At 38.6% G+C, this 144,179-nt stretch overlaps 3 protein-coding genes across 6 annotated transcripts in view; 1 reads left to right on the forward strand and 2 right to left on the reverse strand.

Moving 5' to 3' along the window:
• Positions 1–17,458: 17,458 nt before the first annotated feature.
• atp11a (ATPase phospholipid transporting 11A) lies at positions 17,459–59,239 on the reverse strand. Of its 3 annotated transcripts, none has more exons than XM_041979098.1 (31): positions 58,839–59,239; positions 39,746–39,868; positions 39,346–39,435; positions 38,614–38,694; positions 35,564–35,671; positions 34,721–34,849; positions 34,405–34,508; positions 34,260–34,307; positions 34,067–34,131; positions 33,849–33,930; positions 32,794–32,944; positions 32,510–32,707; positions 32,173–32,286; positions 31,015–31,074; positions 30,769–30,935; positions 30,603–30,674; positions 30,393–30,466; positions 30,203–30,306; positions 29,386–29,567; positions 28,612–28,863; positions 28,264–28,441; positions 28,022–28,124; positions 27,120–27,265; positions 26,939–26,998; positions 26,732–26,859; positions 25,594–25,729; positions 23,861–23,884; positions 22,115–22,180; positions 21,885–21,988; positions 21,633–21,798; positions 17,459–19,545 (listed from the first exon to the last, which is right to left on the reverse strand). In XM_041979098.1, the coding sequence occupies exons 1-31, from the start codon at positions 58,881–58,883 to the stop codon at positions 19,273–19,275; spliced, it is 3,633 nt and encodes a 1,210-aa protein (XP_041835032.1). In that variant the 5' UTR covers positions 58,884–59,239; the 3' UTR covers positions 17,459–19,272. The 3 variants fall into 3 exon arrangements, with proteins under 3 accessions (XP_041835032.1, XP_041835033.1, XP_041835034.1); XM_041979100.1 differs by lacking the exon at positions 23,861–23,884 and adding an exon at positions 20,646–20,739 and having other exon boundaries at positions 19,468–19,545; XM_041979099.1 differs by lacking the exon at positions 23,861–23,884.
• A 1,084-nt stretch (positions 59,240–60,323) lies between these two features.
• On the forward strand, positions 60,324–76,114 carry tubgcp3 (tubulin, gamma complex associated protein 3). The gene is made up of 23 exons (XM_041979102.1): positions 60,324–60,499; positions 61,569–61,676; positions 62,224–62,291; positions 62,455–62,532; positions 62,638–62,846; positions 65,897–66,066; positions 66,432–66,544; positions 67,249–67,374; positions 67,479–67,547; positions 67,773–67,905; positions 68,004–68,170; positions 70,047–70,157; positions 70,246–70,354; positions 70,934–71,123; positions 71,234–71,369; positions 71,489–71,557; positions 71,652–71,787; positions 71,875–71,963; positions 72,292–72,423; positions 72,512–72,652; positions 72,737–72,853; positions 72,971–73,065; positions 73,985–76,114. The coding sequence occupies exons 1-23, from the start codon at positions 60,424–60,426 to the stop codon at positions 74,049–74,051; spliced, it is 2,709 nt and encodes a 902-aa protein (XP_041835036.1). The 5' UTR covers positions 60,324–60,423; the 3' UTR covers positions 74,052–76,114.
• Positions 76,115–98,170: 22,056 nt separating this feature from the next.
• LOC121635855 (fibroblast growth factor 14-like) overlaps positions 98,171–144,179 on the reverse strand; it is a 61,416-nt gene continuing 15,407 nt past the window's right edge. Inside the window, exons 1-5 of one of the 2 annotated variants that reach the window (XM_041979216.1) lie at positions 134,055–134,743; positions 124,418–124,528; positions 116,220–116,323; positions 102,400–102,598; positions 98,171–102,300 (exon numbers count right to left, since the gene is read on the reverse strand). In XM_041979216.1, the coding sequence (XP_041835150.1) occupies positions 102,152–102,300; positions 102,400–102,598; positions 116,220–116,323; positions 124,418–124,528; positions 134,055–134,247 (756 nt within the window). In that variant the 5' untranslated portion in view covers positions 134,248–134,743 and the 3' untranslated portion in view covers positions 98,171–102,151. Of the gene's footprint in view, positions 102,301–102,399; positions 102,599–116,219; positions 116,324–124,417; positions 124,529–134,054; positions 134,744–144,179 lie in introns of those variants that run through there. The other variant, XM_041979215.1, reaches the window with a different exon arrangement.

Below are 144,179 nucleotides of genomic sequence, written 5' to 3' on the forward strand. Positions count from 1 at the left end.
GTTCCAATTATAAGTCCTGCCTGCATTGAAAGCATATTCAGCTCCATAATCCTTGAAAAGTCTTTGAAGGTTAGAAAACTTCATCAAGCACCACAGCTTCCCAGACATGTCTTCCTGTCAACAGCTCCACCTTGAGAATAACTGCTCTCAGAAGCATCCAAGGTTGGAGCAAGAAAAACAGGAGGCAAACAGTGAGAAAAAGAGAGATGAGTAGGAAAGACCCAAATGAATGCGAACAAAACTGAATACGGTTATCCAAGGCTGCTCAGATTGGATCAATTCAGTGGTGACTGAGGACTGTGAAGAGCTGTAAACATGTTGGATGATGTGTGTGTGTGTTGATGGGGTTTGCTGTATGTATGAATGTAGGAGTTTGAATTGAGTAAGTGAGGTCTTTTGTCCTCAAATGAATCCAGTTAAATGAAAGGGCAAGAAAAAATATGAATCTCAGTTCAAACCAGTTTATTACATACAAGGTTAGGTTCTGTAAGAATGAAATATTAGCACAGACAGCCAGACTGATAGACTTCCAAACAATGATATCAAGATTCTCTACTTTCAGTGATCTTGCTCCTTCATATCTTCATCTGTTCTACCGATAGAAATATGTATATTATTAATTTTTTTTGGACCACTAAGAATAAAAGATGTAAGGATTTTTCAATACATTTCAATGGTATTCATCCTCCCTTTCTAAGCCCATTGAATGATTACCTGAAATTTAATTGATCAAATAATCCTTGTCATTATGTCTCCAAACCTGAGCTTTTAGCCCTTGACCCTTAATTTTTCTTACTGAAAACATAATTCTAAAGCCAAATAAAGGCAGTTACACAAAAACCTAATAAAAAAATGTTTCTAACTTCTTTAATACTCTGAACAACAAAAAAGCTAAATATCTAAAAATGTCATAGGTTTGAATTCGGCCTAAAATTAGTAGGAATGTCCAACCTTGACACTGAGCTTTGAAGTATAATAAAACACATAAATGCAACTTGCAGCTTCGCAACCGCAGTGGCTGAAAGTGCAGGAACATAAAGAACGAACTAAACTTAGCACAAATAGTGAAGAATTGTGTGTTTGGTGGATTATTTCTTTAATGTAACAATACTGCTTGGCAATAAATCTTATAATGTTGGAAAGATTATTTCTAGCTTAAATGGTGGCGCATCTGTAAGACAAACGCATTTGTGGGATGAGAAGCAGAGTATGTGGACTGTCCCCATGAAAATCTTACCAAATCCTCTCTACCAATGACAGTTTATGCTAATGACTCTTGTTTAGTCTTGTTCATTAGTGTGGATGATGGATGTCTGAAAAAAGGAAAGAAAAAAAAAACCTCAACATATTGGCAATTTATCTATTTAAAAAACAGAAGCTTCGGTAGCAGGTAAACAAAAAAAACATTTCTGTGAAATAATTCTCACATGTAGATAAATATCAGTACATATTTTGTGTATGTACAAAGAACTTCATAAAGCCATTTTTAATTCAGACAGAGGACCTTTTGAATGTACTTGAAATTGCAGTTTCACTTTCTTCTCTGTGGTTGACCAGGCCTAATTATCCGTGTAATGGTATAACCCTGAGGGGAAAGGGGATCTGCCTCAGACCCCAGCCCCCCTCTCCTACCCCCCCAAACCCATAATTCTCCTTATATTCCCACAGCAGACCAGAATGCCTCCTGCTGAAAGAAGCAATGACAGGCAATAAAATGCAACCACTGGTTAGACTCAACTAACTTTAATCAAAGCATGGCAATAACCAAGCCATGAGAACAAAGTATAGAAACTATTCAAATTGCTTTAAATGTAGAAAACAAAATGATAAAATTGCATAGGGGAAAAAATCCTGATATATTTAAAAACTAGTGCTGGGTTTACTAACACTACATAAGGGGTCTCCAACCTGCGACTCTGGACCTTCCACAATGCCTCTAAACAGGTAGCTAAAATATATATTTTTTTATCTATTTTTCTTGTCATTAGGTTGGAAACCAGGGACTTTTTTTTTTCTTTTACATCATTTTCCACAAATATCTACATCCCTTAGAAAAAGGTCTTTTTATCCTCTTTTTATAAAGGTTTTATGATTTTCTTTATTTGAAAACCTAAAAATGGAAATAAAAATGTGGTTCTTCAAAAATAAAAATCCTATGGTGTCTCTTTATTAAAAAATATATCTTAAGTTGCCTTTTTGAAAAGTCTCGTAACATTTGCAACTCTAAAGGAGTTTTATTTAGCTGGCTGAGGGAAAAATGGCTCTTTGGATTGGAAAGGCTGCAGACCCCTGCACTAAACACATAAACAGGTTTAGCAGCAGTTTTCTCTTTAAACAGAAACGGTTCAAATATTTCTTCATATATATTTATAAAATCAAATATTTATGAGAGAGAAGGATGAAATGTTCCGGATTTACTAACTAAAAGGTAAAAAGTCAGCAGGATGAATTTAAAGCTGTGAAGCTGTTTCCTTCTAAACACAGAAGGAACAATATGTGATGAATATCAGCATCAGGTGAACAGACAGAAAGCAGGATGAGAATCTCACAGCTTCTAGATGGTGAGGAGAGAGAAATATTCACAATATGCACAATAACTTCCATCCATGCACCTTCAGTGCTTCATTATCCAGGTTTCTGACCTATAAATTCTCTAACCTTTCATTCCTAGCTTGACTGTTTAGCTTCACCTCTGCACCTGCACCCTCCGCTACCGGGAGTTAAGGGGTTAACATCTCGTTTCCGGGTGTAACGTCAGGTCTGTAGATGTAAACGTGTGGTATCCACAGAAAGTGCAGAATCTAAGCTACCAGCTCAGCAAAACCATTTCTATCACCAACAAACACAGTTAAGACACCAAACAATTGGAAGACCAGGTACACAAAGTCCAAAAAGACTATTTTGGAGCCCATCAGTGGAACTGCTTGCACAAAATGTCAGAGTAGGCCTCAGCAAAGATAATGTTTACATATTGTACTGTGATCTGATCGAGCTTTGGAGCTACAGCTGCACCATTACAAAGTGATGTTCATTTTTATCCTAAAAGTGTTTGTTTTGGGGCTTTTTTTTTAGGCAAGCCTGAAACTTTGTTTCATTGGTGCTATGTGCCATTTTCATCTATTCTTCAACAGTAGCACACATATACTGATAATTATACTGTACATCTTAACAATTCTCACAAGTTACCTTTACTATGAGTCCAAAAGTATTCAGAGACCTTCTAGTTGCAGAGATATACTCATTTCATTATAGGTATGCAATTTTCAACCAGATCTGCAGACATACATCCAAAGTTTACTTTGGAGGAGGAGGAGGAGGGGGTCTAAATTATCTCTTTTTCTATGAGTTTTATGGGGAAAAAAACTTTTGTTTGACCTTTTTGTGTAGTATTTCGTAAAATTAATGGATTGGACACTGAATATCTGTAACATGTGGGTAGATAATGGCTGGGTAGATTACAGCAACTCAGGATACAAGCCCCACAGAAGGTAAATGGTAAATAGACTGTACTTACATAGCCAATTTTTAGTCTTGCCAAAGTGGTTTCACACAACAAGCCACATTCACCGACAGACCTCTTAGTTTTTTTTTTTATGTACAGTACATCATGCTATTTTACCTATCACACACATTTACACACTAAAGAACACATTGGAGGCAATTGTGGGGAAGGGGCAGGGGGGGTCAGTATCTTTCCCAAGGATGTTTGGACAGATGATGCATCTTCCTTCTGAGCTACAGCCCCGTGGTGATGACTGTAAGCGCACAGAGTCAGGAGGAAGCTGTCTGAACAAAAGTAGGAGATTTACAAGCAGGCCGGGCAAACAACTTAATCTAAAGGCAAAAACTAAAATATTTCTTCATCACCATCTTTTTATCACTGGATAATCATTTACACTTGCTTAAGCTGAAATGTGAGCAGAGGTAGAACCCACAGACTTAGTACAGATTGCTTTCTAACTGACAACAACAAATGAATAACCTAAACTCATCACTGCTAGATCATATTACGACATTTGTTTGGGGTATAACTGATTCCAACTGGTTTTTTCTTCCATAATAAGTCAAGTCAGCCCAAGATCGATATTTTCCTCTACAGACTGCCCCATTTTTACAGATGCACTAATAGAGATACCAGTAGAAAGTATCAGTTGATATTATACGCATGTACTCGTACTCGGTATTCATGAAAGTGTTCAGTTACAGAACCCGATGCCAATGTGAAAAACCAGGGCTGTCAAATGTGTTATTGCAAAGAGAGTTAATGCAACGAGATGAATCTGTGAAATTAACACATTCTTTTTTTAATCGCATTAATTGCTAACATAATGCTACAGTTACATATGAGAACAACATGTTTATTGCTGTGAAGTTGGTCTTTTTAACATGGGAGTCTATGGGGATTTGCTCTATTTTGGAGCCAGTCACTAGTGGATGAGGGGTAAACTGCAATTTTTTGCGCTTCCGCATAGGCTTCACATTTTACCGCCAGAGGTTGCACTTGGGCAGGATAAAAAGAATGCAATTCAGTTTCCATGGTATCAGATGTTATCTAGACAGAAATACTCACCAATTCCCTCACTTTTGGCTGGATCAGCGAGTATTTCCGATGCCAATATCAGTATAGGCCCAACTCTAGAAAAACATGACACACTGCAGTGAGTGATGGAAGTGTTGGTTGTTAAGTGATTTGAGGGAAAGTTAATCATCTTTTTCAAAATAAAAAACGTGCACTTCTTATGTAAATATCCAGCTAGAATAATAAGCTACTGATAAGAGGGACAGGAAAAAACAAAAAACAAAAACCCCAAAATCTAATTCTCACATCAGAGAACTTTTCATTCCACCTATAACTGTAAAACTAAACAATCTCATGTGGACTCATGGTAAAGTTCAAAACTGAATTTCACCGCTCATCATGTGTATGGACAGCCAACATTTACTGATAATGACTGCTCTGCTCGATAAGGAGAGACATAAAAATCGATCAACACAAAAAGTCTGGGGAGGAAGGTTCAGAGCAGAAAAACTGAATGGGAGAAAAATAAATGAGAACATGGGAAGCTGATAGGAGCAGGTATGTCGAGAGAAGTACAGAATGAAAAAAGGAGAGAAATAACGGACGGTTTTGAAACGAGTGGTTAAGCTACGAGTAGAAAAAGAAACCTGATGAGTTTGTGGCAGAAAAACAGCATAAATTTTAGCTTCTTGCCTGAGGCACTTGGACTCCAGTCAGCATAGAAGAGGGGGATGCACACTAATCAGATTAGTTTGTTTCTGCACTTGTATGTGGAGACAGTCAGTGGTGTCCCATATTTAGCCTCCGCCAATGTGAAACAGGGTTTCACCTCACTCAGGCCCATTCAAAGTGCTGGGGGCTGGATCAGGGCTGATGCATACAGTTCTCTTGAGTTACCCTTATCAATATATACAGAGATTAAATCTCTATGTATTGGTATACTCTGTATAGGCTAATGCTAATGTTGCCATGATCCACGGAGGGTGTCACAAACAGACGACAAAAAAATAAAATAGATGTTTTATTTATTTTAAACCAGTGCTATTACTACTAACATTTGGAAATTGTATCCAAGACCAGAGCACCTAGACTTAATTGGTTACACAAAGAATAAGCCAGGAGGAGCAGATACAGACTGAGTCCAGTAAAATCACTCCTGGATCAGTGTGCAGTCGTGCCATCTTCAAAAAGACCTATCACAGACTTACTGATCCACCATAGCAAAAAGAGCAGAATACTTCTGTCCGTTGGAGAAGGAAATCCTTCTATCTATAAGGGTATGAAAAAATTAAGGACCAAATTTAAAAGAAGGGAAACACCCGTATGTTTATAAAACAAAGAGAGAACGTCTGAATGTGTTAGTAACACACAAATACACACTCACTACTCCGCTGAAACCATCACAATTATAATCCAAATAATTAACATTTCCAAAAATGTAGGTGTCCTCTGAATATGAATCTTTTTAAATTGCCGGTGAAACTGATGCAGATGTGAGTGAAATTATGTAAAAGCATGTGTCTGGCTATTAAAGTACTATCTGATGTCTTTATCTCCTTCTCTAGTCACAGAAGACACTTTAAAACAAGAGAATTTTTATAGGATTGCAGATAAAAAAAAAAATGACTAATTACATGACAAGTGTTAACGGTCATAGCAGGAGATTCTTTGCTTTATGTTACACTGGTGCAATCTCACTGGTGCACTGGACTACTGCCACATCAAAATAAAACCTCCCTCAGGTGCCCAAGATGGGGGTGTTAATAGGAAATCCTCCCACATCATTAATGTTCGGATGAACATGACTTTTTAACATTATCCATTAACTAACACTGTACATTGCTTGTGATGTACATTGATTTATTTAACAGTTTACATCTTATAATTTCAGATGATCTATAAAGAGGACTGACTAATCAGTAATCACCTGTAATAAGAACACTTTGGATCATGTATACATCAATATAAAGGGTGCATACAGGGCTGCACCCTGCCCCTACTTTGGACTTTCGGACCACATCCCTTTGTTTCTGTACCTGGCGTACAGTCAAAGACTCAAACAATCAAATCCTGTCACCAAACACGTTAAGCTCTGGACACCTGAGACTGAGGGCACATGGCAAGACTGTTTTGCTTCTACACACTGGGAGGTTTTGAAAGCTGCAGCCACTCTGAAGGACTCTTCTGTCAGTGTACAGGATTATGCTGACTATGTGACTGGGTACATCAGCACTTGTGTGAACATCGTGCCCACCATACAAGCCAGGAAGTTCCCCAACCAGAAGCCCTGTATAAACAGCCAGGTACATCATATGCTGCATGCTCACTCCACTGCTTTTATATCTGGCAATGAGACTGAGTACAAAGCTGCGAAGTACGGACTGAGGAGGCTGAGGAAGTTCAGCATGTCACCAAAGATCCTCAGAAACTTCTACAGCTGTGTCGAGAAGTCCATCCTGACCAGCTGCATCACCGTGTGGTACGGCAGCTCTACTGTCACCGGCTGCAAACGCCTGCAGAGAGCGGTGAAGACTGCATCCAAGATCACCAGGACTCCGCTGCCCTCTCTGCAGAGCATCTACCAGCAGAGTCCATCATCAAACACCCCAGCACCCCCAACATGGACTGTTCACTCTCCTCCCCTCAGGCAGGAGATACAGGAGTCTGAAATGCAGGACAACCAGACTCAGAAACTCTTTCCCTCGGCCATCAGACTCCTTAACAGCTGATAGAAGTTTTAACAACAACAACAGCAGCCTGCACACACCGACTTATTCATATTGTCAACACCACAGAAACTGTCATTTTGTTTACTGTTTTATGTGTCTATTATTCAATAATCAATATAGATATTACCATCTGCCTCATGACAGTTTTTGCCCAGTTAATCACTCATTCTTGAATGTGGCACAACAATTTATCTAGCACACGGCACATTTATGTACATCGATTACTTAAGAGTTTTTATCTTATCTAGTTTGTTTAAAGTTTTTTATTTTATAGTCTTTTTATGGCATTCAGTATGGATGGCAAAGTAAGAGTTTAATTGTTCAGGGAAACTTGTGTCCTTAATGTGTAAATGACAATAAATGCTTTGAATCTTGAATGTTGTGGCAAAGTGGCCTGGCTCAGTCCATGGCTCTCATGTCTTTCGGACCTCTGAAGTTCATTAGCAACTATCACAAGGTGAGCCACACAACCTCCATTAATAATCCCTTTTAAAATCATGTCTGTTTCAAGAATGTAACTACTTATGAGGTTGTGATGATGACATTTTGTATGAACTCACTGGTGTATTGCTGGTGGACAGAGGGTATGCCTGCCAGCCTTTTCTCCTGACGCCATTTGCCGACCATGAGAAAGCACAACAGGCATATAATAACACCCATGTCAGGACAAGGTTAAGAACAGAAGTTATGTTTGGCCTCCTGAAAGCACACTGTCAATGTCTTCATCACTGAAGATAACATGGTTAAGATGGCGGTGCGTATGGCTGCAGGGAATACAAGTGGCCGAAATGAGTTTTCTCCGCAGGGTGGCCGGGCTCTCCCTTAGAGATAGGGTGAGAAATTCGGTGATCCGGGAGGGGCTCAGAGTAGAGCCGCTGCTCCTCCACATCGAGAGGAGCCAGATGAGGTGGCTTAGGGCACCTGGTCAGGATGCCTCCTGCCTCCTCTCGGCTGGCCTGGGAACGCTTCAGGATCCCTCCGGATGAGCTGGGGAATGTGGCCGGGGAGAGGGAAGTCTGAGTTTCCCTGCTTAGGCAGCTACCCCCGCGACTCTACTCCGGATAAAAGAGAGAGAGAGAGAGAGAGAGAGAGAGAGAGAGAGAGAAAGAGAGAGATGGATGGACGGATGGATGTCTTACTTGACCAGGTAATGGTCAAGTAATGGTAATGGTCAATGGTGGGTAACGAAAAGAGACCAGAGTGTGTTGTATGTCTCACAATATTACTATCTGACAGTACAAAGCCAAACAAGTTACAACCCTACTTGGAGACTTCTCATCCTGAAAACGAAGAAAAACCTGTTAATAACTTTAGAAACAAACTACTGAACTGTCATATGAGTTGTTTTACTAAAGCAGCATTTGTCTCATCAAAAGCTCAACTCACCTAAAGTAGTTTGCAGAGTTGCAGGACATCAAATCCACCCTCCCCCTGCCACTACCTGTTCCAGTGTGCATACAGGACCAACTGGTCCACTGAAGATGCCATCTCAGCTGCTCTCCACCCAGCCCTCACCCATCTGGACTCCAAAGACTCATGTGCAATTGCCATTTCTGGATTTCAGTTCAGCATTTAACACAACCATCCCCTGGCAGCTGATACACAAGATGGATCAACTGGGATTTAACACCTCGATCTGCAACTGGATTCTGGACTTCTTATCAAAAAGGCCACAAAATATCTGGGCTGGAGGCAAGACATTGAGGACCATCACACTGAGCACAGAAGCCCCACAGCAGTGTGTGCTCAGCTGTCTGCTCTTCACCCTGCTGAGTCACGACTGCGTGCCAAGCTACAACACCAACCACATTATTAAGTTTGCGGATGACACAATTTTGTTAGGCCTCCTCACCAACAACAACGACGCCAACTACAGGAACGAGGTGAGCCAGCTGGTGCTGTGGTGCAATGACGATAACCTCTTCCTCAATGTGGGAAAGACCAAAAAAATTGTCATTGACCTAAGGAGAAGGCCCTTACTGCATTCTCCACTGTCCATTAATGCCCAGTGATGCCTCTACTTTCTCCGCAATTAAAAAAAGCACAAGTTACCCTTCCAATCATGCTCTCCTTCTACCGGTGCACCACTGAGAGCATCATCACTGGCTGGAACATGGTGTGGTATGGAAGCTGCATCCCCTCCTTCAAAAAGACCCTGCAACGCATAGTGAAGGCAGCCACCAAGGTCACTGGTGTCTCTCTACCCCCCATCTCATACATTTTCCATACCTTCCTCACCCGCAAAGCCATTAGGATTGTTGGGGATCCCTCACCCTCCCACTTCAGCCTCCTGCCCTCAGGAAAAAGGTCAGTCCCGACTCCCGCAGCATCTGGTCTGGACCTGCTCCACAAGACTATCAAACAGCTTTATCCACCAGGCTGTCAGGATGCTGAACTCTATTCACTACCTTCCCCATCTGCCCCCTCCCTCTGGACTGTAAACATTATACTTCCCAACACTTAACTGTCTTCCACTGCCACTATATTTTATTTATTTTTAATGTAATTTTTATTGCCTTACTTAATTTGGCGTTTAAATTATTTTGGTGAGAGAGAACAGCATCTCAATTCCTCTGTATGTTTTGACATATGGTAAATTGACAATAAAAGTTTTTGAATCTCATATAAGAGTCAGCCCAGGCAGGACATGGGACATGGCCTGTGTTGTCCTCCACAATGTGGCCTGCCTGAGGAAGGAGTGCCACCAAAAATGGACTGGGGCAATGCTGCCATCTGCCTGGATGAGGACAGTGGTCTTAAATTATTTTAGTTAATATGCATGCTTTCAATTTAAGTTAAAAATTACCTGGAGTGGCAGAAGAATTAGTGTAATGGTTAATTTAATTGCCACTATTATGTGTGTGCTGTATACTGTGTGTATACAGGCCTGCAGGGAGGCTACTGCATCTATTTATTTGTCTGTTCATTTATTGTGTGGATCTGTCCTGCATTTATTTCACCGTGCAGACATGAGGGGTGTATTATATACACACCTTTGAGAATGTCTGTTCTTCTGTTCTATGATATGCCTGGATGCCATGCTTTCTATTTTGCAGAGCACTGTGTGACTTTAGTTTTGAATGGAGCTCATGGTCACTGTCATAACACATTTTCCATTATCCATTATCCTGCTGATGACCAACATATACCGGCTTAATCTTTCTTCTGTGAAACCCTTCTGTGATTTAAGAATATCGATAAGCTTCTGCATATAAGCATAACTCCTATCAAATTAGCTAGTAAAACCTGTCCTCTCAAAAAACACTTAAGCAAATAAAAATATTAAAAAATAAAATCTGATTTATTAGGGACTTAGTGGCCCAGTTGCTAAATCCGTACTTAATCTATTTATAAAGCAATATTTGTTATTTTGAATAAAAAGAAAAATATGAATAAGACAACATGGACAAAACTGCTAATTTAACCACTTAGGTGCTAAAATGTTAATAACAAATTGATAAAGCAAAGTTTTTAATGCCATTAATAGCGTTTAAATACAAAGCTTGCTCTACAGTCTTACATTTAAACGCAGGATAAAATAGCAAGTTTGGGTAATTGTTGCTCAGGGCGCCATAAAAACCTTCAAACCACAACAGCAGACGCCTATCACATGTGTCCATGGCGGGATATTTAAGCTTTATAACACAAACTACCTGCCAAGAGACAAGGACAAACATAGAGAGAGATAAAAAAATAATAATAATCGGATTATTGTACTTACAGTCGATGTCCACTGTCATGAAGATCTTGAACTTTGTTCTCTAAAGTCGTCTTCTTTCTTGCTTACTTAATACTTTTAAAAAACTATCGGTGTTTTTACTTAAAATATGCTGAAAACTTTTATTTAGAGATAATTTTATTGTCTGCAGTCAGCGTGGACGCCCTTCAATATGATTTTCAAACACATCTTCGCTGAGTCTTGTACATGTCCGTCTCTAAATGTTTGAGCTTTTAATCAACTTTCACCTGGCGTCTGTTTTTTATGGCTGCAGTACACAATTTGACCACCGTCGTAAGATAACACTAAGTAGCCGTTACAACACAGAGGGGCGCTGTTTCGCTCATTTCAAATCAATGTAATGATACACGAACAGATGAATAGACAAACAAATAAATGTGGAAGACTTTGCTTGAAAAAAAATATTTCAAAATAAATATTACCAACTGATAACTTAAATTTTGTCTCAAGGAAAAAAATTACAACAAAATACATTAACAACTCACATCAGCACATTGACATTGAGAAGTAAATTTTACAACATATCAGAGCCAAAATCAGACTTATAAATGTTTTATTGTCATTGCATAAAGGAAGTACAATGAGATTTGCTGTGTACACATAAAATATGTAAGAAATGTTAACACACATACATACCCTCTATGGATCAATGAATACTTCAGCATATGCAATGTTTATTTGCCTTGTTGACCACTTCACTCAACACACTTCTCAGTCTCTACAGTCTTATGGGCATTTTTTTTTTTGTTGCTTACAAGCTACAGAGTGCTTTATATTTATTTTTTTGTAACAAATTCTTGTTCTCTTAAAAACATTTGTGGCTCAGAGACTGAGAATTTAGCAGTGACCTAGAGAGAAAAATTGTTGTGCATAAACTATTGTTCATGCTTGCTGAACAAGATCCCTGCAGCCCCCTCAGCCATCTGCTAACTACAAGTCTTTGAGGCTTTGATTGTACTATATTGTATTTGATTGTATTATGTGTCAGGACATAGATGAGAGTGACAAAGACATGACGAGACAAGAGAACAGATGGAGTAAAGTTTCTGCACAATTTCCTTCATTTAGACATGATGCCAAGGCTGAAGGTGATTGAAAATGTGTAGGAAGAAGAGAAGGAGTTAATCACAGCGCCATAATGTCAAACAAAATAAAATATGGCTAAAATGTTAAAACCTTCCTTGTTTGGGAAATGTGTGCATCCATCCTGAAAACATTCCCCTTTAAGGGCCAACGAGAAAGCTATCTGTATGGACAAAGGAGTATGCTAGAAAAACAATGTGTAGCCTACTGACTCCTAAACAATCAGTAGCAAATAACCGCAATTTCACAGCTAATTCGTAGATTTCACGTGTGGACGCCTCCATCACCTCCCTCCATTTAATACTGTGAATAGAGGCATGCGCTGCCATTACAACCAGAAGACCAAACTGTGTGTGGAGGTCTCAGGGTACAATGATTTTAGCCTAGTCTGGATTTTAGATTTGCTAGCCACAGACAAGTGCAGGAATACACACACACTTGTCAAAATGATTACAGTCAAAGCTTATTGTTAATTAGCGATCAAATAAAACATTTTCAGCCTGTTGGAGGAGGAAAGCATTTGGTCATGCTGATGCTAGTTACTGTAATGGGGTTGCCTGAGCACAGCACAAAGACTTTAAGTTAGTTGGTGTTAATGCCTGTATAATGGTTGTCTTCACTGCAGATGGTCAGAAACTCAACATGGTGCAAAAAGTTGCTAAGCTGACTATCAGTGTGCTATCATTGTCAGTTAAGTCAAGCTATGGCTAAAGCTCAACTAGGCCATTTCATTGGACTACGTTCCTCATCCCAGTATAGAAGAACTAAGTATGTAATTAGCAATATGCCAACTATACAGCTGATTTACAGTTTAGCTACATGAGTCAGTACATTTCCTCTTTTTATTTAAGATAGGGTTAGGCATCTGTTATTTACAAGTCAAAGGCCGGATCTGTTTAGCATTCGCAAAACACCTCCACTAGTTTAGGTGTGATCAAGCATTTTCCTGCAGGAGTAATTTGACTCATAACTGCATTTTAATCTGACTTTAGTGGGCCGTTGTTCCTTGTCCCCTGCTCCATGGCCACTGGGGCTCTGGCTGAGGGCCTCCCTCTGCTGTCTCCTAAGTGGGTGCCTTGTCATTCATGTGGTTGGCTGCCTGGTTCTGTGCTCTGAGTGACTGCTGGTTGCCCGAGTATTGAGGCTCGCTTTCTTCGACTTCTGATTCTATGAGGGGGCACAGCTGCATTCACACGATTACATTTGTTAATAAACACAACTCATTTCCTATATTTTGCTGATTCATTCACTCAAAGCTCTAAGATAGTAACATACTGGGGCCTTTAGGAGGGGAGAGTTTTAGGGAATTGGCTAAATTTTTTACACACAGTAACAACTGTCTATTTTACTTTTATGGGAAAAGGGGATGCACTGCAAGGTCTGTACCTCTGAAGATTTGTAAAACATCTCTTTTTTGCTTCATTCTTACAATGGCTAAATGTAAAAAGAATCATTTTATGGAAAGTTTATGCTGGTTCCCAGTGTCTCCACTGCTTGCATGACATATAACTTGCTAATCAACAAAGACCTGCTGCAGTATTACTTCTGGAAAAATAGCCGTTTCCACATAGTCACATGCTTTCTGCCGATTTAAGTAAGCCACCTGCTTCAACTTTCAGCAAGATGGCAAATGATCATGCTCCTTAAAATAAGACGCTGTTTCTTAGACCCTTATGTAGTCCATGATCCATGAAAAAAAGGGGGCATTTTACCTATGCAAAATAGAGGGTAGGGCAGGGCCAAGGGGAAGAAGGATTACTGACTACTGAAACAGTCACCTGTTGCTGCAGAGTAGCTACAGAGATAAGCGTGGCTCTTCATGTGAAAAATAAGAAACAATTCTTTGACTTTAATTGAGTTTAATCCAGATGTATTTGCCGGTCTTGTTGCCGTTTATGTGAACCTGCTAAAAGTACTTAGTATTTTAATACTCTGGGGGGGTGGAGGGTAAATTCATCATTAGCACACACTAATGTGCTTCAAGCAATTCAACCCCAAGCAGTCAAAGATAAAAAAGAGGTGATGAAGAGGTTGGAAAGGACTTGGTTACACTTTAAATTACACCACCCACATTTCTATATTTTTTAGAATTTGTACTAAGCGATGCACCATAAAAATGAATAGCAAGGAAGACGCACAACATATTTGGAAATCTGAGTTTTGGGATGTTAGAGTTGATGAAACAGGCGGTAAATGACAAGCTGTTCTGCTCTCATTTAGAAAATGAGTGAATGCATCAATGCGTTAGAACTTGTGGAAAAACATTAATGAATGCCAAGAGTAGGGAAGGTATAGAAAACAAAATGAAAAAGCACTACCATGTTTTACTATTTACTTTTCTTCCGTTTATTTATCTCCCTCTTCCCCAGATTTCACCTCCGACAGCCTTGCCCTAGATATTTCTCCATCCTTGTCAGACACACTCTCGGGTCTCATCTGCTGCCAGATGTGGAGGAGAGGACGTGGAGATCAGCGCAGATGAGAAGTGAAAAGGATGACGGGAAACCAATCTATCCAAAACCTTCATCTTAATCTTTTTTGACGTCAGATGGTGCAGACAGTAGCCCTGAAGCAACTAACATTTGGTTAAATTTCTTTTAACCATTTCTTCCAGCACAGCCTGTTATTTATTTTGCATATTTATGCACAGGTTGGACAGACACACAAGCTCTGCACCTTTTTGTGAGCATTGCAATGTAAAACTCTTCAGGTGTGCTCAACTCATAGTTTTAAAAGCTTCAAGAATGTCTAAAACAGGGGTGTCCAAGTCCAGTCCTCGAGATCTACTATCCTGGAACTTCTAGATGCAACCCTTCCCCAATAAACCTGAATCAAATGGCTCAATTCCCTCATCCGCATGTCATTCAGCCCCGCAGACGCCTGCAAACATGCCATTCATTTGATTCAGGTGTATTGGGGAGAGGTTGCATCTACAAGTTGCAGGATAGTAGACCTTGAGAACTGGACTTGGGCCCCCCTGGTCTAAAACATATAAAATACTTTACCGCACCCTTGTGGTTGTTGCAGGCAGCACAACCCCAAACAAAATAAAACATTACACTTCATTCACATTTCAACTTCTGGCCTTTATTTCAAGCAAATGTACAATTGTTTGCTGTTGATAGCTAAAGAAAAATTGGCAAAAATCCACAAGTAAATTTTGATACGACTCTGTTAAAAACTGTATACAAAAACACCCCAAAACTGTACATTAATTAACATAACTATATATATTGTTCATAGATATATATGCGATGTATCTGTATGTACAGTGATTTATAGATGCAGATTTATGGTTATGAGAAATGTAGTTTACTATACAATAATATATTGTAAAAGAGAAACAATAACATTCTGTTTGAAGGCTGTCAGTTTTACAAGTCTTGAAGGATCTGGACAGACAGGACAAGAGAGACCGTTACAGTAAGACCTTTTAAATCCATCGTTAATGGCTTCGAAAGTTTCTACAGCAAAGTGTTGCTCTTCACATAAGACCATTCAGTGCAGATGTGTATCAGCTGATAACACAGGGATCTCTTTTTGCTGTTTTTTTTAAAGCTATGCACACATACATAAATACAGATGTGTCCAGTGTTTTGTTTTGTTTGTCACGACCCAGTTTGGTTTACTGAAATACTCTTCTAGATAAATAAGACACACATTAAATAATGTCTCCAAAAGGTTGTTAAAAAAGTGTAACAGTCTCTAACATATGTGCAAAGAGCACTACAGTACCTGTCAATATTTCTTTATTCTTTCATTTTGAGAGGACTTTGAAAGTTTTTTTTCACGTTTTTAATTCCTGACCTGAACACGTGAAATAGGATTATTTCTACCATAGAGGATATGTAATATAAACTTATGAGTAAAAAAATTTATGTTTGGTTGATAATTACTCTGCTTGAATATTACCAGAAGTTGCTGTATTATACATTGTTGGAAAGTCTTATTAGATGAGGCTCCAGAACATGATAGATGACATTTTTATGTAGCACAGTGCTTCAAGGCTGCGGTTGTTGCAGTCATTCAACAGATGAGGCAATATTCAAACAGTCGGATGATATTCACGGCTTCTCTGAGCAACACAGGAAAACTGTCAGAGCTTCCATATACTGGCTTATTAAAAATGTCAGGTCTATGATCCAACTCTGACATAAAAGCTTCCCTGCTGTAGATTCTCAGTCTGGTATTTCTACAACATTACCCTCTTTGTGGCTGTTGTGTTTGAGGATTTTATAGTCAACTGTTTTGATTTGACAGTCGACATTTAAATTCTCAAAGCCCAATTTGAATTCAGACATGAAATTTAAAAACAGTTAAAAGTTTTTCTACATTTTCTCCCGGTAGATATTTTATTTGTCCAAGTTCTTTTTGATTTGCAGTGCTCAAGGCAACAATATAGTTATTTCCAAGGGTCAATCTGTAACACATGGACTTCATTGCAGAAAACAGAACTAAAGGAGCTCATTCGCTTTTACTGTTCATTTCAAATAAATGTTAACACCATAATTGTAAGTTTGGGATGGTAAGAAAATCCCAGTTTGTAACAGTGATCGACTATTAACTGAAAACAGTAAAAAACATCTCAGAGACAGATGCCCTCATGGACATACGGGTATATAAAACACTTGCAATTAAAACAAGAATAATAAAAAAATTTAACATACCTCATTGAATGTTTTGGTGCAAGTGGTAATTTGTTTACTGATTGTGCAGTTCTGTTTGTTCAGACAGTATAACCTGCACAAAAAAGTGGATTTTACATTCACCTTTTTTACTAATATATCCATTCTCTCCATTCTCACTCCTTAGCTGTGCATCCGGACATCCATCTCCATAGAGTTTCTGTACCATCTAAGTGCCCACTAGCAGTAGTAAATTCATCATAAAGCAAGCCTCAGTACGAACATGTATACATTTCACAAACTAACACAAGGCACCTAATGTAAAACAGCTAAAAGTATCTCTACCGTAGCAGCAACAAGGCTTTGGTTCATTTAAGTGCTATTCAAACATTTCTGTTCTCACAATGGATAGAGATGGATTCATGGAGGGATGGCAGAGAAGATGCAGGAGGGGGTGATGGTGGTGATGATGAGACAGGCCGAGGTGACGGTAGCAGAGGGAGGAAACCTTCCACGCCACTTCAGCAGAGGGAGAATGGGAGAAAGAGAGAGAGAGAGCTAGGAAGAGAGAGAGAGAGGACAAGTGTTGAAAAAGTAAAGGGTGAAAATTCAGACTGCACCGTGAAGGTCTCCCTGTCAGCGTATAAACACATGTAACATCAACACAAGGCTTTTAAAAGCACATGCAAAAAGAATACATATATATATATATATATATATATATATATATATATATATATATATATATATATATACACACACATACACAGACAGAACACCAGTTTTTTGCCATTTTTTTAATTAAACAGATCAATTATAATTCTTTTTTTTTAACTAATAAAGTCAAATTTTTAAATTTGGTTTACTTACATCCCTTAATAGCTGTAGGACTAGCACAGATGGAGCTAGTCAGGTGTCTGTTAATAATTTGGTTTCATATAAAGCAGGTATGACATTTTAGACCTCATGATTGTTAGCAGAAGTGAATAAAACACTAATACATAAATAAACAAACTGCACGTTTGAATCCTTATAAATATGCTTGTTTTAGGCAGATTATTTTGATAAAAATGATGGTTGTGAAGATGATTATGGGGAGTGGTGGCCTAGTGGTTACAGAGGTGGGCTTGGGTCAAGTCCCCAGGCTGGCAAGATATACTGACAAAGATTTCATTTTCATCTCATATTTAAGATGATTTTTGGATAGTTAAATTATAGATGTTTTTTTCTTTTTGTTAATAACAGAATAAAACAAAACCCTAGTCTTATAGGGTTATTTTTTTGGAAAGTGACAGATCAACGCTTGTCCTTGTTATGTAATCAATCAGTAAGATAATCTCAGAACGCTTTCTTAAATTAAGGCATTACGCAGTCTGGGGCACTTAGAAAAGCTGAGATCTCAAAAAGCACTGAGATCAGATGTTCATTTTAAGGTGCTTTGATAAAAAGGAACACAATCAGGCTTCTTATTTTGTCCAACTTAAAGGCGTTCAATACATTCTGTATTCAGTCTGTTGACTGTTTTCTTCCTACAAGCCCCATATTGATTAAGTTAACTCAGAGTATGCCTCTGGTGTTGTCTAGGAGGTTACGTTGTCTTTTTCTTTGGTGAATATTTCAGTGTATAACAATGTGGTTTTCATAAGGCCACATGAAGAGAATAGGAACATTCCTATTAAGAACAATTACTAAACAATGATACGTATAAACTGGAAGTTAAAGAAGATATAACACAAACACTAATGTGACCCTCTAGTTTTCAAACACATCTATCCCACCAAACACTCTACTCTACCTAAAGGTGCTAGGAAAGCTTTAAAGTGTTGGAATAGAGCTCAAATGGGTCTTTTTTCTCTTTTAGTACATTATAAACAGTAACTGTCAAACAGGAAAAAGGACCAGCTGGCTTTTCCAACACTCAGGCTTTCCTCCTGTACTACAAGCATCCTTACAATGCTGTAGGATCTGAGCGCAGAGTCCTACGGAGTGTTTCTGGATAAAATGTTTGCACACAGGCAACACCAGTTAGTCCTATAAAGAAGCAGGTCAGACAGAGAGAAGAGACAGAGAGATGGAAGGAGTTAAAGACAAGAAAATGTTTTGGGCAGAGAGACTGAGAACAGTCATCACCATCATCATCATCATCTCCACAATTCCAGTCTAAACACATCATGATCATTACCATAAACATAAAAAATAATAACTGAAGTACACTTTAGCTGCCACTGAAGGCAGAAAAATGTAAAGGACTAGTGCACATATTGTATTGTGAAATCACAGTTTGTTGTGACATCAACACACTGAGCCCTTTTCAAGCTGTGGTGGCGACTGAGGCTTTCTGGCTGGATTCCTTTGCAGATCTATCCCATAGTGCTTTGTGCCACACTTCACTGGCAAGTTAGGAACACTGTAGTCACCCAGCATGAATTACCGCCTCCAGCAATGGAAAGCACCCAGTAACATCTGGGTAAGTTTACTTGCACCCAATATACCTGAATCCTTTTGTTCAGTTCAGCTCCACGTGGATGTTTGATTTCATATCAGATTATGAGTACACAAAAACCAAAATGTAACTAGTTAAACTGAGGTCTCAGGCCCAGCCCCGCCGTTAGCATTCGAGTGGCGGGAGCCATCTGCAAATCTGAAGAGGGGAGTGAAAGTGCAGTAGTCTGGTGCTCTTTGCCATCGCGTCAACATGACTTTCTTGTTATAGGTTTCAGACCTTCGAGGGTTCTGGGCGTTTCTTTGGTTTTCAGAGCCTCGCCTGTGGGTGCCGGACCTGGGTGGGGCGTGGAGAGACGCCAAAGGGGTAAACTCCGAAAGTTGGCCCTTGTAGAGCTTATCAGCATTCTGTGTAAGTGTAAAGAAGGAGGGGAAAAAACAGGGAGAAAAGAGAATAGAAAGTAAAAATATAAGGAAACACGAGAGTGATGCGAACGGCTCTCAGGGAGCAGATGAAGGTGACACTGTTGTCCCAGCTGGCCAGAGTTAAAAATGTCGAAGGGTAATCCTTATGATAAAGCATGCAGTGATATTTTAAACTCTTTCCAACAGTACTAGAAGTCTGTGTTCTTCACATAACCCAGATCTCACCCACATTTAAAGGAAGATGAAATTTGACCCTACCCTGGGGCTTAATGGGATAAAAAAAAAAAAAGCCACGTATCATGAATTTGAAATTAAGTCCACATTAAAATATAATTTTATCTTTGTAACTGGCCAACTGCGATGATACAGCCTCATCCTCACAGTTCACAAAGCAACTCAGACATGTTAAATATGCAAAACAGAGGTAAAAATATCCATAACACCCAACATTTTTTCAACAGAAATAAACCATGCATATGTAAACATGAACATGCACGAACACCCGACCCCTCTCGTGATGGCTTCTGTTTCTGCCGCCACTAGATGGCAGCAAATCTCCATGTCAGCATCACCAGCCAGATAGCAGGTATCATACAGGTAACACCTCACAGTCCATCCGTTAGTTAAAAATCCCAAACTCAAATCCATGAAACTGTACACCCTGGTTAGGTTAATCCATCATCACACACAGAAGCAAGGTGTGTGCGTTACCGTGCTGAAGCCTTTTAGGCTTCTGTGACAGCTACTCCATCTAGTAAGGAGTCAGAATTCTGGGAAGCCAGGGCCCTCTCAAACCTTTTCATATTCCTCACATGCTGTGGACACACACGCAAACACACATATACCTTTGGAGAGAAGCAGACTTGGCAAAAAGACCATCCTTTATGTTAAAAGACCTTGTTTTTTTTTTTAAAAAAAAAACATGAAGACCACAATTTCATGAAATGAACACATACTGATGTACAGGCATGCACTCACCCAAGGAAATAACCTCATGCAAATCAACATAAAAGGACAAGAGAGGAAAATACAGGGGAAGAGGGATTCTATATAACAAGACAGTAGGAAAGGCAGAGGGTCACCTCCAGAGGGGGCTGGTTAGAAACTGATTCTGCTGGAGGTCTGAGACAGCATAAATATGGTGGAAGGCTCGGATGCAAGGCACCGACGCTTATTCTGCCACAGAGGAGAACCAGAGGTGGGAGGAATGGCATAGAGGAGGAGGAAGAGGAACAAAGAGGCCAGAGGGTAAACAAGGAGAGGAAAGAGTTAAAGTTCTGAAATTCAGTCTGATTTTTCAAAACACAACATGAGAGTAAAAGCATGAAGTTATGAAGCTTTTCAACAGATACTACAATTTACAAGGAGTCTCCAACTGGTTGTGTCAAATGATCAGAAATAGCTCCACAGCTTTCAGGAGTTTGGTTATTAGCTCAAAAAACCACAGTAATTAGAAGGTAAAAAGAAGCAGCTAAAAAATGGAGTGAGATATTTTTAAAGAAGACATTTAAACTTCATTTAAACAAAAAAAAAATCATAATAAATTGGAAACATTCATGTTTTACACAATATTTTGGAAATTTTAATGCATGTTTAACCACTGTAACCTTATAATGAGCGCTTCTAGCAGAACAGCCCTCAAATTATGCATCAGTGACATGATTCTTATTTTTCATTTATAAAATATTTGGAGTCTTAATAAGAGAGAAATGAAGGACCACTGCACACAGGTGGAGAGGCTTACTGACTTACATCCAACAAAGCAGGGACGTAGCCAAAGCCAGCGTACATCTGCTGGACCGCAGCCATCAGTAAGACATGTCATCACAGTTAACGGTACATATATTGTGCAAACATCAGTAGATTGGAGGGAAATCACTTAAAAACAGGGAGGCTTTAGCACTTCTATAAAGATTTTTGTTTCTTTTTGCATATCTAAAACACAACGAGTAGTTTTGAAAGTGGGAGTTTACAAGATCTAAACACTCACCTCCTTAGAAAAATAACACCTTTTCTGTTACACAGATAATTATAACATCACCATGCATTTCTACTTGTGATGTACCCACCTGTATCCGTTCAGTAGTGGTAGGCCACAGTGCTCTCCAGATCACCTTCTTCACCACATCTGGTAGCAAACTGGCTGTTATTAGAAGGATAATACTGAGCCAGGCTGGACCGCTAGACAGCATCTGCATGAACACATAGTACATCCTCTGGTAGTTGAGGAAAGGCCTAAAGAAGAGGACAGAACATTAACAATTAATCTAGTGTTTGATGGAAATAAAATAATATTTCTGAGATATTTCTTTAAATCATACCAGATAATTCCACCCCACAGCAAAGAGAACAACACAAAGAACACCAGAGAGCCCCAGATGACAAAATGATTGATCCACGTCCAGTAATGAGTATCTAGAACCAACTAGAAGGCAAACACAAGACCAGTAAAATGTTTAATTGCATTGGCGACTTTAATGAAACTTGAAACTTAAACCAGTGGCATCTGTACAGGCTGCATGTGTGTGTCAGTATCAAAGTGTGAGGTTACCTTGAATGTAACGGTGAAGACTAGAACGGTGAAGACGAGAGTCCCAAATGTCCAGTTTCCAAACATCTGTAGAGAACAAGTGCAGATAGCTGCTGTTTATTAATCATAATTATGCACTTTGAATTAAACTTCACTCTGAATGACTCACAGAGGGTCAAATCTGCAAGTATTCATTAGCTGAAAAGATCTGAACGTATTCCAAAGTAAACTTCAGTAAATGTTTAAATACTTCTAGTATACCTGCATGACTAGAACTGAAAAGCTGTTAAGAGAAACTTAAGTGCTCATTTTCAATGAGGAATCAATCAATCCAACAGATGGCAGGGTACTCAGCAGATTTTCACATGACTGATGGAGGCAAGTGGGATGAGTCTAACTAAATACTTTAAGTAATACCTTTACTGTTCTTCTTCAAAGGAAACATTATTAAACAAACATTTGATGATTAAAAAATGTTAAAGGATCAAAATGAAAGCAGAGCAACATACTACAGGTTGTATGGAGAAGTTTTCCTTTTCTTTACAGCACAAAACAGGACAAATGATGGTGATATTACCATATTGTAACTTTAACACTAAAAGCATCCTGTTAAAATCAAACAAGCTCAATTTAAAAAACTAAGGAGGAATTCTGCTCTTTGTCACTGCAGGCGTCTCAGACAGTGACATAACAGAGACTTTGAAAATATCTTTAACGTACTTATAAAGACCCTGACTAATAATATTTGTAGGTGTGATTGGATTAATATCTGCACTGGCTATATGGATGTAACCCAGAATGCAATGAGCATACAGAGTTAACAGCAAGCTCTCTAGTTAAATGTCCGTCTGATGTGCTTATGAACACAAAATTTAGCAGGAGAGGATAATTAATCAGAACTCTACAAGTCTTATTAGCAAGAAAAAAGCTACCTAGAAAAGCTAATATGGTATCAAAGAAATGACACGCATTTAATGGTTATTGCTGTAACATTAACCATAATGTAAAACATCCAATGATTGCAATATTTTTTAACTTCAAACTAAATAAAACATGACAATTATGATTATAAAAATAAGCATGCAAACAAACTACTAAGCCCATAAAATCCTCCAAAATATTTTAAGTCAACTATTTTACCTTAATAGAGTTTAGAGTTTTTAAATTTAAAACTGCTTTTTGGGGTTAATGTTACATCTACTTTTCTTTGCAATAGAAAATCTTACCATGAAACCAAATTCGAATGTTTGCATTGTGTCAAAAGCATCAGCTTTCCCTTTAACTTCAAAGTTAAATCTATTTACTGCTAACTTTCTCGCATCCACCTTATTTGTTTTACAAATAATCCTATAAGAAGGCAGAATGTTCCAGGGAGTAACCACAAATCTGACAGTGATACTCGCATCTACAACAAAAAACATCTAGGAGAATTAGATTTGAAAGATGGATAAATATCTCAAATATCATGTAATGGAGGAGCATAAAGGTTTTTCTTTTGGGTGCTCATTCATTCCCTGCTTTTGCATGGGCTCACACTGGAAACTGCCACAGACATACAAGGTCACTAACAGCTGGACACATGAGCATGGACACAAGGAGAGGCAGGTCACTACACAAAAGCCTATGGTTGATGTGTCTACAAGCATAAAAGGCTGGACAATGAGATGAATGTGAAGGACTAAATCAGTCTGTGCGATGGTGACAAAACAAGAAACTGGAGAGTGAAACTGGGGAGAAATGACAGGAGAGAGACAGGGACAGGCTTACCATCTGTGTGTTGGTTGTCATTAGCTGGGAGGAGGAAAGAGAAGCAAAAAGAAAAAGCAACACAAAGGTAAGAGGATAGGAAGAAAAAGAGAATATGGCAAGAAGAAAATCATAAAATAAACCATTCTGGTGGCTGAACAGAAAAATAAAATGAAAAAAATTAAGAGACGAAGCAACTCAAAACAGCATCGTGTGGAAAAAAAATAAACAAACCAGTAGAAAACACAGAGGAAGATGGTGTAAAACCTGCCATGCTGCTGAGCATCAAAAGTGAATGGAATCAGATAATTAGTTTTTATAAGAATATGTTTGATTCATTGACTTTAGTTCGTCTTTTTTCAGGTGTTAATGCTTTATTTTAGACCAGGATCTGTCCTTTGACTGACATATAAAACAAGTTTCTTTTTCCACCTTCTTTAACAGGGACATCCTGTCTCAGAGTGATGCAGAAAAAAACTGGTCTATGCATTTGTTAAGATTGGACTACTAAAATTCCTTACTATTGCGCCTCCAGCTGATCCAAAAATACTGCTTTGAGGGTTCTGATGAGAATTAGCAGAAGAGATCATACTTCTCCTATTTTAGCTTCTCCTCGTTGGGTTCATGTTAAATTCCTGGTGGAATTTAAAATTCTTCTTCTCACTTATAAAGCCCTCCATGACCAAGCTTTAGTTCACTCTTAGACTACAGGTTCACCTGTGGTTCCCTGAGTTTATAAAAGTAGGATGGAAGGTAGAACCTTCGGCTATTGGGCCGCTCTGTAAGGAACCAGCTCTCAGTTTGGGTTCAGGAAGCAGACACCCTCTCTAGCTTTAAGATACAGCTTCAAACACCCCTTTTTGATAAAGTGTAGTTAGTCCTTTCTTGGGTGACCCTTCCATCCCTTTATTTATGCAGCTAAAGGCTTAGACTGGTGGACGCCTCATGAGACACTGAGCACTTCTTCACCCTGTTTTCCTCTATTTATGATATATACATATACTCAATATGACTACTATTGTCATTCACTTGTGTCAACAACTAGTATCCCTGGCTGATCCCCAGCCAGTTGAGGCAGAAAAAGCTCCCTTTCCTGTGCAAAGGGAGTTCTTTTCTTTCCACAGTTGTCCAACATCCTGAGCATGCTCATTTATAATTTTGTGAAAACAAGAAAACAACTGGACTAAGCATAAAATGGATTTGTTTTAACGGAAATATAATTAAACTAGAGTGGACTGTGTCCGTTAAAGTGCCTTGAGAATTTGTTGTCAATTGGTGCTATACAAAAAGAGGACTGAACTGAACTGAAATACAGCAAACTTTTAACTTATGTGACAACTTGGAAAACTATCTGCACCCCACAGCTCAGGCGTAATCATGACACCTACCACCTTCCTGCCTCAGCTACATTACATAAGGTGCTACAGTATGTGATCTTGTTACACAGTAGAACCCATTAGCCTGAATTGATCTGTTTATAAACAGGGAAAAAAGTGATTATATTTAGTTTAACTCTCAAAGCAACAAGTGGTATTAAAAAGATAAGGCCTAAATTGAGACTTAACACATAAAAACATCCCCAATAGGCTGAAAAACACAGATGAAAAGCAGCAAATTATGAATGGTATTTGCAGAAGAAAGATACATCCTACAGTTAAATGTGTTACTTGGAAATATGTACCCTAGAGAAAATTGTTTTCAAAGACATGTCCCTGAATGAGTTGACACAGTCATCACAGATAGAATACTGTTACCTGTCCATTGCTGGTGAAGGTAGTGTTGTCAAACAGGAAGTAAGCACCGAAGAACATCACAATAGCATCATACACACCCAGGACGGTCCAATATATGAAGATGGGCCATCGCAGCAAAGAGTTTTTGGCAATGTCTCTACAGATGAACACAAGGTTAAAGTCATGAGCGGATCATCAAAGATCAATATCATGGTCCATTCGCTACCTTTGAAAGGCTGATTAGCCAGAAATTAATGTGAAAAAATACTATGATTTGATTGAACATGGCAGTAATTTATATACTGTCTTACTGTAGCTGAATTAACAAAAGCATTTTCGTTGGTCATACTTTGACAAATGAAGAAACATCTAAACAGACGAAAAGCCAAATTAGGGTCTTTTGAGGCCTGAGTTTGGGTATGCTTCTGCTTTTACTGATAACAAGTTGACTGGAGACTAAAACAAAGTCTGAAAGGTTTAGAACAAAAACATTGATAAATATGCAGTTTTACTTAGGGATGGACCGATATGAAAATTTTGGCCAATACCGATATCCGATATTAATATTGCTGTTATGGCCGATAACCGATATTTACCGATGTCGATATGTATATTTTGTTTCAAAAAGGTTTAAGATTATCAAATTCGGTACAAAGTAAAAATTAAGCAAACATTAGGGGCGTTAGCTTCCCGCCATTGTTTGTGAGCTTCTGGATGGTGTTATTCACATGACATATCAAATTTGACACACTTACACAAACAGCAATCAGTCAAAAATAAATATCGGTTGTTAATATCGGCCCAGGTTTGCTCATCAGACGGATACCGATATTAATGCCGATATAGCGTGCATCCTTAGTTCTGCTTGTAAACCTTAATTACACACTTTGCATGCTAGAAAAGGTCTTTAAAAGAACTCAGCTGCAGTGCAGTCTGCTTAGCTATGAAACACATGGTTCATTATTAGCTGCAGTGGACTGAATCACTGAAACATTCAGAGAATTTGTCTTAATCCAAATTTGTGTCATGGGACTGTTTCCACAGCAAAGTCCAGAGGAATATTAGGGAGTTAATCTAGTTGAGAGGCAGCAATGCCCTTCACAGTCTTATCTCTGCTGACTGAGTTTTTATCCAACCAAAACTTCATACAAACACTAACTTATAGAGAGAGGGGTCCTTTTTCAGGATGTCCATATTAATGTGCTGCTCCATGAGACTGTAGAGTAGGATCGGCAGCGAGGTGAAGCTGATGTTGTAGAGGGTCAAATAGGCAGTGTCGTAGAGTGGCTGTGGTTTAGGATAGAGAGTGATGTTAGTCTTTTCATTTAGTTTGTGTTTTTAATGACTGCTAACCAACTTTGTTTACCTGTTGCGAGAAGCCACAGAAAAACTGGTAGAGAAACTGAGGGAAGATGAAACAGACATTCTGGAAAGAGAAAGAGGAAAACACGAGGGGAAGTTTGGTGAGATTAAATGGTCTGATAAAACACAAAACAGTTTCCTCCTGGATAAAATTCACTGACAACAAAGAGTGCAGGCTGATTTACCTTATAGAAGAAGTATTGCACAAGCTCAGAAATCCGTATGTAGTAATAGTGTCCATGAACAAGCAGCATCTTCTTTAGGTGTTTGAACTTTGGGACAGCATAGTCACTGTTTCTCACAGCTTGACGACCCTCCTTACCCATAATACCTGAAGTCAATGAATACATTTAAAAGAGAAGACATTAGACTGAGGCTTTTTAGCTTCTCTGTGGAGATTTCTGTTTGCCAAGGAGCAGAATAAAAGTGAAATTATCTTATTTTTTGGGCTTATGTGCAACAATCCTTTTTTTCCACAATCTTTTAAACAAGAAAAAACAATATCATTGGCATTTATCTTTAAAGAACTATCAATTATATTACAGCTATCACTCCAAAAGCCCTTAAATACTGATAACAACAGAACATAGAAATCTCATGGACACTGAGGGAACATATAGGTTTGGTTTACGTCACCATGTGGGATTAGTTTGGCTCTTCTGAATCTTAGTGTGACATTTTTGCTCTCAGCTGTAGTGATTTTTTAAACTAAATTTAAGTTTGTACTGCATCTTAAGACAGTGGTGAATGCTTTATTCATTAAACAATGAAAGCTTCTTGTGAAAAGATTGATTCACACATGTATGTTCAAAACTCACAGAGCACAATACTTGCAAGTTGAATTTAGAATGAATTTCCTTCATCACTGGAATAGTCCACCTCATTTTCTATAAAGGATTAAGAATTCAAGGTCTGTAATACAGCGGGAATTTTGACTACTGCAGGAATTACAGTTGCTAGGCTACTTGGAGGTTCATTTTGGGCATCATGTAACCTGTGGGCTGCCATATGAAGAGGCCAGATGTACAATATTGGCTTGGAATCTGATCTGTTAGTGCTACATGAGCCACACTGCCAAAATACTAACCAATGCCAACATGGGCCTCTAAGATCATGCTAACATCATTAGCACCATCTCCAATAGCCAGCGTGATTGGGTGTTCTTTGGAGGCCTTGATCATCTTGACAATCTGAAAATATAAAAGAACATCTAAATAATTAATACATTTTGTCATTGAAACCATGAACGCTTGCTTCAGTCATCCTGACTGACATTTGACATCAGAAAATGCTGCTTTATAGGTCACACTGCAGCAGCAGTTTTTATACCTGTGCTTTCTGAAGTGGCGCCATACGACAGCAGAGCACTGCACTGCAGTTGCGACAGATTTCCAGGAAGATCTCTTTGTAATTCCCTGAGTTTGAGTCCTCCTGGCCAGGCCTCATCACAGCAGAAAGGGTGGCTCCATCAATTATCAGGCCATAGTCAGTACAGTCACTGGATAAACTGAACAAACACAAAATCAGATCAGTCAATGCAGCCATAATATTGACACTTGTTTTAATTGCTGTAAAATTGAGTTATTTTAAGCTATTTTATGATTTTCTTTTGGTAAAAACTCTTTATTTTACACTGTATTGAGGTTTCCCCACAGCACACTAATCAGAAACACATACCTAGAGAAGGTGTCGCGGGTCATGGCTCCGTAGTGCCTGAGGACTGTCCTGCTCAGGTCAAACAGGACGTCGTGAAGGCTCTGCTCCTCCGTGCGCTTGGTGGTCAGCTCCAGGATTTGGGTGTTGCGGCGAAACAGCTTGCTGGCGTAGCAGGTTGCAGCCGCCGTCTCCATCTTATCTCCAGTCAGCACCCACACTTTCATGCCAGCTTTGTGGAGGGACTCAATGGTGTCCGCTGCTTTGTCCTGCAGCCTATTGTGGAGGGAGAACACAGACAAAGAGAGGAGGGAGATGTCTTAATAAGGACCAATAAATCAAGTTGATTGTTCTTAATCATCTTCTTTTATTCAGTAGTTTTTGAAACATGTATAGTTAGTTATCTATCCAATCCTTGGTTCACTTTCTCTTTGTGCAGAATAAGTTAACTTGAATGCCCACTGGGTTTACATTTCCTTTAAAGCACTATAATTGCCTTTGGTGCCATGTGTACAATTGAAGGTTGGCCTGCTCCTTGCCTTAAAACTGGAGCAGTACGTTTCTTGGATCTAACACATGCAGATTTACTGTTCAGGGTTGTTTGGGGTGCACAGATGTCAAAATGTATATACAAACAATCTGGAAAGCATTTAAATAGGACATTGTTCGTAACAACAAGGCTGATGAAATGCTTACACTCCCAGTATGGAATGTAAGATGTGGCTAACAGCGAAACAGCTGCACTGCTAAATGTTTTTACATAAAAATACCACAAGTTCTTTAAAAGAAAACATCCACCTGTCCTCCACAGCAGTGGCTCCCAACAGTATGAGGTCTGTCTCAATGAGGTCGTAAGCCTCAGCCAGCCGTTTGTCTCTGTCCTGTAGAGCCAACTTGGCCCCACTCAGCAGATGGCAAACCTGCTGGTACTGCTCGGAGCTCAGAGGCCGATAAGCCACACAAAGTGTCCTTAGACCCTCCTAGAAGACAACAGGTATTCACACAAAGCAAAGAAGAATTTATGGCGATATAATCTGAAAAATTTTCATTGTTTTCACAAGATTATTACTGAGCAAGATCAAGAAGATATTTGTGAGTCTGGGCTCAGAGTGTGAATCTGCAGCGTGGGAGCACCACGCTGAATTTTTCCATTTCCACCTAAAGCTACAGCTTTTCTGTGGCTGCAACCACAGCAAATGAGGTCTCACTGACCTGGTTTTCTCTGCAAGTTCATTTGCCTTTATCTAGTTCAGTATGTTAAACATTTAGCTCTGCACTTTTGTTTTGCAGCCACCAGCTTTATTAAGAGCTACTTCAGCTGTAGCTGATCATATGTTTCCTACAACAATTCTTTCTAATCAAATGTGAGTTGAAGAAATTAGGTGTTTTTTTTTCTTTCACATATGTCAATTAAAACCTCAATGGACCAAATTTTGCTCAGCTGCTTGAACAGAAATGGGTAATGCTCCACTTCCTATAGTAACCATGGAAACTATGGTCAAGTTCTGTAACTGTGGAAACCACTGATATCATAAAAATCTTTGAAACTCAAGAAAAAAGGCTTTCTGCTATCTTCTGGGTCTATAAGCAGGACTGTATGTGTGTGTGTTCTCACCACTGCGTTGTGCTCCACCCGAGCTTTGACCTGCTCCACCTTGCCTGAGATAACTCTGGGGAAGATGGAGGAGTCGGCGCCTTTACAGAACAGATACACCTCGCCTGCAAACACATAGATGGAAAAAAAAGTGTTTAAATGACAAAATGCATACAAATTTGAAGTAAATTCAAAGTTTTGTGTGTGTTACCAGAGCTGGCCCTGACAATGACGCTCATCCTCCGTCTGACTGAGTCAAAAGTCAAAACTTCTAGAAGCTCGAATCTGAACAAAAAAAAAAAGAAAAACAGTACAAAACTTAGACTATCATGTAGTTGCCTTTTAGGTAAAATTAGAATCAAAAGATATTTTTCTTGAGGCTTAAAGAGATTAATAACATTGTTTTAAGTGTCACACTCACTTCTCTACCTCATCCTCCCTATTTAAGATTTCCATCTGACCATCCTTGTGTCTTAGGTAGGTGAAACCAAGCCTGCAGAACAGAGCAAAGTACCATCATCCAGAATAGAGTAAACTATACAGTCTGAATTCCTGTGCAAGTGTGTGTGAGTGTGTGTGTGCTCCACCTCTTCATCCCCTCCACCAGTGCCACCTCATCTGGAGATGAGGAGATGTAGAAGGAGGTGGACTTGCCCTGGTGGATGCCGTGCTTGATCCCATCTACTGTCTCCTCCTCTTTCACCTGCACTGTGTGGCACAGACACAGTGCACGGAAAAACAGTTCCTCGTGCACCTGTGACGAGTTACGAACACTGTTACACTCACATGCGCATCAGTGCACATGCACAAACCATCAGAGGGGCTAAGCTCACCCTGGCGTCAGGCCCCGGTGATGTATCGATCATGTCCATGCCGGCCGCACCAGGCATTACCTACAACAACATAAGTCAGTTAAATGCCAATCTTGTGTTCATCTGGAAACAAAAAGCTTTAATGGGTAGATCTTATTATCCTCTTTCATAGGGGAGACTGGGGTAATTTTAACACTTTGTTCCTCTTTGAGTTATTGGAAAAAGATTGGGAACTACTGTTGGTAACACTGCAAATGTTCAGTAAGCCCTCGCTCTACCTGTGGAAACGGGGCAGGACCGCTTTACCACATCTAAATATTAAATGGTTCACACATCTAGCACCTTTTAACCTTGTCTAGGTTCTACAAAGCACTTCTAAATGTCTTACTCATTTACACATTCAAACAGACAATCACTTCTTATTATGCATATACATTATATACAGCAAATGTAGCACTTTTTCTTCTACATCCACACACCTATGAGCATATCAAGGGCAGTGACTCGGCCATAGACACTGAAACGTGGATGCAGGAGAATACAGAAGATGATCTCTCTACCTGCTGACCAGTTTACAGCACTTTCTACAAAAACTGATTTTAATGTACTTTTTGGAGAATTACTTCCTAATTATGTCAGACTTCCTGTTCCTGTTTCTATTCCCTTCATGTTCTTTGACAACTATCAGTGCAATCAATAGCTGAGGATTTTTTTATGTGACTTTGACAAGTGTGATCATATTTCGATTTTTTTAGTGCATCCATTTAATATTCTCTCCTGTAGGCACAACACATTAAACAAAAAAAGAGGTTGAGATGATGCCTTCTTTATTAATGCAGTTATTTATTAGCAAAAATAAATATATTTCATGTTTGGTGAAGGGCAGTATGACTTTCAGGCACAAGAATTTGATTTCTTCACATGAATCCAAGTAGCACTGATACTGCACGTCTTTATCTGACAGTTTACACAACTCTGTGGTTATAGCAACTTTCAGTCCCTTTTGAAAAGTGTAAAAAACATTAAATTGAGTCACACCAAAAAGCAAAAACGTATGTTTTTCTAGAACAAATACATTGAACCACCAGGTGAAAGAAACATCACAACCTGTCTTCTGTTTCTCAGTCATTTAAATATTTATTATATCAATAGTAAGTATTAAATCCACCAGGATGTTACCTGTCCATTACAGATGACGTGAGGAACGTACACATGCCCATCCACACAGCACTCTATGAACTCCATATTGTTTTCTGTCAAAGTCCCAGTCTTGTCTGTAAATACATATTCCACCTGAAAAAAGAGCATTTATGAGTATCGGCATTTAATGTGTAATATTCAGCTCTTTTAATTTAATTCTTTTCAAATGATCCATTAAATAAATTAAACTCTTTTTCTGCAATTCTTTCATTATTTTGTTCTTTAAGTCACTTTATAAATTTTTGTCTTTTTATTAAAAACTAAATCTCTTTTTTGTACAATAAAATGAATATTTATGCATCCAACAGTCTGCTACCTGTCCCAGTTCTTCATTGAGGTCTGATGTGTTGACCACAGCTCTCTCCCCCAGCTCCTCATCAAACATCTCATCATCCCACATGATAAAGTAAGAACCTAGAAACTTCTGCATCTCCACGGTGACGTACATGGAGACAGGGATGATATAGTTGAAAAGAACCATGAAGGCCAAGAAGTCTGTGAAGGCCCTTATCAGCTGAGGGGAAGGACAAAGAGAAGTAAGAGAAAGTAGAGAAAAGGATGGAGACATGTGTATTTCAGAAAAGTAATCAGATTACTCACAACGTGTCTCTGCCTCTCGACCTCCGTTCTCTCGTTGTACCAGGGCTCGTCTCTGTTGGGATCGGCCTGCCACACATATTTTAGCGCCGTGTTGATGATAGCTTTGCTGATGAGGATGCACAAGTAAACCACCAGGTAGGCATTCATAGACCTGCAGAGGGAGAAAACAATTACCTGCTTACAGATTTATTTGCAAATATTAAATAAATATCCTGTTTTAAACAACGTAAACAAACGTTTACTTTGAGAAGAACTGAAAAAGTTGTAAAATAAGCAGGAGATATTGTACAATATTCAGGAAATGACAGTATATCCTGTAACCTAAGAAAATGCAGGCTTTAGATGCGGTTGGATGATTGTAATGCATATATCAGCCATCGGGTTGTATCTAGACACTCTGTTCTAGTAAATACATATAATCTCTCGAGTGCAAGAAAAAACCTGCTATTAATACTTTTCTACATGATCTGGATCAGACAAACAAAAACAAAATTAAAAGCGGCGCAAATAAGAAACCAAACCATCTTTCAAAGCCACCTCTTGTTTACATTCTTAATAAAATACTTCTGATACACAGAAGCAAGAAAAAAGGGTAAAAAACAGCATCTTGGAAAATATTACACTTACTTTTGAATATACTTGAATAATACAGAACTTTGGGAAAAGACTTTCATTCTGAGCAAAGACAATTTTGGTAAAAGAAATGCAAACGTCAACGAGGTAATCCTGCACACACAGTAACCAAGTGCAAATCTAATCCACCTACAGTCAGTTATTTCTACAAGCCATCTGGATACAAGACTGTAAACGCCAGATGGAAGGGAAATTGATTCAGTCAATGCAACGAGCCACAGAGACGCAGACTCCCAGTCAGAGAATAAATGAAGATATGTGAAGTGAACAGATGGATGGAAGAAGGGTAAAAAAAATGTTTTAGCCAGTGTAAGATAAAGAGCTCTGCCAAAGTCTGAAATCTGCATGAGGACGTCAGTCAGTGCCAACAGGTTCTGTTCCAGAGAGGGTTAATGTACTTAAAATGAAAACAGAGCGCTTACTTTTCCACTGCAGATCGTTTCTGGGACTTGGATTGGTAGTTGAGAGCCATCTTGGTTTCCATGCCAGTGTAGATGGCGACAGCTAAACGTAGTTAAGAGAGCTGACTTATTAAAAATGCATACAGACGATATATTTTTGATAATACAGCTCAACACACTGCTTATAAACAGATTAAAGCCAACTTGTAGTTGGTTTCACATCTTTTTGTGTGTATTACCATAGATGTATTCAGTGTTCTTGAGTGTGGCTCCTCGGAGCAGCAGGTTCTCTGATCCCAATGGTCTACAAAAGTATAACGGTTCATTCAGACTGTGCCATTATTTCTATCAATAATCAATCAGTAATCAGTGATCTCAGGGCTGTTTCTCGGGTCAAAACAGACTTATTATCATCCTAGGCATTCAAGTTACCTTGCTACAGGCTCATTGTCCATGTAGATGTTGATTCGACCCACGAATCTGTACAGTTCGATGAGGAGCGAAAAAAAAGGAGTAAAGACATATTTTCACCATTTCATCAAGAAAGCTTTATTCAAGTCTGCATTTTTGTACTGACTTGTAAAGGTCCGGCTGTGGTTGTTCACATTCAATTGTAGCATGGATGGAATCAACCTCCTTCTCTGTGTTGTATGCTTTAGTGTCCTGAACTGCATAGTATGTCTAGGTTGGAAAGAGAATAGAAAAGCAGAAAAAGGATATTTGATATTTAATGAGAAGGAGGAACTCTAGGTAACAACTATGACTTCAAAATAGATGGAAGGAAGTAGGATTGCAAAAAAAATAAATCAATAAATCGCTTTATAGCTGATACATTCTGTATATACATAAAAGTAGATAAACTGGATAAAATGAACTAATTTAACCTAACACACCTTGTGGCTGCTCTCTCCATCCAAGCTGGCTGTGGTAACGTAGCACGTCCCATCATCTCGAGACGATGAAAGAAGGACGAGATCACAAGGAAACGTTTCGTCTTCTTTCACATAGACCACATCCCCTACCTGACACAGAGTTAAGTAGCAGCAATTATCTTCATTAATATTTGATTACATCTCATTTTAGGTCAATTCAGGAAGCAATTGTAAATTCATAGCTATTACTGACCACTAATACAGTTTATTTAAACTTGTTTCTGAACCCTACTTGCTCTGGCTAGAGTTCCCAAAACGAACTCTGAAAAGTAAAATGTCTTACATGCTATGTCTGCCCTGCATAGCTTAAAAACAAACATAGTCTGAGGCATACTATCTTTGATAGATAGCAGGGGCAGCTGTCACATTACTGCTAATGGACTTACCCAGTATTGCTAATGCATTTTACCTAACAAGCTAACCTTCAGCTTTACCACCTGCAGACATTTCCAAGTTCAGCCAAAAGCTGCAAACATTAAATCTCTCACAGAGAGCTAACGGATCTTCACTATCTGTTGGTCGGACTAGGTGTTTCTTTCTCATTTTCTTACATAACATGCATTACCATCATAGTTTTTAAAAGCTAAATTGCTTTTAAATGTGGGCAAACACACACACACAGACACAGACACACACATGCACAAAAGCACACAACATAAAGAGCTTAGCAGAAAATCCCTCGGCACGAGCCAATTAAACAAATGCACGGGTGCTCTGTTCATGTTACATGGGTGGGAGTGATTTACTCACACATATACACAAAGGTAAACACATATTCACACTCACACACACACACATGCATACCCTGAGTTTGCGGCTCTGCTTGCGGACCACTTTCCCTTGCTGCACCACCTGGACAGGACACTGGTTGACAGCATTGTCTGCTTTGTGTCTCAACCAGTCCTCATAACCCTGAGAGAGAAACACAAAGAGCAGGTGATAGTGTTTTTTGAGTGGGTGTGTGTGCGTATGAGTGTTGTTGGTAGTGCAGCATGTAGCATAACTGTCCATTAATAAAAAAATCATCCAGAAAACATATCAGATGTTGAAACTGAGACATTTTAACATTAAATGGAAAATATTAGTTCATTTTGAAATTCTTCTTTAAAGAAACAGAATCTTTTTTATAGCCAAACACGGAAAGTCTGGTAAGAAAATGTATTAACTCAAGGGTTAATAAGGAACTGATTAAAAAGAAAAAAAAAAAACACACAAAGTTGCCATCATAGCTGTGGATTGTTCTTTTTATTCATCTGTAAACATATAGTATATAACTAATTCTGAAAAAGTTGGAATAAAAATGCAATGATTTGTAAATCTCATAAATCCACAATTTATTCCCAAATAGAACATAAACATATCAGATATTGAAACTGACACATTTTACCATTTCATATAAAATATTGGTTAATTTTGATTTTTTTTTTTCTGCTATGCTTTAAAAAAAAAAAAAAAAAAAAAAAGAAGGAACAGAGAAAACAAAAGGCAGGGAAAGAAAAGTTTGGCACAAATAAACAGCTGGAGGCGCATTTGACAAATAATTAGATCAAGAGGAACATCAATCTGTAACATTTTCAATCTAAAATTTGTGAAACAATTTCAGAAAAATGTTCCTCTGTGTAAAATTGTGAAGACTGAAGACCCCACCATCTGTAGTGTATAATATAAAAAGCTTCAGAGAATCTGAAGAAATCTCTGTGTGCATGTGATGGCCTGTTCCTCTGGCAGCAATGCATTAAAACAGGCATGAGGAACACTGGATATCACTGCATGGGCTCAGGAAAACTTCCAGAAATAACTGGCTGTGAACACAGTTTGCCCTGAAATCCACAAATGCAGGTTAAAGATCTATAATGCAAAGAACAAGCCATATGTGAACACAATCAATGCTGCCATTTTCACTAGACTAAAGGTAATTTAAAATGTTCTGAGAGGAAAACTGATATATGATCACATGGTTCAAAATCTGAAATTCTTTTTGGAAACCATGAATGCCATGTCCTGCAGAGTAGAGAAGAGTGGGACCATCCAGCATTTTCTCAGTTTAAAAGTCTGCATCTCTGATGGTATGGGGGTTGCATTACTGGCTATGGCGTGAACAGCTTCCAAATTTGTGAAGGTTCCATCAATGCTAAAAGGTACAGGGAGGTTGTAGAGCAACATCTGCCTCCATCTAGATGGCATCTCTTTCAGAGAAGGCCTTGCAGATTTCACCAAGATGCTAAACCTCATACGGTATCCATCACAACATGAATGGAGAAGAGTCCAGGGGCCTCGTTTATAAAGCTGGCATAAGTACAAAAACTGGCACACGCCAATTTTAGTCAACTTTTAGGATTCATAAAAAAAAATAAAACTGGAAAGAGAATGTCTCTTTCTCTAAACCTGCCGTATGCACAAAATCTAGAGAAATGGGAAACTGCAACACCAACGGCACAGAATAAAATCAAGGAAATGATGTGAAATGTGAGACAAGTGTACAAAATCAAATATGGCCTTTCTCCAATCAGGATTTACAAGGGAATCGGAGATGTATGTTATTAATAAGGACCACAACTGCTAAAATATGTTCTGTTATAATATGTTATAAAATACATTCATGCTAAATAATAAGGCGGGCAGTATGGTCCCAAAATGTGCCAGACAAATTAAGTTCTAAATTAATAATTACAATTAAAATGACGTGGTCGCTGTGCAAAAATCCTCACGAGTTAGGCTACAATCAGGGTATTTCCCTCATCTGTAGTTATTCAAGAAATTGACTGACGGTTGGGTATAAAAAAATCACCCCAATGCGTAAAGACATATAACAGCTTATCTGGCACTGCTGGACAATATGGCACGAGACTCCGGAGTGAGTGGATTTTCAACCAGCAAGACTTATTGCATGGCTCATGAACCGGTTCCGACTGCTGTGTGTTGTGCTTTTAGAGCTCAGTGATGCTTTGGGCCCAGCATTAGAGATGCGCCAGGAGGAACCACGGCGTGCCACTTCCTCTGCAAGCGCTGACAACACTGGGTTTGCTGGCAACCAGCACCTTCTAGAAAAAAACAGCTGACAGGTCGGGGATATCACAGCCAACCTTCAGCCGTATTATGTCAGACGTGTTAGACGCCGTCATTGGTTTGTCACAATGCTACACTGGGGGAGAACAGGCAAGCAAAACAATGCAATTTGCAGCCATGTCCATTTCCCTAATTAGTGCTACTGACTGCACTAAAGTTGCAATAAGAGCACCTACTGCCACGCCTCTGCCTTTCTGACATCGGTAATGTCTCAGTCTCACATTCCGAAAAAATCCGCTTCTTCCCTCTTTCCCCCTCCCGAGCCATCATGGAAATGATATTGATGAATAGGCGTTCACTTGACCTTTTATAGCCACCATATAGGCGTGGCACTCCCTCACGTGTGCCAACTTTAGAGTTGATTCTGATTTATAAACAGAAACAGGTGTGGGACGTGCATGGAAGTTTTTGTGCGCCGCATGTCCTTTTTTCCTTATGTATGTCACCTGTAGTCATCAAGTAGTTTTAGAAATGAGGCCGCTGGTGCTGAACTGACCTCAGCAGAAAACTTTTTGAGCATCGTGAAACAAAAAAATCTGGAAACAAAGACCTAGGATGGTAAACGTCACTATATTCCCTTTTTTTTAGATATATTGCTGCCATCAAATTCAAAATTAGCTAATATTTTTTATGAATGATAAAATGTTTTAACATCTGATATGTTGTTTATGTTCCCTTGGAAATAAAACATAGCTTCATGAGATTTGATAATCATTGCATTCTGTTAGTATTTACTTTTTACACAGCCTCCCATTTTGGGAGGACTTGAGGTTGTATTTAAGTTTCACCTGTTTAATGGCCGTTACAGTGATGACAAAAAAGAGTGGCAGCCCACTGGTGATTGGACTCGTGGGAGTGTCGATGATCAACTGTAAATGACGTGGACAGATTTATGAGAGAAAAACATTTCAAAATGACAGACAGCTGTAAAAAGCCTCTAAGTCATATCTGACCTTTATAGGCCTACAGGAAGGTATTAAATCCACATAAACCTAATGGAACTTTCCTCCTCCTACGCTCACAGACAGGTAACATTTCTTTTGACTGCTTTTAATGAAATGTCAATACTGCATTTAACTACAGCAAGATTGTAATAAACAGCAAGATTAAGTGAAGTAAGTATATGTTACAATTTAAAATGTTATTTACTTGTGTTGTTTTTTTAAAGTCTTGATGCATTAACATAACACAAGAGGTATTAATATGACATCATATTGAAATAGTATGTTTATGTTTATGTTTATTGAGATCCCCATTAGCGTCAGCTGCATGCTGCATCAGCTATTCTTCCTGGTGTGTGTCCTGGTCTAGGACAAAATCCCCTTTGCATGGTCACTACAATTAACCAAAGATACTGTTGCATCTGCTAATCATTATATTGAAGCTCTTTATATGTATGAACAGGCACAATTAACAGTATCATTCTTCTTAAAGTCTGTATTTTAAAAAAAATATGGCTATTCTCACAAATATACAGTTGTGCTTTACAGGATCTGGCCAACAGTGTCAAAATCATTTACCTGAACCAGAAATATGATGAGAAAGTAGAAGTTGGCAACTCTTCTGAACTGCTCAAACATATTCTTGGGTATGAAGTTCCAAAATGTGTACTAGAAACATGGAAAAGGAAAATTATGTATTTGTTATTAAAAAAAACCCAACATAGCAAAATATTCTTAAAAAGCCCCATTTACTGAGCAGCCTTTTTAATATAGCGTTCTAAGAATTAGCCACCCACTGTGCAAGTACATGAGCCTGAATAGTGACAAAGTGTTCTTTCTTTTGTGTCCTCTTCTACTATGACCTGCTTTGCTTAACCTAAATAAATTGCACAAAAATATTTTTAACAGGAATGACTAAAATATCTTTTAACCTATAAAGAAGTGAGCTTTGCATAGATGCATAATTTTTTGCACTGACCTTGGAGGAGACTATTCTGTTGTCAGGAAATCTTTGTTGTATAAAGGCCTCTGTTCCTGGAGGAGGCTCCTTTTGTCCAATGTAAACTGTCCGGCTGTCGACCCAGTTCTCCTCACCGACACACTGCAAGGGGGGAAAAAAAAATCAAGAATCAAAAACAGCAACACAAAACAAATTAGAACACGTAGAGGTATACATGTTTGTATCTGCATTGTGATGTCAGTTTTGTTTATCTTGTTGAAGTCATTTACACACTCCTGTAATAAATGTACGATGGTCAGCGACTCACAGAAATAGATTACTTTACAAAGGGTTACTATGAATGAATTCTCAATGAATGAAAGCTGTTGTTGCCATGGATACAAGGATCTGCATGTGACTCAGACAGGAATGCAGAATACACACATACACAAACACACAGAATAGATGCCTTAATCCTGATATTTTCACTTAATTAGAAGAAATTCCCAAAATCTTTGTTTCATTTTCCGTAGGTACGTGAACGTCCCCCTTCAACAACCAACACATTTAGTACCAAATATTGTAAGTGGCATACAGTACTCGTAGACATACAGGCTGACACTGCTTCCTGCAAACATTTGATTAGTCCACTGCAACTCTAACAGCTCAGATTTAAAAGCTAAAGATTTATTTGAACAACGCAAGAATACTTAATCTGATATCTTAATCTTCTCCACAGTAGATTTAATGCTCAGTCACTATCATGTGACTTAACAAGTAGCTAAGGTCATAATACTAAACTTAAATCGCAACCTTTTTACTGATTTTCTACTCCAATTCAGGCTTGACATTTTTTTTTTTTTTTATTAAACTAAGACATAAATTGTGGAGAATACTGTATAAAATATCTAAAACTCCAAATAAACATATAAAGTATGTCTGACACATGGATGGCCTTAAGTATTTCAGGCAGGACTGGACCTGCTTGGTAATTAACACACTTTATGATCAGCTGGATTTCCTGAACACACACTCATGCTCATTTTTCAGGTTGTTTAGCTTGGTTTAAATTTGAGGTACTTGTATTTTAACCGTCATTTAAAGAAAGAGTGCTTTACAAGCGTCCCAATAATCCAATAAGCAAACCTCACCTCTTGTGGTCCACAAGCATTTTGTTGTTTCATGAGGTGGTGTGATGGCAGTAGGGGAGCAGGTGTTTTTTTTTTGTGATTCCCCAGCATGAAAGCATATTTAGCATGTTTATCTAATACAGAGGAAACAGAACTAAACACCATGACATGAGCGTCTATGTATATCCATCTATGCTTCACTTCTCCATTTAATGTTAGTTCTGTGGTTTTCCAAATTTAATGTGAAGCTTAAACTGTGGATAAGAACCCTGTGAATGTGTCTACAGAGCATTAATTTCATGGCAGACAGGAGCCATCTTTAAGCACCAGCTCTTATAGACCTGTATTAACCAGACAAAGGTAATCCCCTCTTCCCACTTCACTCTTCTTGTTTCTGTCTTCTTCTTTCAGCCATTAAACATTCTGTCTTTGGGTCAACTACCAGCTGCAGCCATCAACAAATAAACATAATGACTTATTCAACTCTTCACTAAAAAGTCTGTCCACCAACACAATCAGACAGGCTATCAAAAGTAATCTGAGATCAGATGATGAGATCAAAAGGCTGCAAGGCCCAGTTTACTTTCTCACTCACCATCTCTTCGCTCTGTAAGCTGTTAACTTCCTGCAGTAAAATTACCTTGTTTGTATCGGAAGGCTATTTATATCAGGTGACCTTCAATTATGTTGGACAGAGGAATGGAATGATGTAAATGGAGAGGAAAGGATGCATGAGTAAATATTGATGTCTTCTAGACATATATTGCACAATATATGTCATCTAGTACCCGTCCTGTCTTCAGCACTCTCATTCTGAGAGCCATTAATGATGCTGATTCATGATTGATGCTGCAAGATGAGCAGCTGCCATTCAAAATTATTACAATCACTTCTGGTCTTTTGCTTCCTATAAACAACCTATCTATTTAAGAGTTGACAGATAGTGAGAGAGGCAGATAAGATATTAAAACCAACATTGCATCCATCATAATGGACCACCATCTGATTTACAGTGAAGGAGATAAAAGCCAGACAGCATGCCAACTCTGTCGCCCCACAGTGTTGCTGCTCCTCCTCTTCTCTCCCACCTGCTTACTCCGTCTGCTTCACCTAACACGTCTCTGACACATTTCCTGTTAGCGGTCCGCATATGGAAGACAGCCATACACAACAGCAGCTGGTCCACTATTATTAATATTTAAAATTTAATTATTTGATAAAACTATTTGAGTCCGAGTATCACACATTTGAAGAAGAATCTGACCTCTGTTGCATGTAGTAAAACACATGCAAGGTAAGTGAGTAATTCACCTTGTGGATAATTGATAAGTTGGCTTCCTTTATTTACAGTGGCAGAGCATTTATTGGGATGATTATCAATACTGTTTCCCATCCTGACTGATTTAGGTACTCTTCACACTGCTGGGCTAACTTTCATGAGTCAGTGTTGATCAGAGTTTAAACAGATGGCACAAAAGAATTTACGGGCCTCCCTTCTCGCCGCCTGCTTTCCCTGTAACGCAGCTTTATTAGTTTTCTCACCTCTTCTCTCTCCATCTCTCACCACAACCTGGATGGCCTCTAAGCCAACAATCTTCTTTCTTTTTCCCATCGATTATATTTAGCTTTTATCCGGATTTTGAGCTTTCTACACGAAAGCCTGTCTGCATCTAATCAAATAAAACAGCATCTTTACTAAATAAATAAATTAAAACCGACTGGATGCGCTCCGGCCTTAAGCCTCTGGATGTAACAGGAGACTCTGGGCTATTCTGGACCCATGATAACAACTTTTAGCTGCGTTTCACGTTTCAGGACGTGGCAGGTTTCAGGAGCATATTTATAGTTGGAAGGGAAACATTTGTGGTCAGGAGAGAAGGATGGAGAGAGCACCAAGGCTTTGTTTCTGTCTGCCTCACTCAGCATCCACATCCACTTTCCTTGCAGCTACGTTAGAAGGAAGCAAAGGCAACCCCTTCAGGGATCACACACACAGATGAATGCATTTCTGCAACATCAATCATGTATGTGAGCAGGCATACATGAACAGTGGCAAACAATGCTCCTTCTGTAGTCACTGTTCCATGGAATATATTTAGACAAGCATCTCTTGTACTGTTCTTATCAGTTCTCTGAGTGTGGATTTATGCCTTTACTCCATCAAAAGAAAAGTAAACCTAACCAAATTAATGCTAATCTGTATTAAGCATATTTAATGTCTTTAAAGTTTCAATGTACAAAACATTTAAAAGGTGTTAAAGCATCAAATGCTGTCTTTAGATTGCCAATACTCATTAAGTAAGAGCTGTTAAAAGCTGCAAATGTTGAAAGAAAAAGCAAAAAGAAGCAAAATGAAGACAACAGTGTGACATCATCCAATGTAGAGCATCACTACATCTTCAAACATCTTCACTCAAATCTAATTTCAATGTGTGAAAAAGCTAGCTCTTTAAATATCACACATGCTGTTCCCTTCGGACTTGAAATCAACAAGGGAGCCAGAAAGCTGAAGCCCCGCTGTAATCAGAACACACAGTAAACAGGAAGTGCTGGACCCACCCACTCACAGAGCATGCACATTTCCTGAAACAAGCACTCCATCTGCCCCCAGTCCCTCCATCTGAACCACAGGAAAAACAAATTCAGGTAGAAGGAAAAAAAACTAATTATTTCTGCTGCACAGTGATGGAAATGTGTGTAAGTGAAGCAAAAAAAAAAAAAAAAAAAAACAGCTTACGTTAACCATTAAAAAAATGTTTAATTTAAATCATGGAAGCAGAGAAAACCTTAAAAATGTCCTGAAAATTATGCATTTTGATTACAGCGGCCATATGTCTATGTTGGTGCTCTGTAAGGCTGATATCACCACACCAGTCATAACTTAGACATGACCTCCAGACTGAGATGACCAAGGAACATACAAACATCACAGAGAATATGAAAAGGGGAAAAATGTAGCTGCATTCCAACATAATTACTCACAGTATGACCGGACAAGATGTAAATTAACATCTCTCAAAGCAACAAGTCTGATTTGGTTTTACAACCAATATGCTAGAAAATAAGGACTTATACTTCTAAATTGGTAGAATTATATAAATAGGCACAGACGGCCAAAATGAAGCACACTAAAATTAGTATTTGACCTCTTATTGCTCTTCTTTCTTTTCAGAACTTGGTAAAACAATCTTCTACTGTAGTATTTCAACAAAGGAGTGTGAGAAGACATATGCAGCTCACCAAGAACTATTTACTTAATGTCTTCATTCAAAGACCAGAAGCAGGTGGGTAAAAGTCCAAAGCAAAGACTGGAGGCAGAGCTGAATGAAAACTGAACTGAAGAAATAATGTAGCAGAAAAGCTGATGCATGCTGAGGTCTTCTTTACAAGTAATAGTTGTGATGGAACAAGAAATGAACAGACTGATCTGAGCTCTGTCAGTAGTTATGAGGGTGTTATAGAAGTCTATTGTTGTAAAAAAGGGAGAAGCTTTCGATTTACTGCTACATCTTCATTCTAACCCTCGGTTATGGCTTTGGTTGCGACTACAAGAATGGTGTCAAGGATACAAGCCGATAAATTGAGTGAGATGCTCCTGCGTCCGGGGAATGCTCAGAAAAAAGCCGCTGCTCCTCTGCAGCAAAAGCTTTGATTAGGATGCCTCCTGGTTGCATCCAATTAAAAAGAGTTTCCGAGTAAGTCCAACTGGAATCAGAGCAGAGGCAGAACATACTGGGAGGATCATATATCTCTTCCAGTCTGGGAGTGTTTCAGGAACCCCTAGTAGGATGTAGCAAGGCTAACTTGGGGAGGGATGTGTAAGTTTCCCTACTGGACCTTTTATTTAGATGAGGATCTCTCTCTGTATACAGAGTCTGACCCAATCAAAATGAACTACATTATTCTGACTCAGTTGTTTTTAAAAGCTCCATTTAAGCTGGTCAAACCAAAACCAGCACCTTTTGGATGAAGATTTAACTCCTGTAGGAGCAACCTGCCGTACAAGCATCAAACCTGAAAACAACTGGAGGGTTAGCGCTGTCAGATGCCCGTCCAGTAAAGATAACATTTGTAGGATACAGTGAGCAGAAGACAAAAATCACATAAAAGCAAATGAGCAGCTGCCTTAAAAGATGTGTTGTTTCCATTGATGACCAAAGTATTTTATCTCCACCTCAACAGGCAGCGAAAATTAATCTTAACAAAAGCTACAAACAACCTGTTGGATGTGATTTGTGACAAACACACACAAGTACAATGCTCACACCAAACAACTGTTTGCCATCTCTCTGCTGCCACTATGCTACAGAGATAAGAGTAAACACACTTGCTTCTCTAAATCAGCAGGCCATAGGGTTTGTGTTAGAGCAGGATAAGACATGATTTATTTACTAAGTCACCCCGTATTTCTTGTTTCTTTTTTCTTTTAAATACATGTACAAGTTCAAATTATAACTGAACAGGTGTAGTCATGTGTTTTATATCCACATGGAAACCTTGTGTTGTACGTCAGCTGCTGCTTCTGGGAGGAAATTAAAATGGTTAACCGTTAAATGCGTTTCCATGCTGCAGAAATATACAAAAAACAAATTATACAACACACTAAAGAACACAACACACTGAAACTAACCTGTTTGGTATTTATTCTTAACTTTATTCCACATGTGTAAGTGGTATTCAGACAAACGTGATGTCTGTGTGTAGCACCATGGGTGTGTGTTTGTGTTACCTGAGTTACAGATTAGAGACCAGCTGTGCGTCCCATCTGTCTCATTCAGCTTCACCCAGTCCAGACCAAATAAGATAATGACAAATCCTCATCATTCTCCTAAACACCACCCCTCAACCTTCTAACAAACAGTGTGTTCTAACAGAGGAACACAGCAGAGTGTCCAGGGGAAGCTAAGGAATAAGCAGATGTTTAAAAAGCTGGCCGGCTCTGATGGAGACTGAGTTTTGCAGTTGAAATCTTCATGACTAGTTTAGGTGGCTTCTTAAATATTTAGACAGCAATTCATCCAATTCATTTCAATGACCACTAGCCAAATTATTCTTTGAAACCACTGAGATGCTAAGAGTTAGTTTTTTAAACTAGAAATCTATCACTTAAGCCTCCTAAACGGATTCAACCTGACTGATCATCTCTGTCACTTCATGACAATTCCCACTTTGCAAGAACCTGAGCAGTGGTTAAGTTTCCAGTCTGGTTTTATTTACATAACTAATTTTCAGACATTACAATAAATTCTTCATAGAAGTGTTGCCTCTGGTTTGGTTTAATGTCCCTATAACTTACTACAATGGAGGAGATGACCTTGATGTGTGGTGCAACTTGAAAGTGATGCTCCCCTATTACAGGTAAAAAGCAAAAGGTTGTGGGATGTATGCATTAAAAATCCACTTAAAACCATGACATTCTGGCCACATTAAAAAGAAAAAGTGTATAACCTTCATAAAAAAGGGGAGATAGATTAAGAAAAAGTCTAATTGGTAAAACCAAATCAGTCTATAAGCTGTGTATGCGTCTCGGCCTATGGGGGATTTAGTGATCTGACTGCTCTAGACCTCAGTGCTTTGTGCTCCATACACACAAGCAGCCACACACAAACACACTCCTGCCCTGATCACATGAGAACTGCTGGTATTAATCAGTCAGTGGACTTTACGATTCAGCATTTGCAGTGCTTGTGCATACTTTTGTGTTTGTGTGTGCATGAGAGAGAGAAATGCCAAGCAGTTTCATCATAACTCAGCACCTGCATGCTCTTCTAAGCCTGTATCTGGATAACACTTCTTTTTATTGTAAGAAACGCTGCTATCTTATAAAAACATAACTATTTTCCCAGTTAATACTGCTACTATGCTTTTGTAGTCATGCATCATGCACTTGATTTAGGCATAAACAATACTGATTTTCCTAAAGCCAAATCAAAGTTTTCCATTTCCTGCAAGTTATTATCTTAATGAACCATAAAACAAAGTTAATTTCATTGTATGATTTCTTGGCATACTCAAATCCTGGAGTCAAATATATTAAATATAAATAAAATTTTAACTTTTTGTTATGAATCAAATCATACAAAGAAAAAAAAAGGATAATAAATACAAGTAGTAAAACATTATCACAAGTTCAAAGTTTAGATAATAAGCAAAAAGTGAAAAGAAGGGAATATCTGAAGGTAAACAGAAGGACAGAAAACTCTCTGGAGATCATCCATCACTAGATGAAATAAGCTGAAATAGACATTGCTGCTTCCATTACCTATGTGGGTCAGCAGATTACTCCCCAGCTGTGTGTATATGTGACAACATGTGCAGCTAAGACCAAGTGTGCTGTGTAACTTGTTTTTTGGAAGGATTTACATAAATAAAATAAGTCATTATCACTATGTATAGTTATGTAACAGTATAACACTGCAGTCTGTTATCTTTGTCATTTGTTGGCACAATGAAAGTCATCTCAGAGACAATGAATGTGTAAATTGTATCATATCAGTGTTACAGTTTACTTATCTTGCTGCAGAAATGTCCCCATTCATTTATAAACTATTGAGGGACAGAGAATGAGAAAATAAACTGCTTCTGTTAACTAAACAGGGAAACTTTTTTACACTGATCTTCCCGCCCTAGATTTTACCTTTTAAAGACCTGAAATTACACATTTGTAATGTTTTTCCCTGGATATAACAGTTGGGAAATCTTTGTGGCAGTGTTATGTGAACTGTGGCTCTGCTTTAAGTGTTTATTAAACTCTCAACACACTATTACACTCAATACAGAAGAGAGAGATGAGGCAGGAGGCAGAAAGGAAATATAAAAAGCACTGTGCTTCATTTCAGAGCTGGACAGAAGACCATTGTTGTGGATTTCCTGTGCACAAGCAGTCTTTCTTTGGATGTGGCAGGAATAAACTTACTGTTCAGACTAGCTTCATTGTGTTTGGATTGTGTGTGTGAGAAGGAAATGGAAAGGAGTGCCGCTGATGGCCACATGACCCTGCCTAATGCCTCAATCAGGTCACATGAAGTTGAATGTTGGAAGTGTTTCTTAAGAAAAAAAAGAAATTCATGAGGATTTCAGGGCTGTGGCAGCTTTGATCACGTGACATCACATCAGCAGTCTGTTATATGGTTGAGGAGGGCTGCCTTTTAAAATAGGACGTTTTTACATTAACCTACTTTACTCAGGGAGAGTAACAACGCGAATCGTTAACGCCCATGCTCTCTGCCTGTCACTGACACACAGTCAACATACTGTCTTTAGGTGGACACACAATAACAAGAGGAAATGTCCAGCAGAAATACACAGAAACTTGGAAAATCCAATCAAAAAGAATAAAGACTTTACTGTAGTTAAAGTAGAACAGTTGTTGAACAGCACTTGTGGTATTGTGTATATTAATCTTGGAGATTAGGATCTCTTCTAGTATCTCTTCTAGTAAAATATATTTCAGCTTCTCATTGTCTCCATTTTCCTTTACCTCCCTCACATGAACTTGAGATTACTACAGCAGTGTCGGAAATTATCAAGATATGTGTACCTGTGTCATATTTTCACCTGGAACCCGGTAGAACATTGAAATGGTTATCTCCTTCTAAAAGAGAACCACATTACTTTTAGAGAAAACCTGAGGATAGCAGCCTGGTTCATCTAGGAATTAGTAATGTCTGAAGAGGATCTGTAATAAAAGTAGAAGCTAAAGAAGTTAACCTAAGGAGTTTTATAGATGTTTTGATAGAGGTGTTACACAGGTAAATATCTCCAACACCTCTTCTAATTTTTCAGTCATGAGAATTTAGGGATGGCCCCTAAATTCACCTTAAAAACACCACGAGGATCCAGAAAAGTGAATCCGCAAAAAAAGTATGTCATAGGAAACGTGAATATTTAATTATAATACTTCTTTCATCTTCATGGAAACTACCAGGACATCCTTCGTGACTAATTTCAAACAAGACAGTGTCATGGGGGAACACATAAGCAGATTTATTTTTAAAGAATAAAACATTTGACCTCAAAAGAGCAAAAGTAAAAGGTATAATTTGGGACTGTGACTTTTTTTTTTTTTTTTTTTGCGCTTCTCTTTGGCTGTTAGATCCCTGAGTATCTGTCACAGTGATGAGACAGATGTCTTTGTGAAGCTTTAAAGTGGACAGTGCTCATGTTTTTGTTACATGTCCATACAGCTCCTTTGGTTTTGAATTGTGTTTGGTTTGGATGTAAACGGTAGTCTTTTTGCAGAGTTTCTCCTTGTCATTTTGGTATGATGCATGTAAGAACTGGTGATTCCTAGCTAATCTGTACTGCATGCATCACAGATGACGATGCTTACTGAAAAAGATTCAGAGCTTCTTTATAAAAAAGCAGAACTATCAGAAGGAGCCCTATCAATGTTGTACAGCAGCCATCAGACCTTTAAGGTAGAGTGTCCAGACGGAAACCATGCCTCATTGAAAGACATGCCAATAACTTTAGATTATGAAAGCCAAAAAAGACATCTGATCTGATGATGAAAATTGTAACTGTTGATCAGAAGAAATCAAACAAGAACTCAAGTATTGCTGCTAATAACGATGGCAGCATCATTGTGTGTGGATGGTTTTCTGTGATTGTAACTACACGACCAGTCAGGACGAAGGGGAAGATGGATCCAGAGAAAAGCTGTGACTGGAAATCTTTTTCCAGAGGCCTCAGGGTCTCAAGCAAAAGAAGGTTAGCATATTTTAACAAGACTATGATCAGAAGCACAGGAAAATCAGGAAATTTGTAAGAATCTTAGAGTGACTGATAGAGTTAGGACCTGATTCTAGTGTAGCATTCCTGGAGAGATCTACCAATACTTGTAGACAGATTCACACCACTGAGCTTCAACATTTCCAGAAATGTAAAGTCAAGGTAGGTCTAATATTCTACTTGAATTTGGTCTTTGTCCTCACACAGCCTCCTCAATGTAAACCAAAAGTTGTTGCCTCCATCTGTGTGTGAAGCAATGCCAAATGAAGAAAGCAAAACCCCAAAAGGGGAACTAATAGCACAGAAAACATTAAGTCAGAGAAATGTTTTGGGAGTTGTCAGCTTACCCGAATCAGCCTCCTCATTTTTACTGGGCCTTAGCAACGCATTCAATCTCTGTCAAACAAAAGCCGTAGCCATGTTGCAGTCTGAGTCATGCGATGAGGAGCTGGTCTTTAATGAGGCCTTGCTCTGCCTGATTACTCATCATCTCTGCCCGACCTTGTAATATATCTATGCATTTCCTGTCTGCTTACCAGTTGAACCATCTTCTAAGTGGTCCAGCCTCCTGGTTGGTGTCACTGGTCCAGGCTTAAGGGACCTTGATGCGATCACATGATGATCAACTGATTAAGAACTGGAGTCAAATGTTAGTTTATAATTTTTCCTGTCTCTAATAAATCTTTGTTTTCATCCAGCCTCCAGTGAGTAACAACTTTTAGTGTTACTCATTACTGTTAATCTATTTTAAAACATGAGGAAACAATGATGAAGATGCTAAGCTGATGTCACTCTTAGAATTCCAGTTCTTCAACAATTAGCAACTTTTGCCTTTTTATTTTTCTAATTTCAAGACCTGCCTTGTTGAGAACTTAACCTGGTAAAAATGAAGTTGCAATGCAATTCACAGCAAGTGCAAACAGAAACAGAATAAGTTCTTGCTGCACTGCACACAATAAAAAATAAACAGTAACTGATTGAGTAACTTACACTGCTGCTCATAAAACAAATACAGAGGAACACCAGAGGAGACATGACTCATTTTTTCTGTAATCTAAATACATCATCTGACGTCAAACTAATCCCCAAAGTTCTCATTAAATGTTTTGCTCATCTGAATCTTCTGGTTTTCTATTGAATTATGTTTATTTTCTGCTTTCTCCAGTTTCTGGCTCATTTCCCTTCACGGCTCTCTGTCCTGTCCTATCCTGTCCTCGGTGTTACATCGTCACACGTCCCCATGAATCCTACTGCCCTTCTTTGTCTTTAGGAAAACTAATACGCACACACCCAGGAAGAGACCAATGATATGGTCACTTTGCACTTTATTATCTCCTTGACAACCGTAAGATTAGTAAGCTATCTGTGTCTTCTCTCTCTTCTAGTAATAACATTCTTTCTTCAATCATCTTTTTATGGTGTTTTATGGTGTTTCATAAGCAAATGTGAGTGTTACATTTTTGTGGGGAAGTCAAAAACTACAGGATGAAGGAAAAAAGGGGAACGGAAAAGGGACCATGTGGCCCTCATGAGACTGGTCACCTGACCGAGGGTGAGCTCCAGTGTGCACTTCACAAGAACTACATAAAATTTCAGTTCATATAGACTGCAGCTGAGCTAGTTTGTGTTTATTGTTGATGCACAAAATGGACTAGTTCACATTCATTTATCACTTTTTTTATTTTTAAAGATCACCTATGAATTCTAATAATATATTACATAACGCTTATTGGGTGCGATAAAGAACTGGGACATGAGCCCCATGGCTATCCAAGCAGATGAATCCACATTTCTGATTTCATCCATTTTAATCATGGTATCCTTTTTGTTTTAATAGTTTATATTCTACTTTATGTGCTCATTTTAGCACAATCTCAGAGACAAACAGTTCAGTCTTATGATTAGTGTCAGTGTAACTTGAAAACATCCAGGAACAACATGTCATGTGAAGATAAACTAATGTTGTGAGATGCTCATTTGTGGCAGTGCATGACATGAGTGATGAACAGGTTCCAATCAAAAGTCAACAAACATTGCTAGTGTTTTTCTTTGGCTCTCTTTTGTGCAAAGTCTTATATCAAGTCCTTGAGAGTGACCTGGCTGGACTCAGTCTTACGACTCCTTTATAGTTCTTACCTAATCTGCATTAGGAATTATGTTGTGTGGTTCTAAAAGTCTATAACTTATCATGCAGCTGGATTAGTTTCAGCATTACACAGCATTAATGCCTGTGATTTGGACAGAAGTTCTGTGGCTTAGAGCAGAGCACTCAGCCAGCTTGCAGCACAAGTTAACCCGGCACCTTCAACATTCACAAGAACGGTGCTGCAAGAAAGAGGCATGCTCACTGTCAGGTACAAGCAGCATTGTTAGGTTCAAATTCCTGGAAAATATTGTTGCCGCTCAAGATTGAGTCCCTTTAAAATGATTTCATGCACAACACTAGCAAGAACCACGGATGACAACAGGTTCCTAAAAGTTACAAGCTCTCTCTCTCTCTCTCTCTCTCTCTCTGAAAGTCAAACATAGAAGTGATTTCATGCATAGTCTAAACCTAAAGCAATATGAGGAGACTCCACACATTTCCTTTATCTATTTTAATTTTTTTGTGACTGAAGCATTGTGATTCACACAGCACAAAAACCAGGCCAAAACAATCCTCCACAAAACAAGAAAAACCACTCACAACACAGAAAGTGGTATACCGGTAAATGCACTTTGCCCCTGGTGTTGGCAGAACATCATGCTGCTCAGATGCTCAAAAACCTGGAAGAGGTCCAACTCACTAAGTAGTGCATCTGAAGCACCCCCGATGTACCCTCAGCTACTTTTAAAAATCGGATGTGTAAGTGTAATTACCGTATGCGAATCTCTTTTTCAGACTGTTTAAAACTTTATAGGAAATAACAACAAAAAATTAGCTTCCTTAAACATACGTCAAATGATTAAAGACCAATATTTACTCTACTGTTATCACTCCAACTACCATTTAAAAGTGAGATCAGTTCAAAAATAAGGAAAATATTTAAGATTTAAAGGGGAAAAAGGTGTGAAAACAGCATTTCATTCCTGTTTGTATCTCACTTTGCTTTTTAAATCAAGCATGCAATATAAAAAGCACCATCAGGTTGCAAATTTAGTCCTGAGCTCTTTGTGGCAATCACACTCAAATATTAATGTGGTGATTATTTATTCATGTTAAAATACTACATGTGCCACCCCTAAACGATTTAGTTTGGTGTTTGGGTTCACTCTGAGTAATGCTACATTCAGAGAAATATATTTATGTGACCCTGGTTCCATGACTAATGATGTATTTTCTCCCAGTCTGAGAGCAGTCCTGTGCTACATCAGTTCATGGCACTTTTAACCATACCACTTCCAGCACAACTGCTGCTTAATAATGTGGAACTTTGGCACTTATAATACATATTTTCAATATCACATATACATCACATTCTGCAGGACTACAACTTGTTGATCCCTGAGCCACACATGATTAAATAGAATCGATATCTGGTCAATGTTTGCACACATCTCTACAGCCCTGTTTAGGGTCTTGCTGCAGGGATGTGTTAGCGCAATATTATGTCACTTGGTGCTGCTGCTGTCTGGCAGACTGACAGCCGACAATAGGGGCGGTGAGAGAGAATCACAATCATCTACTTCATGATGGATGCCAAAGTGTATTGATAATGTAACGGAATAATCTGCCTTGTAGGGAATCCACTTCAGTACAAGTTAATACAGTATAATCATATAGCAAGTACTCCACTGCTTCGAATTATCCACACTTCCAGGCAAACAATAATGCTGGCTGGCATTTTGTCAGCAACAAATGTACCTTGAGGAGCAGGCAATTTTACATTTTAACTTTCTCTGCAGGGCAAATTGCTGAGGAAAAAAAAAACTCAGATGCCAGAATTACTCTCACACAGCAAAGATGATGCAAACAATATCAATTTTATACTGAAACAAATTGTCACATTTACATTTTCATATTGTGTGTTCTCATTTTACAGAATACTGAAATGACTGTTTTTCTGCAGGTTTATTGTGCATGCTTGTGTCAGGTCAGACTGACCACTCTCTTCCAGACCTCGGATATGGGAAAGTTAAGACTAGGTTTCGTAGACACACACCTGCTAGATAGCAATAGTTGTTTAGGATTCCAGCCTGCTTTGGTGAGAACTGGAATGAGAGTGGCACCATTTAGTCTCCTTTCTCTGACTTTTATCGGTTTTAAGGCTGACCTTCAGCTGGGGACCAGCTGAATGAAACTGTTTTTCTCTGATAAATAGGGCAGAGTCTCTCCTGACTTCACGCAAGTAATTCTGTATTCAATAATTCTCCTGTAATAAACTTTATATACTTTTACTCATTCCAGACTCTTGGTAATTCTTCTACAACAACCCTAAGCAAAGACATGGGGAAAAGGAGCAGCTAAAGGGAAGTTGTTGGGGCTGTAATGTCGACAGTGCACCATCAGCATTTGGAAAGAGGGGTGTTATCATTCTCTCATACAGGGAGAACATTAAAGTATACCTGCCCCCATCAGCACTTTTACAGGCAATAAGGAGCTATGCTATTATGATGACCCAAGTTCAAAAACATCTTTCTCCATCTCTGTATTGGTCTCTCTCTTTCTCTCTGAATAGAGCCCTCTATGCACCATTAACCCAGAGCTATCCATCATCTGTCTTCTTGTTCAGTGGGTTGTAACACACTCTTAATGTTAGAGAGATGATCCTGAAGCAAGATTTTAATGGAGCTCACGCTCTTTTGTTCAGGTACTGTTTGGGTGTTTTGATGAAGAGCCAAACTGTTTAACAGCTGCAGCTGGCAGAATAAAATTGAAACTGTGTTTGGCTTTGCCACTTTACTGCAACTGGTGAGAATTGGTAACAAGTGGTATTAAAGTACTTTTTAAGCAGACACAAGGCAAAATAATTGAGAATTACTGTCTTACATAAGAAAAGAAGAAGAGAAATGCAGTGTTGTTGAGCGAGTGACCCTCAAGACAGCTCCATTACTGGTCTGGATTCAGTTTTGGCTCTAGGTATTCTTTCTTTTTTATATAAAAAAAATATAAAAATATATAGATGATTAGTTTTATCTGCAAACCTCTTAATTTTAAAAAATGGAATTCAGGTACATTTATGAGATCAACACTATCACATATGTTATCTGTTTATTTATTTTTCTCCTCACAGTCAAGTTTTTCTTCCCAATTAATGCAGGTGACAAACAGCAACCAGACAATTGGTGAAACAATCCTGAGACCACATGGCTTAGTGAGAGTCTGTAAATCCTTTGGGTAAACCGGCTAACCCTGTTGCACTTCGTGGATTGTGGACAGAATGGATGAGCAGGTGTTTAATGATTAGCATGAGGAAACCTGCTGATGCTGCCATCCATGGACATACCTTAAGAGCCCCTGTAGCTTAAAAAAATACTTCTTGTACCATAATTCTCTATAGAATTTGAGTGATCTTGCTAACTAATAAACAAGATTACATGGTTTTCTTCATTAAAAGAGAATACGAGCACATGTAAAGTAAATGCCTATGCCTTCTATCTTGTTTCTATTTAAATGGGGACCCTCAGGAACCCCCTGAAACATCCCTGGGTGTCCCTGCACCCCACAGTGAGTAGTTCTGCTATAGATGACTTCATAACAAGTTACACAAACATCAGCCTGCATTGTGCGCCAGACTGCTTATGAATTATTGACAACGAGACAGAGCCAAGGAGTTCATGTGATCCGCTACTCTCTGCATTACCTGGCTACTACTGTGTTCCACCGTCCAGCTTGCTAACATTTAGTCGCAACCAACTGTTTTAACCCTGCAAAATAACCACCATCTACTTAAAATATCTATTCATGCCTCGAATGCACGCATCATTAAACATGTTTCATGTGCAGCCTGTTAAGTGAATGTAAGCATAGGAACTAATTACAAAACTAACCAGGCAGAATATAAGCAGTAGATTTAAATGCATTGCTGTAAACTGGATTAAGTGGATCAAAGTATAGTGAACACCAGTAACCCTTAATCCACTCCATGATGGCAGGAAGTCAGAGAGAGAGGAAAGGAGAGGCATTTCCTGCCCAGGAACACTGCAGAGAAATCCTGCTTGGCTGCTTTGATTCACCTTGAAACACAGACATGATATCTTGTGTTTGTTTTGTGCTGTTTCATTCTGTGCTTTTTATGTCCTGTTAAGACAAAATATGATTTAATATAACTAATTTCATCCAAAACTGATGAAAATAAATAAGAAAGGACACGATGAGCCATGACCGTGCGTTCAACTCCACTGATATAACAGCCTCAGTTACCTGAGCAAAAATGAGCAAAAGTAACCACAAAAGGTCACTTTTTTTTCTGCATTACAGATCTGTTTCTGTGAAAAATAAATATAACAAGCACTGAAAAGAACAAAAGTATTTCAACATCTCATCTTGAAAGTATTTCGACAATGCTCAAAGATGGAATTTCTTTCACTGTACAGGTTGCAAGTAGCAAACAGACGTTAAGGGATTACTTACATACTTCATTTAACATGAGGAAAAAATGACTGGTTAGAAGTCTACCGTGGCCCAGAAGTGTCACGGTATTACAAAAGCCACAAAAATTCCACAAGTGTCGACGAAGATTGTCACATTGCCTTTTAATTATCTTTCATGTTTGTGCATGCATGCATTTATGTTGTTAGCTCTGCATCTGTATGAATAATAAAGCAAAGGTCCAAAGTTTTATTTGTTAGATTTTGTTAAAGCACATCTGAACAACCACGAGGAAACCTTCGAACTATTCATTATATGGTACAAAATTAGATACACTGTCTACTGCTAATGCAATAAAAGATGAGTTTTTACACAGACTTTAATGTCAGAGTTTAGTAATATAGGCAATGATTAACTAGGGTTAGACATGCTATTAAAAACATCCATTCATGGTACTTTGAAGGTTTTCCCAGGCTCTATTGTTCTAAGAAAAGAACAAAAGAGGGTTGGTGATCCAGCTGAAGGACTACAGTACACAAGTTCAGAGCTCTTCATGTCACTGTGAATACATTTTGTTCTCATTCACCCTAAACTCGAGAGATAGCCAGTAAAGATTACCCTGCATGTTACACTTTTAAAGTGAGTTATAGACTTACATAACATCCACTGCCTTTTACCTAATGTGAGATGGCAGCAGCTGAGGAGACCAGCTTCCAAGACTGCACAATCCAACCTGCACAATAGTACTACAGCAAACCGGAGGGTTCAACGTAGCACCAGTTAAATTTTAATCATATATTTTAATCATTTCTGCCAATTAAAAAAAAAATAGTTGGAAAAAAGCTGGCAAAGCAGGTTTTTTTCCAACATAGGCCATATCTCTACACATATATTGTGCTTTTTATGGACAGATCCATATGTATTTTCATTTTTCCATCCCAAAAAGATTCCTTAACAAGTTATATGTTTTGATTATTTGAGTGCTTTGATGTTGAAAAGTTCTAGCATGTGTTTTCAGACTCTGCCTTCATCATTTCAGTCTTTTGTTTAGCTATTATGAAATCACAGGATTATTATTATTATTCCATAAAATCTGCAGCAGTTTGCCCATTTGTCTGTTCATAAGAAATTTCAACATGCCAACAACACATAAGCTTGAAGTGACATACGCTTCTAGATTAAAACTTTAATAAACATGCGCTACTTGAATGTAAAGCTATATTACAAGAAAAATAAGCACTTTTTTCTTGAATTGTCTCCATGTTTTTTCTTGTAATGTAATTATAGAAATTATAAATACTACTTTTATGTGGGAAAAAAAATAAAAGATTAAAAAAAATAATATTTCCATGCCTGGAATCAGTCTTGTCTAATGATGGGCATAGTGCTCAGTAGGACTTCTCACCGCTTATCTTCGAAATCCTGATTACATAAGCACTTTTTACACCACAGCAAATGGACCATGCTATGGCTTTTAAGTAAAGCCTGATTCTTACATTTTTTTAATGCGGTTAGAGTGAGACCTCTCCATCTTATCACCAGCATCTAATATTGACTGATATTTCATAAAAGCCCAGTATTGACTAAAGGATAAACGTTTGTAACTTTAATCTTAAGTGTTCAGCAGTCTGGATTTTTTTTTTTTTTTTTTGCATCAGCAATGCATTTCATGTAAACCTAACCCATCTGTGCAGACCAGCTACAGCAGCAGATCCTTTCAGTCAGAGACTTGTCTTCACATTGTTCTTCCTGTAAGGGTCCAATTCACCTTCCACATAGGAGAGATCTCAATCAGCCATTTGCAACAGTTGGGAGACTGTCTAAGCCTCAGTTGAGCGTGGAGCTGGGAGTATAAACTGGTTCTCGTGAGAGCGGGGATTGTTGTGTCTGGATTATTGTCAAACACATTACTGTGGAGCCTAATGCAACCCTCATCCATACAGGCCGGCTGCTCAACTGCTGCCCATTGATTTGACTAGCAGGAAGAAAACAACTGGATTACATAATTCATGTGACTGCTCCATTTACAGTCTTGTTCAGCTGGGAAAATGAGGATAATAAATGACAGTGAAGTGCCAGTGATAATTGTGTTAGTGTGCAGCTCTTGCATGTTCTGTCATGAGCAGATATGCAGCACTGCACCCTGAGCTAGTGAGGTGACTCCACCTTTTGTTTATTTAAGTACCAACTGGCTTTTTTTTAGATGATAAATACTGGCAAAAAAACAAATAAATAAGTGGCCATTTTTATTTGTCGAAACTCAAAATCAGTGTTTAATTAAATCAAATTAAATCTAGTATATAACTTATTATAACTTTATCTTATTATATCAAAGTCATTGCAAAACGCAAAAGCTTTATTAAAAGACTTGAAAATATATTAAATGTAGTGCGGGTTCTTTGACTTTAGTTTTATTACTGAGGGAAAGGTTCAGTGTTTGAGAGGTATTGTGTGGGAAAAATTTACCCGTTTTACACAAACTGTAACTTGCTCCTTTAAAAGAAAAAAATAAAACATTAAAAACACTATTTTTTTTTCGCCAGAAAGCATTTTTCTCACACTCTCTTGTGAGTAAAACTTAATCCGGGTGAGTAGCTGCTTTGACGGAATTTGAAACCAGTATTGGTAAAAGTTCACACGGTTTCAGGTTTTTCTTTCGCTCGGGATATGTAAAGGGTTTGGGTGTGGAGAGAACAGACGGGCAGAAAAAAGCAAAAGTTGGAAACACATGGGGAATAAACGCGCTGTGAAAACTTACGTATCGGCTGATGAGGGTCCGAAGAGTACTGAATTCCATCCCCATCCTGTTCCCCTTCCTTCTCCCGACTCTTCTTCTTGTTTCTCGGTCGTTCTTTAAAAGCTTACTCTGCTGTAGTCGCTAGCTTCCTTTTTATTTCTTTTCCTTTGTCCATGACTTGTCTATCTTCTCTTCTTCCTGAACTAGAACGGGCTTGCTCCGACAAAACTGCCCCCGAGACTGTAGACCTGTTCTCACCTACAGAGACCTTAACAAGATTTACTAGTTAACAAGGGGAGTGTCTGCGCGCGGCTTTTACTGCAGTTTTAACACACTTTATACAGGCATGCAGGCACACTTCATACTTGTGAACGGCACTTCGTCGTTCCTCTGTCCCTGTACTAATAATCTTCTTGTCTCTCTCCGCGGCCAAAGGAGATTTTCTTTCAAGTACGTCACGAGGAGCCAGGTGGTGGCTCTGGTTGGATGGGAGCGCATGCGCGCTCTAGTGTTTTTGGAGTGTAATTGATTGGTTGTTTCAGTTAATTATAGGCTATCGATTTTTTTTTTTTTTTTTTTTTTTTTTTGCTTGGGGCGGGACATACGCCAAGTACAAACTTAATATCAAGTTCAGTAAACCTATTCAAATTCCGATTGGAAGCGATTATAGGAGCAAGCTACATGTTTTATTTGATTTGGAGCCTAGAGCAAAGTTGTCAGGGTCACTCGGACACCCTAATGGTGCTGTCCACACATCGAGTGCTGAAGTCCTATTTAAAAAAAAAGCAATGCAAAACTCGAAGTACCCACATATGCACGTTTTCATTTTGATTTAGTTCATTTTGGATACATCTTGTTGGAAACACAACTTAGGCAAAATTTTATCTCATTTTACAAAAAGTAAAAAATTTAAAATGGCAAAAATCCAATGCCTAGTGTGTTTGGTGTATTATCGTGGTTTAAAGTTATATATATATATTAGGTAAATTATCATCAGTTCGTTTGTGAATTTAAATTGATTAGTCTTTGGTGAAGTCGGAAGCAAACTACCCGTGCTTTGTTTCAGGAGGGAAATATTTTTATTCCAGTGTCCATTCTGTGTTTCCTGGAGACGCTTTTCGGCGGGTTCGGTTGAATCATCATCGTAAAGTTTTCTTTAATAATAGCAACAGTTTCCTGTTTGTGCATTTAAAAATAAAAACAACCTTCGCAAACAAACATGGAGGTTTTAAACAGGTAGTTGTGCAGTTTCTTGACCTCTTGTAAAAAAAAAAATCTGGCTAGAACTGCATTTTTTTTTTTTCAATAATAAGTCGATTAAAAAAAAGCTTGAATTATTTATATAACATTTCTTTAACCAAAGCAGCAATTACCACAATAAATGTATAAAACATACAATTTCTTCTGTTATATTTGAGCTTGAGACATTCAATGCTGTTATTGTGAAAGAAACTAGGCGCCAATCGTCGTCAGATTCTTCCTGCTTGGTGCTAGCTTGACCTAATTTATCAAAATGGCGTTGCTCATCGCGGGAGGCTTCAGTTAGTTCATATTCTTCAGTGAACTAATTTATTGGGCGACACGCGATACAGAATCCACGGACAGCATGGCGAGTCTAGATCAGAAATCACCTAATGTCCTTCTGCAGAGCCTGTGCTGCAGAATTACCGGAAAAAGCGAAGGTATATCAGTAAATGCTAGCTTGTTCAGTACAGGTGCAATACTTAAGTATTCCGGAAATTCCTAAACTGACACAATTAAAAAAATCTGACTATGTTTATTTCTGTTCGCCTTGCTCTTTATACATTCTTTATAGATATTATATTTATATGATCGGAATCGGTGACGATGCCTGGCAAATTCGGCGTATATATTTCACATTACACACTCCTAAAATGAATAATTTTAATAGCTACATCAAATGTGTTCTTCGACGAAATGTTTTAGAAAACGGTTGAAGCGTTACAGCAGTACCTCTCACTTAGCCTTTGGGATATATGCCGAATTGCAGATTAGTGTACTGTTTATCCCTCACTAGCTTTGCGAGAAAATAAACTAATGCTGATATATCCGGAGAGCTAATTAAGTATAAAGATTCACTGGTTTAGACATCACTAGCTTCGTTGGAGAAGCGGCACGTAGCGGGGCTCTGTCAGCGTAGCTATCAGCAAGTTGGCTCATCTTCATTCTGCACATCCCACTATTGAGATGTCGATGTAATTGACCATTTTGTTACGGTTTTATAAAGTGGTTAGTTGATTTCTATAGCTGTGTGTACATGCTAGTCTCTTAGCTCTCACGCGGCTCTAATACATAATAATAGTGTTTGCACGTCTGCTGGATCCGCCTGTTTTGCTAGCTGCAGGCCCCTACTTAAGACAGGGAGGTTATCCTGAATGATAAAGGCGGTGAAAAATCGATGTGATTTTTCCTCAATCAGGCTTTATAATGTGATTGCATCTTAACACATCAGTAGTATAGCTATACTCGCAGAAACACCAGTTGTAATTTAACTATAGTAAATGTTCCATCATTGCTTGTATAGTCATTTTAAAAGCAAGGCTGAATTCAATACATACAGGTGTCCTGATAAGTTACATATATCACTGTGCACTTTTAGCTTTTTGATCACAAAGGAAAAAATAGGGAATAATGCAATCATCAAAAATATGTTTAAAAATCTGTATGGATCATCTTTTCTACTTTGTTAAAAGTTCTTCTATGACCTTTAGTCATGACTTGTTTCTCCAGCTGAAGTTGCCCACCAGTTCCAGTATGCAGTGCGAGTCATTGGCAGCAACTATGCCCCAACTATTGAACGAGATGAGTTCCTGGTGTCTGAGAAAATCAAGAAAGAATGTAAGTGCTGTGGGGTTGACCTTATTCCAGCGTGATGACAATTTCATAGTGTAGACTACAGAAAAATATCTTGAAGTTACTGTATATTGCTTTATTTTGTCTCTTTGGCATCAGATTCACAAGCATATGTGCATTCTCCATGTGTAAATTTTAACTTTTATACTGGAGTGTCACCAGGAAAGCAGCCTTTATTGCATCGTAGAAACAAATCCCAGCAGACTTGCATAGTAACCAAAGTAGCACCATTAGCTGGAAAACATTGATCCAAAGCTTTGATGCAGATAATAAAACAGAAATAGCACAACACTTTACAGTCTGTGAATATTGGGCTTTTATATTAACTCAGTGTTATTTAAATGAGACATTTAAATAAGGCGTCCCGCATATGGGCGCATTTGTTCTAAATAACTCCAGCAAAGATCAGATGTGTTCCATTGAGAGGCTTTCTTTTGATATATAAAAAGATCTGGACATTTCCAACTGTGGCATGTGGTTATCTGTGAAAGGAGTTGCTCCCTATCTAACAGTTTGTCTTGAACTGTTGCAGTGCTGAAGCAGAGGAGGGAAGCAGATGCTGCTCTGTTCTCAGAGCTGCACAGAAAACTTCAAACTCAGGTTTGTGTTTGTTAGCTTTTATCTTTCCAGCACAGAAAACCATCTGAACTCGCATGAAAACTACTAGGAATTCTCCGGTTGATGCAGTGCAGGTTAATTTAGTAGCACTTTCATGAGGTTTTGTGTTCATATGCTTATGTTTTGATGGTTGATTGCTTTCCAGAGCATTCTGAAGCATCGTTGGTCGGTTCTCTACCTGCTGCTTAGCCTCTCTGAAGACCCCCGCAAACCATCCAGCAGAGTGAGGAGATTCTTTTTATTTATATGAGTTGAGAATCATCCTAACTATGTTTAATATTCAAAATCAAGTGCTTAATATTATGCAATACAAACTTGTCTTTCCCAGGTGGGAAACTATGGTGGACTCTTCGCCCAAGCCCTCCCCAGGGATGCCCACTCCACCCCATTCTACTGCACCCGACCACAGAGCCTGGCTTTGGGCTACGGGGAGAGAAATGCAGGCTTGTCTGGCAGTGTTGGGACCAGTGGGATTTCCAGTCTTGGGGTCTACACGCTTAATGGACCCACACCAACGCCACAGTCACTGCTGGCTGGGTGAGTTTATTAACTACAGTTTACAAGCACTTTACTTTAAAGGCACAGATTTTAAATTTTTATTCACATCTCAGCTGTGATCGAGCACCTGAAAGCCTCTGGGGTTAGGAAATTTATCAATCTAATGTTTGTCTGTTTTATGAGGCATCAAAAGGCCATTTACCCTCATTAATGATGTACGAGCCCGTCCACTACAAATGACCGTAAAGTTGTCTAGGCTTATCTTTATGTCATGAAATGACAATTCCTCACCTCAAAGCATTTCATTGTAATTACGTTTGGTCAACACACAGCAGTAAATTATATAAATTATGCCATTTTATTCTGTTACAAGAAGTTGTAATGACAGAAAATGTCCAGATGTTGGCCAGTGTGGTTGTTTTTAGGTAAGTTTTAGCAACAGGTGGTTGCGCTAACCCCTAGCCTGTAAGCTGAATAGGATGCTTTCATGTTGAAGGTTTGCACATTCAGTTTTCTATTTGTGGAAGAATAATTTCAGATGTGCTAAATTAATATTTCTGATTTTATATCTGATTTTCTTTGGGAAAATAACTAAATGATATTTCCTAAGAATATGACATAAGACTCTTAAATATATAAAGGCACATTCACACCAGCTTTTGGTGCCTATTGTCCCACAATTGATTTTAAGGTTCTCTTACTTGTTTATAAATGTCGTAATGGTCTTGGGCCTTCTTATTTATCTGACTTGTTTTCAAATTATGAGCCCTCGCGGACCCTGAGGTCCTCTGGTACCGGCCTTTTAACTATTCCCAAAGTTAGATCTAAAACACACGGTGAGGCCTCGTTTCATCATTTTGGTCCTCAACTGTGGAACAGCCTGCCAGAGAGCCTCAGGGCTGCAGAGACTGTTGATGTTTTTAAGAAGAGGCTCAAGACCTTCCTTTTTAGTTTAGCCTTTTGATTTGACTTTATTCATTTTCTGTTATTTATCTCATCTTATCTTATCTTATCTGTCTCATTTATCTATTTTATTTTATTATATTTTATTATAGCTTCTTAACTGTTTCCCTATTTTATCGTTGTTTTAACTGTTTTAACATTTTTAACATTTTTAACTCCAGTGTTTCTTTATGGGGATCCTAAACTCTGGGAGTCAAGCCTGCTTGGTCTGCCCTCTGCAAACATGGCTTGACTGGCTCCTGGTGTAAATGGGTCCCCAAAAATGCCGTTTCCTCACAGCAGCGCCAAGCCAAAGACAGATATTAAGAGTTTGTGTGTGTGTGTGTGTGTGTGTGTGTGTGTGTGTGTGTGTGTGTGTGTGTGTGTGGATGGGTGGGGTGGGGGGGGGGGGGGGGGGGGGTGGGAGGTGTTTAATCTGTCACATAACTGGGTGTGTAAAGGGCTTATTGTTTTTGTTCTGTGATTTTCTTTTTTTTTCATTTTAATATGCATTTATACTATGTAAAGCACTTTGTGTTGCCTTTGCATGAAAAGCGCTTTATAAATAAAATTTGATTTGATTTGATTTGATTTGATACGCGTGGGACAATAGGCAGCTCTGGCCGGGAGAATGACTTAGACTTAGAAACTCTGACTCTGCGAGTGATTTGTAAACAACTGTTAAAACCTTTCTGCCTACATTAAAAATCCAGTTTTCTCAGCAAGAGAAGCACTGTTGAGCCTTTTTGAAGATGCTGCTGCTATGGTCAGAAAAGGACAGTGCTCTGTAAACCTCAGTGTCACCATTACCTGCCCATTAATCTCCAGCATTACCAGATGTTCTCCTGTAGCAGCAGAGCTCCTTCATTTTCAAGCTGTTTAGTTCCAGTGAACTCTGCTCAGTGAGGATGCTCAGTGAGTATACCTGCTAGTGATATGCTGCTAGGCTGATGGAGCTGGTTAGGTGAGCCACCAAGACCATGTCATCCAGAGAACAGGATGGGAGATAAAACGCACCCCTGAGGGACTCCTGTATTTAACACAATGTTTTTCCATTTACTGTAACATGCTGAAGTCTTTGAACACGGTCAGACATGAAAGAACTCTGTAAAAGTCCTGATAGAAATAAGATCAACCCATGACCGCTAGGGTCTGATGCAGCTTCATGTTTTGCTCTTATGTGGTGGAAACACAAGTTGTCCTGCATCAACCAATAGAAGAACAAGTATCATCTTCGGTGTGTGTCTCGTCTTCTCCTTTATTAATTCTTCTTGCAGCGCCACCTCTGGCTAGGATGAGAATATGTTATTTAAAAGGTCTGATTTGTTTGAGTAATGTCAGAAGCCCAAAAGGTGAACTCAAACTAGCAAAATCGCATTTTTGTCTACATGAATCAAACTTCTGGGAGGTTTCCTGAGATGTATTTTTGAAGGTATTTCTAGTGTTTTCTTAATACAGAGGTGGTTCTGCTTAATGAAGAACAGTTGCAGTCAGTGCTATAAAAATTAAATGCTGCCTGGCCATGTTAAGTTCAGACTCTGGGAACACAAAGTAGACCTGATTTTGTTGACCGGATGAATCTGGTTGGTTCATAATGAGCCAGAAGGTTTTTTAATGTATTTAGGCCCTAAACCAATCAGTGCTGTGTAAACTAACAGCAGGATTTCAAAGTCAGTATTTATGGTTGTAGTTATGAATTGTGTTTTCTGAAGTGGTTTTCAGAACCACATAGCGCATGAATATATCACAGCTATTTACAATGAATGGGCAAAGACGTAGCCTACACCCTGGGCAAGGTGGTAGTCCACCATAGCACTAAAACTGAGACAGATAACATGTAAGGCACGTTCAAGCTCATACCATGGTCAGTTTAGAGTGACTTATTATCCTGATATGCATATTCTGAGCACTCTGAGAAACCCACGCTGGCAGTGAAGTGACTGCAGTCATTTGTTGCCCCTTATCTACTATTAAATAAATACAAAAATATATCTTTGATGTCTCTGATGTATATTCAGTTAAGATTGAAGTTTAATCAATGAGGAATTAAAAAGAGTCCTGGCTTTTTTAAGTAATAGATTTGTAATAAAGCAAACAAATGACCAGATTATGTCCAGGATGACGCAGTATGTTTTTGTGTGTTTCAGTCAACCCCCTCAGTCTGCAGCTGGAGGCACTCAGCCTCTGGGCACACGGTTAGCCTGGGCTCTTCCCGTAAGCTCCTCCCCTTCTTTTGCTCTCGCCCCACCCACCACTCGGCCTCCCCTCGGGACTCCAGCAAGAGTGGTTCGTCCCCGCCGAGATGGTGATGCAGCGGGTGAGTGATGAGGTTCCAGGCTGATCAGGATCAAACTGAAGAAGTTCTGTGTATTTTTAAGTTATCCCAAAGGTGCTGTTGAAATGTAGAATGAACAAGGTTGAATATATACATTATAAATCATTATTTAAAGTACAGGCATCTGCTGTCATTAAAAACTGCCGTGCCTCCAGCTCCAAGCAGTTTCATTTAGTTGTACCAAGTTGTTTTGTCCAGCTGTTTCAGATTTTTTGTTCTTTAATAAAATGAGAAATGCAACTGGCATCAAATCCCGAACTCTCACTTTGACACCTTTTTTGCATTTTGTTCAAGAGCTCAGATTATATCTCTGATGTTCACTGATATCTCTGTCCTCATGTCCTCAGGTGATGTAAGCGAGGCAGCTCTGGTGCGGGACATCCTCTACGTCTTCCAGGGAATTGACGGGAAGTTCATCAAGATGAACGCTCAGGATAACTGCTACAAGATGGACAGCAAGGTACCAGAGTCTACTTCAAGCATTGTAAGGCATGGACGGACCATTCATTCAGAGGATTCATACAAATTTAAGCCGTCAAGCTTCAACAATCACTTTTTCCTATTCGTCAGAGCTGACGTCTTATCTTCTCCGTATGTAGTGTAGATGTTAAGACCACTGTTCAGCAGATCAATGCAAGCTTTTTGTCTCCAAGCTGCATCAGCTTCCTTTCTTTTATCTATCCTGTCAAATTCTTTTATTCCCCTCTCCTCTCTCGTTGTCATATTATCAATAAGATTTCCATAGATAGAGCTTGCCCAATGTTCTCAGCCACACTAAACATAGATTGATGGTCAGTGTTTTGATGTGGTCCGGAAAAGAAACCGCTGAAATCAAGGATAGATTCTCTGCAAAGCTTCCTAGATAAAATGTTTAAAGATGATGAAATTTTAATGCATTATTAAATGTTCCTGCTGGAAAACCAGTGCTGAGTGAAGGCCAGGGTGCTTACACTGGCTATGTGATGAAAACTAGTTTCATTTGTCTCTCTGTGGGAGTGGATTGTAATGGATCACACTGTTGAAAGTGTATTTAAAATTTAAAAATGTGTACACTGACACTCATCACTATGAGGGAAACTTGACAGTACAGTTTGTTTTTCCACCTCTCCACCGATGTTTTGAGCATTATATTTGGCAGATGTAATGTTTGCTGTGCCTCTCTAGGTGGTGCTATGCAAGTCCCTCAGGGACACCTGCAGCAGACTGGCTGAACTTGGTTGGCTCCACAACAAAGTTAGGAAATACACTGATGCCAGGAGCGTTGATCGGGCCTTTGGATTGGTCGGGCAGGTGTGTGTGTGTGTGTGTGTGTGTATATATATATATATATATATATGAAATTGTCTGGGTTTAAAATATAATATGTATGCTTATCTTTCCATCTCTCCCATCAGAGCTTCTGTGCCTCGCTCCACCAGGAGCTGAAGGAGTACTATAGGCTCCTCTCTGTCCTCCACTCGCAGGTAAACAGACTAAAGCTCATAGAGGAATTGCTTATGATTCCATTTTTGCTCATAAACACCTTTCCCTTTTTAAAAGAAGCCACCTTTGTATGGCTTTTTGAGCTTTCAGCTACTTCATATGTTAAATAGTGTTGAGAACAAAGCCTTGAGAAGTTTCCCCCTCTGCTTGTGATTATTACTTCCTCTGATTCTGTGTGTGTGTGTGTGTGTGTGTGTGTCTCGTAGTTACAAGTAGAGGATGACCAGGGTGTGACTGTATGTTCAGAGAGTAGTCTGACTCTAAGGAGGCTGCTGGTCTGGATGTACGACCCCAAAGTGCGGCTCAAAACACTGGCGGCCCTCGTCGACTACTGCCAAGGTGTGTTGGATGTGTACTTGGGTTTGTATGTATTTAGCGCTTGCCGGGACTAAGCGTTAGGTGACGAGGATTTTACCGGCACTGTGTGTGGGTTTCAGGTCGTAAAGGAGGCGAGCTGGCTTCAGCCGTTCATGCCTACGGGAAAACGGGAGACCCGCAGATGAGGGCGCTGGTTCAGCACATTCTCAGCCTGGTGTCACACCCCATCCTCAACTTCCTCTACAGGTGGATATATGATGGCGAGTTGGAGGATACCTACCATGAGGTATACATATCTTACTCATCTTTTGTTCAAAACATAGAACTTTTCTCAAACTCTTGTCACCCATGCTAAAAACTCTTCCTAAAGATAGTGTGTCCAAAACTAAATGAAGGGCTCTGCTGGCCCCCTTAAGGTCCTTTTAAAGAAAAAGTCATTAAGAGTTTATTACTTATTTCTGGAACACTGTTCTCGTCAGCTGGTCTGATGTTTGACCCCAATGAGAAAGAACATTAGTGAGAAAAGGAGGAGGAGGGGAGAGCGACAGTAAAAAAAAAAATAAGAGAGAGAGAAAGGAGAGACAGGCCTCTTAAATGAGAACTGATGAGAGGAGTGTAATGGAGACCACAGTGATGGATGTGTCTCCTTTACTTCCCCTGCCCTTTCTCTCTTTCTGTTTCTTACACAGTATTTATGAGTCCAGCATTAACCGTTACGTAGCACTGGACTGGGTTTAATGGCTGTGTTTAAAAGCACAGTGATTAAGTTATTGGACTTTTCAAGAGTGAAATTACCCAAGAGGTGTGTGTGTTTTTAAGTGAATGATTAACATGTTGGTTATAAAACAGGCACATAAACAGATGTTGTAATGGGAGAAAAAATACCTTGATATTTACTATGATTTTTTTTTTAATCATTTTCTTTTAAATATATAATTTATGTTTACTTCTCAGTTATGTCAGTGGCAGGCAAAAGTTTGGGCATCCTTCAGTAATTTTATTGTTTTTTTCTGTGCAATTTTAAATTACGGAGAAAGAAAAAAAAACACACACACACCATTAAATATGAGTTTTTAGCAGTGTAAGATAGTTTATAAGTCCTCAAACCTTTACCCTACAATCAACAGCCGTTAGCTCCTCTGGGCAGCTGCCTAGCACTCTGAAAATTAAAACATATGATGCAAATTAACCAAAAGAAGGCAAGAAGTTAATAAAAAAGGGGGTTTGTCTGGTTATCCTATCTATTGTTATTCATCCCCAGACATGTGGATTCCACTGTTTATTTTCCCAATTATTTGTGTTGTTTTTGTCTCTTTGGTGTAACAGGCATGTAAATATTGTTTCTGTTTTACCTCATTTGTTCAGAAATATAAGCAGAACATTTATAAACCTTTGTTGTTGACACTAAGATACACATCATTAACATCACAATCACAGTGGGAGAGGTTTCACAGTGGAAAAGAGGTTCTAATAATAAATATTAATTTGCTGACCTTCAGTAGAAATGCATCTTGATGATAATAAGGGTTTTTCGTTATTGTATAAAATTATATTGTACAAATGTAAGTTGATTTAAGTGTAAAAACTAGGGCAATCAGCAAGTTTTATCAAACTGAACTAACAGTATAACAGCAGACATACAACAGCTGATTACATAATAATCATCATCTTCCAAACAATAGTTCCTATCTTAGTTACCGTCCATATTTAGTTATCTGCATTAACTATACTTAGTACAAGCCAGAGCTGTAATGAATGAATGAAATGAAATGAATGAAAAATACTTTATTAATCCCAGAGGGAAATTCAATAAAATAAGCCATCCTTCCAGCTGTTGTTTTCATCTATTTTATTTAGTCAAATTAGGCTATTAGACTAAGCATCATGCAATCCAAGGAAGCATCAACACGCATGGCCTTCAACAGCCTTCATGATTCACATTATAAAGCCAATTTAGTCTACTGTGCGTCCCTCTGGATTCAATGGACAATCTAGGTGAACATGACAGAGGATAAAAACTCATTTGTGTCCAGTCTCAGTCTAAATAAAAGCTTTTTGTTGTGTTTATGTTTTAAAACATAGTCCTGGTCTGATGGAAGTTAAACAACTTGAAAATGAAATCTTTTCTTTGTATATTAAACTCCAACAATATGTGTTTGCAGTTCTTTGTAGCATCAGATCCCAACGTGAAGACGGATCGTCTGTGGCATGACAAGTACTCCCTCAGGAAGTCAATGATCCCCTCGTTCATCACCATGGACCAGGCGCGCAAGGTACTCACACACATACAGCCATTTACCAGGCGCAATATACACAGCTGAGACAATATGAAAACACTGCATCCATCCTCTCCGTGTCTAGGTTCTGCTGATCGGGAAATCCATCAACTTCCTGCACCAGGTTTGTCATGACAGAACACCACCTGGCAAAATAACACCAGCATCTAAACCTGCAGACGCTCCGAAAGATGGTAAATCTCTCACTTTGCCTTATTTTCTAACATTTTGCTGTTCTTATGAAAACTTTTTTTCAAACTTTGAAATCATTGTAACATCAAACAGGACATTAGCATGCTGAGATTTAACATTTTCGAGGAAGCAAAAGCAGTTTGCTGAACATTTTGTAGGTTACATTAGCAGTTATTCTAATGGCGTCATTGACCAATTAGAAGCATCTTTTGTCTTTGTCCTCATCGTATTGATATTTTTTTTATTGACATACGTTCATGGACTGACAGCGATCAATGCTCTTACCGCTCTCTGGCCTCGTCCTTCTCCTTTCAACTGAGGAGAGCGAGAGGTATACTTAGCCATATGCTATCGATTCAGTCTTTGGGGCTTCATCTGGTCAGTTTGATCTGGAGCTTTTACTGGATGAAATGAAGGACATCACACAGGCTTGGGCCAGGTTGGATCATAAGACCCTGAGTCTGGTCAGATATTTGCCTGTTGTGTTTCACAACAGAGAAATGGTCATTTAGTTACTTTATCTGAGCTTTAGATTGATAAGAGTAGTTGGAGCTGAAACTTTATTTCTCCACTCTTATTAGCTGCAGAGCTGCTGTCGGACCTGGAGGAAGCTTTTCAGGAGAAAATTGATGCGGCCTACTTTGACACCAGCAAATACCTGCTGGACGTTCTCAACCGCAACTACCTTTTGCTGGAGCACCTGCAGGCCATGAGGAGATACCTGCTGCTGGGCCAGGGAGACTTCATCAGACACCTTATGGACCTGCTAAAGTCAGACAATCTGAATCATCCTGCTTATTGTATTTATAAAGCATTAAAATATCAGAGTCCACACCGAGCTTTAAGTTTGATTTTACTGTATTTGTATTGTTTTGTTCCAGACCTGAGTTGGTGCGTCCTGCCACTACTTTATACCAACACAACCTGACTGGTATCTTAGAGACAGCAGTCCGAGCCACCAATGCTCAGTTTGACAATGCAGAGATCCTAAAGAGGCTGGATGTGCGACTGTTAGAGGTAACATCTCTGGGATATTGTTCCATAAAAAAAAAAAAACACCAAATTCCTACTTATCATTAGTCATTTTCTCCCACAACTCCAGCTAGTCTTTTTTTTTTTTTTTTTTTTGTCTCCAGGTGTCTCCTGGTGATACAGGCTGGGATGTTTTTAGTCTTGATTACCATGTTGAGGGACCCATTGCAACGGTAGCACACACTTTTCTTATAATATTCCTATAAAATAGGCTATTCTGCGCATGTAAAAACATTTGTATGCCTTTAATTTATTTGCATGTATCAGGTGTTTACAAGGGAGTGTATGGGCCATTACCTTCGGGTGTTTAATTTCCTGTGGAGAGCAAAGCGGATGGAGTACACTTTGACTGACATCTGGAAGGGACATATGTGCAACGCCAAGCTGCTAAAAACCATGCCGGGTATGAATTGCTTTATATGTGTTTGCATTATTTCAAAGATGGCAGTGTGAGGCATTGTTACCTGTCCTTGTGCTTTTTACCCTCCAGAGCTGTCCGGTGTGCTGCATCAGTGTCACATCCTGGCCTCTGAGATGGTCCACTTTATCCACCAAATGCAGTATTACATCACCTTTGAGGTCAGACCATTAGCAGTAGTGCTGTTGTCTCAGACTGTAAAACATCAGGAAGAAAAGTAGCTATTACAGTGTTTTGTCAGGTAAACACAGCTCTGGAAGATTTATACTCCAGCTGACTCAGAAAAGAAGTGAATACAAGACTGACAGAAAGGTCTATTTGATTTGTTTGTTTTTTTTATATTAATTTTATTTGTTCCGACTACTGAAAAATGCTATTTATTTAATAGGTTTCAGGTATATATCTGTAATAATTATATCAAAGGCACCACTTTTACCTCCCTCTTTCCATAACAGTGCAGTGTATTAGCCCTAAAATGTGTGTGTGTAGGTGTTGGAGTGCTTATGGGACGAGCTGTGGAACAAAGTGCGGCAAGCTCAAGACCTCGATCACATCATCGCTGCCCACGATGTCTTCCTGGACACAATTATTTCCAGATGCCTGCTGGACACTAACAGCAGGGTATCACACAGTGTTTCCTAGTCTAAAAGTTTTCCCATTAAAGTGCACACTGTTTTTTTTTAAGCTCTTTTTAAATCTGTCTTTGCAGTCTCTTCTTAACCAGCTGCGGGCCATATTTGATCAGATAATTGAGTTCCAGAGTGCCCAGGACTCCCTCTACCGCTCGGCGCTGGAGGAGCTCACCTTCCGACTGCAGTTTGAAGAAAAGAAGCAGCAGAGAGAGGAGGAGGTAAGAAGTGGAGGAGACTGTTTCTGGGCTGCAGAAACCATGTGACGCTGTCCCATCCGAATTAACGTTTGTGAATTTATTCAGGGTCAGTGGGGAGTGACAGCGGAACAGGAAGCAGAGGAAAAGAGGAGGATTCAGGAGTTCCAGGACACCATACCAAAGATGCGTTCCCAGCTCCGAATCCTCACCCACTTCTACCAGGTACCAGCCATGACAGCTGTAACTCATATTTGATGGATCTTTTCGTGAGTTTTACCTTAAATTTCCATCCCCTCGACCCCCTTTTTTTTTTTTACACCACCTTGCTCCTTTTCACAGAGCATTGTCCAGCAGTTCCTGGTACTGCTGATGACCAGTTCAGATGAAAGTCTGCGCTTCCTCAGCTTCAGGCTGGACTTCAACGAGCACTACAGGTACATGTTTTTAAAAAAAAAAGTCCAAAACAGTGCGACACATTTAATCCCATTAAATTAGCTTTTTGTCATGTTTGTATGTGAGAATTATCTTCTACATAGTTCTGTGCAGATCTTATTTTCAAAATATGGATGACTAAAAATACCATAATTATGCATCATTCAGGAATATATTATTAAATATAAAAATAGTTTCTGTTTCTATATGTTTATTTTTAATTTGATTTGTTTTCATACTTAGCAGGACTGGTGAGCTACGAGAACCAGACAGTCTAGTACTCAAAATGAAAAAATATTTTCTTTTATGCTCAATAGAATCAGACAGACTCCATTTTTGCCTCATATACTGTATATCTGTTACTGTTTGTGTTTCCAATTAATCACCATACTTAATTTTAATTTTTACAGCTAATATATAAAGAAATTAGGGGTGAGCATTAACCTTTGCATGGTACTTAATTTTAACAATTAAAAATATAGAGTGGTATTTTTAAAAAAAAGCTTTTCTAATGTTTTACACCATCATTAGAAACTCAATGTACTGATTTCAGGCTAATTTCATATTCAGATAAACAGTAAATTCGGTAAACGTTTTCAGGAGAAAACATATGTGCAAAACCATCGAAAACCAGGGAGAAATTTATTCTTAATATCAACAATATTTGCTCAAACTGTCTTCTCTTTTTTAACCAACATCCAGAGGAGCCACGAGTCAGGTGAGGCTGACAGCTTGTAGAGCAAATGTTAAACTTTAGATAGGAATAATTAGAAATAGTCTTGTGAATCTCCAGAGTCAGTCTAGATGGTTGTTTTATCGTATAGCACTGTTTTGCTTTTTTTTTTCCCCAGTTAATGAGTTTTAAGAGACAGGTGGCATGATTACGTCCATTTTTTTCTAAACATCTTGACTCCTCTACAGGGCCAGAGAGCCGAGGCTGCGAGCCTCACTTGGCGCCACCAGGGGGCGACGGCTGTCAAATATCTGACGTGACAACCACCCTGCCAACAGATGAGGCTTCCCATTGAAGCACGGGGTGTGACCACACACAGACGAGGCGAGCAACCGACCCTTAACGCGCTTCACGTCAAGATGATGTCATGCCTTGGACGAGCGATGCGACTCATCTCCGGTGTCGCGGCGTTCGCCGAGTGATGATCTCACAGCGGACAGCTTAAGGGAAGTCAGCTGAGTGGGATCACAAAGGAACAAAAGTCCAGAACTTTCAAAGCATTGCAGACTCCCAGAGTAGAAAAACCTGAAGCGAGTGGTGGGAATGCAGCGGGAATTCTGCAAAATATGAACATAAGTTTGAGGAAAGCGTCCACGTGAGTGTGAGGAGACGGCAGACCGAGCTCTCCAAGTTACACAGGGCCACTTTACATGGCATGCCTTATTAATGGGGGAAAACAGAAACCTTTTTCCCCTCAACGTGGTTGCCAAATCTAATCCCAATACACACATTTGTACATAGTGTATGCAAAAATGTATGTACGTACGTCTTCACACCTCAACATCTTCTCACCAGGGCTCGACAGGTTTGGTGTGCATTTCCTTTTCAATTTTTGTACTCGTAGAAGATATTAAAGTGATAAATTGTAATATTTTTTACTGCTTTTATTTAAAACACATTTCTGCTGAAGTTTTGTTCTTGTTAATGTAAGAAAGAAATGATTATTTAAGCCCTAAAAGTGAAAAAGCGACAATACAGCAGCATGTTTCATATTTACTGTCAATGCTAGCAGACTGGTAAGTCTGTCTAACTCTAGTTCTTCAGCCCCTTTTACTTAAAACTATTTCTTTCATAATTTTTTAATAGTTTGTCAGGTCAGCTAGATCACAATCATACAGAGGATTTATACAACTCAGTTCTGCACCATACAGACAAAAAGCCAGCTTTATCAAATAGTTTCATAAGTAAAGGTCATCAGGTTTGTGAGATATAAAACAAATCAGACTCCCATCAGCTGAGGAATGTCATTAAGAATTACACTAGTTTGTATTTGCTTTATTTTAACCACCTGCTTAGGTAACAGAGTTTATCTGTATGTTAAAGTATACAATCATCACAACCACAACAACCTCACTTCTTGTCCCTGCAAAAACCACAGGAACTAAAATGCTCAGATATCTCTTTAAAAGAAAAAAAAAGTGTAAATATTTCAACATGAAAGTCCATTAAGAGTATTTGTCAAATGTTTACTTTGGCATTTTATTTGCTGAGATTAATCTATTCTGAATTATGGGGGAAAATAAAAGTGCATGGTGTATTTAAGTGAAGTTTACCTTATGTACATGATATAAGACTTAAGATTGTATTTGTTAGACTTTCTACATCATTTTGGAGTGAAAATATAACAATAAAACCTTCCTGTTCTCTGCTTAGGTTTATTCTAACTTCTGGGGTTATGGATATATTTGAGTATATAGTTTTAGTTCTTTGCAGCTGCAGTCAAAACATTAAATGGCAAAATCCTTCAATATATTTTACAGTAGCATTTTCAAATTGTGGAACAACCCAAACTTCATCTGTCTTCATCCATCTTCACCTTGAAGATGAACAAAGTTTAGTCCAATCAAAAAAAAGACTCCTTCCTTGTAACAGTTCATATTCCACTTTTTCCACTACTATTGTAGATAAACTGGCAAAAGTACATTAAATAAAAGTGATATATATTTTATTTTTGGGAAATTGTTGCTTCTGAAGAATATGTTTTTCCACTGCATCACATATGTGCTGCCGGTTCAGAAGCAGTTCATCCTCCAACATCGATTCTCATCCATGTAGCTGTGTGTGGTGATGTTTCAGGTTTAACCTTTTATTTTTTTTAGCGAAACAATCGGTGCTGCATTTGGTCTGTCGGCCACTTTACTTCCTGACAATGAATTCCTTCACAAACAAGTAAAAGGAACACGTGAAGAGAGGTTAAACACCAAACTGAATCTGAGTCAGCACTTGTACACTGTCTGTACTCTGCATTGTATAGCACATAATGTATAGAAAATGGGGATAAAAAAACATCCCACTTCTTTAATAAAGTGTTTGCTTTTTTAAAATCTAGTTGCAGTTTTACTTTTGACCTCCATCCTGCCTTGCTCAGATTTACTGCAACCTCCTAGCAATGACTCAGGCAATCACTGTTAAAATGAAGGCTTTCTTACATTCATTTGACCTTAAAATATTATCTCCAAAGCCACTTGGTTTGGCATTGATTTTTTTTAAACATCTAATCTGTTTTTTTTTTTTTTTTATCAATGCCACCAAGAGTTTGGGTAGTTCTGAAGGTAAGAAGGGTCTAACCTGATACTAGTTAGGCATACATAATTAAATGGTTGGTGAGTGTATGTCTCTTGGACCAAACTATACAAAAAGTGAACACTAGAGGGAGGAATAGTTTCTCTTTTCCAGTTTCCATCGTCAAGATTTTTTCTCATCACAGCTTTAGGTTCCTCTGTGTGCAACAACCAAGAATTAGACCAAATCTGATCATGTAAGTATACTAATCACATGATTAAACTATCAACATAGGACTCTATAATTCATGTGTGGCCACTGATGAAAAATGTTCTTTGTCTTCACACCCTTTAGCCAACATGGTGTCTTTCTACCAACAATATTACATCTGTCAGCTTTCATTTATTTTATTCAAAAGCCAATTCTTTCCCTGGGTGAGTCTGACAGTTGGATTTTCTATTGTCTGTGAAAATGTCCCTACTTTATGTGTGTAAACATCTGTTTACTTGTACAGAGAGTCATCTCTTCAGACCCATATAAAGGAACCTCTCATCTTTCCAGATAACACTTTTAGAAAATTGTCAGTTTGCAGGCCAGAGTACCGAGAGGCTGAAAGGCTTGACTGCTGAACTGGAACAGCTTGGATCTTCAATCTTTTTTTTCTTCCCTCTCTATCTTCTTTTATCTCTGTGTGTCTGTATGTGATACATCTAAGTGTATAGAGGTGTTTGTCAGTGCTTTGGTCGATGACATCAAAATGGTTTTTGATCTCTCAAGACATTTCTCCAAGTATTCCCAAAGCCCCACATGTAATTTTTTTCCAAGCAAAAATAGTGTTGGACTGCTGACCTTCTGTCAAACTGACCTAGTATCAGTTCATTCCTCCTGTGTTAGTGGTCTTGAGAGTTTTTGACAGCCTCAGAAATGTACATTTGCTGTTACTGTCACTATCCAACATTTGACAGAAAGAGAGAAAATATATTTATCTGTTATATATTTATTTGATTGAGCCATATATAATTAAAATAAAAATAAAAGGCTAAATTAGCTTATTGGAGTTATATCTTCTCTCAGTGCCCCAGTGCAGTGAATTGTAACTGATACCTGGCAAACAGTCCAGCTGCCTCCAGCAGACACATCTGTACCTTCACCAGCGTCAGGGCTCAGGTCTCTCAGAGGTGATGGAGATCTTCCTGTCAGGACCACCGTTAACACTCACTTACTTGAGATTTGTTTTCTTTTTCTAAATATGCATTCTTCTTAGGTATCTTCTTTAAATGGAATATTTTCTGACTGATTAGTTAAATTTAGACCACAGCATTTTTCAGCATAATATTTCTGGAATTTCAACAGGGCTGCAAAAATCATGAAATCAATTATTAATTTTCATACAATTACAATGTCCAGAACTAATAATTTTAGCATACATAGCCAAAACAGGCTATGTTCTTGTTGTCCATACTACAGCCAGTTATATTGGTAACGATCGATGGCAACGATTGATGTCATCAAAACATACCATTGAATTATCAGTTAAAATTCAAGTGATAAAGAAAATAAAAATAAAATAGAAATTAAAATGTAAAATGCAAAATGATCACAGTCAGCTCCCCGGGAGGTCCCCCAGGGCAAGACAGGCCAGGAGAGGCCGCCCCCCACGACTGGGCCATACAGGGACCACACCCAATGAGCTGCCACCGACCCCAGAAGGTACCCACCCCCCACATGCCTAACAGGAAATAAGAGGATGGGGACAGTGGCAGAGCCCAGACCCACGGCACACCACCCCCAGGCCCCCTCAGGCCATCCCAGGTCACCCCCACAAGTGTACATAACCCCCCCAAACACACACAGAAACACATGCACACACCTATATCCTTGCACACTCCCGCTCATCCTAACAAACACACATGCCTTCTCACCCCCTTCTCACCCCCACCCACATAATATAAACACTCACACAGCATACGCTCCTCCCACTCTCACTCCCAGCCCCCTCCCTCCCACCGGCATCACCCCGGGGAAGAGGGGTGTGAGGTGTCCCCATTGTCCTCCTCCTTCTCCCCACTCATGACTGTTTGTGGTGAGTGTGTTTTTTGCAAGTAAAACTGAATGCCCCCCAGAAGTTGTTTGTGTGTTGTGTTGGTGTTTTGATGTCTAAGTGTAATTTAAACCGAGAGGCGAGTCACCACAGGGTGCAACTAAGGAAGCCACTTGGGTGGCCCCCTCGGCTACAGCCCACATGACGTGCACGCCTCCCAAATCCCTATGTGTGTGTGTGTGTGTGTCTATGTGTGCATGTAAGAGAGATAGAGAGAGCAGGGAAGAAGAGGGGTCCAGGGATATAAGTCCGAAGGGAAGAGAACCTCCCTCCTGATGGTGAGCTGCCAGCAGCACTAGGCACCCCCGTTCCCCAGGAGGCCCCCCAGGCCAGAGGCAGCCGCCCCCCCGTCGACCAGGCCATGCAGCGACTGCAGCCAACGAGCCGCCACCTACCCCAGAAGACCCCCACCCACCAGACACCCAATGGGGAAGGAGAGGAGTGGAAGGTGAATAGCTGGAGAGCCCAGATCCACTGCGCACCACCCCCAGGCACCAGACACCAGGGCATGCACCAACCCACACCATGGCAGCACATCCGGGCAGGCCCAAACCCCTGGCACATAGGGACCCCACCACCACGGAGGGATGGGGACCACCCCAAGGCACCAGAGCCCAGAACCCCCGCCCAGCCCACCCCGGAATAGCCCGGCTGCCCGGCCCAGGACCGAAGCCCAACAATCCAGGCACCACCAGTGGCCTCACCCCCCGCCATGAGGCAACCCCAACCGCTGGCCCCCACAACCCCCGACAGGGCCAGACCCAGAGCCACCCCCATCGCAGAGCAGCCCGGTCCTACACCACGGGAAACCACAAAGAAGCCGCAACCACCAGTCACTCCCAGCCATTTTCCAACCCCCAAAGCAACAAGGTTGCAGTCCTTCACCTACACTAAGTAATGAAGCTAAGCACTGGGAACCAGAGGGAATGAGATTCAGCTAAATGATTCTTTGAGGAGGCAGACATTGTCTCACTACTGATGTGGTCTACTAAGATATTCCTAAACTGCTGAATACACAGATTATTTTTGGTTTTCCAGTTCACAAGGATAGTTTTCTTTGCAATGCATAATGCTGTGCGTATCATGTGTACAGAGTTAATTGCCATATTAATGTCACCCAAGTCACCTAGCAGACACAGTGCAGGGTATGAAGCCTCCATTCAAGGCTGCCTTTGGGTCGGTTTGACCTAGTGAAACAAGGTGATGAGACTAACTGTCATATTGTCATTTCCCTTCATGCATTAACCTAGCTGAAGAATAATCTGCCAACCGTTGTGTCCTTCAGCTGTTGTCCAATATATTCATTATGAAAGACAGAGCTGGTTCAATTCCCCATGACTGACTCAAGCCCTGATCTTCCGCTATTCGACCTTCCAACTGTATGTTAAGGTGAGACGGAGAAAAACAGAGTGTGTCTGTGTGTTGTCAAGCCAGGAACAGACACATGACATTTACTGACATTTCTGGCAGCAGGTGTATTTGTGAGAATGTTATCAAAAGGATGAATTCTTGTCCCTTCTTTTCATCCCCATTGTCTCAGATGACTGCCAGCTGGACCCACAGCTTGATGTAAACATATCCACTACAATGCAGAGAGCACAGGCAACAACACAACATACCAGCTTTTCAATTTCTCCTGTTTGAAGGCCATAGTTTGAAGAAAAAAATAAAATAAAATAAAGGTTGCATTGTGTCCAAGACTTCAGCCTCCTTTGTTCATGGTTTGCTTTAACAAGAGTCTCACGGATACACAGGCAGAATTAATTGGGTATTTGCATTTGTTGGATTTTAATTAGACTAATTGGACCAGCATGTCATAATTTAGTTGTTTAATGCTGCTCAGATACAGAAAAAAGCATGGAAACAACTCTCAACTATAAATGCAGTGATTGTCTCACATGGATTACCAAAGTTTTTTGTTGCTTTTCATCAATATCAGATGTTGAAACAAGGGAGATTACATCAGAGTTACTGTACGAGTGTGAAGCTTTTCTCTCTTGTCTTTGAAATCTCACTATGAGCTCCTTCAATTCTTTAAAAAGGTACAATAAACCGCAAACAGTTTATATTAAAGCATATTAAAAGCCAACACATCAATGAACACCAAGAAGGGAGTGATTCAATTTCAACACTTAGTTGTTAACAGAAGAAATTAGCCTGTTAGGTTGTAGCAAACACAATAAGAATAAAAATAAGAGGTTGACTCAAATGAAAAGACAAAAACGGGGAGAATAAAGACATAAACGTCAGCTCTTCAAAAAGAACTACCAGCCCTTGTTAATCCAAACTTACGTCTTGTCTTTCTCACCTCAGCTGCACTTTGTTTTCAAAAACTCAGGCAGGCGAGCTTGTCTCAAATCAGATGGATTTCTTGATGTTGCAGCAGGGTTACTTGCTTTTCTCTCCCGTCTCTGTATTACCTGACTCCCCTGCACTATTTGACAGGTACGCTCTGTAGTTCCATATTTTGAATTTTAAGCGACTCTCACACCCAAACAACACACTCCTGTCCTGCTTTTGGTGTCTGACCTGTCTCAGCTCATCTATCACTTGGATTAAGTGTTTGGGTCTTGCTAAATGTGCCATTCTCATTTAACACTAGTAAGACCTGAAGACATAGGTATGCCTAACATGTTTTTAATTTTTTTTTTAACTATTTAGCCATATGGAAACTTTTGCAAAATCTCATTTGTAATGACCTGCTATAATTTTGTTTTAAGCCATGGTCAGGCATGCTGACAGGAGATGGGGGAGCTGTATTCAACATGTCAACAGGTTCAAATGGTTTTCAGCTGTGAGAAGAAGCCACAGCTCAGCAGAGCTGCTCATTAACATGCTGCAAGGTGACATGACACTGCAGGCTTGGCTGGAAGCTGTCAAGTTATGCTCATAGCCACAATGTACAGTATGTTCAAGGTTGTAGCTTTTAAATTCTGCTATCTGGTCTCTGAAACCACCTTGTTTCACTGGACACCTAAAATTGCACTGAAGGATGTGCTTTGTATTCTTGAGCACAGGTGAGGTGAGAGATATCAGCAAGTTGTCTGGTCGCCACAGCTGATTTTAGACATTTAAGGATCTAAGATATGGGAGTAAGCATATATTAAAGATGTAATTATTGAATTTTCACAGTGCCATTGCTATTATTATTATTATTATTATTATTATTAAAAAGTTCACACTGAAAACATGAATTGGCTACCTGTTAGGTTTATGAAAACAAGTGACCTTGTTTCAACCCCAAATGAGTAAATGAGCAATAAAACAAAAACATGCCCTGTGGGACACAACAGTAGGCAAACAGGGGGACCTGAGAGTTTGGGTGGAGGCTAACCATCTTGGTAGTTGGCCTCCAAGATAATATTTATCTTGTCTCAGAGTCTTAGATAGTAAAGATGTAAAAAGAAGCAGGCATTGTGATTTACAAAAAGATGGAGAGTTCAAAAATTCCTCCGAACAAGTACAGTCCAAAGCAGGGCTATTCAACTACTAGTCTTTGAGGGCCATTGCCCTGCAAGTTTTAGATGTTTTCCAAATCAAAAACACACCTGATTCAAATTAAATTGATCTTGTAATCAAGTTGATTTGGATCAGATGTGTTGAAGCTGGAAAACATCTAATACCTGCAGGATAGCTGCCCTTGAAAACAGTAATAGAAAAGCCCTGGTCCGAAGAATCAAATGAAAAAATGAAAAGAAAAGGTGAGAAAACAACTAATATTAGCATGACAAGGAACAACAGTTAAAGTTAAACATATTTAATGAATGCTGACGTAGAAAGAGAGAAATAAGGAAAGTGCAACAAGGCACAGATACGAGCAAACAGTCAAAACAGGAGGCAAAGACAAAAGGACAAGTTTAATCATAACATAACACACAGGAGGATATTGGCTTATTAAATACAGTACAAGTAAAGCAATGACAAAATACAAACAAATATACTTGAGTACTAACATTATTGTATTAAAACAAAGCAAAGCATCTAAAATTCTTATAATAAAATAGGCCTATAAGTCTATACATGATTTTAAAAAAATAAAATAAAATAAAATAAAATAATTTCCTTAAAGTCTGTTAAAACCCTCTCTGGTTGGATTTACAGCTTCCAGCCTATAGAGGGAGCACTGGTGACATTTTAGCTCCTGTTTACTGCTTGTTGTATTTATCCGCAAATATAGAAGTGACAGAAATATTCCAGAATGAAGTGTTTGAGAGCAGTCGTCTTCTGAACAAATCAGGTGAACTTCCAAAGAAAAGGTCAGGAGAATTACTTCAGGAGAATCAGAAAAATGCAAACTGTGTCTTAAAATTCAATCTTTTTTTTGCACTTGCTTGTGTCAGTGCAATATGAGCTGCAATATCTGATGAATATTCAAGGTAAATTTCACAGCTCTCGATTGACACCCACATCAATCTTTAGGACATCTAGATGGTTAATGAGATTTATTGCAGTCCACCTGCAGAAGCCCTGAACAAACAAACAGCTGATGGCCATCACCACAGCAGAAATGCTATCAGGCCAGCATGTTTTCACTTATCGAGTCTGACATTTGTGCTGCACGCAAGCTTTAAAGATATTTATTCAGCCTAGATGGTCAAATGGATTGATAGACATATTAAAGGACGAGCAGAGAATCGTTTATTCACACACTTGTATTCATTCTCATTCACCAGACTTCCAGCATCAGTCATGAGGCCTGATGGGAGAAGCTGTCTGCAGACTGGAAATGCCACTGTTTCCTTTACTGAGGCACAGCAAAAACAGAGCCAGACGCAGGGAAGTGGGAGAAAACTGGTGGGTTTATTTGTTTATGTTTGGTTGTCTTGCAAATTTTTGATGCAACATTTTCATATTGTGTGATGGAAATGAGGATGTTATTTTTCCTTTATTGTTGAGTCTGGTGCATCGCATTATAGAATGGAACACATTCCTGCTACAGTTAGCAAATAAGCATCCTCTGCAGTGTTCTGGGAGTAAGCATTGATTAAACTCTTTAGCATTTAGTTTGCTTAGAAATGTATTTAACTTTTGTATAAATTGCATAGGAGCTGCTAATTACAGAGAAACTTTAAGGAGAAGTTGCTGTATGTACATTGTTTAATTTAAACATAGGATGAGTTATGTACAACAAATTCTGTCTCCTGAAAGCAAGTATTTGATATTTTCATGATTACTGCTGTACTTTACAGCTATTCAGCAAATGTTTGCATGATATAAGGCTTAACTAAGATAAATTCCCATGTACTTAAGCTCTTAAAAGTTTCCAGATTTTAGCTCTCCTCAGATATTTTTAATTGAACTTATTAATGTTCAGTTTGAACATTTCTTGTGTTGCTGGGTTGATGTCTTGCTAAAAAATAATAAATAAAAGAAGGGCATCACTGCAAACTTGGTTTTCTGACAATATGGGATAATTCAGTTTTTCAAAATGCCTTTAAATCATAAAGCATCTCGTATAATCTTTATCTCCTGAACCAGATGTTGCAAAGCCCCAAAACATAAAGAAAGCTCCACTTAGTTTTACTGTAGTAAATGGTGCGCTTATTCCTTATGAGCTTCATTTCATTACTTACAACCAACCTGTATCATTACAGCCCTTTAGAGCTCTCTTTTTGGTCAAGCTTGAACTGTCAGACAGATAGTTTCACATCTACTTTTTGGTATACAGATGAGTTAATGGTCAACTCAAAAACTATAAGGTGTCTAGGTCCTGTGATTGCAAAACAAGCCCAAAGCATCAGCCCTCCACCACCGTGCTTGATAGTTGGTTTGAAGTGTCTGTGCTGCTTTGCTATGTTTGGAGGTTAGGGTTTTCACCAAATCTGGTTCTGAGCATCATGGCCAAACATTTTCACTTTGTTCTTGTGTATTTCCACGAGAAAACTTCTGAATTCTTGTGTTTTTTTTACAATGCTGCTTTGCTAACTTAGGTTGTGCTGGCGTGTACTTTTTCAGATTAAAGAGGTTTTCTCCTGTCAACACTTTCAAACAAGCCATAGCTTTGTATGCTAACCGAGCCTTGGAGTTTGAGATGTAACTGAAAGGGTTCCATGAGCATTACCTTTTAACCTTTGGGGTAAACTTGCTGGGCCATTTGCAGCTGGAATGACTGGGAATGGCTGCTGCCTTATTGCTTAAAGCCCATTGAAGCAGTAAGGCTGCACCTAGTTTTCACACCTTTTAATTTTCTTACATTTTTTCTACTTAAGTTCCTAGCAACTAGGATGTGTTAAGAAAAAGAATTTCCCAGCTCAGGAATAATAAAGTATAATTTAAAAAAGAATAAATAAAAAAAAGACAAACTACAATAATAGGAACTCCAAAATTTCCAATGCTCCCAGATGGTTTCACCATTGTGGAAAAAACTGATGTCATGCCATGAAGTGATTTCATTGGTCAATTTAGGTTCCGTAGGTGCAGATGTCCATCTTTTTATTCATTTAGTTTGAGGAAGTTATTTAATCTGGTTATATCTTATATTTCTGCCACAAAGAAGAAGGAGTTGGACCCAAATGGAGGACCAACAGGCAGGAGGTGGGCAGATGAAGAAAACAGAGACTTTATTATAACAAACAAAGGGCGCTGCCAAAGCAGGAATGTTGAAGCGCTAAACTCAAAACCAACAAAAAAGAAATCTCAGGAGAAAAAACACATAACTGACTGTATGGCACTAAACAAAGGAAAACCTGGAGAATTTATGCTGAGGGACCTCAAGGATCTGACTCGGAATCAGGTTTTATTTGTCAAGTATGTGCAGACATACAAGGAATCTCACTAGTTTCTCACACATATGTACACACAAGCAGGAAGTGATAGTGCGATATGAAATTATTATGTGAACAAGAACAGGTGTGATGAGTCAGAAATGTTGTCTGCTGCCTGCTTTTGATTCTTGGAGGTGTATAAGCCCTGGAAGGAGGGCAGTTTGGCACCAGTGGTTCCCTCTGCAGTCCCAACTGTATTTCCCAGTCTATGTCTGGCCACATTTGAAGGTGAAGAACAAATATCTGTTCTTTTCTTGTGTCCTAGTTGGCAGGATTAACACACACTAAAACCACAAATCATCTCACAGGTGTGAAAGCTTTACATGGGAGGCCACAAAAATGTCAACCAGAGCAGCTTAACAAAGTGATCTCTTTTTCTTTTTCTTTTTTTTCCCAAGCAATTCAGAATAATTGTCTTAACAGCTGCTGTCACACACATGGACAGTTACCTGCTGCCAGTGGTTAGATTTTTTTTGGAGTGGCGGCTGCACCCATGGGTAAAATTGTTGAAATGTTTTGCACTGTGATAAACTGACAAAACTGTCTGACTCATCAGACTAAAACGTCCCTCCAACTAAACATGGCTATTGTGTGAAAAAGTAGAAAGGAAGACATATTGGCTTTTACTAAAAAAAAAAAAAAAAAAAGAAATGAGTCATTTTTTTGTGCATCTGTAAGTTAAAAATGTATTGATTTTCCTGTTTGGTCATTTTGACCTCCCCTGCATATGACACACACTCCCATAGACAGTTTCCAAGGTCACCAAACCTGCACACCTACTACACAGCAAAGAAAAACACTGTCTTTTCTTGCTGTTTGTGCTGCACTCAGGCATTGATCTCTTTGTCTGGCTGACTCTCTTCACTCTTTGCTCCAGTCCATTTCACCCCCTTTTTGCACCCACAAAGAGGCTGACAAAAATAAAGCAGCCTATTCTCAGAAATTTTCAAAAGAAGTGCTCTATGCCTCTCTCTCTCTCTCTCTCTCTCTCTCTCTCTCTCTCTCTCTTTCTAAACCATGGAGCTGTGGCTTCAAAGCCACTCTCTGAAAATGGGGGGGGTATAAAGTGCTCGATGTGGCTACTAACTGGCATGGCAGAGTTGTTTTGTATTGAAACCAACATGCTGAGTTGCCTGTTGGGTCTTCTTGACCAAGCTGTAATCTTTAACCATTTTTGCAGCAAACACCTGAAGGTGCATGCTCCTCTATTCCTCCCAGATTTTAATTACTCAAAAGCATTGCTATGATGGTTTTCTTTTATTATTTCATCCTTTTTGTGCTAAGCTAAGTTGGAAAACAGTACCCATTGTGAGAGTGTGTCAGTGTAATTTTTTAATTAATTCAGCTAGATGTAATAAAGCAAACATCACTGCAACAAAGAAAGCAAAAGCAACATTGTTGCTCTCCTCTCGGGGACCAGTCCTGATGAACTTGGCCCACGGTTTAACCTAATGGCCGACCCCTTGCTCATTCAGCCATCTGCATCTTGCCACAATTACAGCTGTGTCTCAATAGGCCACTCAGCAGGACTCCCAGCAAGCTGGTGACATTTAACTGGCAAAGGGCTTCAGCTTGTCGAGGTGGGTGGGTGGGGGTATTAAGTGCTACTAAAAAACAGGAGTAATATAGTGTTATATTCAGTTTCCTCATTCACAAAGAGGGAACAAGCTTCTGCATGTCTTAGGAAACTATTGAGGTTTGTTTAAATCTGTGTTTTACCTTATCTTTTGATGAAACTATCCTTGAAAAATAGCAATTAACTTTATGAATGTAGAAATTAAGCAAGCAGTAAATGAGCTGCATTAAAGACAAATGTCCAATGCATTTGAGACTCTTGATTAGGCAGCTAAGAGCTGATGAAGCAGTTCAATATTAGATGATTAGAATACCCCTAAATTATAAAAAGATAATGGTGTGTTTGTCAGTTGAGGCCCAGCCTGGGAACTCCCATTCAAATGAAATGCAATATTCATGAATTTCAATATTGAAGTCATCTTCATAACTTCAATATTAAACCTGCTGAGATGCCCTTCAAGATCTTATAATAATCCACTCTTTTTTTTCCCTCTGTTCTCTCCATCTGCCTGTATAGTGATATTACTCATGCACAGATATCCAGACACAAAGTTGGTGGAGTTTAAAAGAATATTTTCTCGCTTTTCCTGGGTTTACCACAGTGTGCTGTTGGCTCTTCCAACATAAAATAAACTAGAAAATTTGTAAACATACCTGGCTAAGCCTCACCTCAATTTGGTTTTACCCAACGGCTGTATTAGTTCAAATACTTTGATGTTCTAGCCTCCTAACCCCTTTGCAGTTATGTATTTGAAGCAGCACTCACGTACAAGTACTTTAATCAGTCATGTTGATCCTTTCGTAATTGTGTTCATTACTTTTGTATTATGAGATGATTACAAAAGGAGAAATTTAACAGATTCTGATTTACTTTCTAACATACTTTATGCTCCTCTGGGCAGCTGCATCTATCACATAGAAAAAGAAAAGGGGTTTCACAATCATCATTCTTTCTTCTTTGAAACATAGCAAGAATTAAACTTAGACTTAGACTGATTCATGCATTTGTCTTTAGAAAACCTGATTTTTATAATATCTCTTTAGTGGCCTAAAAACTATTGCAAGACTTTAACTTATTCATATTTATTTAGCACATTATTCCAGCCATACCAGCTTTACACGGACTTCTTGTTTCTTTGTGAATTTATTATTAAGTCCTATTTCATTCATGCAAAGCTCTATCCAGACAAGACCAAGATATATGGCTACTGCCCTTTGTATTTTAAAGTATGTAATATGAACAATGTAATCATCTACAGTTGTTTTTTTTCTGAAGATTGCTTTAACAGCATGAGAAAATTGGAGATGCAGCATCAGTTATGCCTCAAGACTGTGAAACTTATTACCTCGAGAAATCCGAGAAGCCAACTCTCTAAAACGTTTCTTTCAAAAACCACAACTTGGAATGACTTCCTGAAATGTTGTTTTTACTTAAGAAAAATACTATTAGTTTTTCACCTTTTTTAAAACTTGTTGCTTAATGGATACTTTTAGGTATCCTATATTATAATAATCATGATTGCTATTATTTTTTCTTACACCACCACCACTCTGAACTTTTGATGCAAGGCAGGTGGATCCATGCTTTCAGGTTGTTTAAATTCAAACATTTAAACGACTTAATTGTTTAAATATTCCTCTATCCTCAGGTTCCTGTTCTTAGCTGACAGCAGTGAGGCTCAGTGTGGTTTTTGCTGCTGTAGCCCATCTGCTTCAAGGTTTACATGCTTTATCTTCAGAGATGGTGTTCTGCACACCTTGGTTGGAGCCAGTGGTTATTTGAATTGCTGTTGCCATCACCTCCAACTAGTCTCATCTGACTTTAGACATCAGCAAGGCTGAAGTTCTCTTGACCATATCTGCATGCCTAAATGTTTTGAGTTGCTGCCTGCAAGTGCATGTAATTTACTTACTTACTGCCACCAGATTTCAGAGTGGGAATTCCACTGGGGTAAAACTTCCATAGAGATCCTTCCTATGATGTTTTGATGTTTTCAGACGCTTATAAAGACAATCTGAATTGCAAATTTGCAATGTTTTCTTAGATATCACGTTTTCTGGTCAAAGTTTTCTCACTCAAAATGAACGCAGCTGCAAAGATCTTTGAGCCTGTTAACACTTTACAGCAACACCAGTGGAAAATAGGTATTTTCCTTTAATATAGTAAATTCACCAAGGACTTCTGTGTCTTTGAACACAATAGTTGTCTGTCTTTTGTCTGATTTTCCAATCTCTGGGGCTGAAAATCCGAAGTATATTGTATTAAAAATCCTTTATAACTCAAACAGTGTTTGCAAAGAGCTAAATTCCTCTGAGTCTTGTGCACTTATAAGATGAAAAGTTAAAACTCTGAGTGTGCTGAGGACAGTCTGATATGGAGATTTACTGTGCGTCATTTCAGTGCAGAAGTTTGCTTAAACCTATTGTCATGTGGTCATGAGTGATGCGTCAAATCTAGACAGTGGTCAAGCACAATGCCACTCCACAAAGATGATAAGTGACACTTGAAGTGGATGTGATTGCTGTGAAAACCTTCCCATGACTCACTGCTTTGGGAGCATGTGTTTGTGACTGCTGCAGCATGGCTGGGGTGTTGGAAGGAGCCTAAATCTTGACAACAGTGACACAGAGCAGTTCTGTATCAGCAGAATATTGTATGATGATGTGAAGAAAACCTTTTTAATCATGTTCCCTGCAGCAACACATTGTATCTATTCAGAATCCCCATTACCATTTTACTGCAAAATGTTGTATTTAATGTGCATTCTTTTTTTGTTTGCTTTCATATGGAGTAATAATTTTCATTATTGCTGTCTGTTCTGCACATTTTTCTGTTTTTCTTTTTAGTCAGCTGCTCCTCATTTGCATGGCTGTTGAGAACAATATTGCCAAAGCAGCAAGACAAAGACTGTCTGTGTCTGTAATTTTGTTCTCTTTCCTCTCTTTCAGAGCCTCTCAGATAATGAAATGTGTCGCCATCATGGAATTGTGTCAGAGAAGTTGTCCCATACCTCCATCCAGACTAAAATCAGAAACACATTTGATCAAAACTACAAATTTTTTTGAAAAACAAATACACATTCTTTGAATGATCATTTTGTACTATTTTCATCTAAACTGTTTTTAGGTTTTCAATGGATTAAAGACAAATCTAAAAGGCACCTATGAAGGGAAATGTCACACATGACTTCAGGTGAGAATAAACTGAAACATAAAGTCATGCTTGTCTACTATTTGGTGCTGAGATGAAGGTGTACATCCACTTTTTAAAGCTTTTTGGTAAACAGATGCCTGCTCTGCTCCACAGTCAGCCACACTATACATGTAGTAAAAATAAATGAAAATATCAAAGCTCCAGGCCCTTAAACCAAAACACTGAGCTGAGTCATTCAGATTTGATGCATTGACGGCTTCTGTTTTTAGTGCAGCTTTATATTGAGGCATTTCAAAATGATCATGAAAATACCTGCCACTCTTAAGTTTGGATCAATTTCCATGGCAACCAATGTACAGATCGCTTTAATAATTATTCTATTTTCCTTCTCTCCACGACCTCTTCATTCATACGTCATTACTCCACTGTGTCCAGCCCTGTGATGCTTTAATGGTTGCTATAGTAGCCAATGAGTATCTCTGGTGCCAGGCAGAAGTGGGCTCTGATTGGTTAATCAGTATTCAGACTGTGTGTTTGCTTGGCTGGATGTTATGTGGTTATATTGTCTTTTTCTTATCTCTTTATTTACATCAGTAGTCCCCATGGTGGACCAAGTCCGGGCCTAATAAAGCTGAACATCATTTATGTATATAAACTGTATATTGAGAGCAAAGGTTTGTAGTGATTCTGGGTGGATGAAGGTGATATGATGGAGGAAGGAAATCTGAAGCAAACTGAGGAGAGAGGGGGTCAAGCAGGATGAGCAAACGAGGCAGAGAAAATGATGAAGAGCGACAGCGATTCTGTGACAGGTGTCTCCTTGACGACTCTAACCTATGAACTTCATTTTTATTTTTCAGTTTAGAGAGAGTTTTAGTTTGGATGCTGTTTTAGAGCCTGAAAAAAAAGCCAGTCAAATGGCAAGAAAAGAGTAGGGGGGGTGTTTGATTTTAACCTTTCTGAGTGACTGACAGCAGCCTGGTTTCCATGGGGATTTGAAGAAACTGCATTCCTTACATGATGCTTTGTTGAGAACACCTTTTTCATTTTCAATTAAAGAATCATACATTCCTCTGAGCTGACGAGGTTCTAGCCACTTTTGAAACCACTGAAAACACAGCAGGGTCAAAGTTACACACACCCCCTCTTGTTCCACCATTGTAAAGATGCAAGGTTTCACGTGACAGCAGAGGTAAGGGATGCTGCGGTCTGAAATGGCCATGATTACTATGAAAGCATCAGCATTGTGTATGTGCATGGAAGAATGTGTGTGTGCATGAACTGGAGCTCCTGTTGTCTTTGATGATAATGACTCACACAGAAACAAGCTCTCAAGCAAGCTCTCAATGCCACCTCAAACTCACTGCAGCCTGGATAATATGTGTGTATGTGTGTGTGTGTGTGTGTGTGCGTGTGAGGCGGGCTGTATGTGTATTTTTAGTAGATAGGAGACCCCAAATCACGACTCGATACTGTTTTAATGAAATTAATCAAAAAGGCAGGAAATGGAAACATTTTGTGCTATGTGATAACAAAACGCTGTTTTGCTTTCTAGCTAGAAGTGGCTGCTTTTTAATGAGCGAATACTCTTGAGGGAGGGTGCTTTATTAATAATGCAGTTTTAGTTAAGCTGGGGGCTATAGGGACCTCATGGTTTGAGTCACTTTTGGGGCAGCCAAAAATAACAAAATACCCATTTTGTTATTTTTTTAGTTCTATAATCTGCAGCCAGGCTGCATGATGATGTGGCGTTTAGCATTTTCACCTCACAGCAGAGAGGTTTCCAGTTCTCCCTGTGAATGTGTGTGTTCTCTCCAGTTTGGTCATTATACAGTGTATTTACTCTTACCAATCACTTAATCAAGTTGGAGACCATTTTGCCGTCAGAACTGCTTCAATTCTTCATGGCCTAGATTCAACAAGTTGTTGGAAACATTTCTCAGAGGTTTCGCTCCATATTGACATGACAGCGTCACACAGTTGCTGCAGGTTTGTCGGCTGCATCCACGATGAAAATCTCCCGTTCCACCACATCCCAAAGCTGCTCTACTGGACTGAGATCTAGTGACTGTGGAGGCCGTTGGAGTCCAGTGAACTCATTGTAGGAGCCTAAATGCCAGTTTTGGTTAGTTTAAGTTATTAAGGTAAAAATTTCATGCATGTTTTAAGAATATTTAATATGTGTTTTTTTATTTTAAATAGCTTTGTGTAATTACATGCAAGGATGTTTTCAGAACTTCGGAGGGTATACTGTGGCTCTAAAATCATTTGCATATTAGAATTGATTGGCTTTAGCATGCAAGGTTATTTTATTTTATTTTATTTTATTTTTCATACTCTGGAGAACTACTGTTACAATTGTTGTTAGAGTTTTAAGTAAACTGTTCAGCTGAATCCAGAGGCTCCTGTCACATGGATTACAATGAGGGATTAGAGAGTCAAACTAAGTCTTTATCAGAAAGAAAACTACAGTCATGTTCAAGAAACCAGGTGGAGACGGTCTGAGCTTTGTGACATGGTGCCTTCCACGAAGTAGCCATCAGAAGACTGTACACTGTGATGATAAAGAGATGAACAACAATACTTGGGCTGTAGTGTTTAAATGATGTTCAGTACTAAGCGTTCAAGAATATGTCCCCTTACACCATTACACTAAAACTGCTGCATGAACCATTGATGGCAGGATGGATCCATGTTTTTATGTGATGACCACACCTCAACAATGTGAGTTTAGTGGTTTAATGAAAGCAGTGGATGAAGTTATGGATAGGTCTGCAGCCTCTGATGGTTCATCTGGAGATGAAAGATGAATGAGGGAAAGAAGGGGAAGAAGGATGAATGAATAGGGAGGAGGGTTGGTTGGATGAATGGATGACAGATAATGATGGGGGTGATAAATGGGATGGATGAGAGAGGATGAAAGGGAAAGGGATGAAGTTGGGTAAAGAAAGAAAGGATCAGTAGACCAGCTTTTCTGGCCTAAACAACCATGCCACATTGAAAGTCACTTAAATCCCCTTTCTTTCTCATTCTGATGCTAAATTTGAACTCCATCAAATCATTTTGATCATGTCTACATGACTTAATGCCTTGAGTTGCTGCCATGTGATTGACTGATAAGCAACTTGTGTAAACAAACTAATGACTAATAAAGTGGCCAGTGTGTTGCTTCCCCTCTTGCTTTCTCTCTGTCACTGAAGCTGCAGCAGAATATTAAACCAAAACCTTAAAAATGTGTCTTTTTCTATCGTTAAAGTGGTCTAGCTGTGAAATTATGCAGCTAATTCTTGATCTGCAAGATTGTGACGATTACTTGAGTTGATTGATGAAGATCCTCCTGGAAAAACAGGTGGTAAGAAAAGGTTAAAACACAAATTAGGTGAAAATGCACATGCAGGAAAAAACAACAAAACAACGTAACACAAGTCAAGGTATTAACTTGCCAAGATATAATTTGGTTCTTTGGAGTTTAAAAATAAAGTCATTTACATCCCTGAAACTCTGTGAAAAGGCCTGCAAAGACACCATTTAATCTAGATCAGACACACAGACATGAAAGAAATACAAATGAGCAGCTAAATCTATTCTTAATATCTCTTTACTCATATTAAACTGGTCTAATTGACTTTATCTGCAGAGCGATTAATCAGAGTGAAGCAAAGCACAAAAGTTCAAACTAAAATTTATGCAGAAAGCTTCTGATCTTGATATGACAGAAACATATGAGATTACAAGAGAAAAGGTGAAAAAAAGGTGATAAAGAAAAATACAAGAGACGTAAAATCAGAACAATATTTATTGACTTAATAAAAAAAGAAATAACGTTTGCATTAGGTAGATTTGGATGACAGCTTAACCATGCAGTCTTTCTCGGTTTCTATATCCCCTCTCTCACTAATTAAACACTGTGTTTCTCTTCAGAGTACACTTAATTTATATTACATTTACATATGCAAATTTTAATCACATCCAGCTAATTACAGTATTTGCTGGTTCACCTGTCATTTAGAGGAGGCCAGGCGATGCAGTGTGGGTGTGTGATGAGTGTTTTTTCCTGTCTGTCAAGCTGCCAATCTGTCTCTCCAGCTGTACATGTCTGCCCGATAGTGGAGCTGTTTAATGGCACTTCCATCATGCTCTGCTCTGTGGAAGTCGACTGATGGTGTTTCTCTATGTGTGTTTCTGTCTTGAAGGGTGGATTTGCAAAATGCTGCCCTTTTTTCCAGCAATTTCATTAAGAATAAATTTGCACCCTATTTAAACCACTTTGCATATTGTTATTTTCTCAATTCTCTACACACCAAAGATGCAATTTTAAAAATCAGTGAAATCTGTCTTAATATAATTCAAATTAAAGATCAAGGGCACAGTCATGGAACTGAGGTAACAGCAGATGTTTGGTAACATTTTTTTAGGCTTTGCACTGTAAATCTGACTTGCGCCCACACTTCTAAATTACTGTCCTCATTTCCAGGATGTCAAGTGAATCAAATCTAACAACTCTTCCATAAAAAAAGCAAAATGAATATCAGATGGCCTGATTAGAACGGTGATGATAGTTTTCAAGCAGTGTAATTTAAATGCATGACCAAATGATGTAAAATAATAAGTTATATCAGGGTGAGATGAAGCATACTCACCAATGGCTTAGTCTCTACAAGCATAGATAGGCTGTAATTTAACTAAGTAAAGAGGTAAGAGCCTTCCAGTGGATATTTATTGCATGGATGAGTACGTTTTAGTTGGCAACAATTTATTGAACCAATTCATTGTTAAAAGTGGAAGGATAGTTGGGAACCATCATCTCCAAGGACAAATTGTGGCCAGAACAAAAAATTTTTAATGATGGTGCTCAGTGATTAGTCCGATCCTTAAGATCTACTATCCTGCAACTTTTAGATGCGTCCGTTTTCCAACACACCTGAATCAAATGAATGGCTCGTTACCAGACCTCTGCAGAGCTGAATGATACTCAGCCATTTGATTCAGGTGTGGTGGAGAAGGGTTGTGGCTAAAAGTTACAGGATCGAGGACCGGACTTTTCTTTCAGTCACACTTCTCACTTCTTAGTGAGGCTAATCGAGAAATAAAGCTTCAGTTTGCTAGGGAGCATAAAGGTTGTACTCTGGAGCAATGGAAGAAGGTCATGTGGTCGGATGAGTCCAGATTTACCCTGTTCCAGAGAGATGGGAGCATCAGGGTAAGAATAGAGGCGGATGAAGTGATGAAGCAACATGCCTTGTGTCTACCCCCTATGATCTGGGGTTACTACATTTGGTCAAGTCTAAGTTCTGTCTAAAAAATGAGGTCAACTGACTACATGAATGTTCTAAATGACAGTAGACTTTTTCTTCCCTGATGGCACGGCCACTTTCAAAGATGACAATGCCAGGATTCTTTGGGCTCAGATTGTGAACGAGTGGTTCAGGGAGCACGAGAGATCATTTTCACTCATTGATCGGCCACCACAGAGTCCAGACTTTTGAACCCATTGAGAATCTTTGGCATGTGCTGGAGAAGGCTTTGCACAGTGATCAGACTCTCCCATTAAAAAAAGAAATTATGCAACTTTGCACAAAAACAAATGTGATATTGCAGAAGCTTACGCAATGATGCCACAGCGAAAGTGTGCCATAAAGCTAAAGGCGGTTTAACAGAATATTAATGTGTGACTGTTTTTTTGGACAGGCAGACAAAATATCAGCGCATAAAGGCCAAGGACAGAAACCTTCAAGCTGTCATGCTGTCAACACCATGATCAATATCGTATGGGCTCAGAGAAAACTTGGACAACCATTGTCACTAAACCCAGTTCTCTTCTGCATGTAGAAAATATTTGGATTACACAGTAGAAAGTGGACATGTATTCAGATCAGACCATGTTTAACAGTTAAAGATAGAAAGACCATCACTGGAAGGCACAAAACACAGCATCTGTGATGGCATGGGGGTGTATAAGTGTCCATGGTGATGATGACTTCATATGTGTGAGGGTACCATTCATGCAAAGGTGCATCTTTTCTTTTCCAAGAAGGTGAGTAATTATTTAAGCAGGACAATGCTGGACCTTGTTCTGCATGACTTACAACCAGGTGGCCTTGCAGGTAGAAATAAAGGACTTTAGTGAAAAGGGAATCCGGTGTGTATGACTCAAGTGTTAGGGCAAACATTAAACAGCGTGATATATTCAGTGATGATTTCCAGAGGGTAAACCAGAGAGGTGAGTACGGATGCCACCCCATTTGTTATCATAATGCATCCTCTTGTTAATTTGCTCCCTGCTGCTAGAAGTATATGAGAATGTGTTAGCAGAGGGGCTGCTTTGTTGAATATATTTTCTGCTCTGCCTGACTCATTGATCCTTCATCTGAACAAAGTTTATGTATGTTCGAATCTGAGGCTGGCCACGGTTTTGAAATATCAGCAGTTAAATGGCTGCGTATTGATAAATCAATGGTGCTTTCCTTGGTAGTAGCAAAGTAGCTGATAGATTTTTAATTCTTCTTGCTCTGTTTTCTGCTTGTTTCCCCAACAATTTATTATATGCTCTAAACTGTGTACGATAAATGCTTAATTCTGGACTTTATGCAGTCTAGATAATCTATTATATTCATGTAAAAAATAAATAAATCAGTCCAGTCACAACCCCTTTCTATAAATGCTTTATTCAATATCATTATTTTCTGTGTGTATACAATGGATTGGACACAAACTGTACAGTGCAGACAAACTCAGTTTGCATAATATATATGTAAAGGTAACTGTACATTTACTGACAGACAAAATTTTCTCCTTTAATGTTTGCACCAGTCATATTGGCTTTTGGCTCATAGCTGGTATGGTTTGAAATGGAAGGATACAACATTCAGTGGTTTTAGTTCATTTAATCTTTACATTATAATAAAGGTAGTTTGTAATTCTATCCCCATGTCTATCAGCAGTCCTAACATCAGTTTCTACAAGCCCGTTGCAAGACTTTGAGGCCCTGTACCACAGGCAAAACCACATATTTGTTGAAGGAAGGGTGTTATATAAAAGAAAAAATGTACCACTTTTTAAAATTGTAGTGAGATACTGATCACTGAACTAAGATAAGAAAAAAAAGTAATAATAAATGTTTGGTTTTCTTCAAAATGAGTGTGGAACCTATTATGAAAAGCAGTCTGGTGGGTGAGAAGTCTTTAATTAAAGTCACCTGGTTCATTAGTGACTGCTGAATCTTTGTCTTTAAAGATTGTCTTCCTCACTGTGGTTGCCATCATGTTGTATAATCAGGAAAATTCCACCTAGCTTGTTCATATAACAGCATCTGAAATAACTTCCTGAACTCTAATCCATCATTGTTAAAAGAAGACACAAAGGATATTCAAAAATTACTTCTTCATGCGTTTTTACTTCTCATAATCGTTTTTCCTGCTCTCAGTCAACAGAATTTAATATGGATGCTGTGCTGTTAGTGTTTTTTATCAGACATGCATTAGTGTAACAATATTAGTAAAAAGGCATAATTTTGATTCATTCTTCCTTTGCTTTGTTAATACAATGATGGATTATGATTTCAAACCAATATATCCTCACAAGTTGTGTCTGATGCCACTACGAACTAAATCTAACTGGCTCAGATGTATGAATGAAACAAATGGAGCATCTTTACCTGTGCAAACCCACAGCAGAAATGAGCCAAATGCTACGTTTTACTGGTGCGATGCTGCAAAGATTTGCTTTGATTTCCTACGTTTCCACATGCATTAGCCTCCCCATCATCTTTCCTCTCAAAAATCATGCAACAAGTGGGAAACAGTCCAAACGGAGAGAGGAGGAAGAGAATCAGAGGGTTGCAAAAGAGAAGAAAGGCGGTTGGAATAAGTTCTCTGGCTGCACAATTACACAACGAGCAGAGAGTGAAAGCTAGCATAGTTCCAGTGAACAGAAGATTAGGGATCAAAGGATAATTGAAAAGTAAAATAGGATGAGGAGTGTGTGTTTGCTGTGTGTGTTGGGAGGGGGTTGAGAGTGCTCGGAGAAGGAAACAGCTGGGAGGAGAGTGATGTCTCATTTCAGATTCAGATGTAATAAGGCAGCCTTTTGAAAGGGGAATAAAGTGGAGAAAGAAAAAGAAAACCAGAGGGAGACAAGCTACATCATGAGTGCTAACCATGACATGCTCCTGTGGCTCTGAAGTGCACCTGCACTGCAGTGGTCAGGTCATAAAAGCTTTTTTTTTCTTTTCTTATTATTATGTCTCTTGTTGTGTCCATTTTCTGCCTCCTGACTTTTTATTTCAGAGCCGCAGGTCACACAGAGCAAACTAAGGTGGCTATACGTGTACCTGTCATGACACTTATATGTGGAAATTAAAAGTGACCCAGGTTGTTCTGATTGCTCACTTCTAATTAAATCAGCAGCTTTCTTCCTGTACGGAACTTGCTGAAAGATATCTCATAATTGTAGCCTTGGTACCTGGCTAACCACCAATGGAGAGAAATTCCCAGGAGATGCTGACAGTAATTGCGTTGTCGTTGTGATTACCAGCCTGGAAACACTATTATAGAATTGTCTTTGGTCAGTAGCCAGGAAATCCAACCATCATTTATTTTAAGCATATCCCACAGATCTTTAAAAACTGCTTTCACATGATGGGAAACCTACAGGGTTTTAGTTGCTTTGCTACTATGATGTTTTCTCTCTGCCAGAAGGATGACGAATTAAACTCACTGAAATCTGTTTTGGTCCTGGGGCCTTGTTTCTGACTGTATTACATAAAAGTTCTACAAAAGCAGGACCTTCTGCAGTTACTTTCAAACAAGGCTCTGCTTAGATACAGGCAGCTTACGACACAGGATACTTTAGAATTAAAAGGAAAGTTTATATACCTGATTGTCAGGGCTCATTTTATACTTTTTTTTTTTGCCCCTAAGTGTGGCACAACAGTAAGTAAATAAATGTTCCACATTTCTTTGATGTGAGACAAGCACAACACCAGACTTTTTCCTCATTAAGATTATCCCATGTAACAACAGACAGAACAGAGCTAAAGTCAAACCACTTTTTAGAGTAGATGAACATCTGTACCCTTGCAGAGGATGAGAGGCACTCACATTGTTTTTTTTTTGTTTGTTTTTTTTTTTTTTCATACAATCCAACAGCAATAACACATAGACCCCTAAAATTTTCAGTATTGAGTTTGGTGAGAAGAAATTATTAAAAAATGGCTTATAATTTGTATTGAAGGCCAAAAGTAACATATTTGTGACCACATTAGGCTAGCGAGATCACAGAAGGGGAGAAAAATGTTGTTTATGTGCAAAAAATGTCTCTTCTCATTCTTCTAATATGCTCCACGTGGCAAAGAGAGGCAACACCTAATGCTGATGCTGCAGACGCTGCAGGTTTTGGGCGGGTACTCGTTTGATGTGAAAGTGCTTCACCCAGCCTTGATTTTTGTCAGGAGGCTGCTTTGTCTTGTTGTTTCCTTTGTAGTTGTGGCAACCCTGGCGAAGGTCATTAATCTTCAACAAACAGGACAGTGTTTTAACTATCTGATTAAAATTCAAAGGGTTATTTAGCCCAAAATTGGGATTCAAAGGAAAAGAGATGCACAGTGTCTGTTTTCATCGCTTAAAAGCAGATGCTGTTATCCTGAGCCTTATAGAATATATTAACTTATTGTTACTGACACTAATTTGAAGTGTGGGATCACAGTATTATAATCTCCTCCGCGATATGACTGACTACTAGCAATCTTCTGGAGGAGTTAATTGGTGTCTAGTCTGACGGTCAAAGAGAGATGAGGAAACAAAGTTTAATCACAGATCAGATCGGTGCCATGTGGACTTTCACAGTGAGAGGATGGCTTAATGTCTCTCATCTTCTACATTAAATTCACAGAAACTCATGTTTCACAACAAACTTATTCACCACTTAAATACATTGGTGCTGTTTGTTTTTGGTGGTTTTCATTGTATTCAACAGAAACACTTTTGTAGGCTATCATCCAGACAGTTTAAAGCCACTATATGTAATTACTTCAACAAACAAATGTGCAAACAGAGGGTCCATTTATTTTAGATAGTTTCACTCTAAATATGCATTTCTAATGCAAGTATTTTATACTTTTATCCTCAAACATGGACTCTGCTTCGTTTCTCTAATAGGATTTTAATTCAATAACATAAATCACACCCAATTAACTCAAGGTTTACGTGTCTTGTTTCAGTACCTGCACCAAAGGGTAAGATTGTCATTATGATTCTCAAAACAATTCATCTAAAGACTGTTGCAGTCCCAGAAAGGTAAAATCATTCAAAAACGTTATTTATTTATGTTTTTCCTTATTCAGAACCTCCTAACACTGCAGAAAAGAAGTTAAAACGGAGAAACTACTAATTGAATTTGCACTTGCGGCATTTATGCAAAACTAACAGTCTCAAAAAGTCACATTTAAGCTAGTTTATGTTGTATAAGTGTTTGAAAATTTTAACTCTTGTTTTTCTGTCTGCCAGAAATGTGTCTTCCTGGTTGTCAGAATTAGCAGAATTTAGGATGTGTACTTCGTTTTTAAAGAAACAGTGACAATCAGCAGCTCAGAAAATCTAATTTCCTCTCGGTGGACTGAGGAGCAGCTTAACAGGCAGGACATACGTTTGATTTGAATTTAAGCTGCACAGAACATCTGTTGTGCACATTTGTGATTTCACATCCAAGCACTTTGGTTTGGTTAAACAGTTGATTAGACCTGATCAATCAAGGCTTGCAGCAGATGAGCTTCCAGCTCCTTCAAGCAGTGAGTTCTGCTACTTTTCTAATGATCTTGGAACCTGCTTTTATTAAGCTTATCATAGCTTAGCTTGGCAGTTTACAAAACATTTTGCTGGAATCTGATAACCTTGAAATGCAGATTTCTATTTGCTTTTTATATACTTTTAATTTTATAATATGCAGTAATAAATTGGATTGTACTAATTTCCAGTTAGACTGGTTGATAGCTTACAGGATCTGAGTAGACCAGTGAAGACTTCTAAACACAGGGTTCTTCTTTTGAAAGGATCACTGTGTAGTTGTTTTAGAGATGGCTGAATTCTACACATAGTGGCTTTAATATCACATGTCCCTGTTCACTGAAACCCTCATTCCAACTTTAGTTTTCAAGTACTTGGGAAGGCAACAACAAAATCAAAGTTCTACTAGGGCCCTCATGACTGAGAACGCCATTTCATCAAACCTTAGTTTACTATATCTGCTACTCTGTGTAAACACTGACTGCTACAGCACCACGCTGCTCGGACACAGCATGCCTCAGATGCGCTCCTTGTTGCTACAAATAAAAAATTTCTGGAAATCGTTTTGGTCCTTTTCATTTGTTGACTGATCTTGTCCTCTCCTGAGCTACATTTGGAAATCAAAACACACATAAATGAATAGAAAGAGGTAACTAAAGTAAGTTTGTGGATAAAGAACATAGTTTCATGTTTTCAGAACAAATGAAAACAATTAAAAGAAATGTCATGCTTTCAGCTTTGTTGTCTCAAATGCTCTATCTCTTTATACGATATACAGTGAGTATAAAAACGGGGTAGAGGCCAGAGGGTGTGTTTACCTTGCATGTTTTAAACTAAGCTTTTTCCACTTTCATTGTAAATTTAGTACAGAACCCCCTGTTCTGAATGTTAATTAATTGATGACTAAGCATCTTCTGAATCATCAGCGTTTGGTGTTTAAAGCATTTTCTTCACCCAATGTTTGCTGATGCCTTTAATCAACCTACAGATCGAATCCAAGTAGTGAAGGCTGTGTGCATATGTGTCTGTGGCCTCCTGCAGGCAAGCATACTTTTAAACAGAAAGCAATCATAAGGAGAGGGAAACAGTGGCTCATTCATATGGACTGTCACAAAATAAATAGGTGAGCATGACATTTTTTCCCCGGATTTTGTTTGTATTGTTTATACTCTTCGCAAGTCTTTCTGTCTCACAAATGAAGGCATGCCACCATCCCAGTCCAGAGAGTCTGGCAGCAACGTGACTTTATCATCTTTTTGTTTCCCTGCAGTCCCAGTCAGGCGGCGCCTCACAGTTCTGTCCACTTGGAAGAGGTGAGGCGGGGACGTGCAGCCCCACTGCTGTCCGGTCCGAGCTTGTCGCTGTAGTTTGTTTTATTATCTTTTGTTGCAAATTTGTTTTTAAGAGCACAGCAGTGGGGCGAGTCTGGGGCTTCTCCTGCTCCTGGTTCAGCCAGGCGGAGGTTGAAATCAGGATTGGGGTTATGTTGCCTCCTTGTCAGGTTTGCTGACTGGTTTGCCACCATTCATGACCACAGGCTCACAGGTTGTGCTTTTGGAAGGCGGGCCCCCTGCGAGTTTAGGCACCGCCTCTCCTACATCGTGCAATGACGGCTCCCGGTACATTGCCACTAGAGAGGAGAGGGGAGGGTGTAAAATAAAACAATGCATTAGTGATAAAATAATAAGAAAAGAAAACAATGAGATAATATTAAACTCAAGTTTGTTACCTTCTATGGGTTTAGGCAAAAAATGTGCAGCTGGTTTGGTCTTCTTGACCCTGTTGCCTTTCATAGCCTGTCCCTCTTTATTCAAGCCTAGGAACCACGCCCGGCCCGACTCCTTCTGTCTGTAGAGCATCGAGCTGTAGATCACATAGTAGTTCTCAAACACAGACTCCTTAAACTTGCACTCAGCTGTAAACAGTTCCTAGAGAGAAAGACAGAGGCATACAGACATATTATTTTACTGCTGTTTTTCACACCAGCAGTTTTTTGCACTGATGAAATGCAAAGTTTAATATGCAATCCACAAAATGCTTGAATAGGTTCCAGCTTCCCCGCGACCTGTAATGGACTAAGCAGTTCAGACAATGAATGAAGGCATTTTATACCCAAGCCTGACACCCTTACTGTCATCAATCAATCCACTTTCTCAAAGGAAATTGAGAAATTATTTGTAGGTATTTTTATGATCTCCCCTGGCGATCCATAATGGGTGGCACAAACCTGGAATGATATACTATCTGGTCTGGGATTTTAAACAGCACGAAAATTAAATAACCACATTGACCAGCCATAAAGAAAGAGGAGAATCACAACTGTGACTGACTGAAGAATTTCTCCCAGCTTAATCATTTGCCTGCCATGTTCCAACCAACTAAGCTGATAAAAGAAAAAGGTTGCTTGTTTCTAGTGGCACACAAAGATTTCATTTTCCCACTCACATCAACTCAGCTGTTATAAGTCAAAACGCTTTTCCATGGGTGTCAGTGCCTCCAGCGGCGCATATTTCAGCAAACAAATTGTTATTCTTACTGGGAGAAAAATCCTATCCCCCTTATGTCTTCCTGCAAATCTGGGTCCCAGCAAGTAGAAAAATGCAGCCTGAGATAATGCATTCTTCTTTCGGGGAGGTCAGAGCTGAGTCTCTCATGAATCAAACCTCAAACCATCAGAACTGTCAGACTGTGTATCAGCAAGCTGCAGTTTTTAAGCAACATATATTGTTATAAATAAGCAATATATAACACATAAAAAGGCAAATATAATTTCAAAAAGGAAATTTATAGAAGCTATAGCATGCACCTTCTCATAGTTAGATGCTTTCCCATCGAGGCTAGACCAATATTTTGCTTTAATTGTTAATTTTGCATTTAATAAATTAACAGAAGAGTAAAATATTTATTTAAATATGATGCCTTTAATATTATCTGTTAATTGACCTAATATATGGGCACCAAAGGCCTCGTTTATTTGTTTTCATTAATATGGAAGATGTGTATGACACCTGCATCCCCTGGATTGATGATAAATAGGTGGCGTGGATCCAGATGGAACAGAAAAAATCATCTGCTGTAGCACAAAAAAAAAAGAAATGTACATTTTTTTTTACCTGAATCCAGTCAAAAGATGCTACAAAAATAAAAGGAAAAGTTCATCTGTCCAGACTGTAGCAGTGCACACTGCTATCCCAAAAAGGAACATGTACTCCAATAGAGGAACATGTTTCCTTTTTTTAAATAACAATTAAATGACTTATTTCATTTAAACTCAAATCAGTGCTAATAACAAATGTCACGTGTCAATCTGAAGTTCAGAGCCCTTGTAGGTGATGATATTATGCAGGAACTCCATGTAAAGTTCTTTAATTTGGAGGGAGAAAAGTGGCACAATAAAATATATAAATACAGCCCTGAATAAAAAAAATGTCTTTAATTATTAAAATTGGAAATAAATACATGTATCAGTTATTAAATTTCTTGAATTATTTTAATTTGATTATTTATTTAAAGGTCCCCACGCTGCAATGCATAATGAATTTATTTTATTGGCCAGTCAAACCCATCAAACATGGTGGGTGGGGCAAACGTTGAGAGTTATCAATGACTCTGATTCCGTTGGTCTGAAGTTAAGGCTACTGCTGAAAGACTTTTTTTTTTTTTTTTATTGCAGTAACTAATGGGTATAGCCATTAAAAGTATGGATAAATACTGCCACCTGGTGTGTTGGAGTATTTGGTTTGGCTCTGCAGGGATCTTTTATTTGTGATCGATTTGTTGTGATTTGCGAAGCTGGTTAACCAATCAGATGTCACGATCTGTTTTATGGGCTGCAATGACAGTTTAAATGAATTCAAGATGCCCTGCAACCCAGGAAACCTGAAATAATTGAATAGTCAAATGATTATATGTTTTTATTCAATATAATTAAATTACTTAAGAACATATTAAAATAATAATGAATTAATAAATTGTCCAGTTTGTATTAACTACTTACATATTACATATTTTATTAATCATTTATGTATTTACTTACATAAAGACACATTTAAGCAGTTGTTGATTAATTTAATTATTTATTTAATGTGTTTATTTCTAATTTTAACAAAATAATAACACATGTAATTACTTACTCAATGCCATATATATGTATTTCATGCACTTTTCTTTCTCCATACTTTAGTGCACTCTTGACATTATGCAGTGTGATTTTGTGGAGAATGTGGTGGATGAAAAATATCATATTCCTGCAAGTTAACTCAAAAAATTTTCATTAACACATTCTCTTTTAGAAGTAGAAGTAATATTGTGCTACTGCTGGATGTCTGTCAATGACTCTTACTGACCGGATGTTAGTCATTTCTGATTGTGCAGTTTCAAAAGACACTATGATGAAAGACAACAACCTTAAAACTCTTAGAGCACCATGTGTCTCAAACACTCATTGCCTATAAACTGTAATTCACTGCAAATTGTTCATTTTCATCGAAGGGAGAAATGTTAATGAATACAAAACCTGAGAGCTTTGCAGCTGATGCAACTGAGTGACTGGTATGCAATGCAACAGCTTCCAGCTTTTGTGGTTTATGTAGCAAGCTAACAAACTTGCTCAACATGCTGAAACATGCCCCCAGTAACTTAACATTAGTTCTTAATGGTTTTGTGCTGCAACTTGAGTGGATCCTGTTATGGATCTTCATGGAGATGAAAGGAAAGGCTGCTAGGTTTCATTCCAAAGAGAAATGCTTTTGTCTATCATTTCTATAAAATATCAATCAAGGCATTTGCTTTGTTTTCCCCTTGCATAACAAAAATCTTTGTGTCTTGAGGCAAAATTTTTATCAGTGAAAAATTCTAAAAATCATCTAGCTGACCATGAAGAACAAAATGACATATCTGTCGAAGAAATAAAATAAAGGGAGTTAACATTATGCTTCTCATATGACTGATAAGGATCCTGCCAACCCAAACAATCACTCCCGGGTCCCTCGATCCCAGTTTGGGGAAGTGTTTGTCTAGACTGCCTCTTATTGGTTCTTGTGGGCCTCTTGCCAGAGATACAGACACATTGTCATTCAGCTCAGGTCTGTCGGTCCGAGTCTCATAGCAACATGAGGAAGAGAGTCGACACTGTAGCCGTGGCAACCAACCAGCACTGAGAGGGAGGGGTCACTTGGTGTGTGTCTGAGGGGAGGGCTTTGAGAGTGAATGATAAATACACACACATAAACACTTGCATTGGTAATTTAACACAAAATAATGTGCCATATCCCATGCTCCACCACATACACTCATGCTAATGTAGAAGTGACATGCTCATTAAAGGTATAGGCAGCTGCGAGGGGTGAGACAGTAGCACACACACTTGTGGCTCTAGGGAATGAATGGAAGGAGGTGCGGGGATATGAAATGCAACTAAATTATTGGTTGGCAGCAAAACCAGACAGGTGATAATGAATGAATGCTCTATTTATTGGCAATGTCAGTGACACACATGTAGAAGCACACCTCAACAAATCAAACGCTCCCCTTTGTTAAGCACATTTTTGATTGGTATCAACAGCAACCTTGTTCCCTGTGGAGTTCAATATTTTTTTATTCTTGAATTAAATCAGCTTAATTATATATATATATATATATATCTTCCTAACCTGCAACCCCTGATTCATTATTGATTTGTTAAGAAGGTCTTTGTGTGCAAGAAGCAGCACCAGACACTTATTAATGTTGGTCAGTGAGGTCATACATCATTTAATACTGCTTTTGAAACTAAAAGAACTCTGATGTCTCATCTGTGGCAGCAACATGTTTTCTAGAGTGAACTCTAAGAGAATAAGTGACCTGTAAGAATGAGTTGAGATGAAAACCTCCATGCCTTACAGGTGAGTCATTTTAACAGCACCGCCTGCCTGAATGTGTTTCTGTCATCATTTCTAAATAGCTATGTTCACAAGCTGCCCACAGAATGGAGACAGGGAGAAATGAATGAAAGAAATGGAGGGCGGAGTGTGTGGAGGGGTTGGAAATTGGGACATGAAGGAGAGGGGAGAGAGAATAAATCACCAAGTGAGTAGGACGACGCCTCCTGATTGGAAAAACAGCAGGGGATTCTCTCCCTCCCTCCCTGCCTTCTCTTATCTTTGTATTTCTCTCATCGCTCTTTTTTTTCCCCCATTCTGTCATTTCTCTGCAGAGATTAAGTGCACACACTGCACGTATGAATGCACATTGTTATCTTTTGAATTACACTTGCATACATGCATGCATGGCGCACCCAACTGTTCATCAAGCAGCCATAATCAGACAGAAGAGCCTATTAGCATGTTAGACATCCTGTTCCCAAAACAGCCTAAATTGGTACAGACAGCACTTTGTCCCTCGTCAATTAAATACCTAAAAATAAATAATGCAAAAACGGAGAGCGGGAAAGCAATCTCATGTCTTGGCACAGCACAGCGTAGCACTAATAGCAAAACTTGGCAACTAGCAGCGTATGGCTGGCCACTACAGGAACTTTACAGTGGACGGACATTCACAGCCTGACAATAAATCATTGTGGATAATTGCTGCTCTTGTGTATTTTCTGTGGCCTTTTTGTAATTAACAGAAGCCTCTTACTCACAGACAATCAGGAACATGTGTTGTTGAACGGAGCTGAATGAGCAGCATCAAATACACTCTACAGCGGACAGGATGGCAACAGAATGACAGCTCTAAGCTTTCAATTCGGGATTTCTTTTTACTTGTGGGCAAGCTAAGTGATTGATTACTTGATTGATGAAGCTAGATTTAAACTTGCAGCATCCTGCGGTGCTACAGCTGACTAGCACCTCCCCAGAAATGTTACACCACATTAAGCAACACGTGGTCAGGTAAGGTTAAATGATCATCCTAAGCCTGAGGACAGTTTTGGTCCCCTCCTATTAAGCAACAAGTATCCAATGAAGCCATTTTCTCTGTTGTAGCCCAAACTAAATTTCTCAATGAATGAAGAAAGGAAGCACCACTACTTCATAATTACAAAGCAGCAGTCGTCTATTCAGCAGGGAGACAAGCGGAAGCTTTCACTACTGTTGCTCTAGATTCAGTAAATAAAGAATTTAAGCACAATTATTTTAGAGAGTATAATGATAAAATGATCTGGTCTGATAACAATGAAATCATGGAGAAATGATGATGAGCAGCAAACCAGCCTTATTAGTATCAAATGCTGCTATGCATATTCAGTACTTGGTTAAAAAAAGATTCAAAAACATCCCAAACATACACTCACTTTCTTTCAAAATGGCCCATTTGCTTGTACACTAGTTTATGAATAGTATTTCTTGCAAATGAACTCCAAAACGGTTGTATTTGATTGTTAAAACTAAATCATATAGCTTAATCTTGTCTATTAAAGACAGCTATCACTGTACGGTTATTGATTTATTTATTCAAAAAATTTTTTTTTAATTAGGTTTAGTTTATTTCAGTATATTTAATTTTCATTTTAAGTAAAAAAAAAATGAATAAATGAGTTGCTTTTAACTGCAATTTGCTCTAAAATACATTAACCAAGTTAATAAACTAAAGTTTCTTAGTTTATTATCCAATTTGGTTAAAATAACATTAAAAAATCTGTTTTATTAGTTAGAAACATGAGGAATGACCATCTTTTTTTCTTCTTTGGAGGTGCCGTTGCTCTCCCTGTAGCAGTATCTAATGTAACCAGGCTCAGGGAAGTTGTTCCCATCCCCATGTGCATGTGTTTGTGTGTATCTGTGTGCACAGTTGAGTGAGTGGGTGTGTTTGTTTCCAACACCAGTTATTATCACAGCACTAATTACCCAGGGGTATTGTGGGTAAACAAATCGCTCTAAAGAAAAGAAGCCTACAGAGAAGAAAGGAGGAGGACAAGTGGAAAAGAAAGTGTTGGCATAAGACAACAAATGAGTGGAGAGTGTGTGTGGTTGGAGAGGAGACTTGAAAGGACGTTGCGCGGCCGAGACAGACGAGAATTACAGCATAAATCTGACTGTGTTCACAGTGTTGCTCTCAGCATGCTGTGAGCGCCACAGTCTTCCTCGACCACTTCAGATCTGCACACCTGATTCAATTACGTCTGGCTCTTTATTGGGTCGGGTGTGTTCAGCACAGGTGCTTCTTAACAACCTGTTAAAAACTGGGCTGCTTCAACTAATGTTCACACTAAGAGAAAAGCAATGCATAAATGTTTCTTTGCATTTTTTCATTTCTTTTCGGTCACTAACAGCATCAATCATTGTTTGGTTTTGTTTTTTTTATTAATATCATTGTTATTACTTTCACCATTATATTTAACTGAAATAACAGATAATTATATAGTAACAGTGGTTAAATGGTCAAAACCTGAAACAGCAATGGGATAAAAATAAATAAATAAAACTCTTATTTTTGGTATTACATACCCAACCCAAGTGGTAGAGATGGCTCAGGTAGGTTTACCTCCATAAATTTTAATAAGATTTAATAGAATCACTAAAAAATGTGCTCTACAAAACTGTAGAGAGAGATTTCCAGTAAAGATCCCTTCACTTAACAAAATTTTTACCTTTAATATGTCCATATCATATCTTCATCTTATGAGCTAAGTCAATGCCATGGCAGACAAAAGCCAAAAATACAGTTCTTTTGAGCTCTCAGTAGACTCACCAACTGATAAACAACAACTAAATTAACTTTATTTTTTAACGTGACGCCCATGGCTGGAAAAAAAAAGTTGTGAAGTGAGGTTTTGCAGCCTCAGGATATTGCATGGGCGTTGAAGCTCCAGGAATATGCATAATAAATAAAACGTATAATTATTTTTTAAAGTCTGGAAGTTATGTAGTATTGCTTTAAAGTTAAAAAAAAGTAGGACATAGGCTTGGTATAATAGGTTTCCCTAACTGCCACTTTAGTTTTCACTTGGTCAAGTTTTTATGTGTCAACATGTCAGCCCAGTTGCTAGGAAAAAATAGTGCCATGTCATGTTTCTAGAAAACAAAAATACATCAAAAATGCACATATTGGACTGTAGATGTAGGTAACTGAAGTACTTTTGATCCACACAATCTCTGCATGAGTCTCATACATATTTCAACAGTTTTGTGCTTTTGAGACTCATGGATGGATGATTTTGGACTGACACTTGAATCAAATTCAAGATGAGCAAATATTTTTCATGAAATTGGTCAATTTTTCACTTTCAGCATTTGACATGTTTACTTTTCTGGATCAAATATTGTTTTATCCATCCATTTTCTATACCTGCTTATGTCACTGCAGGCTCATGGGGGTCGCTAGAGCTGTTATTAGTTGAGAGGTGGTGTTACACCCTGGACAGTCACGGGTGAAATATTGGTTAAGAGATGTTTAAATCATTGTATTGTTTTTAGTGTCTTTTAATAAAAGCTGCTAATTTTTTGCAGAAAAGCTGGAACAGGCTACACAGCCATTATCACCGGCTGAATTATAACCAGTCGATATGCTCAAGCTCCCATTTGAATGTCAAGTCTGCCCTGTCTTATTTCAATTAATGTCACGACTCACAGAGTAGTGTCTTTGAAGAGGCTAAACAGCTCACAAGTAACTAATTTATTCTCTAGTTACCAGAAAATGTGTGTGTGTCATGACTCACATGGTTATTCTATTCTATCTGCGTCTCATCTCTTTGGATGTAGACATCACAGGGCTCACTCCATCTGAGTGGCGCACCAACTGTGTTATGAATGGAAATGCACGCCTACGAACACAGATGTGAGGCAAACACACATACATAGACTGAACACACATCCTTGTGTTTGTCGAAAACATTCTGTTCTGAGAAAATATGCCACAACCCAGACAGGTTGGGGCTGTGTGGAGACAGGGAGACAGATCCATGGTGTACAGAAGGTTGTAAGGTCTCTGCATGCAGCTCAGAAAACATCCTGAATAAAATAAAGCTGAGACAAAGAACTACAGAATTTATAAGTTGTCTGACAGTTTGCTCATTTAGATAAATACAAGACGTCTTTCGGTTTTTACTTGATTGCAAAACACAAAACATTTGAAATGAGTTAAATAAAATTAAATAAAAAATACTTTATCAAGCCCCATTTTCCGGATTGTTGCGGTTTGGTTTGGTAATCCCTGATCTCTTAACTAGATGCATTTTTTTCTGATTTTAAACATTCTAAAGCAGATTTTTAATGTCACCTTTAAATGTATAGCTACAACTTAAAACCACTTTTTAAATGTTTTAAATGATTTATTGGAACTGATGTGCAATATAGCTGTTAATGTTTTGCCTGGTAAAATAAAGGTTAAGTCCCTGCTGCGTTTCCTCAGCCAGAAGTTTGTGTTCTTTCTTCTTGGCATGTGGCTTTAAAGAACAAAAAAAATCCACCACTTTTTTAAACATGGCCTTGCTGCTTTGTTCTTTGTGCTGACTCAAACAAAAAAAAATGCAAAAAAAAACAGTTTGTACTTATGCACAAATAATTTAATATATTTAATAATAATATATTTATTATTATTTCATATTTAATATAATAACAATATATTTAATATAATTTAATATAGTAATATATTTAATTAAAAATACTAACTATTAACTACTACTACTAACTAACTTCTGATAATCTTTCACCTATTCTGGAATTATTTGCTCAATATTTGTTAAAAATATTAAACATATCAAGTTATTATCGTTCTTAACTAAACCACACAGACAAACTCTCAGTAAACTGTGTGACATAACAAAGTACACTTCAGCTGGTTTTAGTTATAACAATTCTTTGTCATCTATTGTGCACTGCTCAAAAATTCAAGTTCGCAAGCAGAACCATCCATACATGTATCTGCATGATTTACTCACAATGGAGTACCGGCTAGGAAAGTAGAAAAGGATTCACCTTCTTGCAGAAAACTATTAAAAGCTGAAGAAGCAAATTCAGCAAAAGAATATGACAAGCCAGGAAAAGACAATGAACTGGATAAAGGGTGGGACATTAGTAAATGAAAAGATTGTCTACATTTTAGGAAGTAATGAACTGATTATTACAACTAAAGTGGTTACCTAACGTTAATGTCAGTTTTTATAAAAGCAAACAGTCGATTGTATATTTACACCAACAGCTATTTACTCAGCATAGTCCTGCATAATCGCTGCTGCATGAAGATTTGATACGAGAATAACTTTGAACCAAATCGCAGGTTTTATCAATGTCATTCATCATTATTGTCTGTATAACTTCACTTGTTACATTTATGACTTTTACATCCTCTTTTTAAAATATAAACAGTTTGTAGAGACAAATATTATTACCCAAATAGGTAGTTGGTAAGATGATGCTGTATGAATGCTGCATTTTAATCAAGCACATGGTAATGTTGATGCAGAACAACATATAAAACAATCTATGAAAATACATTATATGATGCATTCACTTGCACTTGGGTATCTAATATCTACTCAGATAAGAGGTCAGTAATAAAAATAAACTACATTAATTAAATAAAATGAATACATCTTCTGTATTGCTACTGCAGCAGTGTGTAAATTATAGTTATTGTACATAGAAAACGCAGAAATAAAGTTTTAAGTATTTAGAAATATGAGGCATTTCATTAATCTTTAAGTGCTATTTGACACAAGGAAGAATGTGAAGATGTTTGTAATTTAAGAATTGCATTAAGAGGATGAAGGAAATCGACCTCAACAGTCTCACTTGCTGTAGCTGGCACACTGTAGGAATATATTTGCATTTCTATATTGTCTGCTGGACAGTCAGCACAACTGATGTGTTGGAAAGTTGCTTTTCCAAAGCATGCATGAACTGTTCCTTAAAAACAACCTAAAAGATCCATACAAGTGTGAAGAATTATGAAAATACTTTTTAAAAATTTAAAGACTTCAGATATTGCATTATGCAACTGTTGTGTTGCAAATGTTTCTCTCAACAGAGAGCCTGTTGAGAATAATTTGAATTCACTCTTCTCCCTAAAGCAACACTGTCTGTCCTCTCTCTCATGTTACTCGTGCATTTGCAGTAGAAGATGTAGCAGCAGGAGAAGCAGTAATGGTGGTGTGTTAGAGATGTGCAGTGACTTTGTGAAAACCTCAATTTCCTCTTTCACCTCTGAGGTGACATCCTCACACCTACACCCACCCAACAACCCCAACACACACACGCACACACGCAGACGCCAGCATACCAAAATGTGTGCCTCACACACTCGTCACTCTCAGTCTCTTTCACACACAGTCCCAAACTCATCAGCACTTTTTTTTTCCACTTTCCCCAGCATGCCTCATAATTATCACATAGCAGCTCATTGCTCTCTGTGCCATCTGTTAGCCGAGCACACGCGCACCCAAACACATCCCCAGGAACGTGTGCATGCACAAAAGTGCACGCTGCCAGATGCTGGGGATCTGGGATTAATAAAACCTACCATGTATAACTAAGTGTGTAGCATATCATCAACAATTTCCAATAAGGAGATAAAGAATCACTTTGAGAGAAGCTTGAATCTAGAAACAAGATGCATCTTCTTCTTCAAGGAGAATGAACAACAGAAGCACAAGTTTTATATTTTCATTTTGAGAGGGGATAGACCATATGGATAGCATATAAAGAAAATGTATCTGGGTGACAGCCTGTTTTATTTATTTATCTATTTATTTATTTATTTTACTGTTTTTTGAGTGAATAGAGGGGTGGGGAACTCATTTTGTAACAGCAATAATAAGCTGGAGCTCAGCCTCAGAATATCTTTCTCTATTTTCCATTATATATTTTCCATGATATTTGAGAGCTATATCATATCTCAGAATAGGAATACATTAAAATTTGTACACTGAATTAACATTTAACTTGGTTTTCAAAGTGACAAGAAACTTTATTCCAGGGGTTTGCATGCAGAACAAGCTGTGAAGTGATGCAAATCCAGAAAAGACTGAGAAAGAGTTTCACTCTGCTCCAAACAATCAGATGCAACAACACCAATCAAAATTAGATCAAATTTGCATTTGGTATTTAGTACATCATGTCCCAATTGTAGTAATTACAGTGCAGCTTTGCAGAATATTTTTATTTTTTGTTTACAACAGAAATGTTAAGCTACTTGTGTGTGCTCCTACATGTTTGATCCTTTAGTTCAGATCATTTGGGCAGACCTGATGGTTCACTGCTCATCAGGAGCCTGTGATCCAAGCACACAGAAAGAGGAAAATCTACGGCAGGTACAAGAAGATGTGCTGACATCTGCTACCAAACACAACGCTTTGTAAAAATTCTTCCAACGAGAGAATGTGTTGTATCTCGAACATGCTACTGAAAAGACTGCTGACAAGCGTATCGTGTTTCTGTGAAGTTAAAGGCACCGGAGTCTGATTTATATCGACATCCTGTCACCTCCTCCATACCTAGCTTGGGAAACTAACCCAAGCTGTCTTAAAAAATAAATAAATAAATTTACTGGAGATAAATTTTTGAAGCACTCCAGTTTGGACCAAGAGAAAAGAAACTGCATATGTGACGGCATCCTAGTAATGTTTAATGAGTATATCTCCACAGGCTGGTGACACCTTACCTGCCAGGACCTTTGCAGCAACCAATTAAACATCAAGCAGTGCTTATATCAGGATAAACTTGACCTGCTGTTTAGAATTTTTGCATTTGTAATCATGGAGCTGCCTGCACATCAGTCCCAGAGCTGGAACATGATCAAACATCCTCACTTTTCCCCTATGCAGCTTTGGAGGGGACTTCTACTGTGTGTGTAGGGGGGAGTCCCCCTCTTCAATTATTTACAGGAAGCCCTCATGCATCTGTGACTTTCTGCGACAGGCTGAGAAAGCCCAGCAGAGCAGCACAGAGCTGCTTTCTTCCTCCTCCCAATTACTCTTTTCTCTTACTCTTATCCCCCTGTCAACGACCGTTTTCCTCTCCGCTGTTTCCTGTTCTGTCTACAACCCTCCCTCCCAGCTCCTTCATCTTTTAACTCCTCTTTTCCATCGTTTCCGTTCTTTATCTTTTTTCCCCCCCCTTTGCCTGGAACTTTCCTCCTCCATCCTTTTCCTCTCTTCTGTCCTAACCTCACCCTTTTTTCTTCTCACCTCTCCTTTTTATTCCCCTCTTTTCAGCTCCCATCCACTTCTGTTTCCCTGTCCCCTGTATCACCTCTCCTCTCCTTTTATCACCCTCTGTCCCGTCTTGTCATCTCCACCAGGAAAAAGAAATGAAGGGGTGGAAGAAGAAGGGATGATGTTAGAAGAAGGGACATTTGTGGACGAGTGTGAACTCTGAAGAGTCGGCACTGAAATAATTCATCATGCTGAAACATCTCCACACTCCTTTACCTGGTTTCCCCACTGTTTATCTTCTCTCTATTTTCTCTTCACCTACTACTTTTTTTTCTTGTTTTTCACATTGTTCCCATTTTTTTTATCTTAAGTTAATGATACGATCAGGTTTTTACTAATTTTACTTTTATCTTTGATATTTGTCTGTAATCAGACTGACTGTGAAAAAATATTCAGCCCAACTTTATTTATATCAAGTGTAACCCAAAAAGATTTAATTTTATCATCTTCCATGAAAAATCAATTTGTTAGGAGTCTGCATTGTTCAAAATGAATAAATAAATAAAAAACAAACAGAAAACAACTCTTGCAATGCTTCCTAATTATTTTTAATTGATTTTAATAATTCATGAGTTGTAGCTCTGCAACAATTATAATTTTGTTTATTGATGTGACATCTATGTAGCCACACAACTCTGCAAATTTAAGGTGAACGGTCCATTTACCTCATTTTTCTCAAACTACCATTGTTCAGTGTGAATATAAGAGTTTCTCCAATTTACACAGCAGACTTATGCTAAAATTACCCAAGCAGCAGGCTGAGAAGTCATACGGTCTTTGACTTGGTAACCATTACTCAAATACCAGAAATAAAAGCAACAATTTTGTTCACCACTTTAGTAGTTTAGCAGCTACTAAATGATCTCAAATTGTAATATTTAATGTTTTTCTTAGTCCTCATTAAATATTGTCAAGCTTTGGATTGTGAATTAGATAAAACAAACAACATGAAACTGTTCTTTGGGGTATTTATCAATCAAATATAAAACAAATATAAAACTGTTTAATAAAACCTTAAAATTAGTCCCTCCTTTGAAAGTAACAGCAGTTTTTAAATGTCAGTAGTCAATAAATTCATCAACCTGAAGCACAAGACAACTGTTTACCCTTGTGGATAAAGTGAGGCTGATTCTATTTGTCTCTAATTAAAATCCCTGAGGGGATTGCAGCACATCAAAACCAGACACCTGGATGATCAACACATGATTTGCAGGTGAACCCTACAACTTGAGAATTCCACAGACTTAAAAAAGAAAGACGAGTGAAAACGATGCACAGGCTCTGTTTGGCTCATTAACAACAGCTCTGCGAGCTGTGGCCCACATGTCAAAACAAAACATGGATGCTTTATCTCAACAGGTTCTGACTCTCGTGCCCATATTTCTTCCCGTGTGTGTGTTCTTTGTGTGCACGCTCACCGAGGAGTAGAGGTGACCCTCTCCGTTCATGGCGATGTAAAGACCAGTCTTGACTGATTGGATAGCCACGACTCTCAAACCCACAGGAATTAAGTTAAACAGAGCTGAGGACAAAAAAAGCAGGCAAACTGAGTTGATGTGTGTTTGTTATGAGTTCGGAGGAATGAAATGTAGGTTGCACAGTTGGTTTTGTTTTTTTTGTTTTTTCTTTGGTGATTGGCAGAGCAGCTCGGCTGATTGCAAGAGCTTTTAGGCATCAAGTCCTGAGGAGAAAAACATCCTGAAATTTTAAAAAAGAAAAAAATAATCCAACCACCTCCTTATCTTCTGTAAGTAAAGAATATTCATATTAAGCTCAAACCAATTAAAACCTAATCAGTTTTGCATACAACTGGACAGTTTTGACGAAAAAAGGAAAAAAAAAAAAAAAAAAAAAAAAAAGATGAGAGGAAGTTCAGGTCTATGACATTTTAACATCTGCCGCTTCTTGTCTTAGTTTTCAAAGACAGTCCAGCTCTCAGCGGCATCAGGTCAGCTCTAAAGACCAGCAGTCGGTGATCGTAAAGGAACAGACAGCTAATAGCCTTTGGCTCGTATTTTAAAAGACAATGTTAATGCTACTGGCCCTTTAGTTCTATATAGATATGTGCCAGGTAGGACACTCGTTTTTCATTGCAAAAGCCAGATTTATTAAAAAAAGAGAATCTCATTTCAGCTTATAAAAGAGGACAGTGTGGTTTATCCTGGAAAATTAAACAAAACATCTAAACCACAACGTAAGTGTGTCTTCAAAAGAATCTGTAATTGTAGATTTGATTAGATATAGGTTATAAAAGGAATATTACTAAAGGACCTGACTGTCTCCCGTGGGCTCACCACCTGCAGGAGGGGCCATATGGGTTGGGTGCAGTGTCAGCTGGGCGTTGCCAGAGGCGGGGACCCTGACGGTCTGATCCTCGGCTGCAAAAGCTAGCTCTAGGGACGTGGAATGTCACCTCTCTGGCGGGGAAGGAGCCTGAGCTGGTGTGTGAGGTTGAACGGTTCCGGCTAGATATAGTTGGACTCACCTCGACGCACGGCTTGGGCTCTGGAACCACTGTCCTTGAGAGGGGCTGGACCCTCTTCCATTCTGGAGTTGCTCCCGGTGAGAGGCGCCGAGCAGGTGTGGGCATGCTCATTGCCCCCCGACTTGGAGCCTGTACGTTGGGGTTTACCCAGGTGGATGAAAGGGTAGCCTCCCTCAGCCTTCGAGTGGGGGGACGGGTCCTGACTGTTGTTTGTGCTTATGCACAAAATAGCAGTTCAGAGTACCCACCCTTTTTGGAGTCCTTGGAGGGGGTGTTGGAGAGCACTCTTTCTGGGGACTCCCTCGTTCTGCTGGGGGACTTCAATGCTCATGTGGGCAATGACAGCAAGACCTGGAGGGGCGTGATTGGGAGGAACGACACCCCTAAATCTGAATCAGAGTGGTGTTTCGTTGTTGGACTTTTGTGCTCGTCATGGACTGTCCGTAATGAACACCTTGTTCAGACATAAGAGTGTCCACATGTGCACTTGGCACCAGGACACTCTAGGCCGCAGTTCGATGATCGACTTTGTAGTCGTGTTGTCGGACTTGCGGCTGCATGTTTTGGACACTCGGGTGAAGAGAGGGGCGGAGCTGTCAACTGATCACCACCTGGTGGTGAGTTGGCTCAGATGGTAGGGAAGGATGCCTGTCAGGCCTGGCAGACCCAAGCGTGTTGTAAGGGTCTGCTGGGAACGTCTGGCAAAGTCCCCTGTCAGAAAGAGTTTCAACTACCATCTCTGGCAGAGCTTCAACCATGTCCCAGGTGAGGCGGGGGACATTGAGTCCGAATGGGCCGTAAGGTCGTTGGTGCCTGAACTCGTTGGTGGACACCGGCAGTAAGGGATGCTGTCAAGCTGAAGAAGGAGTCCTTTCGGGCCTTTTTGGCCTGTGGGACTCCAGAGGCAGCTGACGGGTATCGGCGGGCTAAGCGGAGCACAGCTTCGGCGGTAACTAAGGCAAAAACTTGGGCTTGGGAGGAGTTTGGAGAGGCCATGGAGAATATATAATCAAGGGCTGCATTCCATTTCTGCACCTGTGCATGCTCATTACTTCTATATCATGCACAAAAGCAAATCTTCCTTTAACTGGAATGCAGCTTTCATTTATACACTTGTGCTTTTTCTGTCTAAAATCAAAATGTAGTTATTAACATTGCCCATGTTGATATCAAAATGTTTTCTAAATACTGAGCAGGCTAAGTTAAGAATATTTTTTAAGATGTACAGATTTTATTTGGGCAAAGTTTATTTTAAATATCCCATATTATACATTTTTTAATAATTTCATATGGCTGTCAGAGGTCCAAAAACATTGTTTTCAATGAGAATGTATTACAATTCCACCACTATGTGTCCTGTTTTACATCTTCTTGAATCAAGTGAACATAACTGTTGTGTTTTCATTTGTTTAGATCTTTCAGCTAAATGGCATTTTCTAATATCTGCAGAGAACTCAGATCAACTAAACTCAAGCCAAACGTTGCAAAAAAAAAAACAAAAAACATTAAGCATTAAAATGTCATCTATAATAAAAAGAAATACTGCACAAATTATAATGGATACAGAAAATGGTGAAGCAAACAAAATGACAAGTTTTATTCAAGTTTAGTCCAACAGACTCTCAGTATGATTCATTTTCTCTGTAAGGTTATAAAAACTACTTCCATTTGGAGAAAGATGCTCCCTCATGCATTGTATTTTTTCTTTCATACTGTTCCATATTCACATTAACTGATGTTTTTATCAGATGCTGATGATGTAACCGTCTTGGGCTTTTGCAACTCCTTTTTATTACTTGTCACACCCTATGGCTCAAACTCAAAAGACGTTCTTGGTTCATGTTGTGAGTTTTTGAGGCCCATCTACAAAATAGTCACCTCTGAGATTTCAGACTCCATGTATTGTTCCTAAGACAATGTCCCAGATCCACATTTTTTACTTTAAACTTTTCTTATTGGAATTTTTCTTCAGTTTTATACTTTGGCCAGAAAATGAGCATAATGTTTTCCATACATTTTTCTTAAAGTGATATAAAAGAGATCAAACAAACGATGACTGAAGTGTAGATAATTGGTAAAAGAAAAAAACTGTACATAATAGCTGTTATTAAAATACATAACCTCATTTCCAAAAATGGTGGGACGCTGTATAAAATGTAAACAAAAACAGAATGCATTGCACTGCAAATCCACATTATTTCCAATAGATCATAAACAACAGATCAGATGCTGAAACTGAGACATTTAACATTTCATGGAAAATATCAGCTCATTTTAAATTTGACAGCAGCAACTCATCTCTGAAAAGCAGGACCAGGTTGATGTTTACCATTGTGTATCATCTCCTCTTCTTTTAACAACTGTCTGTAAACGTCTGGGAAGTGAGGAGACCAGTTGCTGGAGTTTTAGGAGAGGAATGTTGTCCTTTTCTGGTCTGATGCAGGATTCTAGCTGCTTAACAGTCCTGGATCTTTGCTTCTGGACTTTTGGTTTCATGATGCTCCAAATGTTTTCTATTGGTGAAAGGTCTGGACTGCAGGCAGGCTAGTTCAGCAGCCGGACTCTTCTCCTGTGAAGCCATGCTGTTGTGATGGATGCAGGATGTGGTTCAGCACTGTCTTGCTGAAATCTGCAAAGCCTTCCCTGAAAGAGACGTTGTCTGGATGGGAGAAGATGTTGCTCTAAAACCTCCATGTACTTTTCAGCATTGATGGAGCTTCACAGGCTTCACAGGCTGCCATAGGCACTAATGCAGCCCCATACCATGAGATATAGAGTTTTGAGCTGTCCACTGCAGAGATGGGAACTCGAGTCTGGGACTCTGACTTGAGTCGCACTTAAGTTGCATTTCCAGTGACTTGAGACATGTCTTGAACTCACACATTTAAAAGACTTAAGACTCAAATCAACTCAACCCTAGATGTAACATTGACCGAACATCACACAGACGTGCCCGCAGTGCATGCGAAATACAATCAAAACACTGGCGGTACTGCTGTTGCTACAACGGCTTTAACTTTTGGGTACCACAAACTTAATAAAAAGGGACCAGTATAAGAGCAGCAAACTAGAGAATCTGTGGTATAAAAACCCAGGATGCTGGATCCACCACATCCACCTTAAAACACACCTGGAAAAATGTGTCACTGTAATATGAAGCTAGTGTTAGCATTTATGTTAGCAACGAGCTTAGCGCCACAGCAGTGTAAATGTTAGCTTGTTACTACTTTTGTACTAAAATAATGTTAAGTCCATCAGATTGGCTCCACTGACTGTGGTTAGAAGAAGAATGAGCCATTTTGCTGAACAGTTTCCATTAACTGTAACTTTGCCATGCTCACTTTAAACTGAAATCAAACCCACTGTAAACAACATGGTTTTACTGGGTCAGAAATGTAAGGAATATTTACTGGACCTGCAAGTACTGGATCTTAACTAATTAAAATTTTGAGTTTTGAGTTATGCGTTTTAAAAAGCTTAAAATAAATATTTTCTGTTCTCATCTTACAGTTTTTTCAAGCCCTGTTAAAATTAAGATTTTTCTGATACACTAGTGCAGATATCACCAACTGTGTCCTGCACCTGCAGATTTTACATGTTTACCTGATGAAATACACTTGAGTCAAATTATTATTGGGTCATTAAGAGGCTCGTGCAGAACTTGATAACAAGGTGTCATTTAGATGAGGTGTGTTGCTGCAGGGAAACATCTAAAACCTACAGGACAGGTGTTGATTCTGCACTAAAGTGCAGCATATTGGCCCCCTTTCTACATTCAGGAAAGAAATTATATGAACTGCAGTATTAGTATTTAGAATCTTTCAGTGGGTCCAGATGGATTTTTGTTTACATTAATAACTCTTGGATAAGTTATGTTAAGAGCATATTTACTAATGTGAATAAATTTCCATGTTCATCTGCAGGTTTTCCAAATTCAGCAAAGCAAAGAAATTATCCAGAGGGACAGAGCATTTGTTAGTTTAAGCTAAAGATCAGTGCTGTTACAAAATGCTGGTAGATAAAGGCTGAGTATGGATTTTAAATTCCTTGCATTAAAATGTATCTTCTAAGCAGACCAGACAGCAGCGTCACGTGGCAGATTATTCATTACAACAAAAAGTGACTTGCAACTTCACTTGGACTTGACTTGTAAAAAAGGACTTGTCCACCAATAAAAACCAAGATGGTCCCTTCCCTCTTTTGTCTGCAGGAAACTGTGTTCATGGTTTCCAAAAATCATTTTAAATTTTGATCACATATCAGTTTTCCACTTTGCTTCAGACCATTTTAAATGAGCTTTGGTCCAGATAAGATGGCAGCATTTCTGGATTGTGGTAACATTTTCTTTGCATGATAGAGCTTTAGCTGGATTGCATGGTGAACTGTGTTCAACGATGGTGATTTCTGGATGTTCTTCTGAGCCCATGCAGTGATTTCCAGTAGAAAATAATGTCTGTTTTAAAGCTGCCACCAGAGGGGCTGAAGATCACAAACACCTATTTGACCTTGGTCATTGTCATTGATTTACCTTATCAACAAAAGGGAGCTTCTCCTAGTGAGCAAACTCCGGCTCAAATTGCACTCAAGGGTAGCAAACTCTTGCTGAACAGCCAACACAAACCCACTCGGGGTAACAGCGAAATACACACTCTTCTGAGATCAAACCCAAATGGTGAGCTGAGCCCTACTCCAATGATGGCAGGTCCTCGTATTTAAGGGGAAGGCGTCCTTCGGGATTGCCAGCTGGTCCGGAATCACTGGCCATCAATCCAGGAGGGGGAGGAGGAGTTTTGCATGTCGGTCCACAGCCAATCCTCTCACAGCAAACTTTGCATATCCTGGTGCAGGTTGACAGGCCAGGAGCCGTAACACCATCCACATAGAGATTTCTTCTGATTCCCTAAATCATTTTATATCATACATTGTAGACGGTGCATTGATCAATGCTTTTTTTTACAATTTTACACAGAGGCAAGGCAGAGGAACATTTTTCTGAAATTGTTTTACAAATTGTAGAAAAACACTTTTCCAGCCTTTTGTTGCTCCTGTTCCAACTTATTTTGAGAAGAATAGATGAAAAAAAATTCAAAGTTAGCTAATATTTTCCATGAAATGGTAAAATGTCTCAGTTGCAACATCTGTTGAATAAAACATATGTTGTTTATTTTCTATTTAGAAATAAAATGTAGATTTATGATATTTACAAATCCTTGCATTCTTATTTTATTTACTTTACTATTGCAACCAACTTATTAGAGATGGTACAAGTGATGTGGTGCATCTATTCTCCGTACCCACTTCATCCTGTGCAGCATCGAGGTGGGGTGAGTGTCTATGCCAGCTGACATTAGGTATAAACTTGGCAACAAGTGCAAGCTATTGGGAATTCTGTTTATTCACCAAGCTGTGGTGGATAGCTAAACAAAACAGTGAGGAAAGATTTGCCAAAAAGCAAGAAAAGAAATCATTGTAAATAAGCAGAATATAAACAAGCAGAATTAAAGAAATTTGCTTTTGATTTTCTTTGAGTTTCATTCATCAAAAACTGCAAAAGCTACTATAATAAATAGTGTCCATCTGTGGCTCCTCCCTGAGGGCTGTATTGGGTGCATAGGTCCAACAAACTGAGCCATAAATAAGATCCTCCAAACAGCCACTTGTTGCTTTCAGTTGAACAGTTGGTTTGCTCTCTGAAAATCCAGAGTCCCAAATGGAGTCGCGTCGTTGTATGAAACAGGCGCCGTTTGAGTCCACAACATTTGATGAGATTAAAAATCCATAAAAATGTGTCCAACTGTATTTCAAAAGTTTCAAGCTGTTAAGATATGTGTTCTTAATCACATACTAAGAGACAATGTTATTTTAAAAGAAAAATATAAAATAGAGTTAAAAAAAATATATGTAATTATAATTAGCACATTTCCATTTTCCATGATCACCAAAGAATTTCCATGTAACATATCAACAAAAAAATTTTTTTTGATAAAGCTTTTATTGTTTTTCGGGATGAAATGGATATCCTTGATACTATGATGATATTTATTAAAAGAATAAATATTATTTTTAGTAAAAAAATTACAATTTGACTTTGTCCCTTAGTTTGACTTACCACCCCATTACACTTACTTTTTTTGTCTATAAAAATATACTCTTATTTTAGGTGCATCACAAACAGGAAATGACATCATGTGAGCCTCTGTAGGCGTTCAAAAGCAGGAAGTTCCCACATTATTTTATACTGTTTATTTGATGTTTTTATAGGTTGGATGAAATCCATCAAGCTTAATGTTACCACACCATCATGCAAAATAGTTTAGGAAAACTTTATTTATTTTATGAAAAAACATTATTAATAGAAATAAAACAATATTTCAGATTGAAATCAGACATGCTGAGTCAGCTAGCTTACCATACAGTGAATTGGCAGCCATTTTATGTTGAAATTTACCACCCCGTCACATTTTATATTGTGAAAGGGTGGTATTTATTAAACATATACACCTGTGAAGTTGTTTTAAGCTTGAATTATGTTTTAAAATTGTAATATCTAATAAAGGACACTTTACTAGTATGTATTATTGATCATTGTGTCCTGTGACGGGGTGGTACAAGAATGACTCCCAGGTTTGAAAAAATATAGGTAATATTAATATTACAGGTAATATTAAAAGATTTTATACCTGAAGTAGAAAAATATGTTGTTTTTTCTTGTTGTTTGTTTGTTTTTTTAGGTTTAACCTATCTTTTATATTGTGGATTTCTTAAAATAACTTTTGCCCTTGATGAAATTTTTTTAATTACAAAGTGGAAATGGCCCCTGTTTCATAGAAAGACTCAGCCATTATAACCATATGATAATGCCCCCTTCTTTATATATTCATAGTCAAATTTCATTCAATACAAACAGTTAAAAAGCTGATATTTAATCAATCTTTGTCTGGATTTCAAATTAAGATTTTTCCCTTATTTGGCACATTACTTTCAATATAAACTACAGTAAGTATTAGATCATTTTTAATGAGGTGTGGCAGCAGCATAATAACTCATATTAAATGTATACATTTCTAAATTTACTGACATCACACCTGATAGTGTTTGACCTATACATAGATGAGTGTGTGTTGTACTAACAGGAGTTGGTGCTGTCGTCTTTGGTCCCGTCCAGACTTCCATCCTGGCCCATCTGGAGATAGAAGCCCTGTCTGCAGAACAACCTGGTCACTATGCCCTTCAGCTGTGGTTCTATAAGCCACAAGCACAGAAAAATAGACAGAAAAAAGAGAAACATGTGAGAAACGATGATCTTCACAGAGACTGTGCCTTATATTCGAAAGCCCTTCAATAAATATCAGCAAGCAAGTCAAACCTAAACGAGACAGAGGTTGGAATAAGTCGGTTTCAGCATAATTTCATTCTCTGAACTCAGTTCCTGCTCATGTATTTGGAGGGCACCTTTTGTGATAGAATACAGCTTTAAAGAAGCACAGTGTGACCACACGTAACCTTCTGCATCCTGGAGGATTTCTTTTGGAGAATCTAGTCAAGCACATCCAATCCATTACAGGATTCCTGGACTAATCCGTCCTTCCTGGTCATTGTTCCACTTGAATAAGATTGATAAATTATTTCAAAAGCTTGGATGGTAAAGTGCAGTCTTACAGTAGCTTTGTAAGAAGCCCGGTTTCCTTGTGAATGCCCAGTATATTGATTTAGGTATCGCTGTTTATATTAAAACCCTTAACATGTTTTTTTGGTGACTCACTTAAGCCATATTGTTTGACTTTTAAACCTAACTATGACAGCAATGTTGTCTTATGTGACTTAATAGATCCTCAAACCTCAATCTCTTTAAAAAGGTTCAAAGATTCAGAAATTTCAATGCCTGATTTCTTTATATTTTTCTTCCAAGCGACAGATTTTCTTGTATTAATCTTTAACAATTGTTCTCCAGGCTTTCTGAAGGTTTTCAAAGTTATTCTTTGGACATTGTCTTTTTTTTCTCTCGATTTCAGCCCAGTTAATGTACCTTAGAATTTGCAGAAGAATGTGCTTTTTAGTTTGTGAAGCCACTTAACACTGACATATGACTCATAGAAACATAAAAAAGGCTCATATCTCTTGTAATGAATCACTGTTGTGGCCACAGATAACAGACAACTTAGCAAAGAACTGGTCATTAGATGCTTTGTTACTGATATTTCTTTAGTTTTGTTTTCCAAAAACGTCAAATGTGACGTAAGATAGTGTAAATAAAATAAAATAGTGAAAACTTGGCATGTTCCAGCATGGTATGAAGTGTGTTCTTTAACAAAAAAAAAAAAAAAAAAACAAAGAAAATGGAACGCGGATGATTTGCATCCAAGCAACATCTTAGAAAATATGAAAAAATCTGGCAAAAGACCTGGAAGATGCATCTGGACCATCATTTGATCCATCTAGAATTCACTGAAGCCTCATTAGAAATGTACTCCATGGAAGGATGGCTGTAAATATAAGGCCAATGACACAAAAACTGGACTGCCAAGAGCCCAGACTTCGACAATATTGAAGCAGTGTGGGATCTTCCAAACAGAAAACTGAATAAAATGCAGCTAACATTCAAAGAAGAGCTTTTGAAAAGTCCTTCAAGAAGCATAGAAAACGTCTCCTGAAGACTGAAATTACATGAAAACTTTACATGTAAGCTTTATATGTTGTATTTCTACGGTGGCTGGGAGGTACAAAACACTCTTACATCGAGTGAAACACTTTTACATTGTCACAATTCACATTTACTTCATAGAAACCACATTTTTTTAAAAAAAGTACAATGCCAAAACCCTTTGTGCATCGTGAGTGTTTCACTCGATGTAATATTGTTTTGTACTTCCCGGCCACCGTATTATTTCTGTTCATGTTTGCACATATTTCAATAAATCTGCACCTTAAAACATAAAAAGTAGGAGGGAGTGGGCTCTAGATCAGAGATGGGCAACTTTAATCCTAGAGGGCTGCCGTCATGAAAATTTTAGATGTTTTCCTGATCCAACACACCTGATTCAAATCAAATGGCTCTGCTCAAAAACTTGTCAAGTTCTGTCCAAACATGTTGACCCATTAATCTGATGCAGATGTGCTGCAGCAGGAAACTTCTAAAACCTGCAGGACTGTGGTCCTTGCCTTAGAGTTTAGCACTTTTTTTCCTTACAGTATTTAGTACCTTAGTACTGTAAGGAAAAAAGAAAAGAAAAGAAGAGAAAAGAAAAGAAAAATAGCCCTGCTGCTGGTGTTAAATGTTGCAGCGTCTCACCTCTATCACAGATCTGACCAGCTTGATCATAACAGCAGTATCTGACGCCCTCACAGTGAGAAATATTTGAAAAAAATTCATATTTTAATTCTGTAAAAGGATTACAGAGAAACCAAGTTATCTTCATAAAAACTAATGGATAAATTTGATCAGTTTGCAATCTATGCATCATTACACATCTAATGTTATGAAAATGCAGATTTTTATTTTAATCCCCAAAATTGTTCTCTAGGGTATCTCATGTTGCTAGAATTAAACCGAGGTGCCATTCGCCTCACACTGTCTGGCTCTTGCATTTTGCAATCAAACCAGAATTGACTGAAATAAACAAAATGATGGAAACAACAGCCATTCAGAAGTAGAGGAATGGAAAGCAGAAAAGACAACAGAGATGAGATTAACTAAAATAATTGCTCTCATCACTCCCCGTACCCCTCACACACACTTGCTTGTGACCGCACCCGAAATCCTTCTATAAAACACACATCAGTGACTCTGCAGTTTTAATGAAGCTGGGAATTCCCTTTGAGTGTGTATGTGAGAGACATAGTGTAAGACTGTGAAGGTATACCCTAACGCATAGAGACAGAAAAAAGCTGACGGTGACCCAGTTTTTCAGGAGTGTGAGTGTGTGTGAGAGAGACAGGGGCAGGGGTGTTTCCATCTATGTGAAGGATCCATCTTGTGCAGCAGGAAAGACAGAGGGAAGAGAAGCCGCGACGCTTGAAAGCACCGCTTGAACTGAAAAAATTCCCAGCATACTACTTATAGCATGTTGAGGTGTGGTGTGATCCATCCACTAATTTTTTTTATCACAATATCATGATGAAGACAATCAGGAACTGCAAACACTCCCCAGTGCAACTGTCTCCTTTATTTTCCTCACAACACTGTTATCATTCAACTAAATATCCTCCCGACCGACAGTTGTTGTGTTTCATGTTGCTTTATGATTTAAAATAACACCCAACATCTAAATCTGAGCACACTGTCTGTAGCACAGACTAAAATCTCTCTTTCTATCCTCCTATGTGTGACACATGATCTCAGAAAGCTGTTAGAAATGTAATTTACTTCCTCTTATCTTCTTCTAAAGTGTAACATTAATAAAGAGATATAAGTGTGACAGAATTTAAAATGTATGTCTGTATTAGAATTAAAGCTGGAGGCACAGAGCGTGCAGCCTCTAGCCTGGCTTTGCATTTATACATCTGTCTCTGTGTTTGCTTGAAACCCTGTCTGATAAAGATACATTGCACAGAGAGCATTTTGGTGGAGGCATTTATTATAGAGCATGTTTCCAGCCTGAGGTTGTGACTCAACCAACGCAAAATTTCAAGGCCATGCAACTTGTCTAATAAAATGTTTTCTTAAAGGACATTTGACGACTTGACTTGACGTCTGCAGGAGTACAGTGTTTGGGGCCTCCTAGTGCTTTTATAACAAGCAATCTGTTTATTAGGACAGAGAACTGCCACTGCCCTAATTTCTCCTTAAGTTCAAAAAGGTAAACATTTTTAAAGAAACACCTACGGAACATTTGCATAAAGTCATCAATAAAATTGTTGTTTATGTTTGCTTGCTTTTTTTAATGAGTTGCAGAGAAAATCTGTCACCTTAAACTGTGTAAAAATGAGCAAAAGGACAATTGTACTCAACCCTGTAAAGCCTGATAAAAAGAGAAAATTGTATATTATGTCATTTGAACTTTAAACAAAATCCAAACTTTTTTTTCTTTTTATGGAAAACCAATTGCATAAATATTTTCAGAATAATTGAGGAACATCACCAAATCCATTTGGAAGCAGAGGAGACATGTCAAATTGTATATAGCAGGATTTTATGGAATATTTTTATTATTTGAAAACACAGAAGTCTGAGAAACTCATGCATCAAATATGACACGGGTGGTGTATTAATGTAGGGTGAAAACCATAACATCATTAATCCACATGGTGTGAAGTGAAGCAAAACACCTTGTAATATCATCATATTTGGATATATTTCTTCATCCTCATGCTTCATCTTGAACATTTTTGTTCATTTGGGCACATTTTTCCTCTTCATCTGGCCAAACATTAATGGCTCTGTTAGTGGCACAAAGTTTATTTGAACATAATGACAATATAAAAACAAAAATAAAATAAAATACATGACCAAAAAAAAAAAAAAAAAAGGAAAAGAAAACCTTTGGAATTCAACTTTTAATTTTTCCAGTAAGTGAGCAGGACACTGCAAAAGAAGTCCCCTGACAAAAAACTGCTTTTGGCACATTAACATTTTTTTTTTTTTATGCACAAATCTCTTAAACACCTGCGACTGTCACACACTCAAACAGATTTTAACCCCTTAATTGCCATTTTACGGAATTGATGTCACTATTGTTTTTTATTAAACACAAAAACATGAGTTATTTTCCATATAACAAGTGTGTTGGATATGTTGACTTTTAGGGCAAAATGTTCACGTCCCAAAAAAATGCTGAACTCGGTGAAATATTTTAATCAGTTTCAATCAGGATTAATCAAATACTGAATAAATTATTTTAACCCTTTAAATGCCAGTTTCATTACATGATACAATTTTTCTATGAGAATACACACAAAAAATAAATAATTTTAGCAAATGTTAGAGGGGCGGTGGATTTTTTAAATCAGTGTTAGATATGTCAAGGATATAAACAATAACTTCGATATATATTAATCATTTTTATTAAGCATCAAATATAAAATATAATACCCTCTTATAAAACCCTCTTATTATACTACCCTTTTATTTATTATAAAAAAGGAAAACAAAATCAACATTTTCCTTTGATTTAACTTTAAATATGCTTTTCAATCAAGTCTGATGCAACAACACCCGATTCATTATACTATATTATAGACTTTAAACTGGATTTTCATTTATTTAAAGGCTTTTAATAGTACAGAAATTTTTGGGATTAAATTATTCTGGGCTTCATGTAGACTTTTTAAACATTATATTTAGTCTGCAGACAATAAGATTCAATTATAAAAGATGGTTAAGGATTTTTTTTATTATTAATTGCACACAAGTTCTCTCACAGCCTCAATCAGTGTAGTTATTGGTGTTTGCATAAGTCCTCCCAGTAGTAGACAAAAATTTATACATCTCCACAGGAGTGTCTTGCTTCATCTACTCATCACCCACTTATGAACGTATTCATGCAGCTGCGTATCCATTTCACCTGCGCCGACCGGCCCCCCTGCCACAGCAACGTTCCCCTGCAGACATCAAGGTAACATTCCCACTATTCCCAGAATTTCCACATCCTGTCTGTTACCAGAGAAATTCCCCATCCTCGCGTTGCTATGGCAACAGTCTCGTGATTCCAGACTGTTCCAGAGAAAGGGTATTCCCCCATCCAGACGGGCACACACACACATACACACTCACACGGAGCTGTATTTTCACCATAATGCGATGTGATTCAGCCAGTCAGCTGCCATGCAGATTTGACATGTTGTATTGTCTGTTAATTCGCTCCAGTCTGAGTCTACATGCAGAGCTAAATGCTGTATAAAACACCAATAACGGCGTCTTACACAAACGAGGCATTGAGGAGCTTCACACACACATATGCACATACACAGATCCACAGCATTTCACTAAACAAAATCACCCAAGTGAAGAATCCCTGTGCAGCAAGTGAATGCACTCATTTCATCCTTATTTACATCAGCTTAGGTCATTAGAGAAACACACAGGGCTAAAAAGAGCTGATTTATGCACATCTACAGCGAAGCATAAAAAAATCCTAAGAAATCAGCACCTCATTTCTTTTAGCTTTAATTCTCTATTGTCTTTCATTTTTATGAGGTTTTTTCAGCCTCTACATAAACATTTTTAGGTGTCATCTGTTGATCACAAGACATGGGAACACCCTGTACAGACAGTCTGTCACAGACATATAGAAAAACAGAAGTAACCACAACACGGCCTCTCCTTGGATAAAATTCATCACTTAAGTGGCTCTAGCACGAAACAATTGCAGCACTGGCTCTCTGATCTTTGGAGAGCCGTTTTAAGACGAGGGCTTCTGTTTTTCTACCTGGGGTCAGGTTCATGTTGCGACAGGGAAATGGAGCAGCTGAGCTACCTTTTAGTTAGCCTTTGATTTGTGCTCCTCCTGGGAAATGTTGAGGTAATCATAGGTCAGCCGGGAGGAACAGTCCTAGCTAAAATACCAGGTCAGATTTTTACCTGTTGGATAATTTAAAGATCTTAAAAAAATAACCTATTTTTGCATAAATTTTCTTACAGTGTGGCCTGTTTTACTCCTGCAAATTTCCATTGGGGTGTTCTTAACAGATCTCTAAGTGTAATTGGCTCCTGCTAATAAAGGGTAGCAGCAACTTGATTTTAATACCCTCTGACATCTCTGTGGTAAATTTTCAATTTAGCATATCTACAATTTCACCCTGAGAGTCACTAAACAGGCTAATAATCATGTCTGAGGTTTCAAAGAAAACCTGCAAATCAAGAGCTCTGTGGTTCAGCACCCTGCCCAGCCACAGAAGATAACCAGCAGTTAACCTCATGCGCCTCGTTACACCACTTCAAAACAAGACCTTGAGATACTCTAACTTATTGGCTGAGTGTGCCTTGCATAGCTTTGATCTTTATCTTTTTACATATTTTTTTCTAATGTCAGAGAAAAAGCCAGATGAAGTTGCACATATATCATACAGCGAGGAGTCAGACAACATGACATCATATAAAACCATGCACAAGTCCAATGAGCTCCCTTCTTTATAGCAGATTAGATATGTGCAAAAATATTTTGTATTTTAGATACTTCAGTGTGTTTTCATGCTGTTATACAGTCAGTTTGTAAATTTGTGTGCATGTGCATGACAAAATTAATAACAGCTATTTCAGAGACTAAGAGAGTTTATCACTTCAGGCTATAGGAAGCATTCATTTGAACATTATTAACATATTAATTGATAATAAAAAAAGACAATTTACTACATTCCAATAGCCACACTCCTCTTGCTTCCTCTTGCTACAAATAAGTCTGCATTTTGTTATCATTCCAGCCGACTGTGATATGTGATATGAGCTGTGATATTTGAAGCTTCAATATAACTCAAAAATAACAATTTATCTGCCCTTGTATCTGTATGTCAGAAAAGAAAATCAGACCACACCGCCCGCTACAGAAAGGCTAACCCGGTCACATTTCAATCTCATCGTTCTTGTGTGACGTACAGTCTGAGAAAGCTGCTACCAGAACCTTTTTACCTTTTACTAGAGCATCATTTCTCATTTGTTACATGTTGAAACTTAATGTTGAACATATTTTTTGTGTCAAGCTTGGAAGCAGAAATGAGAGTGTGAATCTGTTGCCTTAAAGCCCCGTCTGATATGAACGTATCAAAGCTTCAGCGAGGGTATGTGATATGAGAAAACGTCTCCTGGCAGATGTTGTGACTCAGCCAAAAGGAAATTCTTAAAGCTGCAATTTTTTTTAAAAAATTAAAGCTCTTAAAAGCTAACATTTTAGGGACGTGATTATGCTTTAATTTGACGAGACAGTGTGATCATGTTAAATTCTCCACAGATGATGTAGGTAAGTGAAATGCCTTCAGATGTCAACTGTGGACAAGAAAGAGCAGTATGTCGGTTGAACTCCAGCTCATAAAAGTGTGCTAATTTTGCACTGAGCCTCATCCGATTGAGTAATGAAGGCATCAGATCACTTTGAGCTGGGTCTGTGAATCTCTCCTTCACAAAACCTCTGGAAGACAGTAGGGGATATTGGCAAATCTCTTGCTTTCTTCCATACACACAGCACAGAGACTGTGGATGTTGCCAAGCTTTAACCAGCAGCTCTCACAACTGAGAACACAGACGAGGCAGAGCTAGAAGGAGAAGGTATGGGAAAGAAGGGTGCGAAAATGAGAGGAAAAAAGTCAAATAAAGCTGGAAGGAGGGATGAAAAGATCTGAGGTTAGAAGGGAGGATTGGGTGGAGAGAGGAGAGGGGAGGGTGATTAGCCACAGAGCAAGAGAGGGAGGAAGGTGACAAAAATACAAGCAAAGTGTGGGAGAGGGAAGGAAAGGAGGGGAAAGGAGAGGAGAGGAAGCCAATTTCTGCTCTTAAAAAAAGAGGGAGAAGAAAGAGGGCGTAAAAAACCTAAGGTGGGAAGAGGATTAGAATAGAGAGAAAGGCGGATGGTACTGTGAGGAGATGGGGAAGAAGGAAAAGAGAAAGGCAGGAAAGGAGGCAGAAGAGAAGAGAAGGGAGGAACAAAATTTGAGAGGAACTGATGCTAAATAGGACATGAAGATGGGAGGAGGCCAGAAGACAGAGGAAGGTGAGAGAAAGATGGAGTAAGGAGGAGGATGAAAAAGGGGAAAAGAAGCTTGAACATAGTATAAAAAGATCCAGGGTATGGTGGAAGGATGTGGAGGTGGAAAGCTGGTAGAATGCAAAAAGAGGAGGAAAAAGAAAGAGAATTCAGAGGAAAAATAAAAATAAAATGGTGGGAAAATGAGGCGAACTCCAAGATCCCCAAAAATTCCCATCACTCACCAAACCAAATCAGCGAAAACCAACTCATATCAACATGACTCCTCACGTTCGCATACCCCCTATCTCTCCCTCCCTTCCCTCCTCTCATTTCCTGCTGCCATCTCCCCTCCTTTCATCCCCTCCCCTCCATACACCATCACCTGCTGGTTTCTCACACAATCAATTGATTACAACAGTACTTATCTCTCTGCTGTTGAATGCTTTCTATAGCACACAATCACAATATTCTCATTAATCTGCATTCACTTCTACAGTGTATGTGATAATTTCTCATTGCTATGATGGCGAGATCCATGCTGTAAATTAACAATGATGTTAATTTGGTTTTGAAAGGGACTTGAGATCTGAATGGTAAAAATTTTGACTTTTTTTTTAATTTCATCATGAGAAAAAACCTGCATGTGGTTTTCACTCCAAAAGAAAGAAAAAAAAAGGAACATGAGGGTTGCTGTCATTGTGTTTTTTTGTCTGACATTTATGTGTGTGTGTGCGTGTTAAAGTCTGAGCACTTTGAATTATGAGCTGAAAATTAGAGTGTGAGGTAGAGATCCACAGAGAGGCAGACACATGGGGAGAGACTAGACAGACTAATCTGTGGCTTCAATAATGGATGTACCTGGAAACTACTGAAGCATGGGGTACTACAAGACATGACAGTGTGTGTGTGTGTGAGTGTCACCACAGAGAGGAAAGACGGGGCGAGTCTGTCAGTCTGCCTTTATGCGTGTGCGTGTGCATGCGTGCTCCAGTCAGGGCGTCAATCCAAACTAGACTGTGCGTGAACGTTTGGCTGTGCGTAAAGGTGTGCGTTATGTGTGAAAGCGCGCGGCCATGTGCATATCAATAGATTTGCGCGCCCGCAACTGAGAGTGCATGCATGTGCGTGTGAGCCCAGAGCGTCCCCCCCCTCCACACCTTGCCTCCGTAGCCTCCTCTTCTTCAAGCCAAATATCCGGACTTTGGAGAAGATGTCGACCAGGTTCCCGTTGCACAGCCCCTGCTTCTTACCGGGGCTCTTCCGCCGCCGGTGAGCAGTCGGTCGGTGGGCGTGTTGCTCTCTTGCTTGCCGCTTCTGTCGGATCAAACCGCTGGCGATGGCCGCTGCCATGTCTCCGCCGTAACAGTCAATTCAAAAACAGCCCCGTCTCCGTCCGAGTCCCCAGTCTCTTCAGTGTCCACCGGAGGGGACGGAGTGCAGACAAACCCAGACACAAACCTCCAGTCTCTGCTTTACCGGCTATAACAGACCCATACTTAAGCCACAACACGGTAAAGTCCAAAATAAACACTTCACGTTACAACATATTTCTCTGTCATCGTTATTCCCCGGGCCATAGATTGGAAACGCACCGTGGTTTACCTGTCCGTCACGTTTCACCGGTCTGTCTGTCAGTCAGATAACAGCAGCTGTCACTGAACCGCTGCTCCAGCCCGTTTCCCTGGACCCCGTCTGTCAGTTCGTGTTCCCATGGTCAACAGACAAGACAAACAAACAAACAACAAGAAAAAAAAAAAGCTCGGAAAAAAGGGTACAATGCCCCAGAAAGCAGTTATGTCCTCTTCTCTGAAGATGTCTGTTTGTATTCCGCTGACTGAAGCGCGAAGCGCGCGTGCCACCTGCGAGCCGCTCCAGCTGCGTGAAACAAGCGCATGACACCCAAAGCAACACCGGAAAAAGGGTGGGTTGCTTTCAAAATCAGAGCTTAACAGGATTTTTTTTTTTTTTAAATCGGATTATCCATGTTAATTACGCAACTAACAAAAAATCTTGTAAAACATAAATTTACTTTTTCCTATTAAAGCCATAATTTAAAAAAGAAAAAGGCAAATTTAGTTGTATAGCACATTTCATGTACAAGACAATTCAAAGTGCTTTACATAAAACATTAAAAGCATTACAGCGGGGTGCAGGAAGCAATAACAAGTGCATTTTAAAACAAAGCAAACATAAAAAAAAATAAAAAAGAAATAAAAACTGAAAAAAGCTCAAATAAAATAGATAAAATGCAAGAAATAAATCTTCAGTGTAGGGAAAAACAGTATTAAAACATGATCAAGTTTAAAAAATATAAGCTTAAAAGAAAGAAATGCAGATTTTGAATTCCAAATAAAATCTATTGAAATGCAACAGAGAACAGGTGGGTCTAAAAAATCTATTTAATAGCCTTATACTTTCCTGATACTTTCTAAAAATCTAGTAAATCCTTGTTGTTTCTGAATATAAACCTATCATTTAATTTAGGAAAGCAATACATCCAAAGCTAAAGACAAACAAATGAACAGAAAAACACCCTAAAAATTTTAAGAAAAATTATTTTAAAGTAGGCTATACGTTTTAGGCTTCTTATTTTGAAAAAACAACCGGATGTCCTAGGGAGGTTGCTTCTTGCATTTTGACGAGCGAACTCGCGAGCGCTCTGGAGCCACAGATGCTGGAGCCACGCGCCGAGCGAGCAGACACACACGTTTGTACATATCACCATTGTGTGTGCGCGCGTTTGTGTGTGTGTGTGTGTGTGTGTGTGGAGGGTGGGTGGGTGAGGGGGGGGGGTGTCAAACAGACAAAATAAAATACAGTATTAATCATTATCATGAACCAATTACGCTAAAAATGAATCCAAAAGAAGCATTGAATTGCTAAAGAAATGGAATATAACAGAAACATGACAAAACGACCTTAAAGTGACAATAAGCAACCTAAATGGAACAAAAAAAAAACTAAATGAAAGATTGAAAAGGGCTACAAAGTGATATATGTTGCAAAACATTTGCAAGACATCATATTTATTTATTTATTTTCAAGTAAAAATTACACATCCACTTGACCTACATGGGCTTCAATAGGAGTGAAGTGTCAGATCTCTCTGCTTTTGGGCCACTGTATCATAATACATCCACAAAGACAGTTCCGACAGTGAAACATGCTCCTCTCATTACCTCATACACTCCGACTGTCTGTATGCAGCTCAGGAAGGACTGTCTGAATAAATGGTTTAAAAATGCAAGAGGTGGGCTCGATTGATGAGCTGATTAGCTGCAGCACAGCCTCACATGTTCGGTAAGTTGACTGCACAGCCACTTGAATCTTTCAGGTGCAGGTTTCCAGCTGTAAGCTAATATTTCATGGCTGAATATACTGTGCTCACTTTTCCTCCATTATGTTAGAGTATGTGGGGCAGAGACAGGTGTAACACAGCTTAAGTGGCTCTTACGTAGTGTCTCTAATGAATTAAATATATTGTATTTTAAGAACTGCATTGACATAGTATATTGTATTATACTGCATAAAGCAATGATTATTTAAAAAATTATGGTATGGGTCAAATTATTCTTGAATTTCAAAAGCCAGGAGAATCCTTATTTTTCTGCATTTAGGTCAGCCATTTCTTCAGCAAAAAAAAAAAAAAAAAAAAAAAAGAACTGGGCTGGGATCCAGCCGGACACAAAGAACATTTGAATTATTTATTTTTTCCTTTATCCAGGGAAAAATGACATTTAAAAAATCCCTTTGCTCATTTATATGTCCTCACAATAATCAAAAGAAGTGATGGTTATCAGAGGGCATTCAAAATCATAAAGTTGTTCAAAATTCAGTTCAATCGCCTTTATTTTACATGCAAGTATTACCTTATTTTTTTTTTCATTTTTCTTTTTTTTTCTCTTCTTTTTAAACAAACAATATAGCTTTGACTTTTGCACAAAGAAATATTGTTGCCATCAAATTCATGTTCCTAACTTGAGGACAACAGGTGAAGCAGATGTGACTAAAATATAACTGGACATTATGAGGCTACATGACCTGAAATATATCAGCACCATGGACAGCGAACAACATCTCTATGAGCAACGATTCTATCTATGCTTGTGTGTGTGCGTGTGTGTGTCGCATACATGAACACTGTTTTTCTTCCAAAGAATCAAAAAAGTGTCTGTTCTCATTTCCACTAGGTGGCAGCAAAGCATGTCTAAGAGAAGAAGTTCACTAATGATATTAAAAGGTAATATCAACCAACAGAAGTTCAGTCCATGTCACTGAATTCATTAGTACATGATAAGTACCTGTTAAAAAAAGAGTCTCATGGTTCATAAAATGCCTTACACAAATGGTAGAAAACTTACATAAATTTCTGAATATCTTATCTAGTTATTTGTCTGTTATGATTTCAGCATGGTTCTGCTGGTAAATTTTGCTTTATCCTATTAGACCAATAGAGGCACACCAGCTAATTCAAGCTATGCATCTTCTGCTATAATTCAGCAGGAAAACAGAATCTTTAACACTGCAGCAACACAAACTATTAAATATCTTTCTTGCTTGTTTTTCTCCCAGGCAGAGAGCACAAAGAGATGTGTGTGTCAATGCAGACGTCTGTGTGTTTGTGTGTGTGAAAGAGAGGGGAGGATGTGTACACACTTTTAACCAGGTCAGTCCAAAGGAAGGAGTTATGAATAAATCAAAGCTACATTTACATTAAAATTCAGCTCTTTGGCTGCTTTTTATAACATCCCAAAAAGGCGAGACAAAGCTCTTAAACTTCAAAAGGAAAATCCGTTGCACTCCTTTCCCTTTCCACTTATACCCCCTATCCACCTAAAAAGAACATCTTTGCCCAACCTAAATCTTCATGCTTCAGGGAGCATGCTGTGGGGTAAAACAGACCGAAGTGCTAAAACCCACAAAAACACAGGCACAAAATATTGAAAAATGCAATGAAATGCATGACTGCATTGCACCAACACTTTCTCACATTTTTCTGTTGTGTTTTATGCTAATTGAAGGTTTTCTTCATGCCTGGTTTAGATATGAGCTTGTAAAGAAGTAACAGCGCCCCCCACAGACTGTGAAGGGGAAAAGCTGTCCACTCATGTTTCTAACTTCTTTCAAATCTCAGTTAAAAGAAATATTTTTTAAGTTTACTTTTTAACTGAATTAGATAACTTTCTTCTAGACTTTTCTATTTATATTTATAATGTATTTTTAAAATGATTTTCAAACCTAAACAAGACTAAATAACTTTTTATGTCTATTTATTATTATTATTATTATTATTATTATTATTATTATTATTATTATTATTATTATCATTTCCTTTTTAAAAGCCCTACTGCAACATTACAAATCCTCTCTGGGGATTAATAAAGTATTTTTAATTTAATTTAATTTAACATTTTTAAGAATAAGTGAGATATAACTTTTGTTTGTCAGTTAAATATCAAATAGCAGTTGATGAGTGGTGGTAGAAACATGAACAGGAACACTACTAAAATTTACTTAAGTAAAATAAATAAATATTCTTTCATTCTCTTTGACACTATCAAACACATAAGGCAGCTTTGTCATGGAGATTTTGCTGCATGTGGCAAAAACTTTTTCAATAATTCAATCTGCATACAACATTGTTGTAGATACCAGCTTATACCTCAGAGTCCTGGACCAGATTTGTGCTTTTGAATTATTGTAGTAGTAGTAGTAGTAGCAGTAGTAGTAGTAGTAGTAGTAATAGTAATAGTAATAGTAATAGTAATAGTAGTAGTAGTAGTAATAGTGAGTCAGAATGTGGCCAGCCCAGATGTGTATTTGACATTATACTGAATGTTTCAGGTGCTAATAACAGCACAAAACTTGTTATGGATATTTCACAGAAGGATATTTAACTCAGTTCAATTTGGGATCAAGCAGGTTTAAGACTATTTTTTCCTATTAGTGGTTGTTACTTAAAATAACTCAGGTGTTTCTAATCCAAGGTGTATTAATACTGAAGAGTGACTAGGCAAAAACAGTAACACTGAAGTACTAAAAGACGGTGACTTTCTCTGACATTTTAGATGTTTGTTCTCTAACACGGGAAATATTCATTAATACTTGATCATGGTTTTTAACTTGTTCAGGGTTCTCCAAATCCAGTCCGTGACACTGGATATGACACAATGTCCAAATCTCAAACACTGGATTTGGAGAACCCTACTTTTGTTGCAACCGGTAGCTCAGGAAATATTTCAATGGCAGAATTACACACAATCGCTATGATGCAGCAAGATGCATATAATTTTTCCACAGATTCTTATATTTATTTAAACTTTTATTTAATTTATGCTAGTATATAATGAAGATATTTTATATTTTCATTTAATCTTAATTTAATTAACTAAATTACATCCATTATTTTTTGCATTTCAAGCTAGCTACACATTCTAGAAATAGTTGATGCAGTCAAGCTTTTACTGCTTTGTCATTTTTTTATATGTAAATAATATATTATTAATATTATTATATACCATTGTTTCTGGTATTATTTTGTGCCATTTTGTATGCAAATACGTCTTCAGATGTGCAATAGTATAGGGAATGGGAACACATCAGGACTGCAAGGACAGTCCAGCACCTGTACCCTCTTATTCTGCAGCCTTGCCTTTGTAATGTGTGGAGAAAGCAGTTTTATGCTGACTTGTTAAAAAATGAATGAACATCCCTGGAAACTTGAAGGCAGCATATGTTGCTTTAAAAGCTTGAAGTACCTTCTGAATTAACGCTGCCATCATAGAAATGTAAATTAGCTCTGCCAAGAGCTCTGATAAAAACGCCATACATCAAAGAGCCGGGTTTTTAGACTTGTTTAACAGTCTGAATGGTACATTCTGTCCTTTGACTGGAGCATGTGGAGTATACTAACTTCATCTAAAAAAAAAGATTCTGAATATTGATTGGTCTGACTATTTAGATCCATAATTACACTATCGAATGTGTAAAATGGCACCTCTGTAATTGACGGTCATCCTGTAGAGAGAATGTGTTTTACCCTCAGTCATGCTAATTTTCTAACAATAACCAATTAATACTAACCCTAACCAAGTAATGCTATTGTTTAAACTCAAACTGAGGTGCTTTAGTGCTGTGTTTTTGTGGTCTTCTTATGCTCTCTGAAGTGGCTCATGTGAATATATCTCTGTACTATAGATGAGACAAAGGTTTCCAACAGAAATCCCTGTCCATGTGAATAAATATCAGCTGTGGATGAATTAACCCTTTGACACCTATTATCCCAAATTTGTTACAAACAACTTCTGTCCCTTTTAAATTTTTATTTATTTATAAGTCATTTATTTGATTAATCTGTTTTCATTTACTTGTTTATTTATTTTTTATATTATTTATTTATTATTTTTCAATAATTTTTCAGTTAAATCCAGATTTGTGTCCTGTATTTATTTTGTTTTTACATAATTGTAAATAAATTCAGGCTTTAAGGGGTTAAGGCTCCTCCAGCCATGTATACTGGGGGGATCAGAGATTACAGAGGTCAACTTTACCCTAAATGCACCAAAATTCCTCCAGATTCCTTAAATCATTTATGGTATAAAGCACTGCATGAATGTAGAAAATTCATAAAGGTAACATTAGTTTAAACAATATAGTGATCTTCTGTACATTTTTACTCCTCAAAGACTAATTTATTAATGAATAATGTGTTTATAATGTGCCATTACTAGTGCTAATTTGTCCTGCATATCTATACTATCTCAAATTTTTCTGCATTTAAGGAAAGTGAATTAATGTAGAAATACTTTTTAAATCTTTAATGATAATAATAATAATAATAATAAATATGCCTGTTTATAAAGGTGAGAAAGTGAGAAAACCTGAATGTTTTATTAGAATGATGAAGAAACTGTTGTACAACCACATTAAACAACATATCACTAAACATTTTATCACTGAGTTCCAGGAATTATTTGTCAGTCAACAACATCTCTGCAGGTGGCGCTCTTTTCTTTGCCTGATGAGATGTGGAGACTTTGGAGGCTTATGCTTAATAACGCCTCCCCCTTCTGCTTTGATCAAAGCTGCAATTAAATGCGACTTTCACCTCTCATGATTAAATAAATCAAGCAGTTATTTATATCTGTACGTGTTTGCAAACTTGAAAAGAGTTGCTAACGAGAGGATGATGAAGCGATAGGAGGAGGTGCAGGCAGGGAGATAACAGATGTGGGTGGGTGTTCCCCAGACAGGAGTGTGAGGATAGCCACTCTGAAGTGAGCAGGATGAGTCATAATTCACGCTCAGACAACCCGCCCACATGCACACACGCACACTCACACAAGCAGAGACATGGGAAAGACCACTGTTACCTTGGTAACGAGTGATTAGTGACGCAGGTGGGTCTCCAAAAGAAGGGAGTGAACACCTGCTGAATGCTGAGATGATAGCTTACACCCAGACACACACACATCTGGCTTCAGTTACATAAATTGCAGACTGTCTGACTTCATCTTCTTGTTCTGTTTCTCTCCTTTCTCTCTCAAGACACACAGCCATACTGGATACCATACACACACACACACACACACACACACACACACACACACACACACACACACACACACACACACACACACACACACACACACACACACACACACAGTCACAAGTTCTTCAGTTTAAGGAAAATTGATCATTAAAACAAACTGTGCCTGTGCTCTCCTTTAGCACCCTCTCTAAATCTACTGAATTTCCTTGTCTCCTCCCCTCTCCCATCCTCTCCTCATCTATCTTTGTAACACCACTAACCCAGCGGGGAGGAGAAAAAAGGGAATGGAGGGTCTAAATTATTCATTTACACCCCTCCCTCTCTTTTCTTCTATCTCTATCTACTGTTTCTTGGGTTTTGACTACTTCTTCTCCTCTTTTTGGATATTATACCTATTCCTTTCTCTTCCTTATCCTCTTTTCACCTCAACAAAAAGTAGTGAAATAACTCTTTGTATATAGTAGATTTAAGAAATATGTGAGTTGTGATGTTCTATAAAGTTTCATTATCAAAAATATTACTCTCAGAACAAAGTGGGTTAGCAAACAAAGTTTTCACTAGGAGTTTTATTGTCCAGGCTGCCTTTACTCCCCCTTCCCTTGAGGTATTGAATGTATTGAGAACTGAGAAGTATCCAGAGAGAACCCACCCACAGGCATAGGGAAAACATGCTAACTCTTACATTTCAGTGGTTTCTTTAAATCACCAACCTTAACATGAAATAAACCAAAAAACTCTGAGGGGTGCTACAGCGAGTAGATGCGGGTATGAAAAATAGAGAACAGATGTTGGCATGGCGAGCTGGAAATAATGAAAACCAGAATTCAAAAGACAAAACCTGAACAACAGAGCCTCAGTACAATACATCAGGGATAAGACTCTACAGAATCAAACAGAATCAATAATTAGATATTCTTTAAAAAGCTGAACGAAGGTGATGAACACAAGTAAACAATTCCAGTGAATATTGCATTCAGTGTAACGTGTAAATGGAAACTCAGGACTCCTGCTCCAAAAACATTTTGTTCAGGTAATTTAAAAATTTTGCAGAGAGAAACGGCAATCTGTTAAACGGACTGAAATCAGGTTTGGCAACAATTACAGGGTGAGACATAGCATGTGTTAAAGAAATAGCACACTTTCCTGAAATAAAAATTATAAAACATCAGCCCAGTGGGAAATCTGACTTCTGGTTGGGTTTTATTTGTTGTTCCTGGTCGGAGTTGCCAGTTTTCATTTAACACAGTTAGATTAGTCAAAGCTTCGCCCTCTCTCTCTTCCCAGTCTTTGTTTTGTCTGTGCTTAACATGCCATTACTATCAGACACTTTCAGTATATATGAACCTTGATTTCTCCCAGTAGCTAGCACTGTTATTTTTATCTCTCTCTACTTTTTTTCAAATTGCACATGTTTGAAATCTCCTTTTGACAAAGCCAGCAGTTTTAAAGCTCTCACTTCACACATAGAGTTGTTTGTCCATTCAGAGACACCGTAGTAAAAATTGTGGCACAAATATGACAGCTGCCATGTATGTAGACCCACAGCAAGTATATAAATAGTCCATTCTAAGAGAATAAAATCATAAGTTCTTTTAATACAGTAATCAGATACGGTTTTTATTAATAATTTTATTTTTCTGTTACTGACCTTTGATTTTGGTTACATGCTGCACCTTTCATGTAATTTCATTAACTTAAGAAATAATTTTAAGTAATGTATTTGGTGTGTTTTTAGATACAGTGAATATATTTATTGTATTGGAAACATAAAACAGAAATCAGTGTGTTGCTGTTAGAAATCTTGAGTGATTCCTGCATTTGAGACTCTATGGACATAAGATATTTAATGTATTCCTATTAAACACTTTGTTCTTTAAATAGTTAACAAAATCACACAAAAATTATCAATGGAAATCAAATTTATTAACCCATTGAGGCCTGGATTTAGAGTCACACTCAAAATTAAAGTGGAAAAACACACTACAGGCTGATCCAACTTTGATGTAAGGTCCTTAAAACAAGTCAAAATGAGGCTCAGTAGTGTGTGTGGCCTCCACGTGCCTATATGACCTCCCTACAACGCCTGGGCATGCTCCTGATGAGGTGGCGGATGGTCTCCTGAGGGATCTCCTCCCAGACCTGGACTAAAGCATCCGCCAATTCCTGGACAAGTCTGTGGTGTAACGTGGCATTGGTGGATGGAGACATGATGTCCCAGATGTGCTCAATTGGATTCAGGTCCGGGGAACGGGCGAGCCAGTCCATAGCATCAATGCCTTCGTCTTGCAGGAACTGCTGACACACTCCAGCCACATGAGGTCTAGCCTTGTCTTGCATTAGGAGGAACCCAGGGCCAACCGCACCAGCATATGGTCTCGCAAGGGGTCTGAGGATCTCATCTCGGTACCTAATGGCAGTCAGGCTACCTCTGGCGAGCACATGGAGGGCGGTGCGGCCCCCCCAAAGAAATGCCACCCCACACCATTACTGACTCACTGCCAAACTGGTCATGCTGGAGGATGTTGCAGGCAGCAGAACGTTCTCCACGGCGTCTCCAGACTCTGTCACGTCTGTCACATCTGCTCAGTGTGAACCTGCTTTCATCTGTGAAGAGCACAGAGCGCCGGTGGTGACGTTGCCAGGCTTTGCCAGTGTATTTTGGCAAATGCCAAATGTCCTGCACGGTGTTGGGCTGTAAGCACAACCCCCGCCTGTGGACATCGGGCCTACA

Source organism: Melanotaenia boesemani, chromosome 24 (genome assembly GCF_017639745.1).
Source record: "Melanotaenia boesemani isolate fMelBoe1 chromosome 24, fMelBoe1.pri, whole genome shotgun sequence".
NCBI lineage: Eukaryota > Metazoa > Chordata > Actinopteri > Atheriniformes > Melanotaeniidae > Melanotaenia > Melanotaenia boesemani.

Bases quoted from the DNA above. Each gene is read 5' to 3' on its own strand.
- tubgcp3 (XM_041979102.1), top strand. From the start codon at position 60,424: ATGGCGAGTCTAGATCAGAAATCACCTAATGTCCTTCTGCAGAGCCTG. The intron at 66,545-67,248 runs GTACCAGAGTCT...GTGCCTCTCTAG, and splicing joins GCTACAAGATGGACAGCAAG to GTGGTGCTATGCAAGTCCCT. The intron at 72,424-72,511 runs GTATCACACAGT...CTGTCTTTGCAG, and splicing joins TGCTGGACACTAACAGCAGG to TCTCTTCTTAACCAGCTGCG.
- atp11a (XM_041979098.1), bottom strand. From the start codon at position 58,883: ATGGGGATGGAATTCAGTACTCTTCGGACCCTCATCAGCCGATAC. The intron at 34,132-34,259 runs GTAACTTGAATG...ATACTTTTGTAG, and splicing joins GACAATGAGCCTGTAGCAAG to ACCATTGGGATCAGAGAACC. The intron at 27,266-28,021 runs GTTAGTATTTTG...CATTGACTTCAG, and splicing joins AGAGGCCCATGTTGGCATTG to GTATTATGGGTAAGGAGGGT.